The 117,095-nt window shown below is 51.5% G+C and overlaps 8 protein-coding genes across 9 annotated transcripts; 4 read left to right on the top strand and 4 right to left on the bottom strand.

The window, feature by feature from the left end:
* Positions 1–404: 404 nt before the first annotated feature.
* On the bottom strand, positions 405–29,054 carry SSH1 (slingshot protein phosphatase 1). Its single transcript, XM_088525137.1, has 15 exons — positions 29,017–29,054; positions 28,157–28,270; positions 13,927–14,030; positions 12,374–12,438; positions 11,608–11,729; positions 10,136–10,204; positions 9,645–9,710; positions 8,190–8,384; positions 7,862–7,955; positions 6,670–6,798; positions 5,694–5,740; positions 4,392–4,538; positions 3,559–3,759; positions 2,117–2,744; positions 405–1,670 (listed from the first exon to the last, which is right to left on the bottom strand). The coding sequence occupies exons 1-15, from the start codon at positions 29,052–29,054 to the stop codon at positions 405–407; spliced, it is 3,285 nt and encodes a 1,094-aa protein (XP_088381263.1).
* Positions 29,053–31,969, top strand: DAO (D-amino acid oxidase). Its single transcript, XM_088525070.1, has 10 exons — positions 29,053–29,246; positions 29,384–29,498; positions 29,914–29,990; positions 30,105–30,170; positions 30,415–30,469; positions 30,544–30,648; positions 30,942–31,024; positions 31,312–31,433; positions 31,605–31,699; positions 31,831–31,969. The coding sequence occupies exons 1-10, from the start codon at positions 29,053–29,055 to the stop codon at positions 31,960–31,962; spliced, it is 1,044 nt and encodes a 347-aa protein (XP_088381196.1). The 3' UTR covers positions 31,963–31,969.
* A 4,742-nt stretch (positions 31,970–36,711) lies between these two features.
* Positions 36,712–53,733, bottom strand: SVOP (SV2 related protein). Of its 2 annotated transcripts, XM_088525068.1 has the most exons (16): positions 53,599–53,733; positions 47,891–48,051; positions 46,975–47,060; positions 46,298–46,396; positions 44,147–44,218; positions 43,487–43,611; positions 41,850–41,913; positions 41,182–41,307; positions 40,542–40,670; positions 40,176–40,249; positions 39,770–39,846; positions 38,912–39,019; positions 38,414–38,525; positions 37,881–37,962; positions 37,556–37,645; positions 36,712–36,943 (listed from the first exon to the last, which is right to left on the bottom strand). In XM_088525068.1, exons 1-16 carry the CDS (start codon positions 53,631–53,633, stop codon positions 36,737–36,739), a joined length of 1,647 nt encoding a protein of 548 aa, XP_088381194.1. In that variant the 5' UTR covers positions 53,634–53,733; the 3' UTR covers positions 36,712–36,736. The 2 variants fall into 2 exon arrangements, with proteins under 2 accessions (XP_088381194.1, XP_088381195.1); XM_088525069.1 differs by lacking the exon at positions 37,881–37,962 and having other exon boundaries at positions 36,826–36,943.
* A 2,014-nt stretch (positions 53,734–55,747) lies between these two features.
* On the top strand, positions 55,748–65,330 carry USP30 (ubiquitin specific peptidase 30). Its single transcript, XM_088525067.1, has 13 exons — positions 55,748–55,847; positions 56,065–56,174; positions 57,056–57,238; positions 58,286–58,389; positions 59,258–59,356; positions 59,715–59,757; positions 60,035–60,129; positions 60,875–60,934; positions 62,024–62,110; positions 62,688–62,768; positions 63,475–63,694; positions 64,367–64,475; positions 65,047–65,330. Exons 1-13 carry the CDS (start codon positions 55,777–55,779, stop codon positions 65,309–65,311), a joined length of 1,527 nt encoding a protein of 508 aa, XP_088381193.1. The 5' UTR covers positions 55,748–55,776; the 3' UTR covers positions 65,312–65,330.
* Positions 65,331–67,930: 2,600 nt separating this feature from the next.
* Positions 67,931–69,618, bottom strand: ALKBH2 (alkB homolog 2, alpha-ketoglutarate dependent dioxygenase). Its single transcript, XM_088525160.1, has 3 exons — positions 69,365–69,618; positions 68,795–68,993; positions 67,931–68,654 (listed from the first exon to the last, which is right to left on the bottom strand). Exons 1-3 carry the CDS (start codon positions 69,582–69,584, stop codon positions 68,345–68,347), a joined length of 729 nt encoding a protein of 242 aa, XP_088381286.1. The 5' UTR covers positions 69,585–69,618; the 3' UTR covers positions 67,931–68,344.
* A 734-nt stretch (positions 69,619–70,352) lies between these two features.
* UNG (uracil DNA glycosylase) lies at positions 70,353–73,350 on the top strand. The gene is made up of 6 exons (XM_010220655.2): positions 70,353–70,671; positions 70,770–70,865; positions 71,417–71,514; positions 72,073–72,161; positions 72,395–72,573; positions 73,096–73,350. Exons 1-6 carry the CDS (start codon positions 70,357–70,359, stop codon positions 73,234–73,236), a joined length of 918 nt encoding a protein of 305 aa, XP_010218957.2. The 5' UTR covers positions 70,353–70,356; the 3' UTR covers positions 73,237–73,350.
* A 6,456-nt stretch (positions 73,351–79,806) lies between these two features.
* Positions 79,807–99,196, top strand: ACACB (acetyl-CoA carboxylase beta). The gene is made up of 51 exons (XM_088525066.1): positions 79,807–79,932; positions 80,666–80,804; positions 80,979–81,088; positions 81,238–81,319; positions 81,541–81,639; positions 81,933–82,042; positions 82,308–82,418; positions 82,508–82,717; positions 83,187–83,357; positions 83,597–83,758; positions 83,996–84,159; positions 84,948–85,098; positions 85,202–85,305; positions 86,073–86,154; positions 86,505–86,650; positions 86,754–86,904; positions 87,077–87,211; positions 87,634–87,780; positions 87,944–88,132; positions 88,304–88,404; positions 88,542–88,630; positions 88,705–88,829; positions 89,565–89,678; positions 89,771–89,884; positions 90,290–90,379; positions 90,503–90,621; positions 91,133–91,270; positions 91,429–91,528; positions 91,629–91,736; positions 91,822–91,878; positions 92,287–92,328; positions 92,429–92,644; positions 92,798–92,953; positions 93,124–93,327; positions 93,894–94,049; positions 94,502–94,624; positions 94,822–95,091; positions 95,309–95,406; positions 95,525–95,645; positions 95,809–95,919; positions 96,132–96,275; positions 96,363–96,483; positions 96,625–96,721; positions 96,926–97,022; positions 97,179–97,314; positions 97,386–97,563; positions 97,645–97,757; positions 98,083–98,237; positions 98,312–98,482; positions 98,799–98,935; positions 99,061–99,196. The coding sequence occupies exons 1-51, from the start codon at positions 79,807–79,809 to the stop codon at positions 99,185–99,187; spliced, it is 6,717 nt and encodes a 2,238-aa protein (XP_088381192.1). The 3' UTR covers positions 99,188–99,196.
* A 2,421-nt stretch (positions 99,197–101,617) lies between these two features.
* FOXN4 (forkhead box N4) lies at positions 101,618–114,930 on the bottom strand. The gene is made up of 9 exons (XM_088525159.1): positions 114,845–114,930; positions 105,351–105,514; positions 104,386–104,501; positions 104,175–104,288; positions 103,905–104,032; positions 103,590–103,686; positions 103,287–103,494; positions 102,364–102,747; positions 101,618–101,850 (listed from the first exon to the last, which is right to left on the bottom strand). The coding sequence occupies exons 1-9, from the start codon at positions 114,928–114,930 to the stop codon at positions 101,618–101,620; spliced, it is 1,530 nt and encodes a 509-aa protein (XP_088381285.1).
* Between the last annotated feature and the right edge of the window lie 2,165 nt (positions 114,931–117,095).

Here is a 117,095-nt window from a genome sequence, read left to right as displayed (position 1 = left end):
AAAAAAAAGTATCAAAAAAAGGTCATGACTAATTATTTTGCGGAGAGTTTCAGAGTATTTCAGCATTTCTATAGATAGATAAACAGATATCCATCTATATATGCACACGCACAAAACCACATTATTACGCTTGGCAAACAGTACTAGGAGTAGCATCCTGCGGGACAACACGCAGCTCACACACAGTCCTCTTCTAAGCCATGCAACACACTTTATTTTCCCTTGTGCCCTCCGTTACGATCCATCACGTTTCTTTTCCTCCCTTCTCAGGATACAAAGAGGGGAGGAAGAGGTGGCATCAGATGAACCACTGCCAGTCAGACCACAAAACTGCACCGGTGCAATGAAGAAATGCCGTAAAAAAAAAGAAAAACGCCCGAGCCACCCTCCCCCCGAGGGCAGCATCAACTCTTGCCCATCCAGAGCACGTTCTCCAGGTTCCCCACGGCCGCCTTGGCCAGCAGCGCGCAGCTGAGGTCAGCGCTGCGCGGAGCGCCCGGCGGCTCGCACAGCACGGACGACCCGCTGGCCGCGGCCTCCTTGGAGTCCGTGATGGTCGACACGTCCACGTCGCTCGACAAGTCCTCGGAGGACAGGTTGAGGCAGCCCAGCTTGGCCAGGGAGTTGGACCTCTTGAGGGGCGAGGAGACGGTGAGGCCGGCGAGGCGCAGGCGCGTCTCGATCTCCTGCGTGCGCTGCTTCACCAGGCCGGGCTTGCCCCGCACGCTGTGGATGCTGTCGCTGCTGGAGCTGCGCGTCAGGTTGGAGCTGCGCGACGACGACGGCGTGTAGCAGATGGTCTTCAGGAAGTCCTTCGTGAAGCTGCTCAGGTGCTCCGGCCTGCACGCGGCCGGCGTGGAGGTCCTCAGCGCCGCGGCCTCCCCGGCGCGCCTGCCCTCCGCCTTCTCCTCCTCGCTCTCCACGTCCTCGGGGATGAGCGGCACCGGCCCCAGCAGCGGCACCAGGGCGGGATGCGAGCCCAGCTCCGGGCTCTCCCCCGCGATGCCGGAGCCGGCCCGGCTCGCGGCGCTGTCCCGGAGCAGCGCCGAGGCGGCCGGCGCGATGCGCTTGAGGCGCTCCAGCTCTTTGGTGTGCTTCCGAACCAAGCCTGCCTTCTGCAGCTGGATAAGGGACTCCTGGTGCTGCATCAAGTAGCTGCTTGCGCTCGGCTTTTCCAACTCCTTGCTGAACAGCAAATACTTGGGATCCTTGGCGGCTTTGCTGTCCTTCCTGCCTAGAGCCTCGTCCTTTCCCACCTCTGCAGCGAGGGGGCTCTTGTCACAGTGCGAGTTGCTCTTGGCCAGCAGAGTTTTGACAGGGCTTTTTGGCGCGTCTTTCCCTTTCTCCAGCACCCCGCAGTGGGGATCAAGCACCGACCTGCAAGCGGCAGCCTCCAAAGCGCCCGCTCCCGCTGCCGGAGGAAGCGGCGTCTCGTGGTTCCTGGTCCTGCCGCCCTCGTCCGCGGGCGCCGGGCCGGGCAGGGGCTGCGCCAGGGCGCACGGCGGCGGCGGCGCGGGCAGCGGCGGCTGCGTGCAGACGGCAGCGCCGCGTCGCACCGGGCCCGGCTCCCCGAAGGCCTCCGGGGACAGCCCGGCCGACGAGTACATGCAGTCGGCGCAGGAGCCGTAGGAGGGCTTCACCTTACTGAGGATCCCAAACACGGCGTCGTGCTGCAAAAAGAGAAAACGGGGACAAATGAACGTGCACGGAACAACACCCCAGCAACAGGCAGAGCGGAAGGCCCCGGGGAGACATTCAGAGCCAAGCAGACCTTTCCGCTCCTGTCAATGCCCTGCAGAGGGAACAAACAATCACACATTTCCCAGCAGACAGTAACCTCACCAGAAGAACACCTACCATTTCATGTGATGGTCATGCAAGCAAGCTGCCCGCGCGCTCTACAGCGCACTCACGTGCGTGCGCGCTTTCTCTGGCATCTAAATCCACAGCCTGGGCAAGCAAAGCCCCGTTCAGAAGCACTTCAAAAAGGAAGCAGCTCCTCATGGAATGAAAGGGTTTATCCAAGTCAAATGAAATGGGGCTATGAAGATGAGAAGAGCCGTCTCACTTGCAGCAGTCAGCCATGCTAGTCACCCGAATTCAATTCCATACGCACCTCAAAATCCTCCGGGCAACTCCTTTTGCTGTTGTTGTTATTCAAGTTCTCCCTATTAAGCCTGCTCTCCTCCTTGTGCATGGACAAGCGACGCTTCCACCTCTCCATAGGATTTTCCTCCCTGACACCATCCTCGCCCGGGTCCCTGGGGCCGGGCACTCTCCTTCCCTTCCGGGGGCTGAATTCCAGTTTCTTCCTCACTTCCTTCTCGCAGAAGCTGCTCAGCTCCGTCGCGGGCTCCGCCGGCTCCAGCGCTTTGGCCGTTTCCACCCTCCCATCGGAAGACGCAGGGAGAGGCTGTCCCGCCGGCAGGCCAGTTCGCTCCGCAACCGCATCCCGCTCCAGCTCCTCCACCTGGAAAAAGCCCTCCCTGTCTCCCGGTATCTTGTTCTCTAGGAGGGTATCCGAGAGGCGCCGGAAGCAGTAAGCGAAGCCCACGGGCACCTCGGTGCTGCCCCGGTTGTCCAGGAACGCCGGCTGCGCGGGGGTGTCCAGGTCGGCCAGGCGGTTCTCCAGGTCGATGTCCAGGCTCTCCAGGAGGATGTCTCCCGTGCCGGCGCTGCCGTCCGTGCTCGCCGGCAGGTTGCTCTCCGCCTGCTGCTTCCACAGCTTGTTGTGCCGCTGCTTGCTGGGGACAAGGAGGAGACACGTGTGACCGCAGGCACCAAGGGCTGCGCTCTCCCCTCCCGAAAATCACAACCCCGAGCCCAGCCCCGCAGCCCTGCGTGGGCAAAAGTCTCTGGAGCAGCAGGATTTTGTCCATCGCGCCCCTTTGCTCCAGTCTTTTTGGCCCTGCAGCCCCCCACAGGGAACACCCGCTGCAAAGAGCCCTCGGGGCAGAGGGCACGGAGCTCCCGGCCACGCTGGGCTGAACCCACCGCTCGGCACGTCTGAAGCAGAGTGCCCAATGGTTGTGTTCTCCTTCCACTCCAGCAAAGGCCAAGCCGAGCATGCAGAAACCCTTATTAGCTGCTGCAGCGCTGGCAGTGACAAAGGAGTGTGACTGGCACGGTCACCCGGCGCCGCGAGCGAGCGGCCCCAGCGCCGTTCTGCCTCAGGAAACAAGAACAACGTTCTGCCGAGCGGTGCTGCCCGCCGAGGAACGCCAACCGCTTCCCAAAGCGGAGAAACCCTCGTGGAATTCATCCCGAGCAGCTCTCCTTAGAACACGGCTAATTTCCACGCGGGGAGCCTGGCACGGGCAGGGTTTAGAGGGGCACCGCGAGCCCCGGCCTCCGGCTGTGCCCTTGGGAGAGGGTCTGTCCCCCAGCCGCGGGACCAGGTGTCCCTCCTGCAGGCACACGCAGTGGCACGAGATGCTCTGGCCTCACCAGAAACCCACAGACCTTGACCATCATCCTGCGATTCACCAGAGCGCTGGAGTCGCTCATTAGCTCCTTGTCTTTCCCACAAGTCGCCTTGCCGTTCGCCTTAGCACTCACCTTGCATCCAAAATGCCTTCATATTCCAAGAGCTGTCTCATGAAGCCTGCGTTTGGCCTCGCAATGCTGCGCTTCTGCTTCACATAATTATAGGCTTTTTCCAGGGACCAGCCAAATTCCTTCATGGCATAAGCTATAACAGTGGATGCTGAGCGGCTGACTCCCATTTTGCAGTGCACCAGGCACTTGGAGTGATTCTTCCTGCAGGAGAGAAGAGGAAACTCCCTGACATCTTTCTGGTTATTATAGTTGTCCTTATGGTTTTAAAGGACAGGTGGGGAGTCCTTTGGTCCTCCTGAGTGTTCCCACATCACAGGTCAAGAGCTGGCAAATACTCTGGACGCAGGAAGCCCTGGAAAACCTCTCTGCAGAGGGCTCTGAGGGTGCAGAAGGGCCACGCTGCCATTTCAGAGGCCAGCACGGAGCCTCCAGCTCGTGTTTTTGGCTGCAGGGACAAGCAGGGACGGCAGCGCAGCGGCCGGCTGGGCTCTGTCACCGCCGCTTGCCTGCGCTGGCCTAATACGGACACGAGCTGGAGCAGTGACAAAGCTCCTCGAGAGGAGGAAGCGTTCTCGCTTCCGCTGGAGAGCCAAATGACACAACTAAGAAAATAAAACCACCGCCAGGAATGGGTTAAACCCCGACCAGTGCAGGAACAGACCAGGAATATGGAACTTCCAGGGACAGCGAAAGCTCCTGGGAAAAGCAGGATGCAACGCGCAGGTTGTCACCTCCAGCTGTGGTGCTGGGGTGACACACGCAGGGCCCGGAGCCCGAGCGGTTCCCAACGCGAGAGCAAATCCAAGCCCTGTCCTCTCTCCCTGCCCGCGTACTTGGCCTTGTTAATGAAGTGATAGGCCTCGTTCCAGTGCGCCAGGAGGTCGGTGGTCTCCTCGTCATACACTCGGATGTTGTGATACGCAAACAGCCCAGGGAAGAAGTTGTCGATCTCCCTGGTCACGTTTAAGATGTAGTCGATGCTGCAGAGGACGAGAAGAGAAGCAGAGCTGAGCTGTCGTGGCCACCAAAGGGGAGGTGACGCACGCTGCGGATCACAGGAGCTCTGACACAGGAGGTGCAACAGCCCCAATCCTGACCCCCCTGGTGACAAGTCACCCAGCGACCTGTGGGGCCGGTCCATTCACCCAGCGCTCGGCACCGCCACGCCAGTTCTGGAGAAAACTGCAAAGACTGCAAGGAATTCATCCGGGCAAAACCTGGGAACAGAAGCCAGGAAGTCCCAGTTTTCAAACACAGGCGTTTGCCACAAAACCATCCTTCTCTTCCCAACAAAAAATAGGAAGCAAGAGTCGCATGATCTCTCTCAACTCCTGCCAAATATTGCAGCAGGGTTTACTACGTACCGGGGAGGATGAATGCCCATATTGATTTATTCTTATCATTCAGACAAATCAAGGGCACAGGATATTTATTTCAGAAATTGTCCAGCTTTGACTTTTAGAAACTGAATTTCAACTTGCTTCCACTGTAGGATCAAAGTATTAACGTGCTGCCTGATTCACTTGTTCAAAGGTGTTCAGACAGCTGCTCCCAAGGACTCCAAATTAAACATTTTTGGTCATGCTGTTAAGCAGTATTTTTCAGTGTCTCACATGGAAGTCCGTGGACGCCTTAGCTAATATTTATATGCAAAATTCTCACTCGTCTAAAATGTGTGAAAGAAAATGAAGCCAAGAAGGGGTGCAGTGATGAGCGGGTGGTGAGAGATGCCCTGCAGCTGCCTGCCTGGGCAGGCGAGGTGCAGGCTGCTCATCCCCACAGAGCTCTGCTCAGTTCAGAGCTTGGCACTCCATACATGCTGCAGGAATTCCCACCTGGCACAGCCACACGTACGTCCGTTCACGCTGCTCCAAAAGGGGGTATTTTTTGGAGACTTTGAGGTACATAACAAAGCTTCTCATTTGTCACCTCCACTCTACTCATGGTAGAAATGAGGTAGAAAACATTTCTTGACGCAGGCCCTGGTGGCAAGTTACCCACCTTGGTGGCAAGCGGACCCAGACTTGGCCCTGCAGCCTACGAATGTCCTAGGTCACCTCTAGAGACCTGGATGCAAGTTAAAGGCAGTGATCCAAGGTGTACAAGAGTCTAAGGACAGCGTTAGGAAGACTCACCCGGAGCCCTGCAGCTCCTCGAGGTTGGAGGCGTTCCACTCGGAGCCCTGCAACGGCAGCAGAGACACAAGAAACATTTCAGAAGAGCCCAGATGCTGCTGCCCCTGCCAGCAGGGCTGAACCCACCCGGACACACTGCCCTGGAACAGCAGGATTTTTAACCATGGATTAAATAGAGAAGGGGAGTGAAATACTGAGCATGGTTGAGATCACAGGTGCATGGGAAGCAAGGCAAACCCTGAAAGTCATGGGGTAATTACACTTTGGATCCCGTCTGTCCCTGCAAAACAGGGCAAAAAGGGTATATAAACCAAGCTTTGCCCCCACATATCAGTGTTTCCTATCAAGCTCTCAAGGCACAAAATACAACATAAAGGCATAAAGGGCACAAATATGTTCATCTCAAGTAAGTCTTTGTTCCAGATGTCAGTGCCTGGTTTTGCTTGGAGTACCATCTAGTGGCAAAGCACTACAGGAAACACAGGTTGGCTTCTGCAAAAGCTTGAAGAGCTCCAGCCTTCCTCTTCATAGAGCCTTGACCACGACTAAGGAATTGATAGGCACAACCAAGAAAAAGACTGGAGTGATGCTGGTCAGGAGAAGGGCACAGAGCTGTCACACCAGAGCATGTCCAGAGCTAGACCCTCTCTCCATCTTAAAACAAAATCTCCATTACCAGAAATGCAAAATGAGTGTACAGAGCACTTGAGCTATGGTATCTCCTGAAACAGGGTGAATCTGTCAGAGAAGAACCCCAAAAGTGTCACAAACAAGAGCTTTTTAGGAAAAAAATGGACTTCTGCACTGTGGGCTTTCACAAGCAGCAGGGGCCCGGGGCAGAGGCTGCAGGAAGGGTGAGAACAGCCTTGCTCGTGCTGCAGAACTCAGCCCTGACACCAAGCCCAGCTTCTCCTCGGCCCAGGGACCTGCCAGGTCACTCCCACCAAGTCTCCAGGCTCCCGACACTGCAACTTACCAGATACAAATGATCGAAGATCAGAGACGGTTTGTCCATCTGACCCAGGATAAGCAGCATCTCATTGTCTATGAATTCCTTGAATTCTTTCAAGTTGCAGTTCATGTGTTTCTCCAGCTCATTTCGGATCTGCAGAGCACAAAAGAAAGGATGCCACCTGGAATCCTGTCTGTTCACTAGGAATATTTGCTGGCAACTCCTCTGCCCAGCGAGGCTCCCGCAGGCATTGTGCACTTCATTAGGAGAGCAAGAAGGATCTGCCCTTTGGGCAACCTCACTACCTGGCTTCCCTCCAGTATCTTAGGCCCTCAGTTTTAACAACTCTAAATAAAGCTTCAGGCAATGCCTCAGTAAAAACTTCCCCATTTTGGGGTACCTGCTTCTTAAAAATAATTTAAGAGACAATAAGTCAGCCCTTGGAGAGCAGCTAACATACAAATGTGAAACCCATTAGCAGCAAGAAGTGAATAATGGTGGTGAGCGAAAGGAGAATCCGGAGATTTCCAGTATTTCCCCTTTCTAAAATGTCAGGGCACAGATATCCATCTCTCTTGCTGCAGTGAAGATGTTCTCAGCTCACGCCTCGAACCTGTAAAGCTGCTCTACACAAACATGTACCTGAATCTTTCAGTTTTAGGCAATTTAACAGCCTCCCTTGAAAAACAAGCAGAAAACACAACCCAAAAAGCACCATTACCATTTACCCTGCAAACGTTTGCACTGTGGCCAGATGTATTTGCATCACCCTTGGGAACAGATCCAATCTATTTCCTTGACCTGTGATTCTCCATCCATAGAGTCACTAGCAAGACTTTGCCTGCAAGCCACTGACAAGAGAACCTGAATATTGAAGCCGACAGCGAGAAAGGAAGATACTGTTTGCCCACATGTGCTACAAGCAGCTGTAATGCAGGTATCATCTCTAATGCCACTCTCCTGGCAAAGAAACGGGTATTTGGCACTGCAGAGTCAAATGCTTGTTACTAAGGACTTGAAATATTTACTCTGATGTTGCTATTACCCTCATTTTCCTGGTGGAGACACAGATGTGAAGCAAAGCCTCTAAGGAACAGCTGGGAATGTATATCAAAAGCCAGAGACACCTAGTTAGATGTGCTCCTTCATTAATGCAACACGCTACAGAAAAGAAGGATAGCGGGAATAAGATGACAGCAACAGATTTTCTACTTGCCTCCTTGGAAGTCACGTTTTCCAGGTCTTTGCTCATCATGATGCTCCGGAGTTTGGCTTTAATGAGCCTCTCTGTTCGCTCCCTTTCAGTTGGCCTAGCAGGGAAAAGGAAGGGATGTTCCCACCAGGCAGCAAACGCTCTCCCAGGATGTGCTGGGAAAGACTCACATCCAGCAAAGTGACCAGAACGACAGGAAAAAACAATCAACCAAAACCAAACAGCAGGACGCTTATGAGGTGAAAGGAAATGAGCCCCTAGAGGAACAAAAGGGAGAAGGGGAGATTCTTCTCGTGAACCAAGCTAGGGTTTAATAAAACTCAGAACTTACTTGTCAACAAAAAGGGCCGGAGAGTCCGGGCGCGTGGACTCCAGGTCCTGCATCGCGTTCCACTCGTTGATGCAGCTCTGGTCGGAGCTGATGCAGCTTTCGTAGTACGTGGCCCAGACCAGGGCCATTCCCCCAGGGAAGTAGTTGTACCTCCTCGCCACCTCACAGGCTTTGTGGAGGATCTGTAAGGCAGACCTGCAGATGGGGAGCACAAAGTTGTACAGGTGTGAGCAGCAGAAATGCACAGAGCAGCATCTCAGAGGCTTGCACAGAGGAAAATGGTTTTCAGCTTTGTTTGCTACAGGTTTGGGGCACAGATTTTTTTTTCTATTTTTTTTTCTTCTTTTTTTTGTGGGATGGGCTGCAGGTTTATTGCATCTGAGTTCAGAGAGGGCACAAGCTGCATCTTGGAGTTGGTCAAGAGCTGGTCCAAAGCAGAGGTTAGCATTTTATTCCAATCAACAGGCAAAATGAGGCACAAATCACTCTGGGATCTAATCATTAGCTAACTTGTAAAGCCAGACTAAAGAAAAATAAAGCACATGGACAATTTTCAAACCACCTTCAGCAAGGATTCAAACGCGTATTTACCAGCATTCTTGATCCCTGACATGCTCCAGGGACAGAGCCCAGATTGGGTCATTTGTTTTTGTAAATTCTAGCATTAATTTTTCCTCCCCCTCTTTCCCCCCCCCCACCTCCTCCTTTTTTTAAGGCTCCACTTTGAAGTTATTAAACTGACTACACAACCACATCCAAAACTACCAACAGGACCTCGAGCTCAAAAATGACAGGGACACACGTTTCATTTGTTTCTGTTCCAAATCATCCCTAGCGCGACGTCCTCCTCTGCAGCTGCATCTTTGCCCTGTCAGATGCTCCACGAACAGGGATCTCATTAAGCTCCAAGAGAAGCCCCGGCCGGGCCAAGACCCGTGGGGAGCGGTGCCTTCAAGGAGGAATTTCCTGGAGCGGCCGCTGCTGATTCAGCCTCTCTGCTCCAGGGTTTGGGAATCGCTGCAGGCAGAGCCGAAAGGTGAACGTGAGCCCGGGCTGAGCGCCCACGCAGCAGGACCTCGCCAATGACACGGGGCTGGCACGGGCTCGCGAGGCTCCGTTTTCAACCATCAGAAAAACATGCACAGGGAGGAACAGCAGAGTCTGCAGCCTGAGGATTTCGGGTTGGTCTTTTGTGTTTATTCACCTCGTTAGTGCCACTTCCCGTTGTCTTTATAGCCAGGAGCACAGAGCTGCTCTGCAGAGATGCAGAGGAAGCTGCTTTGGGATCGTCTCCCAGCGCCTTTTCAGAGCTGCTACCTGCTGACACAGGAAAGCAGCATCTCCACTGCAGCTCGCTAAGTACTAGTCGCACAGAAAGCTCAAATGAAGTTTGCTGTTTTAATTTACTGCAGAAATGCCAGCCCCTTCCTCGGCTCAGCTCGTTAAAGTACCTACCACATGGCTTGCACTGACACCGGCTTGAAGATGTGCATCCTGCCTGCGGTGCTCACGCTGAAGCCACTAAGAGAGAGGAAGAAATCGGTGACAAACTGCTCCTGGGCATGAGGAGCTGCTCCGTGAGCAGCCACGGCAACGGCAGCTCTGGGAATGCGGACACGGCACCCGCAGGTGGGACAGGGAGGAGAATTTGCAGCACCTGATTATCCAAATCCTCCCAAATGAGGATGCCAAGTGACCAGCTTTCCCTGACGAGTTATAATTCCACCTCTTGGGTGGCATTTAAGGAAGCTCTTACTGGTGTTATAGGTCTCACTAACAGTATGAGGGCAGCAAGAGGAAAAAAAAATCCCTCAGTGACGGTGTAAAAAGACTGCGGTGATGAGTTCAAAATTGGAACTTCATTTGCAAGGTGAAAGAGAATCTCCCCTAGAGCAGCCCTCAGCAAAAAAGGACATTCACATTTATCTTTTAATGCAGTTTCTTACCCATCGCCATCGAGGTGGATTTTAGTATCACTCCACAAGCGAAGGACCATTCCTATAGTGCAGCTTTTACTGGAAGGGAAATGCAGAACGTTAAATACAGGCCACAGCACGGTCACACCATGTTAAATTATGAATATCCTTTCATTTTGAAAAACTTAAGCCTTGCTCTAGGAACTGCTAGTAACACCTTGGGCCATTTAATACATTCGCACACAAGGGAATCAGCAAACTGAAGCTTAAGGGTTAATATTCCCATTCCCAATGGCTCCGCGGGGCTGGAGCAACGGGAGGCTGGAAGCAGCAGGCACCAAACGCCTCTTCTGCCCCCTCCACGCCAGCAAGAACGGAGGCATCTGCCCCAGCAGCTCCATCATCCTCACGGGCTCCAGGCAGGAATCCCAGGACCCTCGGCACACGGCAGCGACCGGCGGCGGATCCAGCTCCCAAAAGCCAGGAGCAAGGAAAACCTTGGTGGGTGGCAGAGCAGCCACCTGCCCGTCCCAAAGGGGACCCAAGGGGCCCTTCAAAGGGCCCTGTTCAGTTTTCACTTCGTCACTTTGGCTGGTAGAAAAAAGACTAAAAGGACTTTACGAGTTTACCTAGTCCAAAAGAACACTTGAGTTTCAGAGAAGCAATCTGGCAAGGAAAGTATACTCTAATGGTACCAGTAACTTTCAGCTAGTAAATAATTAAGCTGCCAAGACATTAAACTTTTAAAGGAAATCAGTATGCATACGACAGCAGCAAGTTAGCACAGAACTTTATTTATTTATTTTTAAAAGCCTTCAGCCTCTTCCTACATCAGATCAAAGGAGCTGATGGGCTGGTTTGAACACACATGTGGGCAATGTGCACTCTGGAGCTTTGAAGGGAAAAATGTTTTTTATTAAACACATATAAAGGGAATAAAACCCACAAAGGTGCCCAGCTGGTCAAACTGTCAGCAGCCAGGACCCTTGGAGCCCTGCAGTGACACTTCAGCCACAGGGTCCCTCAATAAAGCCACTAATGCCAATGAGCTTCATTCTGCACGAAGCTTTTCCTTAATTAACAAAAACTTCAGCATTCAGGGGAAATAGGAATCGAAACAGCAGCCAACCTTAAAGATAGAATGGATTTGTCATTTGGTAAGGAGCCAGCTCCTTAGGGAAAGCTACTGTTATCTGGGGGGAGAGAGGACAGAGGAAAGAGGGGCTGGGCTTGTTTTCTTATTTTAGGAATCCGCATCTACTTTGTTATTTCCAAAACAAAACAGTGCTGCGTTTTGGATCTGCAAAGAAATCTAGGGTTTTTGCTTTTATTCCACACTTTGAATGGGGAACGTTTCAAAATGCACATGAATTTATGGAGCCGAAACTTGTTATTTTGGCTTGTTCTACCTTACCCGTTCCAGGAACCACAAAGTTATAGAGGAAACGAGGGGGTCTCTCGTTAAAAAGCAACACTTGAGCGTGCGGGAAGGCCACCCTTACCTCTCCTTGCTGGAGAAATCCACTCCCAGCAGGATGTTCTCCTCCGTGTCCTGCCGCCCGCTGCTGTACACGACCACCATGTACCGCACTCTGTCCGTCCACACGCTTTCCAAACGCACGGCCTGGAACAGGGGAACCAAGCTCTGCCACCAGCTTCTGCACGAACCTTACTGCCACTATCAACGAGTATTTTTTGAGGTACCGACTACTACTTCTTAATTATTACAAAATTCAACCCAAAGTTCTTTTCCGAAGAAGTTTAACTAGAAGATTTGCAGACACATTGGGGAAACAAGGGGAAAGAGGAGCCAGCTCAGAGGTTTCTCGCACTCCTACATGTGTGCGCTGCAACACGGCAGCAATGCTGCTGGGTAGTTAGCAAGGGCTTTTCCGCAGTGACTTTGTACCCTCTGCAGATTTCTTTAAAAAAAGGAAGCCTGGCCCCATTTGGATGCAATTTCAGGACTGATTTAAAACAAATCAAGCCCAAAGTATCCACTACCAGCTGCTCTTCTGCATTACTGCTTGGGAGCTGACTGGAAAATTAAACTTATCAAAGAGTTTCAGCCACATCAGCTTCCTGACTTGCTCACCCAGCCCCTAGGTGTGAGGAGCAACCCAAAAAGTGGGGCAGGACCATGCAGTGGGGCTGGCCACCAGCACAGACTCCCTTTGGCTTAAGCTATCTGTGAACCCTGCATTTATGGGCTGTTTATTTCAAACAGGTCCAAGAGAAAGAAGGGCAGCACAACACATCGCTCCTCACCAGCTTGATTCTGTCCTCACAGCGAAGGAGGTTGATCATCACCTGGAGGTGCTGGGGCAAATCACCTGCAGGGAAAGAAAAATAATCACAGAGAGTCCCACTGGCCACCCTAAGAACAGGCATAGCCTTGAGTTTCAGTGGAATTGGACATTTCCCTTAGTTAGAAAATGCCATTCAAGGGAGGCCAATGGAGCTCTAGTGTTCCAGAGTATCCTAACAGGAGGAAGCTTCTTGGATGAGTGAAACGTGGCTGAGAAAGAACAAGGCCCTGCAGGTACCATCTATATTGTGACCACCTGTGACTGGCACGAACCACGATGCTCTTCCAGCTAGAGCATCTTGTGGAAGGCAGAAAATTACGTGCATTGAAGACAGGGGAGAAAAAGGCAGGAGGGACATCCTGCTTAAAAAACAAATTGTCAAAGAATAAAGGAGAGGTTTTGACTTATGGAACAAAGGCAGCATCGCGGGATAAGCCCCACTGGGCTGAACATGAGAAACTTCTGAGCAAGGAGGGCTGCAGGAGCGGCCCCATTTAGGTGAGGGATCCTCCATCTGCAGCAAGGGCCCTTCACACAGCAGGTCCCATAGGACCCACAGGGGTGGCTGCATTCCTGGCCAGTGAAAGCAAGCTGAGGAACAAAGCATCTCGAAGAAAACAAAACAAGCTCACATCCAATGACTTAGTAATGCACTCAGAACTTTCCATACGAGATAAAATTCCTTCCGTAGGATGTTTTCGGGGTATATGAAATTGCTGACAATCAAAGAAGCCCGAAGCCAGGCTTGGCACTCAAACAGGCTCTTTGTGCTCGGAGTGTTTACCGAGCAGCACACACACAGTACCACACTGTGCCTTTCCCACATGCTCCTTCGCCCTAAACGCCCCGACCATCTTAGTTCTTTTTTACCCCAGTAGTCACTTATTCCAAAATTGTCAATGACAGAAGGCATAAAAATACAGCACAAGTAAAATCCACTTCCTTTAAGCACGTATTTGCTCATCAGTCCTAATGTGCTTTCACTGTGCAAGTCTCTACTATTTCTTCCCACTAGCTTGGGTCAGTGAGAATTAAAAAACAACAAAGGTGAGTTCTGAACACATGATGCATTCCTACAGGCCAGATTTTGATGAGTTCACTGAGAAGGGGACCTCCCAAAACCAGGGCAGGGAATATCAGGAGAAACAGGGAATATCAGCAGCTAAGAAGCATGGGATGTCCGAGTACCCAAGTCCTGCTGAAATGTTCTTCATCTTAGTGGCAGCACAAAAGGAGAAACCCAGCAAGGCTGGGGCTCTCGAATGCTCTGCTGAATGCCAGCAACGCTGCAGAGAACAAATTCCTGCTGCAGCCACAGGCCAAGACGGTGGCAAACACTTAAACAACGATGCAATGACCACACGCTGCCGTTGGAATCAACGGGCTGACATCCCGGTTCTCCTCAGCAGGTTGTACAAGGCCCACGGAGCCAAGGAGCGGAGTGGTCCTCCCTCCCGCCCGCGGGAGCCGAGCGGAGCCGGGAGCAGCTCGGGATGTGGTTGAGGGCATTACCTGCATGCTTGTGAGGGTGCTGGAGGCTTCGCTGGCCCTGGGAGCTGTTTCCTTGCTGCAGGAAGAGCGCCGCTCCTTTCACCATGAAAAAGCTCTCGCTCAGGCTGGAAAACAAACGGCACGGGAAGTGAAACGAGAGGAAACCGCAACAAAACGCGGTTTAAAAACGCATGGAAAAGCAGGATTTGCCACAGGAAGCTCTTCCCAAGAGCCTGGCACCTTTCCGGGCAGGTTTCCAGCGCTCTTCGCGCAGCTCGTGCCGTTCGGCCGCGACGTTGCGGCCCGGCCGTCGCAGGAGGCGTTTGCCCGAGTTGCCACGTGCTGGAATCGACTTTATCGTCCAATTATCAAATTCTGCAACTCGAAACCAGTGGAGAGCAAGACATTCTACAGGCTGAGAGCTGTAAAATGACTTGAGACCGAGTCCCGAGTCAATCCCTTCCTACGGATTGCAGCTCCGGATTGCTCCGGAATGCAGGAACAGGAACGCGCGGCTGCGACTCCCTGGAGGTTTAAGGGCGACGGGAGGGGAAGATGAAACCTGCACATCATAAGGAAAGAAAACTGCTCCCAAAGTGGAAAAGCCACCAGCGCCACAGCAAGGACCTGGCTTTGCCCTGCTAGGTACGACGGTCCCGGGAACTTCTGCTGCTAACAAGGCAGGTCCCAGTATGTGCAAACACAAAACTGTATTTCCACAAAATCAAATAAAATAGGCCGAGAACATAAGTAAAGAGAGGACTGCGCTAAATCAGTAGCTGCAGCAAGAGGCAGGACAAATCTAATTACACAGGACCGTAACGTGCCCGGGAGCAGTTCAGAAATAGGCTTGGGCCAGAGTGGTGAAGTGACGTTTCCCACAAGGCCCAAAATCAGCATTTTCGGAGCCCCCTTTTAGCTGCCGCTGCCCTTGTGCCACCTCCCGAGGCGGCGGGCAGGGACGCGGCCACCCCGCGCTCCCAAACACAGCTCACCATTAACTACTGCCTGCAATTTACTATATATAAACGCGAGACGGGGCCGCACAGGGTTACCCAGGCTGCACAGAGGGATCCCACAGGAGCTGCTGCTCCCGGCGTTTTCCCTGTTTTCTCCGGAGACTTTGTCCCTGCGGAGCGGGGGCACTAGGGCCCCGTCTCGTTACAGCATCCAGCTTTTGGTCAGCGCAGCCAAGGTCCTCCAAGCTACGAAGGCTTCAGGACAAACTGCCCTAATTTCTCAACTAAATCCTTGAGGTGCAAAATTCCCAAGCTTAAATTTGAGGGGAAAAAAAAAAAAAAACTGAACCAAAATTTCGCCATAGACTCCAGGTTTTCCACGTCCTGTCTCGGATCAACAGGCGCCTCCAGGACAGCCCCTCTCCGGGCTGGCTGGAAGGAGCTTTCCCGCGGAGCCGCCTCCCGCGCTCCGGGACGGGAATCGCGCTCATCCCGCCCGTCCCACGGGAGGAACCTCGTCTTCCTCCCCCGGCAGATCTTTCGTGCTAACAGGAAAGCGTTTTAAAAGGCCAGAAGTTACATAAAAACAGTGAGATCAGCACGATGGAAGGAGACATCCACTCAGACCCCAGCCTCAAACACTCTTCTGAGTCCTTTTTCCAACAAGAGAGAAAGAATGGTGAGATAACACACTAGCAAATAACCCACGGGATCCCTATCTCAGGAATTCGGGGAAAGCGATAAGGATGTCCCAGAAGATATTCTTTTATCTCTGCTCAAATCCTGACGGAGATTTCTACCAAAGCAACAAACATGGAAGAGAGACGAGTCCCTCCCCGAGGCGGCAGGGATTGATGCCCTGGGGGCTCTCCGGGGCTTGGGAAGCTCCGTGGAAGCATCGTTGGCCATAGGAGACTGTTCCCCACGGAGGAGAGGGAGCAAGCGGCACCGAGGAGGAAGGGACAAGCCCACAATGGAACTGTTGTCACCACGAGTTCAGCGGCGCGGAGACGAACCCGAAAGCCAAGCCCATGGGCACAGCAAGAGGCTTTTCCTTCTCGCTCCCGACCCTGAACCGCAGAACGCTTCCCAGGTGCCGTCCCCGCTGCGGAACGAGCCCCGGCGCGCGCTTCCCGGTCCCTTATCCCAGCGTTCCTGCGTCCCGGCCACCCGCAAAACGCAGCGGGAACAGGGCAAACCGGAGCGCAGCCGCCTCCCCAAACCCGTGCCAGCACCAGCCCAGCTCCCTTTGCTTCTTAAACCTTAAAACAGCAGAAAATAAGGCAATTGCTAAAGGACATGCCCAAGCTCCAAGCCTCCGAAGCAGCGATAAATATCGTAGCAAGCAGCATTCGTTAGCAGCATAAAAACGAGTGGCTTATACATACTAATTTGGTCTGGTTTTCTTTGCACAGCAGAAGCATTGTGCCGGCCCCAGAGTCAGACAGAAGTCAGTAAATTTGAGAAGATTCATAACGAGCTGTAAAACTCACATCCTTGTGCTTCTAGGCCCATTAAAAATAAAAAAGAAGAGGAGGGAAAGAAAGGGTTGACCGTATATTCCACAAGGAGCAGAGAAATCGCGGCTGCTGCTGCTGCTCCCCGGGAGCTGGATGAGTCTGCAGAACACTGTCTGCCCCCGATATCCTGGCTTGAAAAAGCACTTGTCCTAACACATCCTGATGAAAGAGGGCCAAGAGGGGAAAAACCAGCTGAGGCTCCGCTAATCGCTGCCCTCCTCCGGCCGCTGCGGAGGCGACGCGGCGGCGGCAGCGGGCACTAAAGCACCGTGTTGACCAGGGCCCGCTGGGGTTGGTTTTACCCTTGCGACGCCGCCGCTCTCACGTATCCGTATCCGTGGAATTGCAGCCCTCCTCCGCCTGCGGTCGGGTCCCCGGGTTTGAGCCGGGCTTTTCTCCAGGGACCCCCATTTTAACGGGAGATCTCGCGGCAGTGACAACGGTCGTGCATGGCAGCCTGGAAGGAAACGCTGCCCTAATGCCCCTCCAGCTTGGGGGGACTCTCACTAGTCTCCTACAAGTCTAGGGATTCAAAAATCTTATTAACTAAAACAGGAAGGGGGCAGAACGGAGATTCGTAGGATCCCCAGGCCGGGGATCCAGCCCTGCTCCCCCCAGGCTGCCGCTCAGTTAATACAGGCAAGGCCCAACCAGCCGGTTTTTGCACCCAAAATCCTGCAAAGGGCAGCGTCTCCAGAGCCGTAATGAACTTGCTATTTTTCCAGCTGTTGTTGAGCACGGAGGGAAGTCCATTTAATGCAGCCAGATCTACGTGCTTACAGCTCTGCTCTTAAAAACGATGCGAGTTGCTGCTGAGCTCTTCTGTTTCCGAGTTCATCTCGAGCCTTCCCTGCTTGGCTGGCCCGTTGGGTGCTGGCACCGCTCGGAGCTGCCATCCAGGCCTGCCTCGCTCTTCGGCCACTCAATCTTTGCCAAATTAAGTTTCTTAATTTCCCACCCATCAACGGAACAAAATGTACAGAGGGGGGACAGAGGGACACAGAGGGGACAGAAGGGACAGAGAAGGTCACCCATCCATTGGATCCATGCTGGAGTCACCAACAGCAGCTCCCCAAAAGGTGACATTACACAAGGGTCGACTCCGACTCGCGCGTGACCCATTCCTTGTGCCCCACGAAGCTGCACGGCTACAGCCAGCTCTGTCATTTAGGGAAAAGAGAGAAAAAAGGGGGAAAATAAAGCAAACCCCCAAACCGTATTCGCACTTCTCTCGAATTTGGTCCCACGATTACAACAGCGCAAATGTCCCGCTTCCTATCATTTCCTTCGCATGGCATCTTCTGCTCAAAGCCTTCCCAAACTGATAAGGTCAGGAAAAAACACGTCTTCCAAGCTCCACAACATTAAAATAACACTTCCTTTTCCACAGGCCCTTTGATAAGGGGGATGAGAACTGGGGGATGATTTTTTTCTTCCCTCGGCCTGGAACTGGTGATGCTCCCACAGCCAGGCCAGGCCGTGCGGGGCCCAAAAAGTGACTTTATGGAGCAGGCTCCGATGCCAGGACGGGCCCCATGCTCAACACATGCAAGGAATTAAATTAAAATGTGATTAGAGCCACACAGAGGTGTTGGGACACGTCCACCCACCGTGGACACAGGAATGGGAGGCAGGAAGGCTCTTTCCGTACCCGTGGCCACATTCGGGTGCAGCCGTGAACAGTCATCGCGCTCAGGCTCCCCGAAATGGAGAAAATTCACCCCAAGAAGAACCCAAAACGCAAACGCAGGGAGGCAAACCTGATCCAAACCCTCGGCGGGCAAAAAGAGGGAAGAGAAAATATGAAATCAATGGAGAAGCCCGGGAAGCTGATGTCCTCCGTTAACAGACTGCTAATGATGTGGATCTGCCTGTCCCGTGTGTCCCGGCCCCATGGGAGAGCAACCGGCCTGCAGTGGCACCGGAGGCAGGAGGTTTGGGGAGAAAAAGAGGAAAAAAAGAGAAAAAGCTACTGATATTGCAGCCACCACAGCTCCGGGCTCTGCCCCTCATCCCTGCGGAGGAGCGAGGGGCTGGGAAGGAGGTGCTGGAGCTGGAAAAGGGCAGAAAGAGGGAAGCAGAGGAATCAGCAGGACTGCTCCCCGTTCCAGCAGAGACTTGTGCAAAATAAGTCAGAACAACTCCCAGATGGCCAGGAAAGGGAAAATTCTAGGAATCCCTAGTACTTTGGTGGTGCAAAGCCAAATAAAATATGAGATTGTTTCATCAGGAAGAAAAAAAAAAAGAAAAAAAAGCCGCATTTGCTCATCCCATTAATCAGAGAGTTCACAAAGGCACGAGGCCGATGGGGGCAGCAGCAGCTTTGCAGCGCGCTGGGACGCAGCGCGTGCGATCGCAGGGAGCGCTCCCAGATTCCCCCGAAAATGATGTCAGCCCACGAGAGCGCACGAGGCCGGGGCACATCCCTAACGGTGACATCAGAGCCCATTAAACCGCTGTCACCAAACCCGGTCCAAAGGGGATTCCCGCATCCGTGCCCGTATCCGCGTGGCTGGGGCCCGTGGCGCTGCCCACGCAGTCCCAGCGCCCCCGGGCTTCCTTCTCACTAACACTGCAACGTGAAGAACCAGAACCGCAGGCTGCGCCTCTCCATAAATCCCTTTTTTCCAGTTATTGCCGTGCAAACAACTGCTGCGGCTGCCAAAGAGGTGTTTGGTGACCACAGGTAGGGAGGGAGGACGGAGCTCAACACCGGGAATGCAGGGAGGCGTCTCCGAGCTGCGGTCCGTGCTGTGCCGGGGCTGGAATGTTGCTCCCACTCGAGCCCAGGCTCCTCAGCAAGGAGCCTTCATCCCCAGGCGCGCCGGCACATCCTCCTGCCCCTGCATCGCTCCCATCCACGCTCTGCTTTAACCTTGTCGAGGCGGGAGAATCATATGGGAAGCTCCGTGATGGAGAGGGAGGCAGCACCGCCGGGAATGCAAGAGAAGGTGACAGGAGCTTTGAGGACCGGGAACGCCGGGAGCGCCGCCGAGGCCCGCGCGCGCCGGCCTGCAGAACGGCTCCAAAAAAGGCAGCAGAGACCAGGGCGCACTTGACACATGGGCAACGTGCAAAAATAAAATGAAATAAACCTCGACAGATCCCGGCGGGGAAAAGCAGGGCAGGAAAAGCTCCAGCTCGAGCCAGCGCCCCCTCTAGCGTTAAGAGCCTGCCCGGCTCCCTGCAGGGATGAGCGGATCCCCGAAAAACACCGCGTTCGGCAGCCAGGGCTGAGCTTGCTCTGCACGGAGTGGGCTGGTAAAACCCTCGGACATAGAATCATGGAATGCTCAAGGTTGGAAGGGACCTCTAGAGGTCACCTAGTCCAACCCCTGCACATGGAGGGTCACCTAGAGCACGTGGCACAGGGCTGCGTCCAAGGGGGATTGAAGATCTCCAGAGAAGGAGACTCCACAACCTCTCTGGGCAGCCTGTTCCAGTGCTCTGGCACCCTCACTGTTAGGAAATTCTTCCTTAAGTTCCTGTGGAACTTTTGGTGCTTCAGTTTGGGGCCATTTCCTCTAGTTCTGTCAGTGGCCACCACCGAGAAGAGGCCGCCCCATCCTCCTCGCTGCCTCCCTTGAGGTACCTACAGACACTGCTCAGGTCCCCTCTCAGCCTTCTCTTCTCCAGGCTGAACAGGCCCAGCTCCCTCAGCCTCTCCTCATAGGGCAGATGTTCCAGGCCCCTGATCATCCTTGTGGCCCTGCGCTGGACTCTCTCCAGCAGCTCCACATCCCTCTTGTCCTGTGGAGCCCAGAACTGGACACAATACTCCAGATGTGGCCTCAGCAGGGCTGAGCAGAGGGGCAGGATCCCCTCCCTGGACCTGCTGCAGACGCTCTTCTTAACGCACCCCAGGATCCCAGACGATCCCTCCTTTCCACCTTCCCTCCATGAATCCACTCTCTTTTAAAGGAGGCTGAGCCTTGCATGGAGAATAGACCCCTCGGAGCGAAAAGCAACCGAGGGCTCAAGGGGAAGGGTGGCAGGGAGGCCCCATGGGAGCGTCTCGGACCTGCCAGGTGCTCTCCTGGGAGCAGATCTGGATCCATTTGGGAGCACCAGCTCAACGGCGTTGGCTTCTGCTCGGACCGCATCGCTTAGAGCACCAGAGAGGGCCGAGCAAGCTCTGCGGAGAAAAACCCTCTCTTCCTATTTAAGCCTAAGTAAATAATGGATGCAGTCGGCATCCTAATCCCTCAGAGGCCGAGATAATTTCTGGCCTCTTTTGCGTTCTGATCTTGTGTGCAGAGTGCTTTGCCATCGGGGTTTCACACGCTGCAGGTGGACGCTTAAAACTGAGAAAGAAAAAAACCTCAGTGCTCATTAAAACTCACCAAAAAAAGGAAAACCTCATTAAAAGTAAGGGCATGCCTACAAAACTGTCCTCCATTTCCCATTTCCCCAAAACATCCGAAAGACACTTGTCAGGCTCAGATTTGTATGAGAAATCCCTGACTCACAGATCTTGGCAACCGATTATCAAAGATTAAGGTATTTAAAATCATGAGGTATTTGAAACCAAAATATTTTTCTGACCCTGCTCTTTAATGCCTAAATAAACAGCAAATGCACTGCCTTTTACAGAAAAAAAAAAGCGTCAGCACAAAGGCAGTACCTTTGATAACAGGGCCAGGGGGTACTTTTGCGAAACTGCTGAGGTTTAGGGAAAAAAAATAAAAAAGGATATTTTTAAGGATTTATTTACAATTCCTAGGGGTCTGATCACATCTTCAGCCTGGCAGGTCTCCTGCTCTCACTCTACATCCAAGTGAGCCCATCCCATTGCTCAGCTCCGAGCCGGCTCCGGTTTCCCGGGAAGGCCGAGGCCCAACGGAGCGAGCGGGTGTCCCCAGCCCCTCGTTCCTCGAACGCCCCTGCACAACCCACGCAGAACGGAGGGGCCTCATCGTGTCCCCGGGTGCTGCACCTGGAGCGCGGCCGCGCGGGCCGCGGCGCACGGAGCGCGCGAGGGCAGGATGCGGCGGCCGCGCCGGGATGTGATTCAGCGTCCTGTTTGGAACGGGCGATAGAGCCAGCGAGTTCTGCCCCGGGAGCTCCCACCAAGCAGCCGCGAGGCCACAAATCCCGGGCTCGGCGGGACCTGTCCAGCCGCGAGGACCCGTCCCCACTGATCCGTCCCCACGGATCAGTCCCCACGCGCCATGGAGCTTCCCGCGCGATTCCCGCACACGGATCTCCCCCTGGAGCTTAAGGGCATCAATAAATAATTTAAGGAGCTAAAATAAAGCACAAGCTCCCCCAGGTGTGTCATCAGCCCAGCAGATGAATGGAGTCTTTCCTCATAAACCTGAAGGCTCCACCTAATTCCTGCAGCCAAGGCAAGAACAAGTCAAAGCAATGACCCCTCAAAGGTGAAAATTACCTTATTTTGGCCAAACTACAACGAAAAGAGCAATGGAACTGGAGAACCGGTGAGCAAGTCGTGCTGGTGGAGCATGTTCCTTCCTGAGCTGGTCATCGTGCAGGGCACCCCATGAGGGATGTGGAAAGAAAGTGGGATGTGGTACCTTCTCCTTGCCCCATTTTTAAAACAAGAGCAGGTCAAAACTCCCACAACAGAAAGGTTTTTTTTAAAAAAAACAGGACGGGATTAGCACACAGGAGCTCCCGTTCCCATCGAGATCCTCAGGATGGAGCAGAGGTTGGAGTCCCTCCTGCAGCAGGTGAAGCCCCACGTCCCTGCAGAAGGAACCGAGTCCCCAGCGCCGCCGCCGACCGCGACCAGGTTGCCACCGAGAAGCCAATATCAGCAAAGATCACGGAAAGAGCGGGCAAACAAACCCACTTGTGTTGGTAATTCAATGCAGTGATTATCTGACTGCATTTGTCACCTGCATCTGAGAAACAGCCACTGATGACAGGAGCAGCTGTTGGTGAAATCTTTCTTCTGACCTAGTGCTGGGGCCCTAGCAGCAGGAAATGATAAAACCAAACAAGCACAAGGTAATTACATAATTATCTATTTTACCAAGTTCATTTTATGACTTTCCAAGTGATGAGCTTTCTCGGTCTCTGCATTACCATGCAGTATATTGCTGGAAAACCTGTCCCAGCTTTAAAGTCACAAGCTAACACACACTCCTCCGAGCTTCACCTTGGAAGTGCTTTTGTTAATACGCGGATAGGATTTTTCAGGATACGATGGGCACGCAGCTTCTTTGGAGAAAAAGAAAGGAATTGTGCCACAACAGCCAGGCTGATGCATTTGGGAAGGAAGGCGAAGTCGGGAATTCCTGAGTCTGCCGGGAACCTCCTCACACCCAGGAACAAAACAGACTCCTGGTTATCCACCAGGAGCAGCTACAACATCGGGGCTCCCAGAAGACTTGGGAGCAGTGAGGGAAAAGGGGAAGACTTTAAAGCACATCAATGCCTAAGAAAATGCAGAAAGTGACAGGATTTTTTGAGAGAAGAGCTGAAGTTAGAGCATTCCCGCTTGGTCTATTTTAGGGTAGGAGCTTAACTAAACTAAGGAGCTTGTAACTTAAAAAGGGAAGAAAATAATTTTGGCATGACAGAAACCGTAAGAAAGCTAAGACCAAGGAGAAGCAAGAGGAACAGCTGGTTCTGAGATGACAACACAGGCCACACTTCCTCCAAGCACTGCAGGAAGGGGAATGTGCAGCCGATAAAAAACACCCCACACCAAATCGTTCCTACAAGCAGAGCCAACCACCCGGCCTCGAACGGAAATCCTCGGAGTGAATGAAAATAACCTGCTCGGGGGCGACAGGACTGGGCCATAAACACGTCCCAGCACATTCCCACCACGCCAGGGATGCGCAGCAGCAGGACGGGCTCTTGTTGCCGGCAGCCCTTCCCTTTCGGAGCGTCGGGACCGTCGCGGATCCAGCGACGCCGCAGGCGGCTCCCGCGAGCTCCACGCTCCGCTGCTGCGAGCGCAGGACAACGTGGAACAATTCTGCCACCCCATGGGCGCCAGGCACAGCAGGAAGGAGGTTAAAACCAACCAACCAACCACAAGACAAAAATCCCCCAAACGGTCCCCTTCCCTGGGCAGAACTTTATTTATTATCTACGCTCGGCCCACGTTAGTGCCACAAAGTTCTTGGTGGTGTCCCCCTGAGTCCAGGAACGGCTCTGCACAAGAGCCATCCTATTCAACGCCAGGTCTATCCAGCAATTTAACCACCAGATTCCTATCCTGAAAATCACACAGGCCAGTGTAGCCCCAGGAGGCTGCAGGAAAAAGGCTAATGGGGTGCCAGGGTATAAAGTTAGTGTTGCAGAGTGCTTTGCTGGCCAGTAAAAGAAATCTCACCTTTTAAGTGCCATCTCACTATGTACACCCGCCCACAATGGATGCAAATATTTGCAGTGCAAAACTGCTCCAGAGAGCACTGGGTTTGGGGGCTCCCATCACGGTCCCAGTGATTAACCTTTACACGGAATTCATTTGTAACGAAGAGGAACGAAGCCGCAATTCCTCTTTCAGAAGAGCCAGCAAGAGATTCTCACATAGACATTGGTAGGTTAAATATTGCTGGTTGAAACCTCAGCAGAAAGGGCACAAAAGTTAAGGACGTGTCGCGGGTGCCACCCTGAGCCCTGAACTGCACAGTGAGCTCACGGCCACGCTGGAAACAGAACCAAGAACCCCCAATTTTGCTTTAACTGGTACAAAATGCGTTCTCCAGAAAATAACGAAGCCGCAGGGTGTTAGCAGAACATCTGTGCACAGGGGACATGCAGCACTGCATGCACACAGGGAAGCAGGAGGAGGCTCCAGCACCTCCGCGGCACACGGGAAAGCGGGAACGGACAGACCCAGCCAACGGGCTCCTCATTCTGCTGTTCTCTGCCTCCCCTCGCAGGACGAGGGCAGCATCCAACCTGCCTTCTCCTAGTCCCAGCCAACTCATCCATGAGGCTGGGACACAAAGCTGACTGCCAACAGTGTCTCTGTTTTACGCTTCTGAAACAGTATGTCTCAAGAACATAAATAACTGCATAAAAACAACAACAGCTCCAAGCAGCAACATTCGTGGCTTTGCTTTCGTCTTAAGTCAGGACAACCAAAGTAGGAAGCAGTAGCAGGGAGAAGAGCAGAAGCCTGTGGAGCCCTGTGGCATTTTTACACCTCACCTCTTGGAGCAGGGTTTGCAGGTTGGGGGCTGCCAGTGCTGATGGTTTGGGGAGAACAACCCACAGAACCGCCCGGAGCCCCTCCGGGCCAGCATCCCCCCACGCTTGTACCAGCACTGACGCCATCCGCTCATTCTTTGTCCCTTTTTTCATCCTTTTGTGCTGAAGAAAGCAGGACACATTCCCATTCCCAACAGCCCAGTCAAATTCCCGTTTCTTCAATATCCAGGAAAGAACAGAGCTTTCTTCCCATCCCTTCCCTAGGCCCTCCAAATATCCAACCTCAGAGCAGACAGGCATTGAGAAAACAGCTTTGTGGCCACATTGCATGAGCAATTCCCCAGTTTCTACCCAAGAGGAATAAACGAGCCCTCTTGCAGACTTTCAGTTCATTAAATGCTCACCCCAAAACCAAATGGATAAGGGAAAGACCATTCCCAGGGTGTGGAGCTCTGGTGGCCGCAGGCCTGACCGTGCAGCCACCGCGGGCAGCCGCTCCTGCAGCTCCTGTCCGAAGATCCAGAGCCAGAAGGGACACAGCAGCCCGTTACCGGGAGGGGAAGCAGCGTGCAGGGCGGCGTGGTGCTCTTACCTCGCGGTGAATTTACGTTCTTCATCGCTGCCGACCTCCAGCTGAGGGGGAAAAGAAGGAGACAAGGAGTTAGACACGGCTTGGTGCCACGGGGCGACTGGGGAAGATCCCCATGCACCATCGCTGGTGCAAGGGCTGCAATGAAAGGGGTTCGGTGGCTACTTGGGGTGGGGAGGAGGCGTTGATGTTTCCCCCCAAATTCCAGGGATAAATGAGACTCCATAACCATATAATCATCCAGCACCCAGTGCTGGTGATAAAGGGGCTCACAGGGATGCTGAAGGAATTCCCAGCCCTGCAGGCTGGTCCTAGCTCAGTTTGAAGCTCGCAAGCCGAGATGTCACCAAGAGGGTCCACGGCAGCGCGCGCCAAAGGCTCTGCTAAGCCAAAGACTGGTTGGATGGAGCATCGGGCTCTTGGGAACCCCGAGGATTTATAAAAACGATGACTTTTTCCCCAGACACTTGCAGAAACTTTGCACCTGGAAGCAAGCGAGGCTTTTCAGGTAGCAGCACTAACCCTGAAGTGTTATTTCCCTTAAAACAGAAGCCGACTCGCCAACCTGAGCCTGGAAAAGCGCTTTCACACAGCTCTGCTTCCCAACCACATCCTTCAGCTTCTCCAGTAACTTCTGGACAAGAAACTTTTGAAGCGAATAAACAAAAACATCGTATTGTGGCTAGTTTCTTCTAGAGAGCCATGGACAGTGCAGGAGTGTCCACTCAAAGCAGAAGGCTCCCCGGGGAGGCTGCTCTGCTGGATCTGGGAGCCCTGCAAGGCAGAGACCTCAGAGATGGTCCTGAAATAAGGAAAAACCTTCACTGAGGCTTGCACCATACAGGACACCAGAGCCTGCTTAACGTGGAGAGACACAAACCCATCAGAAAGCGGTTCCTCCCGTCTGGGGCTCAGGACACATTTTGTCATTCACAGAACAGCCTAAAACCTGCATCGAAGGGGCTACAATGGGGGTTGTTTCCAGGTGGTTTTGTGAAATTCAGAGAGAAGTGAATATTTCCATGCAAAACACTGAAGATTCGAGGTTCGGGTGTGCACACGCGTGCAGGGCCGCGGATGTCCCACGTCCCCGTCGTGCCGAGGCCGGAGCTCCCGAGAGCAGGAGCGCGGAACCGAAGCAAGCGGAGGAAAACCAAGAGGAACGGGAACGGCGCCGGGACGGACACACGGCCCCCTCGGAGGCCAAGAGGTGCCGCCGGCCCCGTGCAGGACTGCGGCGCGCGGAGGAACGGAGCTGCAGGGCCTCTATTTTTGGTTTGTTTACAGCGCCCCGGGCAGACCCGCGGCCTCCTCCGAGGGCCGATCGCGGCCCCGCGAAGGGCTCGGGCCTCCCTCGAGCGGCCCCGGTGTTTGTTTGGGTCTGTCACGTAGCAACAGGGCAGAGAAAAAACTTTTTTTTTAAACAAATGTGACCGTGAATCACGGCGATGGCCGGGCCAGGCGGCGCAGCGGAGACGGGCGCCGAGGCCGCTCCGGCTCAGCCCGTGCACGGGGTGACCTGGTTTCAACTCGCCTGTCCCTTTGTTGCCATCTAAAAGGATGCAGTGAAACCCAAAGGCCACAGAAGGGCCAGGGCTGCCGGGGCGGCTCTCGGGCAGGACGTCCCCACGAGGGCTTGGCCACCAACCGGCTCCCCGGTGGCCACGGTGGCTGCGCCAAGCCGGCACGGAGACATCGGGACGCACGAGCGGGATGGCAGCCGAACGCACGCGAGCCTGCAAACGCACATTAACTATTTCTCTCCTTGGATAAAACACTCCTAAGAATTTTTGGCATGCTACGCTGGCGCGGCTGCTCGTCTCTTGAAGGCTGCTGCATCCATTTTATAAAGTCCTTCAGGTTCAGGAAGGCAGGCTGCAAAAACTTACGATTAGCAAGGATATTTGATCACCACCCTCTGCTTTAAAAATCTTCTAATAGCTTTTCACAGAGGCTCAGGCCCTGAAGGGCCTGTAAATCCATTCCTGCAATAAACATCAGAGAAGATGAGGGAAAACACTGGCACTTCTGGATGGGATTTTTTCTTTTAAATGAGTTGCACAAAAACAGCTCCTTTCGTTTTCCAAAGGACTGTTCATAACTTTATGGAGTTTTATGGCAGAAAGGACCATCCAAATTGATGTCTTCCTCCAGCTGCCACCGAGCGCCGGCAAGAGGGAAGCGCTCGGCCTTGGAGGACACTGGATGCGACGCCTGGGGCAACATTTTCCAAGGGGAAAGGGAAATCTCTACAGGCACCCAATAAAATAAATAAGGAAGACAGAGGTCCCGTGCAATGCAGCACCCGGCGCAGGTGGATACGGGAAGGTGGGGACGTACGACTGATTCCTCTTCCACCTGCAGCAGTCTAAATCCAGCCTAATTCCCCGACTACAATAGGGTTACGGCTCATTTACATCCGTGCGGGTCAGATGACCCGCAGATCTTGTCCCCTTCATCAGTTTAAGCTACAGGATCCGACTAACACAAAACCCAACGGAATTCCTTAGAGCGAAGCCCAAGCACCCCTGGAAAAGCACAAACACCTCCGTGATTTCTCCGAGCTTCCCATGGACACAACACATCCCTAACGCTCGCTTCCCAAGGACGGAGCCGGGCTCCGGAGCAGGGAAGGAGCAGTGCCCGGGGAGCAGCGCTCGCCTCCCCGTCCTCGCTAACCGGGGGGTCACCGGGACGTGGCGGGTGACAAACGGGAGCGTTAATGCGGCGGGGAAGGGACGGGCGCCACGGGGGGAAGAGGGACGCGGAGCACTGCGGCCGTCCTCGGGGTGACCGAAGGGCCACAGCGACGCGCGGGGGACAGCAAGGCCGCCCCGGAGCGCTGCGAAGGGGCAGCGCGGAGGGAGCCGCGGGGGAAGAGGGCAGGGGACAGGCGTGAAGGGGGGACACGCGTGGGGGGCTGTGGGGCCCGTGGGGCCGGGAGGTTGGGCCGGGAGCCGGGGGGGGCTCCGGCGGGGCCCGGGGGTCGCGGGCGGGCGGGCCGGGCCTGCTCGGCCGCGCGGGGCCTGCGGCGGCGCCGGGCTCACCTCGCTCGTGCTGGCCGAGGAGGCGGCGCTGGGGGTCGGCGAGCGCTGCAGCGTGACCAGCGCCATGGCGGCAACGGCGGCTCCTCCGCCGCGGCGAGCGCCGCTCCGCGCAGCCTCCGCGCCCGGCCCGGCCCGGCACGGCACGGCACGGCCCGGGGAGGAGCCGGGGGCGGCCCGGGGGCGGCGACGCTCCCGCCCCCGCCGGAGGCCGCGGGGAGGCCCCGCCGCGGGGAAGGAGCCGCCCGGGGCCGGCCGCGCTCGGCCCTGTCCCGCGCCTGGCCCTGTCCCGGCCTCTCGCCCCCCTCTTTGCCCAGGAGTTTCAGGCTCTTCCTCGCGGCCCCGGCAAAGCCCTGGGGGTGCGAGCGGGTCCCGCGCTGCCCGGAGCCGCCTCCGCGCGGAGGGGAAGAGCGGCCGGGCGAAACGCGGCCCTTCGGGGCGGAGAGGCGGCCTCAGCGCCAGAAACGGAGCCCTGAAACCCTCCGGGGTGGCCGCGCGGCGCCAAAAACGAGCCCCAAGCACCGTGACTGCCCCTGGGTGCAGCGAGCGGGAAGCCACGGCCCCCTGCCCGGTCCCGGCCGCTCTGTCCCCGTGGGGAGCAGCCACCCCATTTCCCGTGGGGATCGGCGGCTCCGGGCGGCCTCCTTGGCCCAGACTTTGACCCCATCCCGGGCGCTGGCTGCGATCCCTGTGCCCGGGGCACTTAGACTTTGGACCGCGGTGCATCTGGGGCAGTAAACAGGCTGCATCGAGAGCCGTCCCCGCAAGCTGCCGGGGACTGCGCGGCTCCCACGGGGGCATTTTTATTTATTGCCCCACCGGAGACCCGCAGCAACAGGCAGCCCCTCGGCTGCTGGCGTCACCCGCGGGGCAGAGCTCCGTGCGCGCGCAGCCGCGCCATGCGCGTCGCCGTCGTGGGCGCCGGCGTGGCGGGGCTCTCCACGGCGCTGTGCATCCACGAGCAGTACAGCGCGCTGCTGCCCGCGCTCCAGCTCGCCGTCTACGCCGACCGCTTCACGCCGCGCACCACCAGCGACGGCGCCGCGGGGCTCTGGCAGCCCTACGTGCACCGCGGCGGCGGCCCGCAGGAGACGTGAGTGCGGCCGGGGCGTGCGGAGGAACCCCCGGATCGCCGGGTTCGCGACGAGCCCCCGCGCGCGCCGGGCTGCTCCGTGGGGCCGGTGGGACGCGGGCGGGCGGCCCCGCAGTGCAGCCCTCGTTGTCTTGTAGGCTATGGAACAAGGAGACCTTCGACTACCTGCTGGGCCGCGTGGGCTCGCCGGAGGCCGAGGAAATGGGGCTGTTCCTGGTTTCTGGCTACAACCTGTTCAAAGAGCCCGTCCCGGTAAGGAGCGGACCGGCGACGGGGATGAGCAGGGCTCCAGCTCGTATCGCGTGCGAAACCTCCGGCTAATCCCAATGGCTTGTCTGGAGAACAAATCACCTGGAGCTCCGTGTTTCCCGGTTTTCTCAATGAAATGTGTGTGAAAAGGGAGGGCTGAGCCCTCCGCGGGCTGCTGCTGGCTGCAGAAGGCCTGTGGCTTGGTGCAGTGGGAGCTCTGGCCCTCGTCTGCTTGGATGAGGCAGCAAAGACACCCATGCAGCAGACGCCCATGCAGCAAAGACACCCATGCAGCAAAGACACCCATGCAGCAAAGACGCCTGTGTGTCGCTCTCCCATCGCTCCTTTCTCGTGTTCCTGTGTCTTCACTGCAGTGGTTAAATTGTTAATGAGATCCAAACTTCTTGCCCTTTTGCAGGACCCCTCTTGGAAGGACATAGTCCTGGGCTTCAGGAAGCTGACCCCGCAAGAGCTGGAGCTCTTCCCTGGCTACAGGTACTTGCAGCGCCGTTCCCGGGCGGCGCAGGAGGGAGCGGGCGCTGCCGGCCGCGCCGCGGGGCCGCGGGGGCTCCCGGAGCCGCTCGCAGCTCTCCGGGTGCTCTCCTGCAGCTACGGCTGGTTCCACACGGCGCTGATGCTGGAGGGCCGGCGCTACCTGCCATGGCTCACCAAGAGGTGAGGAAGAACCACCGCCTCCTCCTACCCGATTTTTCTGCCCCAGAAATATGGGGGACAGGCATGAGTTTTCATCCTCCCCATCAGGCTCCCTCCAGGTGAAGCTGGTGGGTGACAGGGGGTTGTGTTGAGCATGGAAGGAGGGGAACTGGGAGCAGAGCTCGGGTAGCGACACCAGGGGTTAATTTGGGCGATGCGGTGGCTTTTACCTGCTTTCCTTTTACCAGTGACCTTGTCCCTCCAGGTTAATGCAGAGAGGAGTGCAGTTCTTCCATAAGAAGATCGACTCTTTCCAGGAGGTGAGCGGGTTTCCGCAGCGTCCCGGGGAGGCGCCGCGGCCGCCGGCGCTCGCTCCGTGTCCGTCTCTCCGCAGGTGTTTGCCCAGGGCGCCGACGTGGTGATCAACTGCAGCGGGGTGCGCGCGGGGGCCCTGCAGCCCGACCCGGCGCTGCAGCCCGGCCGCGGGCAGGTCATCAAGGTGAGGCGGGATGAGGCCGGAGCCGCCGGGAGCTCCGAACGGCGCCCGCGGCCGGGACCGCCTCGTGTTTCGGGCCCGATCCCCAGCAAAAAGCAGTCGTGTAAAATCCACTGCCCGCCGGCCTCGGGGCGGCAAACCGGCCTCGCGCCCCGGCTCCGCTCAGGAGCCGCCGTGATCCCCAGACTTCGGCTGTTTTCCCTCTTGGAAGGGAGGCCAGAGACTTAACAATATTGATAACAACATGTAGAAAACCTCGCCTGGTGCTTTGTGACTCTGCCTCCCCCGTCCCCCAGGTCCGGGCTCCGTGGGTGAAGCATTTCATCATAACTCACCATCCCGAGACGGGAATCTACAACTCACCGTACATCATTCCGGGGTAAGATCTGCTCCGCTTTGGCAACCAGGAGGGGTTTTAAGTGCTGCATTTCTGGCACTTCCTATGGCACCAACATTTCAGGATGAGGCAATCGGCCATTATGCAATTAGCAAGTTGGGATCCCCCCAGCTCCGGAGGGGAGTATCCCAAGGGACTTGGGCTCCCAGCCGCAGGGAAATCTGCCCTGTGGCTTTAGCCAACCCAGGGGCTCCCGGGGTTGTCACGTTCCCCGGGGCCGAGCAGCAACGCGAAGCCGCGTCGCGAGGGTCCCCGTGTCCCCGCTGCAGGAGCGAGGTGACCGTGCTGGGAGGCGTGAACCAGCTGGGGAACTGGAGCGAGGAGAACAGCGCCCAGGACCACAGAGCCATCTGGGAGAGCTGCTGCCGGCTGCTGCCTGCCCTCCAGGTGGGTCCTGCCGCCGCGGGCACCGCCGGCCACGGCGCAGGCTCCCGCAAAGCGCCCTGGCTCGTGCTCAGGAACGCGCTAGCGCCGGTGCACGCGCGGCGAGAAGGGGGTTTGCAGCGCGGAGCGGCTTCGGGGCGCTGCCGCGCGGCGCTGACGGGCTCCGCGTTGCAGAAAGCGCCGATCGTGCAGGAGTGGAGCGGCCTGAGACCGCTGCGGCCCAGCGTGCGCCTGGAGAGGGAGGCCGTCGAGCAGGGGCCCGCGCGCGCCGAGGTACCGGCTCTGGAGCCAAAGCTGGTTCTTCCCAGCCTCCCGGAGCTCCGTGCTGGGAAAGGCAGCTGGAAAACGGGGAGTTTGGGGTGACTGGGGCTCTCCCGGTGCCGATCCCCTCTCCGCTCCCGCAGGTGATCCACAACTACGGGCACGGCGGCTTCGGCATCACCATCCACTGGGGCTGCGCCATGGCCGCGGCCCGGCTCTTCGGGAGCATCCTGCGGGAGAGGCGGCTGCTGGACCCGCCGCGCTCCCGTCTCTGAGCCGCCCGCGCCCCTTCGGTAGCCACAGCCTAGAAATCGTAGGAGAAAAGCACAAAGGAATCACACGCGGCTGCCGGGCCCTGCCGGCAGCGCCGGTGCCGGTCGGTGCCGTTTCGCTCCCAGGGCAGCTCTTGCTGGTAGTCAGCGACGTTCCCTCCACCCCGGCCTCACACGGCTCGTGCAGAGGAGGAGTTTCAAACACGGACTAACGCTCTCATGGCCAGGGATCCGGCTGCGGTTCCTGGGGAGGGAGCTGGAAGCCGCCTGCGTCCCCCCGGCTGCCCAGGCTCCCGGCACCTAATGGGATTTGCCAGCTCCCCCCAGGAGCTGGAAGCTCCTTAGCAGGACAGAGCCCTGGGGAAGGCAGCACAGGCCCCAAAGCAGCTGCTTGGGCTGCGGCGGCTCCTCCGCGGTTGACGCCGGGGCCGCAGCGCCTGCCTGGTGTATCCGTCTGGCGGAGGCGGCCGCGCGGCTCCCTACAACGGGCTTCCGAGCGGTGCCTTTAGCAACACGAGGAGGACGCTCGGGCCCCTGCGTTTGCCAAGTTCTAAATATAGCGGAGGACACGTGCGGAATAGCTGTCGTCGCCTCCGAAACTCCCACCCGCACGTCGGCTTCCCAGCCGTGCGGCCCGGAGCGGCGCCGGAGCCGGGCTGTGCTGCTCGCGGCGTCGCTGCGGCTCCAGCGCCTGCTCCCGATCCCAAAAGGAAGAGGTGGTGCCCGGTTGGGAAGCCCGAGTCTGCGGCCGCCTGCCCAAGGTGGGAGTTGGGAAACGGGGCTGCCTGGCCCCGCGGCTCCCCTGACCCTGCAGCCACCTCCCAAGCCCCAGAGGATGGGGAAAAACAGGACAACGGCTGGAAAGAGCTCAGTAGTGATTAACATTGAACCCAACGGTCCGTGATAGCACCGCAGCAGAAGCCGCTCAGTGAAACGGCCCCCGCTCGACTCCCCTCGTTCTGCGTCGAGGTGCCCAGGCCGGCGCTGTCCGTCCGCCCCGAGCCGAGGCCGCTTCCCCCACAGGCTCATGGAGCAGCCCAGGGAGCAACACGGAGCATGGCCGCAGATCCCGTCCTGGAAAACAGACCTAGAAAAGATTGGGGGGGAATTTTACTTGCATTCCGATTTTGCTTATTTTGTTAAACACAGTTTAATAGAGGCGCACAATAAAAGCTGCATTCTAATACCTTGGCACGGTGCTTTCTTTTCCTAAGCATTGTGCATTGCAGGAAGAGGGCGGTTGATGTCCTGAGTGCACCAGTGAAGCTGGAACGCTGCAGCGTGAGGCCGGGCACCCGCGAGCAGCGGGTTGGGACCTTGACCCTGCGTCCAGTCGGGCGCTGAGGTCGGAGCCCGGCCTTGGAGGAGAGTTATTTTATACCCTTGGCAGCAGGGGACACAGGAGTCCCAGGGACCCAAGAGGGTGGTGAACGCTAAATGATGCACCATGATCCAAGGCCTTCCGCAGCGCCCGTTCCCGGGAATAGGGAGCTCCGGATCCGCTGTGCAAGGGCCAGCCGAGGCCTCGGAGCAGGAGCCAGGGGGCCCTCGGGCCAGCAGGGCAAAACCTGGGCCCTCAGTGCCCCTCTGCAGCAGCCTCCAGGACAAGGGCACTTTTACTGTAAAAACTATTCATTTATTCAACATAAAATATCTAGTGCGGAATTAAACTATCCAATGTTGCGTCAGGAACATAAGAACAAAAGGAGTATTTTACAACAAGCTTCATATACACAAAGTCTTTAAACATTAAAATGTACCCAGCTTAGAAACTGTACATTCAAACACGAGGAAACATTCAGCGTTCTTCCAGCAAGCAGGTAGGAATACGGAATCATCCCGTCAAAGCGCACGTGGAGAATTACTGTTCCCACAACAGCTTGGCACATTAATGTATTGGACAGTTAACAAGTCTCTGAATCACACAGTTCTGTTGGCTCTCAATTTTAATTCAAAATTACCTCTCTTTAGTGTTTTAAGTGAAGCTACTGTAGTAATTCCTTCATCAGTGAAAAATACTCAGTGTAAAACAATCTTTGGAAGCTGATGATATACACAACGGTGTTGCCATATTAATAAAATAGGACTTGGGAGTATTTCTAGGCTCTTGCCATCAGGCAAGTGTTCTTCAGCTTTTCAGTGAACGCTCCAAAACCTCCTTCCATTCCTGATCATTTCCAGGACTTGCCAAACCCGACCGTGGGCTCTGCCTCTCAAGCAGCCCCGGGGGCTCCTAGGGATTTTGGGAATGCGGAATCAGCTGCCGAGGGCTCCTTGCCGCCCTCCTCAACTCGGCAGATCCAAAGCCCATGGATGTCATTGGAAAACTCGGACTCCAGGGAGCTTTGGATCATCCTTTAGGCATCGCTGTCTTTACATCAAAAGCCCAGAATATGAAGCTGTCTCAGCAGGACCGAGCTTGGCATTCATAGCGTTATATATATATTTAAATGCAGAATTCATATAAAGTGAAAGGCAAAAATGCCTTCCATTTTCTCTTTTAATACTGTAAATGTCACAGGTTAAAACCAAATTACTCAACAGGATGAAAAGATTTTGCATTACATAAAATATTTCCCAGGTAGATATCTATTTGAAGTATACATACGTGCTAATTTATTAGATATATCTACCTCAGCTGAAACTCTGAATGCAGACTTTGAAGGCCATTGCAATGCAGTCCTTTAAAACTGTTGAATAAAAATGAAAAATAAATTTAAAAGGGAGCAATATGAGCTGGACACTGGAAAAGCAGAATTTGGATGGCAGGTGCTTGGTAACAGACACACGCAGCAGCGGGGCTGTGAAGTGCAGGGGGTTCCTGCACTCGATTTTCCCCCTCTCCCGGCCTTCCTGGAGCTTCCGCACACGGGGCAGAGCCCAGAGGCAACAAAACCAGCCCAGGGCTGCAGCGTCACCAGCCACCCGGAGCTGGGATCCCCTGTGGAGCCCTGTTACACTTCCATATTCCGTGAAAACGAAATATTTGCCCATTTCAGCTGCTTCTGCAGTCACCAGCATAAGGCAGCAGACACACAAACAATTCCAGTGCCTTGTCAAAACATAATTTTCCCTCAGAAGGTACCCATGTGCACAACATTAACAATCTCTTTGGCCTTTTTTGTTAGTCTGAGGTTCCTCGGGCTCTTTAAGGAACCATCCACTTGTCCCTTTCCTTCCCAACACCTTGGATAACACATTCCATACTGCACTACAGTGTCACAAATCCCGAGTGAAAGTTGAACCCTGACTGTGCTCATTAGTTGTGCACAAACATGGACTATGGACTCAGTGACCTACTCCAGCCCCAGAGAAAGGGACCTGCTTCCCAGCATACCTTAAATATTTTACAGTGCAAAGTTTGTTGCACTCTTCCCTATGTTTAGGTGAGACAACTGACCACACGTATTACTGAAAGTGTATTGCTTCCCTCAGCTTGGTGATTAGCATTTAGTCCATCTCACTTGCATTTGGTTGTGTTCCATAGTTCGGATTCCTGAAAATAAACCGAGACACATGGTTGAGGAACGTCTCCGTTTCCTCCCCGCGTGTCCACAGACTCTGCAACCCGACAGCTCCCTGCCAAGCAAGAAGTCCACACACACACACGGAGCGTTATCCTCACCTGAACTCCGCTACCTCTGCCAGCAAGAGCAGAGGTACCAAAGCTCCTCCAGGTGTGGAGGAGCAACGATGCTCATTGAGGGTGATCGTGGTGCGGCTCTTCCCGGGATTCCTGTTTGTTTATGGCGCGATCCCAGGCACATTCCCATGTTGCCAGCTTGGCCTCGCAGTCACTATGATCTGCAGCTACTGGAGAGTCCTCCCCGCTGCCGGTCGGAGAGACGCGAAGGCGGCTCCATCCGAACGCCACGAGCAGCCGCTCAGATGGAGCCCGGTTTGTGCCAGGAGTCGTGGCTGCACCACTGCAGAACACACGTAGGGGACAGAGCAGACACATCTGGACCCACGCGGAGAACCACGGCGTGCATCTCCACGCACAGAGCGCGGGGCGGCCCAAGCGATCCTCACCAAGCGACACGGGAGCGCTCCGTGTTTCTGGCAACGTTAGAGAAGTCAAACTCTGCTCCAAACCACTAGCATTTACACTTCTTACACAGCATTCCATCCTTGCAGCAAATACCACTCTTCTGATGCAAACTACCTGCCTTGGATGGGAGAAACATTCAGAAAACAGGCTCCAAGCAATCTCTTTTACAGTGCCTTAGTTCCCAAGGAACAGAGCTCGTAAGCAAGGGAACTATAAAGCGGTGGTTGTTGCTGTTATCACATTTCCTTGTGGTGCTAAAAAGTGCAAGGCAGGTATCTAATTCATAAAATCTATCCTGTAGTGTATGGAATCCACCATGTTCAATGCCAGGTACACAATGATATTAATCTTTTGCTTTTAGGCATCAAGAGTGCATTATTTTAATTACAGCTTATACTGAGTTGCATTCAGTTAGCTATTTGCTTGACACGGGACATTTTAAGCCGAATAGCTGACCATGCAAGCACAACAGACTTAAAAACCCTTCCTGCTAAACTTGAAATGATATCTGGATCAAACGCCTCAATACAGAAATATATTTTTTTTTTATGAGCGTGAGCAAAGAGCAGTCGAAACACAACTTGCTTCGGTTCGACCCCAAGTTCCTGCAGTTTGGGACATGGCAGTGACAGTGACGGTGTGATCCGCTTCCCATGGCCCAGGGCTTGGTGTTCTGGGAAACATCCTGCTGCATCGGCCGTTCTTCCCGCAGGGCTTCACGTCCCGTCATTCCTGCGAGCCGGAGTCCGACCTGGTGACCCCGGGGGAATGAGATCCTCTCCCGACCATCTCCTGGCCCCATTCCCTGTGGCTGGACTCCTGCAGGCCCCGGCCTTTGGTTTCGATGGGCAGGAAGCAGGAGGCCACGGCTGCCAGCAGGCAGCACCCGCTGTAAACCGCCAGCGTCAGGTACACAGAAGATTCCAGCATCACCTGCGGAAGGAGAACGGCAGGGAATGCCAAAGAGGGCCCTTGAGTCCGTCACAGGGAAAAGAACAAAAATACCCCCACAAATACTAACGTACTGGCAGAAATTTGAGCTACCCTATTGGAAAAAAATGGCTAACATCCATTGCTGTGTACTTTTTTCCTCCTCAAAGATTACACATAGCTTTAAACACTAATAAAATATCCTAGACAACAGGTGCCATTGATGCTGTTGCCCTTATGTGTTAGACAAGGCTTAAGGAAGCAGTTCAGGAGTCCTGGAAGGAGCCCGTGTCTGGATTAGGCATTTCTGGATCCTTCTCCATGAGTCTCTTCCTAAAGAGTTAGGCAAGAGCAATTTTCTGTCAATGCAGCAAGACCTTCCTTAACCTGAATTGTGCTCTCTCCTCTGCCTAAGGTCTTTCTTCCTAAATTCAATTTTCCTTTGCATTGTTTTTCACAATATCCTTTCCTACCACCCACATTTTTGACTGATTTATAAGATGTAAGCCTTCTATCTGGCTCTTCCTGCCCACCCTTAAGGTTTTTAGCCCCCAGGATCTGTTACCTTCCATCACCTTCCTGCACCAACAGTCTCCAGAGGAGAGGAATTTTTACCTGTGCAATGAACGGGGTTATGAGGGCTCCCACTCTGGCCATGCCACTGCAAGACCCCAGGCCCAAAGCACGAGTGGCTGTTGGATAAACCTGCAAACAAAACATCAGCCCATTAATCCTAAGGAAAAACCTTCTCCTCTGCCCTCCAACCTCCTAAATGAACGGATATCACTGAGTGGTACTACCAAAAGCTCTACTAGACAATTACAATGAGGCCAGAGCTTACATCCAGGGTTAGGTCCATTGTGAAGACACCATAAAAATGACTTTCCAACCATGTTCTCACACCCCTTAAATATTCTCATTACAAGAACAACCTCCTTACCTCTGGAGTGTAAACATAAGCAGCCTGGAATCCTCCTGAAATAAAAGCTCTCGCAATGAAGAGCAGCACAGTAAGAACATTTCTGTGAGAATAAAAAGGAGAGCAGTGTTTGGTATTTTTTTCTGGACCTTTAATATGGCAACGATGCCAAACAACCTGTATTCCCACAAACACATCAGTTTTCCAGGTATACTCACCCTAACTGACAGTAGCCCACTGAAATAAACAGCATATACCTAAGATAAGAGTGGTGCTAGTAGAAAACAGCTTTACATTAGAAAGCCTCTCTTATTTCCCCCCCCCCCCCAAGTTGTTCTTTATTCAAAATTATAGAATAGAGAAGATTTCTGCTCCCCTGTTTCTTTAGTTTCCTTACAGCTCTGGTGACAGAACCTAACAGCATCCTCTATTCTTTGTTTCCAGTAGAACATGACCAGCTGCTGGTTTTTCAAATCACCACTTTCAGTCTTCCTGCCACAAGCAAGGGGGAAGATGGATCAATCAACAGCAGTTGTTAATTGTCTTTGACTTACCTTCCAACACAGAGGAACAGCAGAAGGCTGCAAAATGAGAAGACCAGAAAGGACAGGGCCATGGTTTTCTTGCGGCCTATCCGATCGATAATCCACAGCGTTACTAACACACCTATGGAAGGAGACAAATTAATTTCTGGGAATCAAGCCATCCATGGATTAAAACTTCAATTGCTACCCTTCCTCTGAAGGCCTGACATGTTGCTTGGATAGAAGCTGTAGGCAGATGGGCTGCTATAGCTCCACAAGACAACTACCCGTGGTTTTATCTGTAAGGATCACATGGGCAGTGAAAAGAGCTACAGCTGCTGCTTGTTGGGGCTCAACAAATGTATTGGGATCCACCTACCAGGCAGCCCAAGCAAGAAGCCCTAAAGCTGCAGGAAAAACACTGGCATTAGGAGAGAAGAGAGCACATTTTATTGCCTGTACTGGTGTCCACTGCGATCATCCTGAGCTGCTGGCAATGAAGCACAGGTGCCTCTTATTGCCACTTACCTGGGAACTCTGACAGGGTTGTCCAGAGCAGATCAGTGTAATCCTCCTCTGTCAGATACTCACAGGTCAGGCTGCACTTTGCTTTAACTGCTTTCCTTTTACTGGAAACTGTAAGAGAGAAAAAAAAATAAATAAACATATTTTGAATAATGTCTGCTCTGCTTACCTTCCTCTGCTCCTGCTGTGCTTTTGTTAGTTTGCTGCTGCAACTGACAGAACAGATGTACTGAAAAGACACTGCTGCACAGCAGGTATGTTCCACCTCAGTGACAGGGCTGCAGCTGAACACTTTAAAAAGGGTCTTATTTGTGGCAGGACCAGCAAAACCATCCTTATCAGAATGAAAACTTTAATTTTCTTGTCATCTGTATAAGTTTAGCTGTTTTTCAGTCCAGGTCTATAAAGACAGTGAGCGGAATTACCATTTATAAATCAGTTTCCCAGCCTTATCTCTTTTCTCAGCAGGGATTCACATCTTGGGAAGCTAGTAGCTCGACAGCAGCAGCAGTTATCTCTATTTCAGAACTGATTAGGCCTGTTGAATTTGGAAACTTACATTTATTCAATTACCCTTTCCTCAAGAAAGAACAATACACTTTCTAGGAGATTTCCTTTGAAGGTTGCCTTGCTGTTTCACAATTTGGATTCAGAGACACTGCAGGACCTTTCTGCATTGGGCAGGAAACAAGGAACAATGAATGAATAATGTTTATAATAAGCAACCTTTTAAATGGATGTCTTCAGATTTGCCCTGGCAGTCACAGTCTTTTCCAAACTATCAGCAGAGAGTGATCCAATAAAAGACATCCCATCACTTAAGAGGGCATATTTAGAAAGAAGAGATGGATTAGTACTCACTGCTGCAGACATCCCCAGCTTGGAAGAACTCTGTAGTTAATAGCACTAACCCATAATATGAAAAAGCATTGGAAAACCTGCAAGGAAGAAAATGAGAGAGGAAATTCTCAGCTGATCAAACCTATCATAAATAACATGGATTAAAACTGAACCCACTGTCTTAGGAAATGCTACCTCAAAGCTATTTCCTATCAGCATTTAGAAAATGAAAAGGCAATTGGACTTAAAACATTAGTGATTAGGTGGTTTAATAAATTACAAATCAATACTTTTTTCTTTTTTCTTTTTTTTTTTTTTTTGAAGAGAAGGAGGAGGAAGTTACTGTATTAGAGTGATACTGTAAAGCAGCTCCATTAAAAGCCATTTAGAACTGTGCTGGCAATGAGCCATTTATATCTTTTCTTACCATATAAACCAGAGTAACAATGTGGTCCATCTAAAATGGGGTGTAAAAAGGTCCCTCATTTTCCCTCGGTCCTCCTGTTGGAAAAAAAGTGAAATCAGATCAGGGCATGGACTTGTCCTCATCAGGCTTGCATGGGATAAAACAAAATACAGGGCAACCTACTCCTTCACAAGGAGGGTGAGAATGTGTCAAAATGGGGTTTTGACGAACTAGATGGTTTAAGTACATATGATAATCTATCCATTTTATTATTGGTTGAAACATTAAACTTGATGTTGATTTCTTTATAAATATGTACATATATATGAATGCAGAAACGTTTCCATTATATCCCACATTATTAATATGTCTGTTACCTGTACATACCTGTCTAGAAATAATTAATTTTCCCAAAGGCATTGGAGCTCCATTTTCTGTTGCTATCCGTTTTAAAGTGGCAATAGCTTTTTCTTGATTTCCAGATAACACGTCATACCTGGCGCTTTCCGGCAGCCACTACGAGTGGAAGCAGATGAGATGCAGAGCGATGTCAAAAGCACAGCAATAAACAAGCTGGGGCCTTTCCTTGTGGGCTTACAGAGGGTAATCTCATTGACTCCAGCAGACACTCGAGAAAGGATTGCACAACCAATCCTAATTGATTTACAGAACTGTCCTTCTGCCAACTGTCAAAATTATGTTTTAAGAAACTGCAACTTTCACCATAAAGGTGGAACTCCAGTTCAAAATCTTCCCCTTCTCTTTTCTCATTTTTATTCCTGAGGGGTTTGGCTAGCCTTTTTTTTTTTTCATATTCGTGAAATTATACCTTCTCAGGGGGAATGCAAAATATTTAGGGCAGATAAAATGTGCATTTTTAAACTCTTTTCAAAAGCAAGCAAGTTAACATGTGTATAACTGTTTGGAGGTATTCCTGAAAAACAATGACAGTGGCTAGGGAACAGTAAGAACAGCTGAACACCTCGGTAGAGAAATGGTTGTACATTCATCTCCAAAGAATACCTACAAAACATAGGACAGCAAAGAGCAAAAGTGGGAGGGCAGAGAGAATGAGAAGCCATCGCCAGCCAAGAGTGGGCATCACCAACACTGCTAGGAGGACTTCAAACACAGTCCCAAGGGCCCAGAACACCTGCCAAAGAGAAAAGAAACAGTCACAAATGGGAGTAAGACTGCAGGGCTGCATGAGTCACTGCAGCACGGAGCTGGAAGGAGAAAAGGCAAAGCTATAAATGACTCCTTCTTTGTGGCATTTCAAAACGTGTTCTCCAGGGACAGACAGAGAGAGGAACACCAGAGATATTTCAAATATATCTCTGGCATATGTGTTAAAGGCACCACTGTGTGCAAACAGAAAGCCAGACACTTTAGAAAGGTTTGTTCTCACGCGGCAGGAGCTCCGTTTTGAAAACCTAGTGTCGACTGTCTCTAAACACTCATGTTTAACTGTAAGGAGCTTCTCATAAGGAATAGACCCATCACAGGGTTTTCTTAAGCAAAATGACCATTAAAATCTGTCTATGGCTGCAATTCCCAGGTATTGTGGCAAGATTTGGATAAGCAAGATCTGCTTGTAGTTGGGTGTGAGATTTCTACAGCCAGTGGGATTGAATGGATGTAACCAAAGCAGATTTTGGCCCTCTAGGGACCAGTACACACAACTACAATGCTCACCTCTATTAATAAAATGCATTTTGCTCTGGCTTTCATTGGAAGGAATTCAGCATATAAGGTTACCCTATAAAGAGTAAAGATTGAGAAAAATGTCATGTTAGTACACTGAAAGATGTTCAGACATTTGTTCTGCTTTTTACTAAAATTGCCAAACCCAGAGTAGCAACACAAAACCCTTCCTAGTCCTCCCAGCCAGCACGACTGGATGCAGGTTCAGACTCCCCTTTCTACATCAGAACATCCCCTTTAGTTCTTCATTGCAATGGAGGAGAGAATTTGCTCCCTCCTTGTGACTTCATCACCTCACACAACATTATATTAAATCAGTGATTAAGAGGAGAATGAAGTAGAATCACATGCCATGAATTCCTTATACACTGCAGCAGAAAAAAGCACAGGGCAATGAATGCTGCATAGAACTGGGTTTTGTTTGTTTTTAAGAGAATGCTCCTATCTTTGCAAGTATGGATGTTCGTACTGTAAATATTCCTATTCAGTGTTACATAAGATCTCACAGAAGATTCCCACTGGAGGCAAACAAGCAGCTTCCCAGGTGCAGCTCCTACGTGGGCAAATAAAGGGATATCTGCTGTAGTTAGTTAATCTGTTATTGTTAGGTACATCTTTTTTAACAGCATCTTTCATAATATCACTGGGGCTCTGTGCAACAGCACTGCAATGTGCTTGCAGCACGAGGCTTTACCAGCTTTGACACCTTGTTGTTCTGCTTCACTCCAGTCGTGCTCACTTGGAATTGCATGCCAGAAACTGCCTCATCACCAGTCAGTGTAAAACAGACTGAGGACTCCCCTATTTTACATATGCTTTGTTCTTTCATGCAGCTCCTAAAGCGGGGCAGGAAAGCAATAAGAGAAAATTAATAATTTTGTGATGCTCCATCTGAGCTCTGGATCTTTTATCTGGATTACTGGGAATGGCAACAGAAAAGACAGGATATTGCTTTGATTTGTGAAGAAGTCTAGAAGTCATCAATCAAAGTCAGGCTCTGATTACTCTGAAATAGCACCTCCATGGGGCAAAATGTCAAATATTAATAAGAATAAAAGACTACATGGAGAGACAAAAATCTCCTTTTCCATTTATAATTAAAGGCTTGGGGTAGAGCTATTTATTGCAACTGGAAAATTTATAGATCCTCCTCTTCAGCAAATGCAATAATGCAGTGATAGAAGAATAACCTGATGCTCCATTTGCGTTAGGGATGTGTCTGAGCCACCAAGATAGTCTCAAGAGTTCCAGGCTTGAGCTCTTTGGTTTTGGAATTCCAGTTCATAAGTGAACACTCAAGCTCTGATTTAACAATAATGCAAAGTTTTACAAAGTGCCAGGAGTCCTGGCTCTGCTGTACCTCTGACAGCTGGTATTCAGGTCATCATCTACCCTGCAGCAAGTCCATAGCATCCCTTGCTAACTCTCCTGATCAACAGAGATTTGAATTCTCTCACTGGTTCAAAGTCTTCTCAGAGTTTAATAAACTAGTTCCAAAATATTTAGTGAAAAATAGGTACAGGGGCATCTCTAAGTAGAGGGACATCTTCCATTTGACACAAGGATTTATTGAAAATGAGACAAAAAGGTGAAAAAGAGAAAGTTTGGACTTGTGAATATTTACTTACGACTGAGGCACTCCTCCAATGCCAAAGCCCACCAGGCCCCTCAGCACCAAGATCCAGCTGTACACGGGGGCAAAGCCACTGAGGATCCCATAGTAGAGCGTCCATAACACACTGATCTTCAGCCCCTGTGTTTGACAAACAAGCAGAGGGAAAGGAAAGTCTCTACGGTATGGCAAATTCACCACACACAAACTAGAGTTTCAAACCAGAAAGTACAGAAAATCCTCTAGGATGCTATTTCTGTGAGCCCAACAGTTTCCCAAGGAATGTTGGAAGTGGCAGTGGAGGTCCCAGAACAACTATGTGACGTAGCAGTGGGTGATGCACGTGGGTGCCCCTGCACACAGTGTATCCGCGTGGGGACACAGCCCACGCAAGGGACTGGCTGCATCGCACCCAGACTCTCAGAGACTTTTACAACAAAACCGCTTCACTTCGTAATACAACCAAGCCATTGCTTATTTTAGCCTTGATTTTTCTCACTTTTGATTTTCTGCTACTTCTCCCAAACTTCTGTCTTTTTGTTTCACAAAGCATCAATTCTGGGTCTGCTCAACTCTACTTTGTGCATGTGGACTGTGGCATTTGCGAATATCATGCACTGAAACATGCACAGTGCAGTAATCCTGGAATCTACTTCAGTAAGACTCGGAGACTTACTGTTTTTCTCCCATATTGATCTGAAATGTTTCCCCAGAGAGTAGAACTGGACATCATTCCCACAAACACCACCTATGAAACACCAGAAAAAACCTTCCCCTTAACAAGACGACAAGATAAATTTTCTACAGGACAGCAAAGAGACACAACTTCACAATGAAAATAGGAAATTTAAGCATTAGCAATACAACAAAATGTTCAGATGTTTTATGTCCATTCCTTTGCAGTAGAGACTAGCAAAGATAATAATTCATATAATGGGATTTTCCCAAAGTCACTCAGCCTATCTTCACTTCTATTAACTTGCAAGGGAGTTTGCTATTGCTCAGGCAGGAGAATGAGTTTTAGTGGAGCTTTCAAACAAACATCCCTCAACATTTTCCAGTGATGGCCCCATTTTCAATTGTTGCTTTGCTTCAGCTGAGTCAGGAACCCAAACACAACATAAATATACTGAATGCCTGCTGGGCTACTTGTCATCATGTCACCCTTACCTAAGTTCTCAGTTGTTAACGTGGGAGCTGTTGAATTAGACCAGGGCTGAATATTTTCAGACTTTTGACAAATGGAAAGAAAATTAATTACTAAAATGACTGAATGACTTGCGAGAAGAATTTGCTGCTAAATGGAAATCTTGTCTTGTTTTCTTTCTTTCTTTCTTTCTTTTTCCTGAAGGGTTTTAATATCCCACAAAAAGTGTTTTCATCTGCTTCACAGCAAGGCCCCATGAAGAGTTTCATTAGCATTACTGAGGGGACAGACAATCGTGCTATGGAGACAGGAAAAAGTGCCAGGGCTGGAGATAGGAAGCAACGAGGCACCCCTCAAGTCGTCCTTGCAATTAAAAGACCCATTCAGTGAAAAGCCAGTTTGAATGTGCACTCTGGTGTTATGCACATTGTGAGGCTTATCCTGCAAGGTGCTAAGGCCCCCAGCTTCACTGAGCCTCCTCGTGATTAAATGCTGATCTGTGCTGCTTAAGGTTTTTGCAGGACAGGGCCATTCTAGTGCTGATGCAGCGTGTCTCAGCCAGCTCACCCCCAGGCTCCTATTGTCAGTCTCACCAGATGTTTGTCTGTGATCTGAATAGAGATAAAATTAGATCTTACAACCTTAGGAAAATATGAAAAAAAGACTGAGGTGTCAAAGACAACACATGTCCTCTACAGCAGTGACACCAAAAGGTCTGGTTTATTCTGCAGACGGATGGAGGAGAGAAATCCTGCCTAGTGAAATTAATGGCAAGAAGCCCCCATATGTTTCCCCTATCAGTGCATTAAAAGCATAGGAAATCAGTCTGAGAAAGAGCTGCAAATTCAAGCAGTAAGTGGGGTAGGAAACAGTGTCTGTTTGTCAAATTATTGTTTGAATGATCACCTTTCTCTTACATACTTCAACTCTTTCTTTCTGACTTTGGTCACAAAAAACAAGGTTGTGCTGAGCTGAAACAGCGAACAGGACTCACCTTCAAATGGGCTAGCTGCATTCAGGTATGGGGAAGGACATAATTTGTCAGTGATTCAAATCTACTGAGCATTTTGACCAATTAACATAATAATACAACTGGCATCACAAACTACAGGAAAAAGAAATGTTTTATGCGTTGAAGTACCTGCCACACAACAGCACCATATACTGAGGGAAGGTTCCCAAAACTCTTGTTCTTGTCTCTAAAGGCACAGCAGGCTCCAGCACCACAGCACTGTTCCTACCAGGAGTATTATAAGAGCTCTGCTTGCAAAGGTCATTGGACCATCTACCTCAAAAAGCAATTGCCTACTCTCTCTCATGGCTCCCAATCTGCCTACATGAGAGGGAGCTTAAATGCAGTGAAAGAGAAACATTTTCAAAACACATGGCCAAAATTTATCAATCATTTTTTTCACTGATCAAATGGATCGAATTTTGAGTCTGGGTCAATTTCCTGGAAATTACATGAAAGGTGGAGCCTGAAACTTGGAAAATCTCCTAAGTTCTCCCTTAGTTTCATTTCTTCAAGACTTTTAAAAAAGGCTCCTATATTATTTTGAGCCAAAGGCGATCTGCAAAGGCCGTGAAGAGATTTAACCTTGGAATATAAAGCATAATTTCTGAATAGCAATGAGTGGAAAAACCTTACAGAACACAGGAGCTGCCAGTTATTTTTCCTACCGATGTGAGCAATGCAACCTGCCAGCTTGGTAATCGCCACTCACAATGAAGCTGAGGAGCTAGGATACTTAGAATCATCATTTCCATAGCATCTGCCATCTAGAAGGGTAAAAAAGAAACAAAAATAAACAACTGCCTGAAAATTAGATTGACATAATTTTGAAATTACCCTTGTTACACGCCAGACACTCTTATCCCAAAATATACTTCAGCAGACACAGCATTTAATGCTTTAGAAATAATCCAAAAGAGAAAACAAAGTCCATTTTCTTTTCCTGATACCAAGGCTAAAACTAGAAGTAACAGGTATATTGCCTAACATAGAAAGCAGAGAACTTAACCAATGTGATCAATGTGGTAAAATGAGCTTATGAAAAACAAGATCTGCTCCTGTAGGAGTAGCCTAATACCCCTTCCATTTGAAACAGAAATCTCTATATAGAATTGAGAATCCCTTTTTTTTTTCAGAAAATTTACAAGAATTTCAGAGAAACCAGTTATTCATTACCCCCACAAAGCAACTTTGAGTCCAGCTGTCATTTTAGGATTTCAAGTAAAAATCCTGTAAATTGGTCTATTTGAGGACTTTTTATCTGCAGAGAATGGCTACATTATTTGAAATCATTGGGATTCCCTAACTGATGATCATGGAATTGAGTTTGACAACAATTACTTGCCCATGCTAATCCAGTAATAACAGAGAGTTTCCACTGGAACTTTCCAAATCCAATGGCTTCCACCGCATCTTCCACCATAAAAGTATCTAGAAAGAAAACAATTCTAGTGCAAAAGTGTATTCCTTTCCTAGTAAAAGACATACCTTGAGACACTATTTGCTATGAATGCATTTACTTATTAAGTGGGTAACCTACTTAGATGTAAAATAAATAACTGGCATATCTACTCAGCTTTTATATACTTCCTACTCAGGCAAATCTCCTTGTTTTTTAAAAATTGTGCTAAAGACAAAATAATTCTAAATATGGAAATCCAAATGCAAAATGAAAAATTCAACAAAAGGACATGTTTATTCATCTTACCAAATTTTATTATGGCTTGACTAAGACAAAAATATCTGATATCTTTTAAATTGGTGCTGTCTTCAGGGCAGCCAGCACTTCCCTCCTAATCAGAAGGCAAAGCCTGGATGCTCATTCCTTCTCTCCCTCCTGTCCTCTAGGCAAGTGGGAGACAGGAACACTGCAGAGGCTCCATGTGCTCAGCCTTGAAGGTGAATCACGTGTAACTGCTCCAGGAAACTTGGCAATGTTTTAGAAGCACTGATTGGATCTGAAGGAACCTAAACCTCCTATGTGAAAGAGGTGATGACAACTGGATACACAACTCCTTAAAAGTGTCTGGTCCTGATAACATCAGAACAAGCACAGAAAGCAACCCGCAGAGGACAATGCAGGTAAATCGTGCTTTTCCGGTATAACATAATATGCCTGTGTTAGAGATTCTTTCTTTGATCTTCCCAGATCTTTTACTTCTCCAAAGCCAATGTATTCCGCTTGGCTGATACATGACTGGGATGAAGAGACCACATGTTTTTCTTTAGGGCAAAACCAGAACCAGCAGAACCCTGCTCACCGTCAGTTGGGTTGGCAAACTCCTTCGGCACCGCAGCTCCATCCTCGAGCTCGACAGCCTCTAGTTCTGTGCGAACACCTTCAATCTGCACTTCGTGTTCTCCGGAAATCGCATCCTCGTCCGACCTTGAACTCTCCCCAGTGCGGCGAAACTTGACCACCCTACGAACACAGAAACAACGTTTAATACAGTGCTGTGTCCCTTCCAGGGACATATTTTCTTCTGAAACCAGATTGATGTCAAATAGTGAGGTTCCTCTCTGCAGCCCACTCTATTTCACATTCAGAAGAATGCTTCTGCAGGGACCTTTTGGTTGCTACTGGCTTTGGCCACACTGGCAGGTCCATTGCTACATGGTGTGTGCAAGCAGGATGTCATCCATACGTATTCCTCAAATAGTCTCTATGGAGCCATCGCTGTGGTAACCATACCCTTCTGCAGAGCTTAAAAACACACATGCAAACACAAAAACGAATTAAAACAAACAAATATTAATCAAGCTACAAGCAAAACAGATTTGTTTTCTGTCAGGTTCTGGTACATGAGCTCTTGGAAGCAAAAGTGCTGGACATGGGAAGTCTCTCTTTCAAATGCAGCACCTACTGGAAATCAAATGATTTCTTAAAATACTGGTATTTAATTAATTACATAATGTTAAAGACTCCAGTTCAGTTTAAAACATTCAGAGAGAAAAGCAATCATATTCATACTCGCAGAAGCATCAGCAACATCAAAGAAAAAACTTAGTCAATTTAGTGAATTATCTTATGAATCTTATTTCATTAAGTAATGTTTAACTACCTGCCAAATTTTAGGAGTTTTGCTTCTCCTAGGACACAAATCACTTATATGAAAAGAGTGTAAAAATTAAATTTGGGTTCTTCCGACAAGGACAAAGCATCTGGAATTCAGTGACACAGCTATGTCTAAATCACAGCAAATGGCTGGGCACACACAAAATGATTCACGTTGAAGACCACATCATTTCATCATATTTTTCTAACTTACATGTTCTTACAACTTTTTCTGTTAGCAGGAACACTTACCTGTAAAACAAAACACACATTCACACCTGCATATGCTCTTCCCTGGTCTTGTCCAGGTGCAAGAAGTGAACTACCTTGATACTTATGTGCTGCTTTAAAGACAAGCAATAGGTGATGGCTGAACGGGCTCCAGTGCTCCTCTCCCAGAGAGGATCCTGAACTTCCAAAGAAATGCTGAACTCCCAGCACCTTCCCAGCAGCAGGACATAGTTACACCAGCCATTATCTTAATTCTTGGTAACAATCTGGCAAGTTGGGGTGAATTACTACATTATGTTACCGCTTCTCGTTTTGGCTGGGTCTTTAGCCATTCCATACTGACGTACTTCCAGGAACGTGGAGCGAGGAGATGCCGGGTGCCAGGCTCTGAGCAGTAAAACCTGCTCTGTGCAGTGGAGGTGGCTCCTGCAAGGGACGTGCTCAGGAGCCCCCTCTGCTTCGGGGGCAGCAGGGCAAGATCACCCCTGCTCCTGAGCTCAGGAGGGAACAGGATCATTTTAGCACAGGTGATTATCCCAGCGCCATAAAGGCTGCCTGGGAATTCCCACATTCACAGAAGGAAAACCACCCGGGACAGGTGGGTTTTCAGCAGGAAAGCGGGTGACAACATTTCTTCACACTGGCCCAAAAGAAAAGGCTGCTCCGCTCCCCTGCTCTCCCCCTCTACAATTAATTGATAGAGGGAGCAGGTAGAGGCAGATGAAAACAGCAGAGCAATGCGGTGGATGAAGGGGAAAATATTCCAAGCACATCTGCAATAAATACTGCCAGCATGCTGAGGAAAACCACATGCTCCTTTTTTTTTTTTTTTTTTACACAGAAGTATGTATTTTTTTAATTTCCAGAGAGTTCACAATTGCAAGGAACTATAACTAGTGTGTTTAGATAAAAAGAAAAGAATTTGACACTTATTTTAGGATTTTTTTTTTTGGATAAACTGTTCTTCAGCTAGTGAATGCAAAACTAAAAACTATGGCTGGGAGAAACATTGTAATTACCTGCCATCTTGATGTTTAGCTTTTCTGTATTGTTTCTAGGGGAAACCAGTTAAGGTTGGACATTTTATTTATGTAAGATTATTTGATAAACAGATCCCATTGGGTTAAAATTGCTTTTGGAAATAATTGTTCCATGCAGGCCTATAAATATTAACACCACCCAACAGAATGCAGATACATATAAGAGAAGTAAAATAAACACGGAATAACTGTGCTAGCTCAGGATTTATCGTTTATGATGTATCTTTTGATGTATATTTTTGACTGGTTGTGCAGCACGGGCTCCGAGACCTCCATCCAGAGGGATGCCTACCACTACCATTACTCGCATCATTACTTATCCTTCACTTTTCTTTTGCAATGTAGTCAAAAAAAATTACATTCCCTGCTTTGCACTGCACAAGGAATTGCACAATGAAGGTTCAAAAACTTGTAGATCAAATAACGAATACCAGATCGAAATTATGATTTTTCTTATTTTTGCAGTAGAGATTAAATGTGCCTCCATACCTTCACATAACAAATAGAAGGCATTATCTGCTCTACCATTCATATGGTGACAAGCACACATTACGCCAAAAGGCAATTGCAAATGTAGAGCTAACCCCGGGGTATCTCTGTGCAGGAAGCTTGGGCACCGAAGTCCACCACAGAGCAATATCCTACACATGCCTGAATGCAGTTATAAATACCTGAATGCAGTTATACATACCTGAATGCAGTTGTATATACCTCAGTGCAGTTATATATGACTGCACGTAGCTCTCAGTGATCTCCACACATTTTCACAGTGCTTTCCTAACCTAGCTCTGCTGATGTCTTCTTGGCTTGGCCAGGGCTTGGAGAGAAGATCAACATTCATCCTTCAACATTTAATTTATGGGTGGCCAAACAAAGATTTTGACACAGAACAACAACATTTAACGTAACAGATTCCTCAAGCTTCCATCACTTCATCTGCAGGCTCTGTAATAACAGTGCAACTTTTTCACCTTGGCAACCGATAATTTCTTGGACTTCAGTGAGGCAGTTTTTACAGAAATAGATTCAATTAGTCTTGCTCCTGCCTCTTCTGAAGCTAAATATTTTCCTTTCAGCACAAAGGCTAGCAGAGGGCATTTGGACCTGCAGTTTAATCCTTTGGTGTAAGGGTCAGCACCGCAATGTCCATTTGGCAATGTCCAAAGCTCCTATAAATGGGTTTTGGCCCAATGAGAAATTAGAGGTGGAAGGAATATCTTGGTCATCCCTGAGTTGTCCACAAACAGGGCAGCCCTGGCCCGGCCAGGCCTTGCCTTCAGCTCAGGCTTTGCCTGTGGCAGAACCACATCCGTGACGTCCCTGAGCACGTCCCACCAAGGGAATTGCACACACTAATGATATCTTGGCAGCATCCCGGAGAAGTAAAGAAATGAAAGAGCGGGCAGCTTGTGAGGATGTCAGTTATCCTTAGGATAACTGCTGTGCAGCCTTTTGAGATGTTCCTGGATGGTTTTTCACTTTTCAGGTACGCAGAGCTCCTCAAGATCTGTATGGCCTTGCGCTGCATCACTAACATCCCGACCCGCAGCAGGACATGGAAGGCCTTTCCCCGGCCTTTACGTCTTGGCAGACAGAGCCCCACGTTTTCGTTTCCAAAGACAACGTCTGGATGTCCTAAACCCCAGCACACACAACAAAATCCCAGGCCTTGGAGAGCAACACGAAGCCACTCTGACTGCAGCGGATCTGGGATTTATCCCACATGCTGGTTTGGGATATGTGGGGGTTCCTTCATTCAGTACAAGAAAAGACAAAACAAAGAAAGTCCTCGAAGAAAGAAATTCCTAATTAGCTCCATTCAGAAACTCATTTTTAAACTCTTTTTTTTTTCTGATTTTTTTTTAACCTCAGCACAACTACCTTGCTTGCAATTTTGTTTTGCTGACCCTGCAGGACAAACTCAAGCAATTATTATTTTTTTTATTATTGCTTTAGAATTGTGAATGAAGATGTAATCTTATACAACCTACAAAATACATGCTCTCAGCAAGCAAACACTGAAATTCATATGCCCATGGGATGCTACTTTATTACAAAGGCAATTAATACGAAAGTACCACTCATATATTATTTACAAAAGATTTACAAGCACCTGGTTTATCTATATGTGAAGCAAACTTTTGCATTTGTATATTTTCTTAAGAAGGAAGTATAGACACCTTCTCCCCAGATGTCAGGGAGTCTAAAGTAGCAGATACTCCCTGGGATTATGACTGAGAATCATTCATACAATCTATGCTGCTAACTACTCAGTGTCCTTTTAAACCACAAGCAAAATAAACACAAAATAATAAGAATTTTTCTGTCCGCAAAGAACCTCATCATGAAACCCCTGTATTATTGTTTCACATTTGCGAATAAATGTTTAAATAGACTTTTAAGAACTGACCGTTTGGGAGGAAATGACTCTGGATGCTGTACAAAGCACACTGAAGGTCTAAAAAGGTCTAAAAATTGCAAACACTCCAATGGCAATCTGAGCAGGGAGCTACCTGTCCCCACTACTCCTCATGGGGAATTCAAAAAAAAAAAAAAAAGTTTTTCACTTAAGGATCTATGAAACAAATTAATGCAAATGCAGAAATGACAAGATGGTCTGTACTATTCCATATCTGCAAAAAGCTTCACAGATGAGATATTTCAAACCTGCATTTGTTTTCAAGATCTCACACTAGTGAGTAAGTCAAATGACACCTACATTGAAAGGTACTTTAGAGTATTTTTTGTGTGCTTTATTTAAAAAGAAATGAAAAAATGACTGGGGGAAAATGGTCTAATGAAAATATGCATCCTTCCTTTTACTGCCATCAGGACTAATTATTTAAAATGTCTGGAGTTCATGTCCATTTTCCCAACTTATTAGAAGCATTATGGAATTGTTTGCTCTGTCATTGGCATGAGCTTATTAATATTTAAAATCAACTTTAAGTATTTATTCCTTGCCTTGCAGAGGCAATAGCTTGAAAATATGAACGTATTTTAAACCACACGATAAGGGAGGGCTAGGAGAAACGCACTTATTTTTAAAGGAAACCTTTTGCATTCATGAATGTCGGTGCTAAGGGCAGCAATGCTTTTTCACGTTTTTGTAAGCTCTAGGAATCCCATCCCACCAGCGAGGAGTTTCTCATACATAACAGCATCTTCCCTGTGCAGCAATGTCTGCTTCTTCAAAACATACAGCTAGCAAACACTAACGCGTGCGCTGCAAAGACCCCTCTGCAATAAAGGCTGCGAGGTGCCATCCGTGCCCGGCATGAAGCAGACGGCCAAGGAAGATGCCTCCCTGGCACCGCGTTATTTACAGATGCAATCCACCTTGCAAACGCAATAGTAGTGTTTCCTCTCACAAAACATTTTGCCCCTTCCAGGGTTTTATTCTGCCCCTTCTTATTTCTCCCCGCGGTTGAGTTCATGCAAAAAGAAGCAGCAAGTGAATTTACATAGTAAATAAATCCCTCGATGCCCCTAGGATGCTTGGGCATCTGCACAAGGAAAATGGCCTGCTTCCTGGGGCCTAGAACGCTTCCCATAAATAATTCCTTAAGAATCACCGGGATTCCAAGCATCCCCGCAGCCCGTTCAGAAGCAGCCCTGCGCATCCCCTCCCGGCGCTACTTACGGCAGCTGTCTGAGCTGGAATAAATCATCCTCCATTGCCGGGCTGTGCCTGGGGGAGCTGCGCTCATCGCTCTCGCATGGCGGGGTCGGCTGGACAGCTCCGGCGGCCGCCCCGGCGCTCCCGATCCGCACGGCTCCGCACGGCTCGCCCGGCAGCTCCCTCCCCTTCCTGTCCCTGCTCCGGGGATGCTCGGCGGGGCAGGGATGCAGCCCCTCGGATCCGGCGGGGAGCCGCTAAGGAAGGAGCGCCGGCCCTTCGGGAGGCTGCGGCCACGGGAACGGGGATCACCGTACGGATGCACCCATGGAGCGAGCGGCGCGGAGGAATCGGAGAGGCATCCGCTCCCCGGAAAGCAGCAAGGGCTCCTTGGGAGACATAAACACCAGCCAAAGGAGCTGCAGAGCCCCTTATTTTGGCAGAAGATTACACGGGATTACAGAGGATGCTTTAGGATCGCGGGGCAAGTTCCTCTCTTGGAGCAATGTCTCCAAGTCTGCACGCCCCAGACTACAACGAAATTATTTGGTAAAACATCTTCATTTTATTACCCAAGAAAATACACTGTCACTCAGGCACCCTGTCAGCCTTCTCCCTCAGTTGCACAGAATAACCCATTTCAGTGTATGCCTGCATTTCCAGAAGAATCCTTTGCAGAGAAAGGCCCAACGGGGGAAATTAATTGGGAAAATAAGCCAGCTAGATGACCAGGTAACTTTTGCCAAGATAGATTTGACAAAGAAATGGCCTGAAAACAACAAGATGAAGTGAAATGAAGACAGGCGAAAAGTGCTGCAGTGGAGAAGGAGGAATGTCGTACACAGCTGGGTCAAGGAACAACAGAAGATGCAGGAAGCTTGGGCCAAGCTGTGAGGAATCAGGTGCAATTCGGTGAATATCACTCTGGAAGTGTGAGAAGAACAAACTTTAATTGCATAAAATTGATACGGTTGCTCTGTAAGATATTCTCAAAAGCATAAGGGAAAAAAAAATCTCAGTTACTGCTCTTTGGTGGTGATGGATTTGGGGTGAAGAATGACATTGTCCTCTGCCTCACCATAAAAGGCCTCAGCAGATAGAACTGTTCAACCACAATATCCCTGAGGTGTTGATTTGTTTGCTGTTCAGAAAACACAGGCAAAAGCAAGCAAGGTCGATGATAATTTAATCTCTCCAACCAAGAAGCCTGTTTTGTTCCATTGGGTAAAATACTGCCAATAACATTGGTCTGTGAGAGGAGTTATGACCTGAAATATCTAGGGAAAAGCAGTCACTGAGGCCATTGATGGCCCTCAGCAAAGATGAATCCTGCTGAATCCAGCCTGAGATTTACCCCCAAAATCGTCTGTGTGGACCATTTCACGGCAGCTCCCCGCTGCTCTCCCAAAACCTTATTAGAAAATGGCATTTCTCAGATAGTGATCTAGTTTAAACAGTCACTACACAGAAGTGCTAACTTGCTTTTGGAATACAGCGGCTATGTTACTTTTTTCACTAGACAAACTCCAACCGTCCTGTAAGTTAAGAACATGAGATCCGGTCCTCTGGGCACGTCAGGAGGCTCAGGGGACCTTATCGCTCTCTGCAGATACTTGAAGAGAGATTGTAGTGAGGCAGTGTCGGTTTCTTCTCCAAAATAACTACTGATAAGACACAGGGAAATGGCCTCCAGTTGTGCCAGGGGAGGTCCAGGTTGGATATGAGGAAAAAAAATCTACATGGAAAGAGTGGTGAAGCCATGGAACAGGCTGCCCAGGGCAGTGGTGGAGTCACCGTCCCTGGCAGTGTGTAGATGAGGCACTTAGGGACATGGGTTGGCAGGCAGGGTGCTGATGGGTTCACGGTTGGACTCGATCTTGAAGGTGTTCTCCAACAGTAACGATTCTGTTCAGGGCCTGCAGGCTCGCGGTGGCTCTGGGGCTCCCTCCTCCCCGCCCCACACAGCTCCCTTGCTCCCCTCGGCTCCCCGTGTCCTTCCCCTCCGCCTCGAACCCGCCCAGGCCCCGGCCTAGGCCCCGGCCTCCCCCGCCGCCCATAGCAACCCGCCGCTCCCAGGGGCCTGTTGCTAGGGGCGGTCCGCCCGCTAACGCGGCCCCGCGGCGCCACTTCCGGTGCGGTGCCCGCGCCGCGGCGCGTCCCCCCGCGCCGCCCGGCTGCCGGGTTCCGCGGCGGCGGCGGGGCATGGTGGCGGGCGGCGCGGCCCAGGCGGACGGGGCGCTGCGGCGGCTGCTGCGGGCCGGCGAGGCCGCCAGGTCAGCCCGCAGCGCGGGGCCCCGCCGCCGCACCGGGACCGGCCACGGGCACGGGGGAGGCGCGGAGCGGCCCGCGGCGCCCCCGGCCCTTTCCCCTCACAGACATCTGCGCGCTCACATATCTCTCTATATATCTATACGCCCTTATATACGTGCTCGGCGCCGTCACGCGCGGCCCAGGCCTCTCACCCGTTCTTTCTCCCCTCTTCCCTTGCAGGTATAAAGTGATGAAGAACTGGGGCGTCATAGGGGGCCTCGCCGCGGCCGCCGCCGCGGGGATTTACGTGCTCTGGGGGCCCATGACGGAGCGGAGGCGGCGCAGGAGAGGTAGGGAGAGCCCTGCGCGCCCCAGGGGCCTTTCCAGCAGCCCTCTGCCTTAGAAACCCCCGTGTTTCTGCCTTTAAAATCATTATTAGCTTCAGGAAAAGCTTTCCTCTTACTAAAGGTAAAGCTTTCCTTGCTATGTCCTCACTTGGCATAAAACATTAAGAAATCTGTATCAAATAAAGACCTTGCTCTGCTTTTGTGGTTTATTAACTGCCTTGGCTGGAATTGAGGTAAAATCAGGTGCATCAGCCACATTTTGTGTGTCTGCTTTGTGTTAAGTTCCTTAGCAAACTACTGCAAATGATTCTCTTAAAAAATAAGTGTAAAACGAGTGTTTCCTTATTTGATATTTGCACAAGGCAAGTGGAAGGCTCTTGCTAAGCCAAGTTGTGTGGAGCTGCCTTTTATTAACCCTTGATAGTCATCTCAGCAAAGGAAAACCCTGAGGGCTGAGCTGCAGTGTGTGATAGAGCAGCAGCGGCCTGTGGCTCCCTTTAAATGTGTGCAATAAGTGGCTTCCACCTTAAGATCTGGAAATAAGCACATTACAGTTTTAAATTCCTTTTTATACGGTAATTTTCAGATAGTCTTGAACGTTGGTGTTGGCCATGAAAATATGCTACTATCTAAAAAGGAACATTTTTCAGGGAAAATTCAAAAAAAAAATTGAATGATGTATTTCTCAGAAAGTGTCGCATATATAAATACTTCATGTTGTGATATGCTAAATATGGGAGTCTTAATGTGTACAAGTCCAAAATAAACTGAAATAACTTCATCTTAATGATGTTTTAGAATATAGCATAGCACTTTCTACTGAAAATAGTAATGTTTTCCTAGACTTGGTGTTGCGTACGTAGTTCTTACCTATATTTTGGCAGGGCTTGTACCTGGCCTCCTTAACTTAGGAAACACGTGTTTCATGAACTCCCTGCTGCAAGGTTTGTCTGCGTGTCCGTCCTTCATCAAGTGGCTGGAGGAATTTACAGCACAGTACAAGACAGACCAGAGCCAGTCCCCCGAGCATCAATATTTGTCCCTTACTTTGCTGCATCTTCTAAGAGGTAAGATACTTTAAGCTTTTCATGTTAGGAAAACTACAAATGTATTTACTTTAAAAGTTATTGTTTCCAGGCTTGTTTCCTAAAGAAAAGAAGATGATGTGGTTTTGCTGCCTCCTTTTTGTTGTTGGCCTCTATTAACTTGGAATTCATTGGCCAGGTTCAAATGAATTTCACAGAATCAGAGATCAAAAAGGTGTTAGGTGCCTGTATCAAACCTGGCTAACGCACGGTCGTGTTTGTCCCCAGAGCAGTTTGTTTCACTGGCAGCAGCTGAAAGGTCTCAGGTTTTCTTTGACCTGCAGCCAACCAAGGATCACACACGTTGGCCAGCAGGTCAAACAAATCTGGCCAGAGGACAGCAGGGGCACTGAAAATGTGTATGGTGTGTGCTGCCACAAGATGTCTGGCTTTACTGAGGCTGCTCTTCACCAAATATTGTTAGAACATGAATTTGGATGTACATTTGAAGAAATATGGACTACTGTTGTCACAATTAAAGGGGCAATCAGATGCTTGTTATGAAAGAAAATTAATGCAAGGCTGTTTTTTAAAGGAAATGCATTGGAAGTTTGGGTGTCTTAGGAAATGCATTGGAAGTTTGGGTGTCTTAGATATTGTTCATCCCCAGAATTGTGCCAGTTAAGCGTGTATTTTTTAAATGAGGAAGGGCTGATGCTATTTTAATACCAGTGTTTCTGTGACATGTAAAGTACCTATTTTTTTATCTAATCCACAAGTAATTTTTTTCAGACAGTGTTTGTGTCCTTTATTCTTCCTGTATCACTTAGCTGAGACACCTTTCACTCTCTGGTATATCAGAAGAATGTATAGTCAGGTATTCTGTGCCAGATGAGAATGGTAATTTCCTAAGACATACTAGTTTGATAATGATTGTCTAAGTGTACCTGTAGACCTGTCTTAATCAAGAATAACTCTGCTGTAATCAATTGTATTATGCTTAAGTAATCTAAACACTCAGATACACAGATTTGCCTTCTATCTGTTCCTGCTGGCTCCATCTAACAGTTTAAAATGCACTGTCTCTAGCTTTATCTTGCCAAGAGGTAACAGAAGATGATGTCCTGGACGCAAGCTGCCTCCTAGAAGTGCTAAGAGTGTACAGGTGGCAGATCTCCTCATTTGAAGAGCAGGTGATTACAGAATCTGAGTTAGACTGCCTGGTATAGCCCTCCTTGCTTAGATACAGGATAACAGATAACTTATGTAAGTTATGGTACTAACAGCTCCGAATGACAAATCTGAGTCTTCACTGGAGTGAAAAGTTTGCTTTAAACAGTGCAGGAAGGCAGCTGTGTGCTTGATGAATTGTGTTTTCTGTTTGCTTAGATATTTGACATGGAATCAGTGGCATCCTCAAAAACTCTTTAATTACCATTAGATTTGGTACAATGTAAACAGTAATACCAAGGTATAAGGAATACAGCCCTAACCTTATTGTGGATTGTGGGTCTGTGCTGAAGTACCTGTCTGATTCCAGGGATGTGCTCTATTCCATTAAGGTTTCCAAATTTCGTTCCATATGGCATACTCTCTTTTGTTATTAATATTTTCAACTCTTATGTAAGTGCAACTGGCCAATGAACATGATAAATTGTCTTATTCATAAAACGTGGTTCTCTCTCTCCTTTATGTTTCAGAGGCAAAGAAAATAGCATAATTTCGATTATACTGTCATTAAAATCAAGGAAAACAGGCATTTGTGAATTCATTTTTCTTTTTTTCTGCAGGTATTTTAGTATCCTTTGAGTTTATATGACCCAGAATATTTTTAACAGTGTATGCTATTACAGTGCTTAGCTTTACAGAAAATCTTTAGGGCAAAACTGCAGCACATGCTCAAATCATTATTACAACATGAGCTGGGGTCTAAACAATACTTTTTTTTTTTCTTTAACTTACTGCTGCAGTGATAGATTCCTATATGCACACATACTCTTGAGATATGTTTTGATGTCTTTCGTTCTGGCTTCCTCTAAAGCTTATGCCTCTGTTTACTAGGATGCTCATGAACTATTTCATGTCCTTACCTCTTCACTAGAAGACGAGCGGGAGCGTCAGCCACGCGTCACACACTTGTTTGATGTGCATTCGCTGGAGGTGACCAACGCTGTTTCCTTAAGTACTTCATAGTCTGCCCACATTCCTTAGTGTGCAAAGCATAAAGTGTCTAGTTAGGACCCGAAGATGCTTTTGTTATATTTTCCATGCTATTCTTCAGGATTCTCACAGAAATTAATCAATAGTTCTGGCAAAGGATAAGCAATTGTATTCACTATATCTTTTTTTTTGTCTTCCTAAATACAAAGAAATAAAGAGCCAGCCCCCCCCACCCCAAACACACATGCAATTGTTCAAATGTCAGGAAAGCATATCAGGGATGAAACTGGAGAAATAATATTTAATACTAAAAGCTTTCTAAGGTGGGATTACTGAAATCTTTTATTTCCCTTTGTAGCAGCCAGAAATAACCCAAAAGCAAATAAGCTGCAGGACAAGAGGTAAGGGTTTTTTTTTTTCCTCTCCCCATCTTGAAATTATGAGTATTTAATTGTAGTGTAGTCATTTATTAATAGGATGGTATGAATTGGTTTGGGGGCTTTTTGTTTGTTTGTTTTGAACTCAAATACATCTGCAGTGAAATACCACTGAGTGTTAGTAGAACAGAATATGTTTTAGAGGTAGTTCCTTTTGCTATTATTGGCCCAAAATTTGAAAGTATAGTGAAGAACACAGGTGTGTTAAAAATGAAAGAACAACTGAAACTTTGTATTTCAGGTTCTCTTCCCCCTATGTCAAATCACTGGAAGTCTCAGCATCCTTTTCATGGAAGGCTGACTAGCAACATGGTTTGCAAACACTGTGAACACCAGGTATAAGATTGTGTGTCATCAGGTGTAAGAATGTGTGCCTGGTAATACTTACGCACAAAAACAAAGGGAACATTCCCAAATGAGAACATTCTGAGGTGAAACTATCTCATATAGTTGATTTAAGCTCCAAATGTTTGCAGGAATGAGACCTCAGACTGTTAACTTATGTACGTAGCATTAATGAGAAACAAATAAGTATCACAAAACATACTGAAGAAAATTAATTGTAATCCACTTGGTGAGGATAGTAACTATCCTATTGGATAAAATAATAATGGTCTTACTACATTTGCTATTCAGGATCACTGAAAACTCACTCACCTGGGGAGCATTGTAGGTCACCCAGCTGTTCCTTCAGCACTTGGGATTGAGATGCAAATGCAAAACCTAATTAAGTTGCAGTCCAGTTATCCAGAGTAAGGAGATGAAGATGATCTGGGTAAAGCAAAAGTACAGAAAATAAATTTTATCTGTAGATCAAGTTGTAAGAGTATGTTTAGTACTTCTACTTTTAAAAACTTGCAAACGAATTAACAGCCAGGGCAGCTTCAGCAGAAGCAGGCCGAATAGCAGCTTCTGCTCAACACCAAGTGTCCCCAGCACGGCGCTGAGGACGGGTGGGATTTGCTGAGCCTCCTTCCCCAGATAATACCAGCAGGGAGCATATATTCCTCTCAGGGGATGCTAGTTTTTGTGGACTGTCATACACTGTGGCTCAGTGCATGTGTGAAATACTTTCTTGCAGAGTCCTGTGCGGTATGACACGTTTGACAGCCTCTCACTGAGCATCCCAGCAGCCATGTGGGTATGTGTCTCTCGCTGACGCATGATCCAGTGACTCTGTCCTTGTAGTCACAGCTTTCTCTTGGTGCCTTTTCAAGATGCTAAGGCCTAAGTGTTAATGAGTAGTTACAGTTTAATTTTTTACCTTTACGAATGGTCTTGTGCTGATATACTACCTTACTATTAACAGGTTGGGGCAAGTTGGTATGACAAGCGTGACTGTTGGCATCAACAGAGCTTTCTGTTTCTCATGGTGGGGGATTTGGTCCTTCCTGTGTAAACAGCCCCAATCAGGTCCTGAATGTTGTGCATTTCCATCAGCCTTGGGAAGTGGCCCACAGGTCTGTCTTTGAGGTGATCATGTGAAAGATGGACAGCATTTTGGGTCAAGTGGTTTCAACATGGAATTGCTTGTTTCCGTCTGGACTTGCAAAAAAATGCAAATGATTATTTCAACTGTTTTGACAAAATTCATGGGGTCCCTTGTTACTGCAACATTTAGGTACCTAACATCTGCTAGAGATTTGTCTTCTCAGACAAGCAACAGCTAACTGAATTCACAGAAAGTCTGGGACTCCCCTCTGTAGGCTCACATCTATGGGCTGTTCTCCTAGGCTGCTGGGATTAGGATTTTGACAAACCTGCTATTTGTGTTTTTTTTTTTTTTAATTTTTTTTTTATGCCATCATTAAAGATTATTCCATTCATGCCTGCAGCATGTAGTATAATATACAAGGGAAGACAGGAAGAACTGACTAAAACGTAACCAAAATGTAAATTTCTGCTATGCAGAGGGTTAGAGTGCATGCCGTGACCCCTGAAGCACTGAAACTTTGGAGGAAAATTATAATAAGGCCAGAAATCTGTTCTTCAAAACCCCACTAAAGGAGTCATACAGGCAGTCATAGCTATTATCTTTGTCTACAGTGTTTTCCACATTTATCCCAGGCCAAGAAAAAAGAATCCCTATAGTTAGTTGCATGATATTTGATTGATACTTGAAGTCACTTAGTTTTGTTAAGAAGTCTGGATTTTTTTAGTTCCTGTGAAAGAGATTTTTTTTGTTTATTTGACAAAATTAAATAATAACTTTTTTTTTTCTCATACTAAGGGTCGTCCTATGACACTGGATCACTGTCTCCATCATTTCATCTCCTCTGAATCTGTAAAGGATGTTGTATGTGACAATTGCACTAAAGTATGTCATTTTAATTTCGGTAACCTAGCTCTATTTAAATCCCCCTGATGGAGAATCGGGGCCTCAGTGCTCTCCCTCCTCTTCTCCTCTGCTTGTGACTTAAGGAAGCCTCTAGGCTGCCTGTGATTTCCTACGTTTCAAATGGGTCATTACCTCGCAGAGTATTTTGAAGCTTTATTTATTATTAATATTACAAAATCGATAAATATTTTATTCTGTACTTGACAGGGTTTTTTTTTAGATAATATTTGTGAGTTTCTTGTTCTGACATTTTAAACAATATTTTACAGTTGTCTTTAATTATAGCCTAAGTATTTGTTTCAAAAGCAACAGAAATGCCTTGAGGCTAAACTTAAGTCTGGAATCTATTTGTTCTGTAAATGTTCATTTCTACTTGATTTACTTTTTAGTTCAGATTCTGAAAAAAAGTTTTTGGAAAACTGTAAATGTAATTAATGAACTGAGCATAGTTCTAGATAAGAAATCGTTGTTTGCATTGTGCAAACCTGCAGTATGATTCTGTGCAAGCTGATAAATAATTTAATTAAATGACTCTTATTTTTCTCTATGATTTCAGATTCAGGCAGAAGGCAGTCTGCATGGACAGAGCATAGAAAACCAGAGAACAACATTTGTTAAACAATTAAAGCTAGGAAAGGTGAGGCAAGTTAAACTTCAAAATCAATTTTTAAATCCTATTAAACAGTAATTTCTTTCTTCAATCTGTTTGCTTGATACTCACTTTTTGGTATTAAATTTCTTTAATGTTTTACTTGAGAGTATTTTACTGTCATTCAGCAAAGCACTCGAGCACGAGCTTGTTTCAGTTGCAATTCATGTGTTTTGCAGCAATTTTTTTTTCCGTGGTAAGTGATCCATATACACATCTGTTTGTACATTGTTTAGCAATTGCACATTTCAAAGAAACTAAAATAATCTGAATACAGAAGGTTTAAACAAGTGAATACGTTGTTAAACAGCAGGTGCAAGGTAGATGAGAAGCCCTTATATGAGTCTCTCTTTATTCTGTGATCATATAATGTGGTGGACAACAGGGCACTGGTAATTAAGAGCCTCAGGTTAACCCTGACTGACAGAGGTTAACCATGGGATTACTTTTGAGTATTCAGATATTTATTAACTATTATTAACTATTTGCCCTTTTTTTTCTCCCATGCACTTTTACTGTGCCAAACCATTGTTTATTAGGTATTAGCAAATGTCTGTCAACAATTCACTGCAACTCATTCCAATCCTCATCCACTAGGCTTTCCCGTTCCATCACTATGTTTTTAACTGTTGTAGCTGCTGCTTTTCATTTAAAATGTATTTTGGCTTTCCTTTTCTATGGAAACGTGCTGAAGCTCCCTCAGTGCTTGTGTATCCACCTGCAAAGACTGAGCTGGTCAAACCAAGGCACTCCCCTCAAACGCCACGAGCACGTTCAGTTCAATGAGTTCCTGATCATGGACATCTACAAATACCACATTCCTGTTCATAAATCAAGCCAGAATGATCGGAATCAGAAAAACCCTGAAGAGACAACCTCTGAAACAAAGGATGGGACAGCAGTAAAACCTTCAGGTATTTAATTTGAAAATAATATGTATTTCTATAATTTGGTGATGAAAAAAGCATTCTAATCTGCAGAGTGAATTTAAGAGCAGTGTCTTTCTTTGGATGTGTGATAAGAGGACAGGTAGAGCCCTTTTTTCTGGCAAGTAACTAACCACTTTTGGAACAGGGTATATTCCAGGTATACAGCTCAGTTTTTTTAATTATTCAATTATTTAATTTGGTGCTGCTCAATATAAATCAAAACCAAATAAAACAACAAAATAACAGCGTGAAGCTGGCATATTTTAGGTCCAAAAGATGAGTGCACATTGTAATCAGGACACCCTCCTAAAAATTATCTAATTGTCTCTTCTAAGGTTTCGGCACAAGCACAGAAAGGACAGTGGGAATGGTAGCTTTGTACAGGTAGAAAATGTATCTGTAATAATTTATGTCTGTCGTTTAGGCAATGCAAAAATCCACATAGTAAGGATTCTGTCTTTCATGTTTCTATCACGTAAAAATGATTACCACTGTCTTTGGATATTTTATTTTTATACATCTTTGCAGCATTGTGATATGTAATTAATTAAAACAAGTAAAATACTCTTATTCTCTGATGAAAGGTCCTGTGGGAACAGCAAAACTGGTATTTGTAACTCAACACTAAGCTAAATCACTGTGTACTCTCTTTGGCAGATGCAGAGCAGCCGTGTAGCACTAAGTCACTCTTTATGAACGGTGCCTGCTCCCCTTCATTTTTAATGTCCCCGGGAACTTTTCCACTTACTGCATTTCCTGAGTACAGGTAAGTTAGAGATTTGTACCTTTCTATAGGCTCTATCTCTGCCCATTTTGTGTTCCGTTACTCTGTTTTTATCCTGAAGGAGTGTAATCATTGAATTTACCTTCTGTCCTGGGTCCTGTACAGAAATCATTTGCTCGTCTCTTTGGCTCATTTTTAGTGGTTGTCTTTGGCTCTGTCCCTCTCCTGCTAGAAAAGGGCGTAGAACATGTTACAAGCAAAATTCAGAGTCTCCTGGTTCATGTTGCAGCAGTCATCCGGATTAGCCAAGCCCTTATTCTTGCTGTTCTTCCCTACCCCTCTTTTTCATTTTATTTTTGGAATTTTAAAAAATAATACATGAATTCAGACAGATCTTGTAAGACAACGCCTTGATGCTTCTCCATTTGGGAACATTCACGCATTTTCAAGCCTGTGACCAGTGGATGGTTAAGTTCTCTCAGAACTCTGTGACGGCGCCATCCCTTTGCTCCGAGCTCTGCCCTGCAGCCCAGCTACCCGCAGAGCAGCCGGGGCTCCACGCGTGTGCCTGGCGAGGTTGCTGACCCCTTCCTTTTTCTTGTTTGCCCTCCAGTTCCCCCGTTTACCGTTACCGTCTGATGGCAGTCGTAGTGCATCACGGGGACATGCATTCGGGACACTTTGTGACTTACCGCCGCTCTCCGCCTTCTCCTAAGAACCCGCTGTCTATCAGCAACCAGTGGCTGTGGATTTCGGACGACACCGTGCGCAAGGCTAGTTTGCAGGAAGTCCTTTCTTCCAGCGCCTACCTGCTTTTCTACGAGCGCGTGCACTCGAGGGTGCAGCACCAGAGCTTGGAGCTGAGAGCCGAGGAGTGACCGAGAGAGCTGAAGGACAAAACCCCTCTGAGACCCACGTTGCACCTCGTGTCCGTCATGCAGTGACCCACAGCAGGCCCTTTACCTTCCCCCTGCCCTGTGGCAACGCCGGCCTCTTGCTGGGAGCTGTGGTTGGTACCAAAATGAAGCTACCCAAAGGCGGGCTGCTGATGTTGTGCAGCCCGAAGTGACCCTGCATTAGAGAAGCATTTATTCTGTTTCAGCAGTATTTTGTGTGCATCACAGCTGTGAAACAGACACTTCCAACAGAGACTTCCCAAGGCCATGTTCTTTATCCCGAGGCCTGTGTAAGTTTTCAGATGGAGATGCTTAATCCTATACCTTTCGCTGCAGACATTTCTAACAGGTGAGCCCCAGAAGTGGCTGGCAGGAAGCTGCTGTTATCAAAGGCAATGATTTTAAAAACAATAAAGTGCCTTGAGCTTATTTGAATGGTTACGTTACCATTGTCCGAGTCTGCTGCACGTCAGCTGTGCTCTGATAAACGTCTCTCAAGATGATGGGAAGAACTACTAACTGAATCAGATTTAATATCCCGGCTAATCAGTAAAGCAAGGCATCTCTATGTAGCATGCATGATCAAAAAAAAATCTTCCCTACTTAGGTTGCTTTCCAAACATTTCAGTTCTTTATACATCATAGAAATACCTCTACTGATTCAAACTGCAGTTTTCTTTTTACAAGAAAAAAAAATAACAAATTTTTAATCAAAACCTGAGACACTGATTTGTTGCTCTGTATCTTTGGAATTTAGGTGAAATTGAGAGAAGCTTTTGCTAATGATCAGTATTGTAATTTCCTTTGTCACTATGAAACTGTTGAGTAATATTGCTTGTAGTATTGACTACACCTTTTAATGCTATTATTTCAAGGCTACTGTAATCGGTGTTCTAGACTTACCCTTCCTGTTTCAATGCTGAGCACTGCCATCTTTCATCACATATACGCTGTCCAGCTTGCAGTGTAGCTTGTACAGGTTGTAAGTGTGAGCTGAGACATGTAGCAACCCAGGCATCACCGTCAGCTGGAGTTGGCACGGCTGAATCCGCGCTGGTAGGCACGGGTCCGGTGAGGTCGTACGGGAGTCTGGAAAGACTCGTGTCACTATATAAAATACTTCCATCCAATGGAGGTCTGAGTACGTTGCACTTTGCTGCTCTAGACTGAGTAAAAAATAACAGGCAAATCGCAGAGGGAGCAGAAGCAAAAATCTGAATGCCTCTGAGTTATCAGGAATAGGGAATGTAGGCTATTTTTAGCTCTTTTCTATCCTTGTACCTTGAAGGCAAAAAAAGACTTATTCTCAGACTAGCTTTTTTGGTGTAAAACAGCAGCTAAGTTTTCAAATGCTAACAACTGTCTTAATAGTTTTATAGAGCAACTTTGTACCTAATGTATTCATATCACTGCCTGAAGCTCATAGGCATTCGGAGCCCTTTCAAGGGAGGCTTGAAACCCGCCAAAATAGGAATATTCATATCTCTGTTGTATAGTATATCCTATACTTCACTCTCATCATTCCAGAGCACAGATCCCAATGCCTGCTCCGAGTAGTGCTCACAATATACAGAGCAGTCTAGATAGATCAACTGACACACTAGGTCCTGAGAAACCTGTTCCTCTGTACTAGGGTAGCAGCAGCGCGTTTTTAACCTTCTTATTTTAACTTGGGAGAAAAATAACAGAAAAATAATTATGCAAAATGCCAAAAACATTCTGGCCATTGAACTGGCACCTAACAGACTTGTGGAAGGGAAGGGAAACTCCTCCCCTCTGGACAGCAGGAGTTTGCAGTAGGAGCTGTGTAAAGCACGGGTGGGCATCACCTAAGGAAAAGTATCATGCAAAGCATCTAGCTCCAGCCATTCTACCATTTGTACCTCAGAACTTCAGAACATTTCCAGTAGTAAATATTCTGGAATACCTTGCTCTCAGCATGGTCTCTTTAGAGGTTTTCGACTCCGTGAATCTTTGTGAAGTTCGCCTGAACAGGACGGTGTTTGGGAAGCTGTAATGCTGGGTCAGGGTATACACGCACCATAGACTAACAGTCTTGTAGGCTGATGAGTTTAGGAGTGACATGAAGCCCCCTATTACTGCAAGTTTGGACGTTTAATATTTTTCTTTTCCTTTTGCACAAAACTGCTTTCCAGCAGGGGCCGGTTGGATGCATATAAAAGCACAGTCACTGTAAGGCATTGATAAACTGCTCTTTGCTCAGCTGCAAATTTACTCTCGAAGTTTCCTCAAGGGCTATAGAGATGAGGATGAGGACACTGCACTTGTTCTTGCCTTGGCTGAAAGGAAGGAAGAGGTGGGCTTGGCTTAGCCCTCCTGAGGAGGGAGGAAGCACCTTGGTCTTGGGCCTGAGGCCTGCTAGATACCCTCAGCCTAACCTGAGCATCAAAGACTTCTGCAGATATTTGCCACCAGAGCTGCACTTCTGAATTCAGGGGGCTCTGTGCAAACACATGCGGCTCCTCCAGTGCTCTGTTTGTTATCCGCAAGCTTCCATGGTGGGAAAGCTGTTAATAAAATGTAAAAGGTTGTAAAACATCAGATAGATGGGAAACAGACCTCCAAGATGACATCTCTGTATTTGGATTATTCTTGTTTTATTGTGTATATTATTTTAAAGTGTATATTAGAGTCAAACCACTGCACTGCTGTTTGAAGTTGTGTTTTCACTTCAGGGTATTTTTGTAACTGTACAGTAGCAATAAAAGAACAAACTTACTACTAAAAGTAACTGTTCTTGTGTGGTAATATCTTGAAACAAGCATTTTAAGTTATAAGCCAACCTTACTGAGAGAACAACAGTCTTGTCATTTAAGATGAGCAATTTATTTATTAGCAAGTTTCTAAGGACACTATGCCCTCTTCTAGTTTAACTCCCTCGTCCAATACCTTGGATCATCAAAGACAGCGTTTGAAAGAGAAACTGACAGTTATGCCAGAAACAAGGCTCCCATTTTAAAAGCCAAAATAGCAGGTGCTCGACTGCAAAACGTTTCATTTGCTGGTTAGAGTCATCACTTTCCGAAAGGTCAGGTTGATTCTTGGGGCAAGTACTTTCTTGCGGACGGGCACGCTGTGGTACCAGTACACGTTGGTGGGATACTTCATCATGAGCAGGCTCCCGTGCGCCAGCTGCAGCTTCATGGGCTTGATGTGGCGCGTTGCTTTCTTCCCTCTGGCCTCACAGTGCCTGAAAACAAAGTCCCTGCAGGCTCCAAATGATACGGATGCGATAGGACTGCGGGGAACCAGTTCTCTCTCGTCATCTCGATGTTCACTTATGTGGTCACAACCATCTTTATACCTATGAACAGAACAGATTGGTTAGTTCTGTCAGTACAGTGAAAAGAGGAGATCGCTCCTTGGTGATCTCTTGGTGGTGCTGCACATGTGATATTTCATTTTAGCAAGAAGTTGCTCGATGTGATAAGGAACCAGACGTACCGGTTAATAAGGACAAAATTAAAGGTATGTCCGGTGTGCAGAGCGATGCGGTCTCGGATGCGGTCGAGGACGGGGATCCATGGCTTCGGAGAAAAGGTAACGCCCGAGTATGTGTACGTTAACTCTGGGTCTCCGTAGGTCACCTGCTGCCTGGGAATGCTGTGCCACTTGCCGAAAACGTGCAGCTTGGTCCGCTCGCCTGCTCCAAGGAGAGAAACCCAGACTGACCCCACGCAATCCAGTGGGCGCCAGGTTTTACCTCCAATACCAGAGCACCATGACAGCAATTAACAACGAGGCACTTGCTATTGCTCGCCATTGCGACCTCCCCCGTGATGAGAGGCTACTCGCAATTAAAACAGCGGTGTGATAATGAGTGGCGCCTCGCAGATTATGTCCCAAAGCTGTCACCTGCATTCAAGGGTTTCTGTCCCACCCAGCCACCTAACCGGGCCTTTGGCTCCTCCTCACGGTGGCCTGTTGAACGAGCGTGATGGGGAATGGTAAAATACCACTCCACTTTTTTAAGGATACTAAAACGAAGGGAACGGCGGCCGCCCGCCGCGCTACCTTGGTCGTACTCCACGTCCCGCTCCAGCTCCCGCAGGAGCCCGTCCGCCTCGGCGGCGCCGAACAGCAGCCCGTACTCGCACCTCAGCCCCTCGGCGCGGATCTCCCGCAAGGGCGGCGGCGGCGGCGGCAGCTCCGCGCCCGCCGCCTCGCGCCTCGGCCGCTTCCCGCCGCGGCCGGGCCCGGCTCCCGCCGCCCGCCTCAGCACGAACCGCTCCATGGCGCCGCCCCGGCCACGCCCTCGCCTCAGCGCGGCGGCGACCGCGCATGCGCGGCGGCTCCGCGGCGGCGGCACTGCGCATGCGCGGCGGCGGGCCGTTCCCTCCGCTCCGCCCGCCGCCCCCCGCGCGCTCTTGGCGCCGGAGCTCGGTGCTGCCGCCGGTCGCGCTGCCCCGCGCTCCCCGCCGCCATGATCGGGCAGAAGACGCTGCACTCCTTCTTCAGCGCCGCGCCGCCCAGGAAGCGCAGCCGCTCCCCGGAGCCGGGCGGCGACGCGGAGGTACCCGCGGCCGCTGGGGGGAATGGGAATACGCGGCGCTGGAGGCGGCTGGAGGAGGAGGAGGAGGATGAGGAAGGGGGGTGGGGGCGCACGCGGTGCCGGTTGGAGGTCGCGTGGCGCCGGCGACCGTTTTGGGGGGGGGGTGGTGGGTAACACTGGCCTTGCGGCTGCTGCGAAAAAGCGCGCGCTTCTGTCACGCGGGAATGAGTTGAATGAGCCCGTGCTCCCCAATGGGCGCTTCGAGAGGCTGTGTCGTCATGGTTGCTAGGCAGACCCGCTCTCTCCTATCTGCGCCGAACCAATCGGATGGAGCGAGGTACTTTTTTTTTTGACCAATAGGAAGAGGGAGTTTGAGAACAAAGGCTGTGGGCGTGGCTTTAGAGGCCGAGCGGCCAATGAGGTTAGAGCTCGGCGCTGTTTTGCCGCGAAAAGGCCACGTGTGCGCGCGGCCGCGGCAAGAGCCGCCCTCTGGGGCGCGCGCGGCCCGGCCGCGATGGCGGCGGTGGCGACCGCCCGGCTCCTGCCGCTCGCCCGGCTCCTGCCGCTCTGCCGGGGCCTGGGCGCCTGGCGTCCGCTCTGCAGCCGCCTCTCCTCCCGCACTCCCCAGGGCCATGACTCCAAGAAGCTGAAGGCGGCGGAAGGCGAGGCGGGCCCGGCCTCGCCGCTGAGCGCGCAGCAGCTGGAGCGGATCCGCAGGAACAAGGAGGCGGCTCTGCAGCGCCTGGCCGAGCGCAACGTGCCCCCGGGCTTCGGCGAGAGCTGGAGGCGGCAGCTGGGCGGCGAGTTCTCCAAGCCCTATTTTATGGAGGTGAGCGGGGTCCACAGGCCCCGTGATGGGACCGAACCGCCCCCCAGCGCCCTTGATACCCCCCTTTGCTGACGTTCCCTCCGGTGTCCCCTCTGCAGCTGATGGCGTTTGTAGCCCAGGAGAGGAAGCGCTACACGGTCTACCCGCCCCCGGAGCAGGTCTTCACCTGGACGCAGATGTGCGACATCCAAGATGTGAGTAGAGCTGTGTGGTGATGAGAGGGGTGCTCCTGCTCCCCTAAAAAACAAACCTCCAGCACCAGGGTTAGGTGCAGTCCCACTAACGCAGTCTGCTCACCATCCGCAGTCTCCTGTGATGTTGACTGTTGTTTCTCTCACACAATCTGTAAATCCTGGCTCCTCTTTCCCTTACTGAAATGGCTTTATTGCTTTATTACGCTCATCAGCAATGGTGCTTTAAACCTGTAGTTAAACTCCTGACCTTATTCCATTTCTGCAGTGCTTGGCTCAGGACCAGCTGTTTTTGAGTTTCTCTTGTCTTTTTCTCTAGCAGACTAATTATAACAAGTGTGTACCACTGTGCTTAATTAGCACTCTTTCTATTTCACTGTCTGTAGTGAAAATTAACATGAAAATAGATGTGTGATGGTATGGATTTTAGTTTCAGGGAGAAGGGTTCTTAAAAGACTTCACTTGTGGGCCGTCTTTTTGTTACACTTTCAAGAATAATTCTGATTACAGTTGGGTGGTTGGCAGTACTAACGAGGTTCTGGGTCTGCTTTCAGGTAAAGGTTGTCATTTTGGGGCAAGATCCATATCATGGACCTAATCAAGCTCATGGGCTCTGTTTCAGTGTCCAGAAACCTGTTCCACCACCCCCCAGGTATGGCAGCATCCAGCTTGCAGAATTAATCTATTTACTATTATTTTTATGAGTTAATTTACTTGTGCTCTTACGTTATTTGTGATTATGTGTCTCATAAATGATAGGAAATGTATTGAAACTATTGAACCTTAAGTTGTGCATTCCCCCGAAGAACAGCACTACAGAAACACCGATAATTTTGTGTAGTTCTTCTGACAAACTTCCTGGACTCTTTTTCAGTCATGGCAGTGAGTCCTTTGATAATGTTTCCAGCCAGGCACACAAAGAGGCCTTGTTTTTTGTTTCCGCAAATGGTTTTATTATCTTTAAGGGTTTTGATTGAAGCTTGTTTATTTTTTGTCCAGTGCAGGTGGCTGTTTTTGCTTTATCTTTAAGCACTTTAAAGAGCAAACTTTTAAGAGCATAATTGTGTCTTTAATTGTCTGTAGTGAGTTTGTCATCTGAGTGCTACTAGACAGGATTTCAGGATTCAATCTTGCTAATTAACTGCCTGATTACATGGGCTTTGACTGTTCCAAAAACTTGATTTAAATCTTCGATTGTTTTTGTTTGCAGCTTAGAAAATATTTACAAGGAACTGTCCACTGATATTGAAGACTTCACTCATCCTGGTCATGGAGATCTCACTGGCTGGGCCAAGCAAGGTGAGTTTAGAGATCCTGGAATCATTTCCATTATTGGTCATGAAAAAGCCTATCTATAAAATAGATCTGTGGTTTGAAACGGCCTCTCTATATAAATATTTATGCTCGGTGAGTATCACTTAGCAGTTACATTGGGCAGGGAGGACTCCAACTTGGTCGTTTGTGGGGTGGCAGGGAGGGAAAGCAGGAGGGAGCTGCTCATGCTGGGTTTGGTTTCCTCTCCGCTTTGCTAGGAGTGCTGCTCCTCAACGCGGTGCTGACGGTGCGGGCCCACCAAGCCACTTCCCACAAGGAGAAAGGCTGGGAACAGTTCACGGATGTGGTGGTGTCTTGGCTGAACAAGAACTTGCACGGTGTCGTCTTCATGTTGTGGGGAGCCTATGCACAGAAGAAAGGCAGTTCTATTGACAGGGTACAGCTTATTTTTCCATCTGTCTTTTTTCTTTATTTTAAACTTAAAGCATGGACACTAGAGGGCACTTTCCTTACGGAGCTGGGCTTTTCCTCCTTAGCAGATCATCAGGTTCCACTACCCTTTGGTTTCAAGTTAATCCTTGCCAGAATTAAGCAACAAAAATGGGAGAAGTGTAGCCTTTAGTTGCGAGAAGAGGCTCGGGTTCATGGCAGAACTGATATTTCTAGGAAATTTCCCATGAGTAGGTGGAAAGTTGCTGTTACACCATTTCTAAATCACTGTAATCCTAAGTATTGCTGCAGCTTTAGTATAGTCTGTCCTTCTGCTGCGTTCAGCAGGACTAAAAATCTCATTGTGAGATTTTGGTTAAGTTCTTCAGGCTGCTCTTTCTCTGTTTGACTACTGAGGAAATATAGAGGAAAAAAACCCTGCATCTGCTTAGTCTCAGAAGCAACCAACCTTGTCCAAAGAGCTGCAAACATGCAAATCTAACGAGCTGTTTCCTTCAACGTTTTACAGAAACGCCACCACGTCCTGCAGACTGCTCACCCTTCACCTTTCTCTGTGCAAAGAGGCTTTTTTGGCTGCCGGCATTTCTCTAAAACAAACGAATTGCTGAAGAAATCAGGCAAGAAGCCCATTGACTGGAGAGCACTCTAAGCTGCAAGCGTAAGCTTGAGGGTTTTATCAGAAATAGCCCCCTGTTTCAAGGGTTGCCTTATTTCTGAAACACGCTTGCTGACCTGAGAATAATTCTTGGGATGTTGGTCGAGACAATGAACAGAAGACTTAATTTCAGATATTTTTTTTTTTCTTTTTACTGTTTATGTATACAAATGTACCAGATGTTTTAAGAGCAAGTTAGAACGTTACATGAACTACTTTGCTACTCCTTCTTGAACAGATCTCAGCTTAGCGTGAAGCCAAGAAAGGAAAACACAACTCCACATTAATTTGCACTCGCTGTTGCAATGGGAATATCCGTGAGTGCTCTTGGGGCTGTTTGTGACTTCCTATAGTTAAGCTATATGATTTCTGTAAATACCCTAATTTGCCTCCCACTCTTTCGCTTCAGAATGTGCAAAGCTGGATTTTGTATTTGGTAGTGGGGAACTGGAGGCCCTATGACTTGTACAGGAGGGAAAGCTGACTTTTGTATTTGTTTTAGTCCTTTTTGTTTACTACAGATACAGATTTGATTAGCAATATACTGCCCTTCTGTGCCTTTAGAGACTATACAGTGACGAAGCTTCACTGAGTGCACCTCTGCACTCTCTAAAGGTCAGGATTGATCCTGCAGTAGCTGGGGGGGAAATAGTGACCAGCACTTTGGTCCTGTTCGGAGCTTTTTGTTCCCAAAGGAAACCCCAGAAGATAAACTGCCTTGGGGTAGATGTTAATCACCTGGCTGACAATAATCGGTAGCTCCGAGGTGATCCTGTCCACAGTGTGAGTCTGGATCACTGCGTGTTCCACGGAACCAGAACACGCAGGACAGGGGAACTGGTTTCACACAGCTGAACTCTTGGTGCTGCAGGTGGGTTTTCCTGCAGCTTTGCTCTCTTTGATACCTGCTGATTTTGAGGGAGAGGTTTTGTTGAAGATCTCGTGGATGGGTGGAATATTTCATTTCGTTTTATGACCTTGTGGATAGTGAAGATGCAGAATGGCAGCTAAGAAAAGCCTCTGCGTAAATACAGAGGCGCTTTTGGGCTTTGCCCATGTGAGCAAAATGAGGCTTTTAGCCTCATTTGTTGAAAATAAGTTGCGCTTCTAGAATGAAAATGAGATCTGCCTTCTAATGTTGCATTTCCGGCCCATCTTTGATATGATGCTTTCTTTCAGTGAAAGTGAAATGGTTTGTTTTTTGAAGTTACCTAAGTTTTTAGGGTAGATCGATACATCCCAACACCCGCGAAGGCCGTGTTTTGTATTTGTTCCACTAGGTAACACTAGTACAAGTGAAGCTGTACACTTTCTTTGGACGTGTTGGAGGTTATTTTTCCCAAACGGATTGTTTTTAAATAAAACTTACTTTGTTTATGTTGTGCTGTGATCTGACTTGACTTGTGGAAGGGCAGAGGCTGGCGGGGAGGTTGGATCACTGCCCTCGTGTGGGTCTGGCCCCCTGCGTGGGGCTGCAGGGCCCTGGGGAGGTGCAAATTGCTGCTCCTTGCTGTCCCCATCGTTACTGGTAATTGCAAGCACCTTCCTCTGGGATAGCAGCTTCTGGGATAAGTCTTGAGTGCAGCAGGGAGCCTCTTTGCATAGTCCAAACTGGACATTTCTCGAAGCGATGCACAGAAAGCAACAGGTAGGAAAATAACGGATAAAGAATTATTTTTGATAGAAAACTTACTGATCCCTGCTCTGAGTATCTGCAGTGCGAGCTGACGGGCGCACGGTGCCCTGGGCACTTGCAGGACGTGGCCCAGGCTGGTGCCAGCGGCTGGTGCTGTGCTGGCCTGACCCTGTCCCTTGTCCCACATGGGCCGGGTGCTCCCGTGGTGCCGTTACCCCTTGCTCTGCTTGGGCCCTTGCCCTCTGCCCGGATGTTTTTCAACCTTGTCTCTGACAAATGTTTTTTTTTTCTCCTCTGAGCAAACAAACGCAGAGCTATTTTTTCCTTAGACGCTAATGTTACATGCAAGAAAGCAAACGTAACGCCACGAAACCGTCCGAAACGTGACACCCTGCAGTGCCAACGGGTGTCACTGACTGTCACCCACCCCGCGGGCCCCGGCAGGGCTGGGACCTCCGCGCGGGGCCACTGCGGGTGGCAGGGCAGGAGCCGCCTCCGTGCCCGGGTTTTCTTGGAGCGCTGCAGGGCTGGATGCCCGGCCGCGTTTTGGGCGCCTCGAAGCTGGTACCTGGCTGCATCCCCCTCCTTCCAGAACTCGTTTGCTCCCCTTGGTTGTGCAACAGTTAAGTGCAAACGCGAAGTTCTCCTGCAGCAGAGCTGAGTTAATCTGAAGTTTGCGTTTGCCCTGGGAGCCGCTGCCAAATCCTGCCCCTCGGCAGAGCAGGACGGGAGCCGCGCGCGGCGGGATGGTAAGTGGTGCCGGAGCGCGGGGAGAGCCGCTGCCCACGAGGAACTCGGAGCGTGGGATGTAATACAGGAATAGCCAGAAAGTGGGGCCAGCTGAGGGGCCAGAGAGCTGCAAGGAGCAAGCGAGTGGGGCAGAATGTGCCTGCCTTTAAGCAGGTAACGTGAAGGTTTTTTGTTAATGTCTTGTTACTGTCCTTGTGCAAGTGCTGAATGATTCCAGTGCTCCTCGGGCTTCCTTAAAACCTAGCTCTTGAGTACAGAGACTGCCTGCAAATTAATAAGTTGATGTTCCAAATTCATACCCTATACGTTGTGTTATTTCAATGCTCTTTGGCTGCTGTACTTAATGCTGCTTTGGCTTCACAGTGGGATTTCATTTCTGTCTCTTAATCTTCAGGGCCTGCAAATGCTTCTATGTGCAGTTAGGTTTAAAGTGGGAGAATTCCTCCTAATTTCATGCTTAGGCAACACACTGCACTTCCAAGAAGAAGCCGGGGTAGCAGCCTCCAAGGCAGGAGGGTTTTTAGATGTTTGCAGACATGGCAAATAAGCCAAAAAAAGGCTCTCCTGTGGAAACATTTATTCCAGAAATGCTGCTTCTAGAGAGGTTTTGCCTCTCCAGAGAAGCTGCCTCCGAGCAGCCTCTTGCTGCCACCGTTGTGGGATATTCCTTTATGAGCTCCCGGGATGAGGACAGGAAGGTGGAGGCTGCGTCGCTCCTCTCTGCCGACCTCCAGGAGCTGCAAGGTTGACTCCTCCACACACAGAGTGTTATTTTCCCTGCTCTGTGCCCCTGTGATAGGGGATGTCTCGTGGCGGAGGGAGGTTCTGGCTCTGCGGTGGCTCCGGATAGAAAGGGTCGCAGGTGCTGGGAAATCCCAGCTGTGGTGCAGTGGCCTCACTGGGACCACAGAGATGCCACCAGAGTGGCGAAATTGGCCGGAAAAATCTTTCAGCAGCCCCAAAATGCAGGGTAGAAAAGCACCCTGCGACAAGCAGATGGGGCAGAGGAAGCGAGAAGGGGACAGGAGGGTGGCAGGGATGGGGCCGGTTTCCTTCCCCTTCTGCAGTCGCTCGAGTTAATTCTATGTGGAGCCGAGTGCCCCTTTTCTGCCTCTCTCCGGGGATGGAGCCGGGTTATCCGAGCATCCCCCGGAGCCGCCTCCGGATGGGAGCCGCGGCGGAGCGGCGCTGGCAGGGACGCCCGGCCCCGCGGCTCGCGACTGCCAAACTTCTGTTTTTGGAAGTAAAAATAGCCCCAGCGGAGCGTGTTGTTCAGCTTAACTGCAACTGGCCGAGCGGCGGACGGAGACGAGAGGGTTTTTGTGGGATTTTATGGGGCCACGTAGGTCACCGTCCTCTCACGGGTGTCCAGGAACTCGAGGGGGGATCCCACTATGGCCCTGCCATGGCGGCAGGGGCAATCCGTGGTGATCCCTGTGGGATCCGAGCAGGAAGGAGCCACCGCTACGAAGCAGAGCGTGGAGTAAAGCAATAAATCGACCTTGCTAAGTATGGATGTGTCCCTCACAGGCTGCCTGAATGCTGCCGGTCACCCTGCTCCTCCTGAAGCCCATCCGCTCCCTCTGGACCAGGATGGCCAGCGAGGAGAAGGCCGAGGCGGCGCGTGAGGAGAAGCCCGACCAGCCGGGCCCGGTGCCGCCCGCCGAGAGCCGGGAGCAGCCGGCGGGCGCGGAGGCACCCACGCCATCCCCGGAGACACCCCAATCCGCTGACGGAGCCTCCACGCCGGGCTCGGAGGGAGCAGGAGCCGATGGCGAGCAGCGGCCGCCCGCGGAGGGGCCGAGCCGGGCGCGGGCGCCGCGCCGCGAGCAGGAGCAGCTGGCCGTGTACAGCCCCGCGGCGCTGCGGCGCCCGGCCCTCGCCAAGTTCGTGCTGGGCTCCTTCGAGGAGAACTCCTCGGACGACGAGGTGCTGGCCGGCGCCGTCCGGGTGGGCAGGCGGCGCAGCAGCCTGGCGCTGGCGGGCGCCGACGCGGCCGCCGACGCCGGCATGAGGTAACGGCCGCGCCGCGGGACACGCTCTGCGCGCGGCGGGTTTTGCGGGGGGCTGCTCGGGCCCAGAAGGGGCTTTGGGGCCGGTGGCTGAGGCTGCCGGCGACGCTGAGCGCCCTCGGAATTGCAGGGGCCTGAGCTGGGAACTCAGGGAAATCCCATGGAAATCCTAGTGCTGACGTTGTACATTGTCAGACATGTTGCTGTGGGCTGCCCCTTGCCCGTGTGGACTCGAGGTGATTAACAGCAAGGTGATTAATAGCAGTAACTCTTGATTCTTGCGCAATTGGGCATCTGCGTGGCAGGACCCACAGCAACAGGACCGTAGCCACATTTGGACCCAGTTTTGTGGTTTGGCAAACCCTTAAACCGATCCATTCCTGCAAGTTAAACTATTTTTTCACGGGACTCGCGTGCCTGGCTGGTCGGGGTGGCTCCGCATCCGTCGGGAAGCGCGTGGGGCAGTGGTCGGGTTCCTGCAAGGTGCCGCATGGGGATGCTCGTGCGTTGGCCGCGATCCCTGGACCCGTGGGGAGGAAGGGAGCAGAGCCGAGGATGAGGATGCAGTGTGGGAGGCTCCAGGCTCATGCAGGAGCGGAGGGAGGCAGAGCAGCCCGTCATGCTCGGCCGCAGCGGCTCCTTCCTGCCCGGGCACTTTGGCACATGGAGATGCGGGTGTGTTGCTGCATCATGATTTTCTCCTCTCTGGTCATCCTGCTGCCATAGACCTCAGGCACTTGCTGGTGTTGTCCCTGCTGCATTTGCAGAAGCAAAGTGGAGCTGCCACCCTGTCCCTCCTCTGCCCTTGAAGCTGGGAGGGAGAAAATATTACAGGAGGGGAAGAAAAGTAGGAATTTTTCCCATTGGCAATGTCTAGTTTTCCACAGCCGCTCTTGACTTTTGTTGTTTCACCCTCCGGTGAAAAGCTGCAGCTCCTGTGTCCTGCACCGTCTCCGTGCAGGGTCACGGCACGCACGGGGCTTGGGATCCTCCTGCACCGCTCCAGCCTCCTCAATGGCACCACGAGCCCTTTCACGGGAGCGGAGCAGCGATTGCACCTGCGGACATGGCCCCTTGTCACCCTGGCGTTAGGAAACCCCAGGATCTTCCCGTCCCCAGCGCTCCTTGCTCCGCTCCCGCAGGCGCACGAGCCTTTAGGCGCTCTTGGCACCGGTTATAAATAATTGCAAGCGCAGCACTGCTGCCCAGCTCCTCTTGGCCGCTCTCCTTCCGCTGCGGTTATAAATAAAAGCCCTTTGGCCGCAGGGACACGATACGAAGCCGAAGAGCCTGGTCAGCACTGCTGAAGTGCAGCCTCCTGGTTTAGCCGAAAGCTGGGATGTTCTAATGCACAGCATCGCTGGCAGCGTTTCGGACAGGTTTGCTTTAGTGTTTTAATGCAGGAGGGGTTTGTTTTCTACCAGCACCCAAGCAGGTTGCTGCTGTGTGCAATACTGTGGGTCTATCACAAAAAGCAGAAAAATGAGCTCCATTCTGTGCCGCAGCTGCCTGCAGGGTACGGGTGCATTTAACTGTTCCCGGCCGTTTTGCGGGAGCGTCCGTGGTCAGTGCCCTGTTCGGCTGTCCTGCCCCATCCTGGCCGTCTCCCGCTCTCACCGAGCCATGGATCATTACGGGGACGGAAGCGGCTGAACACACGTGCGCTTGTGAGCATGGGTCAAAAATCCTCAGCAGGCTCCGTCCCTGGAATGCAAACTGCAGCGCTCCCGGCCGGCATGCCGGGATTCCCGGCCGGCCTCGCGGCTGCAGAGCCACCATTCAGCCCCACTTCGGACCCGCAGCTGCTCCACGTAACCCAGGTGCAAGTAGTTTCCTCCGTGCTCTCCCTAGCGTGGTCGTAGCAAGGTGTTAAGTGTCCCCGGAGAGATACCGGGCTGCGACAGGGAGTCGGTGACAAGGGAAGCGATCCCGGGAATCCAGCGGAGCCGGGAGCTGCGGCGGTTCTGCGGCTTGCGTGGGAAGAGCCCGCAGGAGGGGCAAAGTCTTATCGGGGCTGTTGTGTCGCGCCGAGTTCAGGGCTGTCCGGCTGCAGATCCGATTCCTCCCGGGAAGCCTGCGGAAGCGAGCGCGGCGCTCCTGACGGGCGCTCTGCTTGTGCAGCTCCTGTTTGCTTGACGCTGTTTCCGTCCCCGCCGCAGGCCCAGCATGTCGGGGCTGCACCTGGTGAAGAAAGGCCGCGAGCACAGGAAGCTGGACCTGCAGAGGGACTTCACCGTCGCCTCGCCGGCCGAGTTTGTCACCCGCTTCGGGGGGAACCACGTTTTTGAGAAGGTACCTTCCCTGCACGCCCGCTGGAGCTGGTGCTGGTTTGCACATTGCAGGGCATTGCAGGGGCCTTGGACAAACCCAAGGCCTGGGAGCACCTTGCTGGTGTCTCCTCTGGGGCTGCTGTTTGCCCTTTTCCGAAGTCTCTTGCCTCCCTTTCTGGCTCCTGCTGCTCCATCTCTGCCCCATTCAGTCCATGGGCTCCTTGCTGCCTCGAAGCAGTGCAGAGCTCCTGGCAAAGCTGCCTGGGTCAGGGGCTGGCACAGATGGGCAGATGTTTTTCTCTCTCTTTCACTAATTTAAGAGAAGTTTAGAGAGGGGAAACTGTCCTAACGCAGTGTTTGCACAGAGGCTTCTTGCAGCAGTTTTGCATATCTGACACAAATGAAGGCCAAGTCTAGTTCTCGGTGAGTGCCGGTGCCAGGTATAAAAGTTTTTGCTAATGAGGCTCCTTCTGCTTTGCTGGCAAAGAAAACGGGCAGTTATGAAGCTCCCGTAATGATAACTCTTCTCCGCTTGTTTTAACTTTGTTTCCCACTGTAGCTGGTGATTTTGTTATATTTGCCAGGGCTGCTCAGCACCTTGCCCCAAATCCTGTCTTTCTACCACCCGCTTCCAAGAGGGCTGCATCCCATAAGATGCCCTGTTCCCATCTCACCCTTCAGCAGCAGTGGGAGGTTTCGGCTCTCCGCGTTTGCAGGCCTGACCCGCTGCGTTTCCGTCCCGGCCGTGTTCCCAGGTCCTGATCGCCAACAACGGCATCGCCGCCGTGAAGTGCATGCGCTCCATCCGCCGCTGGGCCTACGAGATGTTCCGAAACGAGCGCGCCATTCGCTTCGTCGTCATGGTCACCCCCGAAGACCTGAAGGCTAATGCAGGTAACTGCGAATTCCCAAACCCTGCTCAAAACCTTTGCTGCTCTTTGGGCTATTCCTGGGATGCGCTGTCCTCTGCGTGCTAGTGCTTGGACACTGCTGGTGTCCCTGTGATTTGCTGTGCCCACCATGCAGCCGGATTCAGCAGTAAGTAGATTTTTTTTGCATGTCCTTCAGAGTACATCAAAATGGCTGATCACTACGTGCCCGTCCCCGGAGGAGCCAACAACAACAACTATGCCAACGTAGAGCTCATTGTGGACATCTCCAAAAGAATCCCAGTCCAGGTAGGACCTGTCCATGGGGGTATATAGACTTTGCAAGCTGGATGTGCTGTCCCAAGCCTTTGCTCAGGCTGCCTCCTGATTTGGGGAGTGACTAATCCCTCTGCTCCGAGAAACCATGCATGATGCTGCGGCTCCCTCTCTCCTGGCAGGCGGTGTGGGCTGGATGGGGACATGCCTCGGAAAACCCCAAGCTGCCAGAGCTTCTGCAGAAGAACGGGATCGCATTCCTGGGTAAGGTCCCTCCTTCTCCCGGTTGTGGAAGGGAAGCATGTCCAGGGGGCTGCTGCGGGTTGGTGCGTGCTGGGTCTCCCCAAAAGCAGACAGTGGCTGCTGGTGGCATCGCCCTGCTCCTGCTCTTGGCAGGACTGTCCTGTCTGCCCGCTCAGGGCATCAACCCCCATCTGTGGGTTTGGGCTGGTTCCTTTCTAAGCCTCTTCCCTCCTCGCTCTTAGGGCCTCCCAGTGATGCCATGTGGGCGCTGGGGGACAAAGTGGCCTCCACCATCGTGGCCCAGACGGTCCAGATCCCCACGCTGCCGTGGAGCGGGAGCGGTGAGTGCCCCCTCGTGCCTCCTCAGCCTCTGGCCTGGCCCAGGGTCCTGCTGCTCCTTTTTCTCCCCTAAAACAAAGGCTGGAGCCGGGTCCTGCCAGCAGAGCAGGGGTATTGCTGGCAGGTGGTGGGTTGGGCTGCAAATCTGGGGCACTCTGCTACAGCTGAGCCGATGCTGGCCCAGGCAGTGGCTGCTTTTATAGCCCCAGCCATGGGGGAGGCTGTGTGTGCCCCCAGGGTGCCGTCCCAGCAGTGCCACCCCTGCAGTGACCGCAGCCCTTGGCCCTGTCCGCAGGTCTGGTGGCCACGTGGTCGGAGGAGGAGCCGCAGGAGCAGCGGTCCATCAGCATCCCGCTGGAGACGTACGCACGGGCCTGCGTGAAGGACGTGGAGGAAGGGCTGGAGGTGAGGCCGAGCCAGCACGCAGCCGCTGCTCTTGCACCTCTCTTTGGAGGCCGCCCGGGATGGGGCTGGCTCGGGTGCTTGAGGGACCCCAGCACCCTGGACTGTGGAGCAGCTGGTTGTCCCTGTGGTCCCATCTCTTCTTGCTGACTGAGATCCTGCTCAGAGCCATGCTGAGCTGGGCAAGGGTGGCCTGAGCTGCTGTTAGGGCAGTAGTTTGGTCGGGAGCTCCTTGCCCACCCCAGAACCGGCCCCTTGTCCCTCCCAGGTTGCCAAGAGGATCGGCTACCCGGTGATGATCAAGGCGTCCGAAGGCGGCGGGGGCAAAGGCATCCGGAAAGTGGAGACCGCGGAGGAGTTTGGGGGCTGCTTCAGGCAGGTGAGCGGGGCTGCGTCTCCCCGTCCCGCAGCCGGAGCGGGAGCAGCCGCCGGGGGTGATGCCGGAGCGCGGCCTCGTCCCACGCGCAGGTGCAGGCGGAGGCACCCGGCTCGCCCGTCTTCCTGATGAAGCTGGCGCAGCACGCGCGGCACCTGGAGGTGCAGGTCCTGGCCGACGAGTACGGCAACGCCATCTCCCTCTTCGGCCGCGACTGCTCCATCCAGCGCCGGCACCAGAAGATCATCGAGGAGGCGCCCACCACCATCGCCGCCCCCTCCGTCATCGAGGTCATGGAGCAGGTGGGTGGCCTGGGCCTCCTGGAGGGGACTTGGGGGAAAGACACTGGGTTTTAGTGGAAAACTGCTCTGTTCCTTGCTGTGTTGACGGTGGGTTTTAACACCGAGACCCCTAAGGAAGGGAAATAGAGACTCTGCTCTGGACAGCAGGATAGGAAAACCACTAGGACAGGATGCTGTGTACGTGCATCCCTTATGTTTCTGTGTAAGCCCCTGGCATAGGAGACAGTCCATCCCTCCTTGTGCAGCATTCCCATCATGTGAGTTGGCTGCTGGGATGGGAAGGAGGCTGAGCAGAGCAGGGGTCCCCCCACCCGCTTGGCCACACGAGCACACGCTGCGGTGGTCCCCTCCCCTGCTCCCGAAGTGCCCGCTCGCCCTGTCCTGGGACAGCACTGCTGTCCGCCCGGGAAGGCCCCGGCTCCGCGGCGGCGGGTCGGGGCTGCAGCGCGGTGCCGTGTCCCGCTCGCAGTGCGCCGTCCGCCTGGCCCAGACCGTGGGCTACGTGAGCGCCGGCACCGTCGAGTACCTCTACAGCGAAGACGGCAGCTTCCATTTCCTGGAGCTGAACCCCCGCTTGCAAGTGGAACACCCCTGCACGGAGATGATCGCCGACGTGAACCTCCCAGCGGCCCAGCTGCAGGTACCACCGCGCTGCCGCGGCGCTTGGGTGACTGCGGCAGCGAGAGGCCGAGTTTGCCTCCTGGGAAAAAAGGCTTTTCCAGTTTTCTCATATGCAACGTGATGCAAAAGCAGCGCAGCATCCCTGCTTCACCTGCAGGAGCTGTCACACTGCTGCTTCTGCTCCTGTTGTTCTTCACTCTAGCTGTTGTTGTGGCCTGGCGTGGTTTTGGTGCCAAGTTCTGCTTGTTGCTTGTGCAGATTGCGATGGGCATCCCCTTGCACAGGATAAAGGACATCCGAGTGCTGTACGGCGAGAGTCCATGGGGCGATACGGGCATCTTCTTCAACAGCCCCACCAACGCGCCCGTGCCCAGAGGCCACGTCATCGCCACGCGGATCACCAGCGAGAACCCCGAGGAGGTGAGACGGGCAGGGCTTTGCCAAGCACCCTGTGGTCATCCGCAGGGTCGAGCTGCACAGTCCTCCACATGGAGACAATATTCCCAACACTGTCATTCCCAGGCAAAACCCATGGGATTAGTGGAATTCGCATGCGGGCTGCTAAGAAACACAGGGTTCCCTTTTCCCTATTTCAGTCTCAAAAATCTCCAGCCTGTTTTCTCAATTTCTTCTGCTCTGTCCTGTGTGCTTGTTTAGGGTTTTAAGCCAAGCTCTGGGACTGTGCAGGAGCTGAACTTCCGCAGCAGCAAGAACGTCTGGGGCTATTTCAGCGTAGCCGCTGCCGGAGGTCTGCACGAGTTTGCTGACTCCCAGTTTGGACATTGCTTCTCATGGGGAGAGAATCGGGAAGAGGCCATATCGTGAGTGTTGCAGTATGGGCTTGAAAGCAACTGTCTGTGGAAAGATCCAGATTTTCCCATTTTAGTAGGTGTATGAGCCAAAAAAACCCTGCCCTTTTATCTCTAAGGACCATGACTGCCTTTGCACTGTACTCGGCTTGTTTGTGTTGCAGAGTCTGTCTAGCTGAAGGCAAAGTGTTCACCACACACTAAGAGGGTGATGTCCCAGTTAATAAACACTGCCCTTAAAGATAGTCATATGTTTAGTACCATTGAGACGTGATATCCGTTTAGGAATTAACTCAAGTAACACACAATCTGTTCTCCTAGGTGTTTGTGTTTTATTAAGTCAAGGCTTTACAGTACGTTGAAGAACATTTTTTTCTGGGTAAACCAGAAATTCCTGCAAACCAAACAGTTGGAGAATCTTGCTCAACCTGCAAGCAGTCTTTTCCCTCTTTCCCCTTCCCAATTTGTAGGGGTTCTATCCAGGTATCAGGACATCCAAGGCTGCTATGATCATCACCCAACTGAGTGTGACTTCTTACCGTAGCCTTTGACTGCTGCGTAACAACCTATTGCTGCATCAGTGCTAAATTGAGAATGAAATGCTCAGTAAGGCACGTGAGGAGCTGAGTAGCACCTGCAGTGCATAGAGAGTAGAAATCAGGAGGTCTTATTAATATCTGAAGTGTCTGAAGACAGTGTTAGAGGCCAGAGTGTGTTGGGTACAGGAAAGCCCTTGGCCACCGTGGTAGAAACTAGATGCTACCTGCTCTGTGATCAACGGAGTTTCTTTCCTTTAAAAGGAACATGGTGGTAGCTCTGAAAGAGCTGTCTATCCGCGGGGATTTCAGGACCACAGTTGAGTATCTCATTAAGGTGTTGGAGACGGAGAGCTTCCAGAACAACGAGATAGATACCGGCTGGCTGGACCATCTGATTGCAGAGAAAGTGCAGGTGGGAGAAACTGGCCTCTCGACTTCTCCCTCTGCCCATGCCATGGATTGCCTCACTGTCTGTGTGAGGGAACCTCCTTACTCCTGATTCTCCCCTTCCCTAGGCTGAGAAGCCAGACACGATGTTGGGGGTTGTCTGCGGCGCCCTGAACGTTGCTGATGCTGCTTTTAGGACGTGCATGACCGATTTCCTGCACTCGCTGGAGAGGTACAGGCGCTTGCAGGGTGCAGGAAGGTGCCTGCACGGCGGGTTATTAACCCAAGGCAGGTCTTGCTTTTGCCCCCTGTGCAAGGGGATGCCCTAAAGGGTTGCTCCCAGCCACTGGTGTCTTGCAGACTTAACTCTTGTTCTTAAAACCTTGCTCGCTCTGGGTCACCTTGCTTCCCTCCTCCTTCTTGTCTGGCCAGGCTGAAAACACTTCACAGTTTAAGAGGCAGTGCCCATATGCCAGGTTCAGAGCCAGGCTGCACCTCTAGGCAATTTAATAGAAAGAGAAGTAAAGTTATTTGCTGTAAATAGCAAGATTTTGATGTCTCAGATATCACTTTATCTAATAGAGGGGAAAAACAATTTTGTGCAGCTAGGAAAATAGAGCTTTCCAAGGGAAGCAGCTTGCCCGACTGCAGCCTGCGTTTGTTTTTGTGCTCAAGAACGTCAAGGTTATTCCTCTGGCCTTGGAGGCCGCTGGGGGCTCTCCTACGGTTCACTGCTGTTTTCTCAGTGTCTGGACTGGCTCGGGGTGCCTTTTCCAGAAGCAGATGTGTGGGTCCTTTAGAGAGGAAACCTGCTCCCCTCTGTGGTCACGGCCGCATCGTCCCCGCACGGCCCCAGGCGGATCCAAAGGGCTCCTGGCTCTGAGTGCCACGAGCACATTCGAGCCGCGCTGTGACATCTGACACACTTGGCTCCCTGCGCTGGCAAACAAAAAATGCTTCCAAGTTCTTGTGGTGCCTGACCTTCCCCTTGCGTTTCAGAGGGCAGGTGCTGCCCGCAGCTTCCCTGCTCAACATTGTCGACGTGGAGCTCGTCTACGAGGGCGTGAAGTATGTTCTGCAGGTAAAGGCTGCCTTGTGCTCTCTCCAAGCTTGCTGCAGTGCTGGCCCAGGCAGCGCATGCTTTGCACAAGGAAAAATGCCACAGGCTGGGAAAATGCAGTGAGCAAGAAGTTGCCCTCTAGAAATACATAATGTAAAAATTGGCTTGATTATCCTTTTGCACCAGACAGGCATTTTCATGTATCCTGTTGCCTTTGTTCTCATGTTTGATAAGATCCCCTTTTCTCCCTTTTAAACCCAGTTAGCTGAGCTTTAAATAGCGTCCTCCTCACCACGAAGGCAGCTGTTAAGTAAAGAGCTCAGCAGATGCAGCCCAAGGCCGCTCTCTGCAGCCCTCGGTGTTGCTCGCAGGTCGCCCGCCAGTCGCTCACGACGTACGTCGTTATAATGAACAGCACCCACATCGAGATAGACGTGCACCGCCTCAACGACGGCGGCCTGCTGCTCTCCTACAACGGCAGCAGCTACACCACCTACATGAAGGAGGAGATCGACAGGTAGGTCGCCCTCGCTGAGCTTGCCAGACAGGGTGCCCTTGCAAGCTCCTTTGCAAGCTGTTGGCCAGTTGCTCCAGCAGGCAGAAATTTCCCTCTCCTTAAGGTACCGAATCACCGTGGGGAACAAAACATGTGACTTCGAGAAAGAGAAAGACCCGACTGTGCTGCGATCGCCCTCGGCAGGGAAGCTGCTGCAGTACACAGTGGAAGATGGGGGCCACGTTGTGGAAGGGGATGTTTTTGCAGAGATAGAGGTAGCTGCAGAGGAACCCACAAAGCCCTAGAACCAGAGTCTCCTCATTCACCTGGACCTTAATCTGGCGACTGCATGATTAAAAATGAAACCTGCCAATATTTAACTTCTGCAATGAAGCAGCGGTGTCCAGGGCGCTCTGTGGTGTTCACTTGTGTTCCGCCCTCGTGCAGGTGATGAAAATAGTGATGACCCTGTCAGTAGAGGAGTCTGGCCACCTCCACTACGTGAAGCGGCCAGGAGCGCTGCTGGAGGCAGGCTGCGTCATAGCCCGGCTCCAGCTGGACGATCCCACCAAAGTGAAGCCCGTGAGTATTTCCGCAGGGAATGAACCATGTTGCCGTGTTGCTTTCTCCTCTCTGCTCCTCAGGGCCCTTGCCTGCCTCTACTCCCAAGGCATTTTGCTCCTTTGGCATCTCAAGGCGTGCAAGGAACTGGCAGGGCTCTGGAGAAGCTTGCTCAACAGCAGGAGGAGCCACTTCAGGGCTCCTTTTAGTTCTCTTCACATCTGTAGCTCTTGTATCTTTTTCGTGTTGGGCAGAAATGTGAATGCTGACCCTCAGGAGCTTCCTCTGCAGTTCATCAAAAGCAGAAGCCAGGCAGGCTGTTTTCTCCATGGCCACTAGACAGCTGCAGCTTTCTTGACACTTGTTTGGCTTTGGTGAAGCTCAGGGTCAGCTTGTTTCAGTGACGTTCACGAGTGCCTCTTCTCTCCCTGCATCTCGGGCAGGCCCAGCCGTTCACGGGAGGCCTCCCGCCGCAGCAGACCCTGCCCATCATGGGGGAGAAGCTGCACCAGGTGCTGCGCAACGTGCTGGACAACCTCAACAATGTCATGAACGGCTACTGCCTGCCGGAGCCCTACTTCAGTGCCAAGGTAGGCACCTTGGGGTGCTTCTCCCCTGTGTCCCAAGGCGCTTTTTAGTGGCGTGTTGGTGCGGTTAGTGGTCTCGTCTTCCTGGCTTCTTGGCTGGCACAGCGAGACCTGCTGCTCTGCTTCCTGGGGAGCGTTGGTGGGTGCAGCCTTTTGTGTCCTGCAGGTAAAGGAGTGGGTGCTCAAGCTGATGAATACCCTGCGGGATCCCTCCCTGCCTCTCCTGGAGCTTCAGGAAATCATGACGAGCATTTCGGGAAGGATCCCGCCTTCTGTGGAGAAGTCGATCAAGAAGGTGATGGCGCAGTACGCCAGTAACATCACGTCCGTGCTCTGCCGCTTCCCCAGCCAGCAGGTGAGGGCTCCAAAGAGGACCCTCGGGTCCTTGCCAACGTAAACGCAGCTTCCCCTAAATATTGGTCTGGCCAGAGCTTCTCTTTGAACTCTGCCCACTGCCCAAGGCTGCTGCATTCCTGCACACTGACCTTTCCTGAACATGTGTCCATTTTCACCCTGGATCTGGCAGATTGCAAACGTGCTGGACAGCCACGCGGCCACGCTCCAGAGGAAGGCGGAGCGGGAGGTCTTCTTCATGAACACGCAGAGCATCGTGCAGCTGGTGCAGAGGTACGAGCAGGGCCAGGGCTGTGTCTCACTTGGCACAGTCTGTGAAACCAGCATTAATTGTGGCCTCTCTGCTGCTGTCGAGCCGCCTGCGCCGCGCAGGGAGCCCCGGCACGGTCAGACGCTCCCGCTTCCCGCAGGTACCGCAGCGGCATCCGCGGCTACATGAAGTCGGTTGTGCTGGACCTGCTGCGGCGGTACCTGCAAGTGGAGATGCAGTTCCAGCAAGGTGCGGGGCGCCGGGGCCGCGGCTCCGCTCCGCGGGGGAGCGGGTCCGGACGCGGCGCCTGCTCTGTGCCGCAGCTCACTACGACAAGTGCGTCATCAGCCTGCGGGAGCAGTGCAAGCCCGACATGACCCCCGTGCTGGAGTGCATCTTCTCGCACGCCCAAGTGGCCAAGAAGAACCTGCTGGTCACTATGTTAATTGTGAGTGGATGGTGCAGGAGAGCCCCGTGCCCAGAGCTGCCAAGAAATAAGGGCTTGCAGAAAGTGTCCCTGCAGGCAGTGTCCTCAAAGGCTCCTGTTTTGCCCAGGCTCCTGCTTTTTAGTAGCAGAGGCCCCTTGGGGTGTCGCAGAAGCAAAAGGTGTGTGAGTGGCCTCCTGGGTGAGGAGGGTGGATGGGATGTTGCACCCTTGCTTGAGGGACTGCGAGGCATGGTGCAGCAGGCTTGCTCTAGGGTCCTTGCTGCACCGTAGGCTTTCAGAAGCCATGACTGCCTGTCCTTATTCCTTCACAGGCAAGTAAGCCAAGGCACACTTTAATCCTTGCTTGCTGCTGCACTGGGTTTGGGATAGAATCATAGAATGCTTAAGGTTGGAAGGGACCATCTAGTCCAAACCCCCTAGGAGATGGTTTCAGGCCTGCCTCCCTTTGCATCCGTGCTAGCACTAGCAGGTGCTTGATAAACTGTTTTGCTTCCTTGTTTAATACATTCCCAGGGCTTGTGTTTTGTTTCCAAGCTCCTACTCTCAATGCGTTTGGCTGCTTCCGTAGCAGAGCGTTATTTTGCCTCTTCTGCACTGCACTTCTGTGCTCAGTTTTCAGAACAGCACATTTTCTGTGGGTTTCTTCCCCATTCCGTGCCCCAGTGCAGCGCTGGGCACATCGGGCAGGTTTTGTTCTATGAGAAGGGCAAAGATCAGGTGGCTCTGCCCTCTCAGGACAAGCTGTGTGGCCGGGACCCCACGCTGACCGACGAGCTGACCGCCATCCTCAACGAGCTGACGCAGCTCAGCAAGACGGAGCACGCCAAGGTGGCCCTGCGAGCCCGGCAGGTGAGCGAGCGCCGCGCTCGGCCCCGGCCCCGCGGCTCCCCGCGCGTCCCCGCGGCTCCCCGCGCGTCCCAGCTGCCCTCTGCCCCTCGCAGGTGCTCATCGCCTCCCACCTGCCCTCCTACGAGCTCAGGCACAACCAGGTGGAGTCCATATTCCTGTCTGCCATCGACATGTACGGACACGAGTACTGCCCGGAAAACCTCAAGGTTGGAAACTTTGCATTTTCAACGGAGGGCGCTTTGCTTTCCAGGAGGGCATTTGGGTTACCTGTCTGCAAGGCACTCTAGTTAAGCTTGAAAAGCATTTAAGTTTTGCAGCATTAGCTGGCTAGTGTGGATGCAGACCAGAGGAGATGGTGCACCACCCTACTGCTGATGAGGATATTGATGCTTGTTGTTGATGTCCCCCAACTTGTGTAGAATCTTATAAGGTTTCCTCGCAGCAAACTGGGTCTGAGCTCTTAGAAGTATCTCAAAGGGCTGGTCACTTACCAGCCCCGGTGTGTGGACCAGAGTAACCCAAGCGGGACAGTATTTCACCACGGATGTGATGGGGTGTGGGTGGGGAGCTCCCACTTCAGACTGTCCCTAAGTTTCATTTTCTCCCCTTAGAAACTGATCCTCTCGGAAACCACCATCTTCGACGTGCTTCCTGTTTTCTTCTACCACGCCAACCAGGTGGTGCGCATGGCCGCGCTGGAGGTGAGGCTTGAGGAGCCAGGTGGGACGCGGCAGGGACACGGTGGCCACGGCCACTGTGCCACAGCAGGGCTAACGGCTGAATCGCAGGAGAGGGCTGTGCTTTCCACCCCATCTCTTCTCCAGGTGTACGTGAGACGGGGCTATATCGCCTACGAGCTGAACAGCCTGCAGCACCGCCAGCTCTCGGACGGCACCTGCGTGGTGGAGTTCCAGTTCATGCTGCCCTCGTCCCACCCAAATAGGTAGGAGAGGCCAACACACGTCTTGAACCTCCTTCTGCCAGTTCTTTAGCTTTGCCGATGGCCCTGGTCCTTCTTGAAAAGCTGTTAATTTATTTTTCCACTGCATGGGAGCACTTTCAGAGGAAACAAATAAACCTTCCTCAGGCTGAGCACAAACTCCCCTGGACTGGCTTTAATTAAAGCCTCTCTCAGCTGGCCTGTCCCATGCTATCAGTCTGGCTGTTGTCCGTGTAAATGCCAGTGTTCAATTCTGAGTTTTAGAAGCTCTCACCGCCTGCCCCGTTGGCCTAAGCTGTCACATTTAGAGCTCTGTCGATGCAGACAAATGGTTGGTGTTTAGTAACCACAGTAAGGAGTGAATCTGCACAGGGTGCTGGCAGAGCAGAGACCTTCCAGCCCAGCAGAGGGATTTCCTGCAGCTAATCCCATCTTTTTGCTCTGTAAAACGAGTGGTGTCGCCTGGCTGCCCAGCTCCCTCCGTGTCTGATGGCTGCCTTGCTCCCTCGTGCAGGATGTCCGTCCCCGTCAGCATCTCCAACCCAGACCTGGCCCGGCACAGCACCGAGCTGTTTATGGACAGCGGCTTTGCTCCTCCGAGCCAGAGGATGGGGGCTATCGTCGCCTTCGACCGATTTGAGGATTTCACCAGGTAGGGAGGCGGGGGAGCTGAGGGAATCCAGCTGAGCCAGCACACGACCCTGAATGGTTTCTTAGTGCGGGTCCTTGGAGCCGTTGCCTTTGGGATGACATGGATAGGGATGTGCTGACTTGTCAGCACCCTCATCCCCTTGATTTGGATCCTGGCAGGAACTTCGACGAAGTGATTTCCTGCTTCGCAGACCCCCCTCTAGAGAGCTCCCTGTTCAGCGAGGCGCGAGCCACCGTCTACGAGGAAGAGGATGCCAAGGTGGGTGAGCTGCTCTTGCCACCTTCCCCGGGCCGGTGCGGGAGAGCACTAGTGCTGCTGAGCCAAAACATGAGGATTTACTGTGGGGTTTCACTGCTAGAACGTGCGAGAGGAGCCGATCCACATCCTCAACATCGTGCTCAGATGGGCCGACCACCTGGAGGACGACAAGCTCGTGCCCATCTTCAGAGCCTTCGCCCAGTCCAAGGTCTGTTGTGCACCTTCGACCCCTTTCCCTTGAGGCCGGTGGGGGTTTTTCCTATGCCATGACACTGTCTTCTGTTTCCTTGTAGAAAAACATCCTTGTTGACTACGGTTTGCGGAGAATCACATTCTTAATTGCCCAGCAGGTCAGTAGGTGCAGAGTTACTTTACGCTTGCTGTGCTTCAGTGTCCCTAAAAGTCGGCCAGTATTTATGTCTTTAAGTACCTTAGACATGGACCTGAGGGACAGCTGCAGCCAAACATCAGGAGGAAAAGAGAGGGACTAATTAACAGGGAGCCAGTGATTGCTTGGCTCCTGCATTAGGATTTTTGCTGCTGGCATCCTTAGCAATGTGCAATTCCTGCTTTGACGCTTCGTAACTTCCAGATGCCTTTAAAAGGCATGTGTTATTTCCAGTTTCCTCCTGTTTTGGGGAAGGAGGGAACCTGTAGGGTTTCCCTTCTTGTGAATTTACTGAAGATCAGAAAGAGGCCCTGTGTGTCCAATGCCAAGGTTCACAAAAGGCTCTCTTGTCTTTCCCTTTTTGTTCTAGAGAGAATTCCCAAAGTTTTTTACCTTCAGAGCAAGAGATGAGGTAAGAGCTGCTGACCAGAGACATAATCAGCTCCAAAACCATTCTGGAAGTGGAGTCTGTCCCTGTGTCACCTTGCTCACCCCTCCCCACTGGGGGACAGTTTGCCGAGGACCGGATTTATCGGCACCTGGAGCCGGCCCTGGCCTTCCAGCTGGAGCTGAGCCGCATGCGGAACTTCGACCTGACGGCAATTCCCTGCGCCAACCACAAGATGCACCTCTACCTGGGCGCTGCCAAGGTGCAGGCGGGCACCGAGGCCACCGACTACCGGTTTTTCATCCGAGCCATCGTGCGACACTCGGATCTCATCACCAAGGCAAGGGGGCACGGGGTCCCGGTGGAAACATGGGTGCCACTGCTCTGCTGGGCAGCTCCTGGGGGACTTTGCTCGCTCTGATGCTTTGATGGATGGGTTTGCACCTTGGGCATGGGAGTTTTTCTGAGCTCCCTCATGCTCCATGCGCTGCAGGAGGCCTCCTTTGAGTATCTGCAGAACGAGGGCGAGCGGCTGCTGCTGGAAGCCATGGACGAGCTGGAGGTGGCCTTCAGCAACACGACGGTCCGCACCGACTGTAACCACATCTTCCTCAACTTCGTGCCGACGGTCGTCATGGACCCCACCAAGGTGAGGATCGCGGTGGTGCCGCTTCCCTGCGCGGTGCGGGGCTCACCTGCCCCTCGGCGATGCCTCTGTGCCCAGGGCAGCCCCTGTTGATGGATTGAGCTCTGGGTGAGAGCACCGTGCCCTGAGCCTGCTGGTACAGGGCTCACTGCCACCGTCCTTCCCGCGAGCAGATCGAGGAGTCGGTGCGCTCCATGGTCATGCGCTACGGCAGCCGCCTCTGGAAGCTCCGCGTCCTGCAGGCCGAGGTGAAGATCAACATCCGGCTGACGCCGACCGCGACGGCCATCCCCATCCGCCTCTTCATCACCAACGAGTCCGGATACTACCTGGACATCAGCCTCTACAAGGAAGTGAGGGACCTCGGCACGGGGAGCGTGAGTGCTGCATGGACGCCGGTAGCCAGAGACCCAGCAGCAAGGGCCCGGCCCCCGAAACGCTCCCGCTTTAGCTGCTGGTGACCCTCTATTCGAGCACAAGCTCCAGCAAAGTGTTTGGGGAGCTCTGCAGAACCCCCCAGGCCTGCTGTCCTGATCCACCCCAGAGCTTGGAGAGGGCAGCTCGGGCCCCATGCAGCGGCATTTCCAGGGCTTGCTCGAATTCACCTCCTTGCGTGCAGTAACCACTTGGGCACCTCGGAGCGATGCTCTGCTCCCGCAGCGGGGCCGAGCCCCAGCACTGCTGCTGTCACCAGGCTCCTTTTGGTCCTGGGGACAGCGGGGCAGCCTCAGGGTGTCCTAGCCCAGCACAGTGATTGTTTGCACGCTGTCTGGGATGCGGGATGGAAAACCATGTTGGGTTGGGTAAAGCCATGGACGTGAGCATCTTGGCTGTGCAGATCTACCCAGCGCTCTGGGCCACACAAGGCTCTTGCACCTTGACCTTGCAGAGATCTTTGCCCACATCCTGCAGAAGGGACCCAACGCTCTGCCTCTCTTTGCAGATCATGTTCCAGTCGTACGGGGACAAGCAAGGGCCGCAGCACGGGATGCTCATCAACACGCCGTACGTCACCAAGGACCTGCTCCAGGCCAAGCGCTTCCAGGCCCAGTCCTTGGGCACCACCTACGTGTACGACTTCCCAGAAATGATCCGGCAGGTGAGTCCAGGCTCTGAGCACAAGGAGGTCCCGAGTTGTTGAATTTCCTTTTCCACCCATCCAGCCCCAGATTTGACAACTGGGGCTGAAAAGCCCCTCCCTTCTGAGCTGCTAAAGAGAAAAGAAAAGGGAGAAAAAAGGAAAAAAAAAAAAAAAGGGAGGGGAGAGAGAAAAAAAAAAAAAAAGGAAAGGAACGCAGTGAGACTGAAGCACCATGTTTTGGTTGCATGAAGGACTTCTAAACTGGTTCCCAGGTCTTGCAATCTGACATAGTTGTGCTAAAGGATGATGTGAGCCAGAGTGCAGGTGCGGGAGTGTGGCAGGGTGAGGGCTCCTGGTGCCTCCAGCCCCTCTTGTCCACATGGGGTCCCACATTGCTGTGGGAATCTGGGTGTTGGGAGCTGCTGCAAGCCGTGTGTTTGGAGCTTGTCCCCTGGGCGCTGTCTCTGCAGGCTCTCTTCAAGCTGTGGGGCTCCACAGAGGTGTACCCCAAGGATATCCTGACCTACACCGAGCTGGTGCTGGACTCCCAGGGGCAGCTGGTGCAGATGAACAGGCTCCCTGGAGGCAACGAGGTAGTGGGAAATGAGCTGGGAATGGAGGCAGAGGGCGGGTGGGGGGAGCTGAGCTGGGCAGGGGGTGATGTGCTCGATGCCTTCCCCCTGCAGCTGTGTTTGGCTCTCAGGGGATGCCCTTCAAGTAGAAATCGGGTGCTGGTTCAGCTCCGATCCCATTTCCCTGGAGCAACCCGCCCTCGTGCTGTTTGGGCCAGGTGGGGATGGTTGCTTTCAAGATGAAGCTGAAGACCCCCGAGTACCCGGCCGGCCGGGACGTGGTGCTCATCTGCAACGACATCACGCACAAGATCGGCTCCTTCGGGCCCGAGGAGGACCTGCTCTTCCTCCGCGCCTCGCAGCTGGCCCGCGCCGAGGGCGTCCCCCGCGTCTACATCGCCGCCAACAGCGGCGCCCGCATCGGCTTCGCCGACGAGATCAAGCACATGTTCCACGTGGCCTGGGTGGACCCTGCAGACCCCTACAAGGTGCGTGAGCACCCTCTCCCCGCAGCAGGTAACGAAGGACTTAACGTGGGGAAAGCCCAGAGCTGAACTGGGAGCAGCTGAGGGCAGGCAGCGCTGGGGGTGAACACACATGCGTAGCCAGTGCCGCAGGGAGCGTTTGCTCCATGGCGGTGCAAATCAAGGAGTCTTTCCTGGCATGGCTCATCCTGCAGCTTATCCTCCTCATGTTCGTTTCCAGGGCTTCAGGTACCTGTACCTGACTCCGCAGGATTACACGAGGATCAGCTCCCTGAACTCGGTGCACTGTGAGCACGTTGAGGAAGGGGGAGAGTCCAGGTGAGCGGGCGCTGTCTCTCCTGGTTCGCGCCCAGGATGCTCCTGCATTTTGCCTTGTGCCTCCCACGTCCTCCATCAGCCTCATGCTGACTTGTCCACACCTCTGCCTTCCTTGCAGGTACGTCCTCATGGACATCATCGGGAAAGAGAACGGATTTGGGGTGGAAAACCTGCGAGCTGCTGGTACCATCGCTGGGGAGTCCTCTCGAGCTTACGAAGAAATAGTGACCATCAGCATGGTATGGCCTCCAGACCCCTTCCCTGCTCCAGCCTCCCTGGAAAAGGGCGCTGCTCCTGGGCTTGCTTGGAGGCTCCCCTTGGAGGAGCAATGGGAAGCACGGTCGTTCTTCTGGTGCCTGCCATTATTCCCGGTAATCCTGCGCATCCCTGTGTTTGTGCCAGGTGACGTGTCGCGCCATCGGCATCGGGGCTTACCTGGTGAGACTGGGCCAGCGCGTCATCCAGGTGGAGAATTCCCACATCATCCTCACCGGAGTCACAGCTCTCAATAAGGTAATGCGTGCTCCAGCCATGGGATCTTCCCCAAGTCTATCCCTTCTCCCAGTCCCATGGGAGAAGGTGGTGGTTACTCTGCATGGCTTCCTGGGCTGGGGGGCCTGCAGGAGAAGCTCAACTGGCCTCATTTTGGTGATGAGGGAACTGTAAAATGGTAAAATGCTGCTGCTTTAGTAGAGTGACGTATTTCTATTAATAATTTCAACTAGGTTTTGGGGCGTGAAGTTTACACATCCAACAACCAGCTGGGAGGCGTGCAGATCATGCACAACAACGGCGTTTCCCACGTCACCGTCCCGGATGACTTTGAGGGGGTCTACACCATCCTGCAGTGGCTTTCCTACATGCCAAAGGTGGGAGGGTGGAAGGTGGGCTGTAAACCCTGGCTGGCCCCGGGATACCTGGCTCATGAGCTGCGCTTCGGAACCGTCTCCTTGCAGGATAACCGTAGCCCGGTGCCCATCACTGCCATAAGTGACCCCATCGAAAGAGAAATAGATTTTGTCCCTTCCAAAGTCCCCTACGACCCCAGATGGATGCTGGCAGGGCGACCACATCCGAGTAAGTGAGGGCAGCGTGAGACCTCGGCAGCAGCTCTGCCCTGGGCCTGTGAAATCCTCCCGGCCCTCCGCGGACGGTGGCGACGGCCGGGCACGGCGCCGTCCCACGCTCCCCGCTCCGGCCCTTCTCCGCACTCCGCAGCTCTCAAGGGCACCTGGCAGAGCGGCTTCTTCGACCAAGGCAGTTTCCTGGAGATCATGCGGCCCTGGGCGCAGACGGTCGTGGTCGGCAGAGCGAGGTACCGGGGCGAACGCCCCAAGCTCCGCGGCCCGGAGATGCTCCGTGCGCAGCAGCCGGTGCTCGCCCGGCCGCCTCTCCTGGGATACGGGCACCACCGAGACCCTCCTGGGAGCGCGGCCGGGCCCTAGTGCTGCTCTCGGGGTGAGGAGGAAGGGGGAGGACCGGCCTCCACGGCGGCTGCTGAGTCCCTGCCTCGCCGCAGGCTCGGTGGCCTCCCCGTGGGCGTCATCGCCGTCGAGACCCGCACTGTGGAGGTGACGATTCCCGCTGACCCCGCCAACCCCGACTCGGAGGCCAAGGTGCGTTGGGATGAGCAGGCTCCAGAGCACCCAGGAGGAAGGAAGGAGAAACGGCTGCTTGCCATAATCCTTCTGCAGTTCCTGAGCCTTTTCGAGGATCGGAGTTTGGTCAACTTTTCTTCCAGTTTTTGAGTGCTCCCGCTCGCCTCTTTTCAGATAATCCAGCAGGCCGGGCAGGTGTGGTTTCCAGACTCGGCTTTTAAAACTGCCCAAGCTATTCGGGACTTCAACCGGGAGCATCTCCCTCTGATGATCTTTGCCAACTGGCGAGGCTTCTCCGGCGGCATGAAAGGTACCGCGCGCGGCCCGGCCCGCGCCGGTCCCGGTGGGAGCGCCGGGCGCTCAGTCCTCCCTGCCCTGCAGACATGTACGACCAGGTGCTGAAGTTCGGCGCCTCCATAGTCGACAGCCTCAGGGATTTTAAGCAGCCCGTCCTCGTGTACATCCCGCCGCACGCGGAGCTGCGCGGGGGCTCCTGGGTGGTCATCGACCCCACTATCAACCCTCTCTACGTGGAGCTCTACGCGGACAAGGAGAGCAGGTCACTCTCCCGCGCGGAGCTCCCAGGATTTATTTGCCTTCTGCAGGCCGGTCCCTGCTTTAACACGCTCTGCTTTTCCAGGGGTGGCATTCTGGAGCCTGGAGGAACAGTAGAGATCAAGTTCAGGAAGAAAGATTTGGTGAAGACCATGAGAAGGATCGATGCAGTTTATGCCCGTCTTGTTGAGCAGCTGGGTAAGGGAAGAGCTTTTCACCCATGTTGTGAGTGGTACATCCAACATGAGGCTCAAACTCTGTGACATTACAGACCCTTAGGAAGCCCTTTTTCAGTGTCCAAGCAGGACATAGTGGTACTTGTGTAGCTCTGCACGTGCCCTGGAGCACCCTGGCTCTGCAGAGGGTGCTGGGCTCCATGCTGGACCCGCAGCAGCTGCTCCTGTGCTTGGAGATAACAAACATCTGGCAGCCCAGCTGCCCCGGTGCTAAATGGGGTGCAAACGATGCCGGGGAGCACTCAGCGAGCGAGGGGGCACCTGGCTCAGCGCCGCCTTCCCCGCAGGGAGGCCGGAGCTGCCGGCCGCCGAGCGCCAGGAGCTGGAGCGGCAGCTCAAGGCCCGCGAGGAGCTGCTGCTGCCCATGTACTACCAGGTGGCCGTGCACTTCGCCGACCTGCACGACACGCCGGGCCGCATGCAGGAGAAGGGCGTCATCACGGTGAGCCGCGGCGCGGGGCCGCTGCGCGGGCGCCGCGGGGCTGGCGGCGGCTCCACGCACCCTCCTTCCCGCAGGACGTCCTGGAGTGGAAGAGCGCCCGCTCCTTCCTCTACTGGCGCCTGCGCCGGCTGCTCCTGGCCGAGACGGTGAAGGCCGAGATCCTGAAGGCCAACAGGGAGCTGAGCCACATCCACATCCAGTCCATGCTGCGGCGCTGGTTCATGGAGACGGAGGGAGCCGCAAAGGTAGCGAGATGTCCCTGCTGCCGCGCGCCTGCCGCCCCCGTCCCGGTGCCACCTCGCTCCGTGATCACCCCGTGCTTCCCTTGGGGTATAAGTGGTGGCAGGGGCAGCTGCTGTTCTCCCGCCTGTGTTAGGGGCAGTATGGCCATGAGAGAGGGCCTTAAGGGAAGGGTTTAAGGAACTGCGACACAAATGGCTTGAAAACCTGTAAAGCCATGTGCAAGATGGGGCCAAGTAGCCCAAATGTCCTGGGACACAGTGACGGGGAGGAGGCAGGCTGGGTGCTGGAGCTGCCTCCCCACGGTGCTGCCATCCCCAGGGCTACCTCTGGGACAACAACCGGGTGGTGGTGGAGTGGCTGGAGAAGCACCTGCGGGAGGAGGACGGCGCCCAGTCGGCCATTCGGGAGAACATCAAGTACCTGAAGCGGGACTACGCGCTCAAGCAGATCCGCAGGTGGGTCCGTGCGCCGGGAGCTGCCGCCAGGGCCCTGGGAACGGCGCGCGGCCGCGGGCCGCTCCGTGCGGAGCGTGTCGTCCCCCGCTCCGGTGCCAGCTGCCCGCCGCTCCCCTGCCCCGCAGCTTGCTCCAGGCCAACCCCGAGCTCGCCGGCGACTGCATCGTGCACATGGCCCAGCACATCAGCCGCGCGCAGCGGGCGCAGGTCACGCGGCTCCTGTCCGCGGTGGAGAACTCCAGCCCAGCCTGAGCCGCGTCCACGTCAGCGGCGCCGGTGTCTGCTTCTCAGCCGCGGCCACGGCGGCTCCGTCCCGGGGGAGCCGGGACAGCTTCGTTGCACGGGCAGTTTTGCAGAGATCAGGTCAGCTCGAGCCGGTCCCTGGAGCCTCGTGCCTGGTGCCAGAAGCTGCTTTGGGAAAGAAGGTAAAGCTTTTTCTCTGGGTTCGAGCTGCCAGCGCTGGCGTTGATCTGTAACGCGGACGTCGGGGTCGGACGCGTTTCCGAGCGGACGGGGCGGCCCGGGGCGTCGCGGTGGGGAGACCTCGTCCTGCCGCGAGTGGTGGCTACCGGGCGCCACCCCGGGGAGCCCTTGTTTAAGAAACAGCCTCGAGCCGGTGTTTTAACAATAAACTAAGTAAGGGCAGGGAGCGGTTGGTCTCGTTCTTCCCCTGGCTGGGAGCGATCCGGAGATGTCCCTGGGATCCAGGGCCTCAGTGCCGCGGCTGTAGCCGCCGCAGTGGGAACATCCGCTTCCCACCCCGGATTTGGGTGCAGGGGGGTTTTTGTTTATTCGTCGGTTTTTCAGCAGTGTGTTGGTCAGTGGGAAAGGCCGTGTGTGTTAAACCTGTGAAATGTTGTTCTGCTGGGAGACTTGAGCCAGGGCCCAAGGCAGCGGCTCAGCAGCGCTGCCCGGCCCTGCCTTCCCCGAGATCCCCATGGCTCCGTTTCGGGCTTCTGGGGGAAGGGAATGAGCAGCTCCGCTCTTTATGATGGATTTCAAATTACCTTCCTGCTCGGGTGGCTTTGGGGTAGCCTGGGAATTCCTGGTTAATGCTGGGCCTCAGCGGGGCTTGCTCGACACCAGAGGGATCACAACACAGGACATCCCGAGTGACCCAGGTTTGGTGCTAAGAAATATCATTTATTTAACAAAATGAAGACATTGTAGATGACGCCAGCAAATGACCGTTAACCACGTTTGTTCTGGAACAATAAATTATGACTTGGAGCATCCTCGGGGCAGAACTTCCCGTGTTCGTGTGCACCCGGGACACCGCAGGCAGGTTCACAGTCCAACCCCCATCTTCCCAAGGGGGATTTTCATCCCCCCAGAGCGGCTCCAGAATCCGGCGCCTTCCTGCCTCGCAGCGGAGGGCTGGGAATGCAGCTGCAGTTGGGATTTGTTGTGGGTTTTAGCAGCTTCACGGAACCCAGGGCCGGTTCTGCCTCAGCCCAGGTACAGGGAATAGGAGAGAGGAATTCCCGGGCACCGAGGATGCTCCTTTGGGAAATGACAGACTAAGAAATGCTGTTAACGCACAGGAACAGACAAAACACAAAATATAAATATTACTCCATGGCCAGAGAGGTATGAGTAGACTAAATGCTAAATTTCAAAGTACTCTTACAGTTTGCTCTTCAGAGCTTCGAATATTTCCTCACTTTTTTCTTTTTTTCCAATTTATATTACTAAATATAAAGCAGGTTTTGCAAATTTTAGAAGTCTACAGTAGAATTAATTTTACTTGGAATAACTAGGAAAGAAAGGCTACTATGAATCCGTATGGTACAGTTACAGTATTTGGTCTCTGAATGTTTTTTTTAAAAGCATGAGTGTCACAGTATCAAAAGTGCTCATTTAAAAGAAAAGTAGTGTAACAAAAGTGATCAAAATCATTGCATTTTTTGATTATGAATAATTTAGTTGATGTAAACCAGGTTACTGCAGCATTAAAAAAAATTGAACAGTGCTCAGTTTACATAATTCTCTTCATAACAATAAATATAAATAAATTTACAAATAGTAATACTGCCTAGAACAAGAATAGACAGAAGCACAATCCACAATACTATAAACGAATCTATTTCTTTAATCCTAAAAAGACACAACTCCTACAGCATCTAGCCAGTGATCAGTTTACTAATTCAGTGGTACCACTTCCCTCGTGGGGCAAAGACTCTCCTCTTAAACCCCGCTCTGACAGCTCCCTGCTGGAGATTTGAGTTTCCATTTTATCTTTTTCCCCTCCTTTTTCCTACCTCATGACAATAAATTACAAGGCAGCTGTGGCAGGAAAGCCTGAGTGTTGCAGGCAGCTGCCTGGGATGCTGGTTCCATGGCAGGAGTTACTTGGTGATTTAGGGAGACGTTTGCAGGAGGTGACAGCGGCGATGGCTCCGGAGCGGTGTCATTTAACGTGCTCACCTTAACCGGGCTAGTTACCTTCTAGAACGGGCTCCTACTGCCGCCTTCCACGTCCTCCTTACGAGCTCATCAGTCCTGTGTGACAAGTGTCCACGTCCCTTCCTCGGTGGTGCCGTGGGTGAAAGGGGTTCTACTCGCTCGGTTTCACGTGCAGTGTCCCAGTAAATAGCCAACACTCTGCAAGTGTCTGCAGGAGGAGCTGTTTTATTGCTTTCGCGGTCGGGTTTGACGGGTCGGCGGCAGGCGGAGCGGCGCTCAGAGCAGCGCGATGGGCTTGGTGCCGGGCGCGCTCAGGTACTGCGCGGCCGCCGCGCTGTCCAGCGCCGCGTACGTGCTGTAGAGCCCCGTGACCTGCAGGTCGGCGCCGGGGCCGGGCGCGAGGCCGCCGGGGCCCAGCTCGCAGTCTGAGAAGTGGAGCGGGGAGTTGCTGAAGGCGCCCAGGGCGTCGAGGCTGAAGCTGTCGTCTTTCATCTCCTCCCAGATGTTACCTGGGAAAGATGAGGTTCCGGTCAGGCCGGCGCGCCCGGCCGCGCTCAGGGCCCGCTCCACTGCAGAAGGGCTTGACCTGCTCTTGGAAACGATGCTGCCCTTTCGTAGGGCAAAAGCGCACGAGGCTCCGTCCCCCCGGCGCTTCCAGCAGGAGTCAGGAGCTTTTTGGCAGCCTTCCCCTACCCCAGCCCCTCTAGGCAGGCCCCAGCTCGGCAAGACCCAAGTTCTGCTTTTACGAATGGGGAGAACTAAGGCACAAGTGGAGCTTGGTGCCCAGGGACAGTGAGGGACGCGGGGTCCCCAGTGCAGCCACCTACCCCAGGGCCTGCCCCTGAACCCCGAGGGCTTTCCCTGCTCCCGTGGATGTGCGTGGAGGAGGCCAGAGCAGCCCTGCTGCAAGAGCAGCCCCAGCCTTTAGCTCGGCCCCAGCACGCCGCGCTCGAGTCCCTGGTTGCCCGTCGGCGTGCAGGTGGCGCAGGCCGCGTTTCTGGCCCAGCTTCCTCCTCGCTTACCTTGCAAAGCAAAGTCCACGATGCTGGGGTCGAGCGCGTCCACCTCGGTGCTCATGTCCGCCGCCACGCTGAGGAAGGCCGGGGGCGCGCGGCCCGCGCCGTGCGGCGGGAGAGGGCTGTGCCGCGCGTCGGGCAGCGCGTGGAGCGGCGGCGTCTGCGCCGGCGCCGGCGACTCCGGGGCCATGCGGGCCTGGGGCTGCAGCGCGTGGTGCAGGGGCAGCGACTGCAGCGAGAGCGTCGCCACGGGCTGCGGCTGCAGCTGGGCGACGGCCACGCGGCCCTGCGCGGCGGCCACGCGCCGCAGCGGAGACGCCTCCGGCTCCGGCAGCTTCTCGGCCCTGCGGCAGCTCTGCGGCCTGTCGGTGATCAGCTTGTCCAGCTCCTCTGCGCCAGCAGCGCCCGTTCCCGAGGGAGAAAAGAGAGAGTTTAACCCGTTTGTTCGAGTGTTTCACCCGTGAGCACCGCCACCTGCAACACTCTAGGAAAGCGTCTTTGGCTGCCTGGGCAGCTGCGTGGAAGACGGTCTGGGGATGTTCAGAGAGCAAAGAAACGCCACCTATTTCCTTGCCCTAGTGCTGAGCAACTCTGGTGGTTATCCCTGGTGAAAGGAACGGCCGCAGGAGCCACCAAGGTGCTACCATGGACAGCTGCTCTGCAACTGCTGAACCAACGCAGCCTGACAGGTAACCTGCAGGGCAGGAAACTCCGAACTCAGCTCGATCTTAAGTAACATTGAACGAGAGCTTTCTGACAGTTTCCATGAGGATGGTCTCAAAGTAAAGGAGAACATTTAGTTTTGACTGTGTTGCAGATTTTGCAGCAAAAATTCTCATTGATTTTTGTCAATGTTGAGCTCCTGAAAGGGTTTTCTTTTCTCCTTACCTCTCGTGCAACAAGAAGCTAGAGCACACGCCGAGCCCTACCTGGGTTGGCCATGCTCCTGTGAATAGCAGCGATGTCCTTTCGCTTCCACTTCTGCATCTCCTCTTCCATCTTGTCGATCTTGGCGGGGTTGAGGGCCCACAGGCACCCCTTGCGGGAGGTGCCGCTCATCTTGTTCTCCACCTTCTCAAAACACTTGTTCAGGGACAGGTTGTGGCGCACCGAGTTCTTCCAGCCGTCGGGTGCTGTCTAAAGGGCACAGGAGGGAGTTAGTGGAATAGGCACCAAGTGTGAACACAGAGGGTTTGTGCTGTTCTGCTTCTGCAGTTGAGGCACACGCATACCTTGAAGTAGGGAAAGTGTTCCTTCATGAAGCTGTAGATCTCACTCACTGGCAGGCTGCCTGTTTTGCTGTTCTTCAAGGCCATTGCAATCAGGCAACTGCAAGAGAGAAGCCCAGGATATAACAAAAGCTTGTGTGTGCTCAGCCAGCGGGCCTTTTGCTGGCCCAGCAACCTTGTGCCCATCTCTGTTAGGACATGAACTTCTGATTGGAGATGGGCTTTCATTCCCCTCCAAAGGCACTGAATGTTCACACCTGCAGCCCTTGAAATCACCCCAGCTCAGGCTGGGCAACACGCTCGCTGTTCCCCACTCACCTGTAGGAGTAGATGGGCTTGGGGTAGTGCTTGGGATGCAGCTCCTGGGCAGCGTGAGGAGCCAGGCGGGGCTGCGCGTAGTGGGGCTGGGCGCCGTAGGGCGCGTTGTAGATCGCTGCGGCGCTGCACTGCGCGCGGAGGAGAGAAGGGGACAACGTCAGGCACGGGAGGGCCCCGGGTATGCAGAGTTAGGGGGGTTCTTCTTTTATTAGAGTTCTAGATGTGGTTTTTGCAAGTGTGTTAAGGCAGACCCCAGGCAAGTAACAGTACCTGTTGTGTGCTCTGTGCTACGGCGAACACTTGCTGTGAGTGAGGAGGAGGGAAGAGCTGTTGCTGCGTTTGTAGACTAGGAGAGGGCTGCCCTCCTACTGCATACGGGCTCATCTGCAGGGATAAAGGCAAGAGACGTGGCAGGCCTAACATTAGCAGCATATTTTCCCAAGAAGCGTTGCAATAAGAAGCCATGAGGGCCTGCTCTTACATTTGCTCCATGTGTGGAAATGGAATTCAGGCCCAGCATTCCCTGTGGCAGGCTGGCCTGGCCGTGGATCATCGCTCCAGGTGCTGCTGTCGAGTGCATGTTGCTCACCACAGGACCTGTTTTGGAAAAAGCAAACTCAATAAATGCTTGTATGAAAAGGCACTTCAGAAAAGTAGGATGATATCCTTTTTTCATGGATGCAGCTGAACAGAGCTAAGCTCTGGAGTGGATAATCACACCTCTGTAGAGCTTTCCATCCTGAAAGAACCCTGAGTATTTCACAGATTGCAAAGATGACATCAGCTGCTTCTAAAACTTCTTAGGCAGGGAGAGAAAGATGACAGCTGCTTAACAGTCTGCAGCGGTGTCACAGCCACAGTGTCTTACAAAAGAAAAATGCTCTGTATTCAACATGTGCTGTACTCGAGAGGGATTTCTGCAGTAAAGCAAGCAGGGGGATACACTGAGCTCTCACCAAATGCTGTAGGGAACTAGGGTGTTTACCTAAAGGATGTTGGCAAACCACAGAAAGGCTTTCAATGAACATACACTGTAAGCCTCTATGAAGCAAACAGGTATGGGGTAAATGAGATACTCTTAACTTGATCAATGTTGAAACAAACAAGAAAGATTAATTACCTAATCCTAAAGCTGTTCAAAACCTCTGAAACACAAATTTTAAATATCTTGGCCAAAGCTCATACAAGACAACAGCAACCAAGCTGAGAAAAAAGTCACTCAGAACCTAGGATCTCTGTAGTGACTGCTAGGACTCATTGCCTCTTAAGGAAAAGGATGCTAATGGTGTCCGTATGCAAAGGCAACAAGCTCTGGGTCTTCTGGCAAGAAATGAAATATGATGTACTTAAAATGAATCTGCAAGTAGGGAAGCTAATGCGTGTGGAGGGAAGGAAGGGGCAGCAGGTTGTGTCATTCAGTGCAGCCCCCTGGCTCCTCCAGGTCACCTGTGTGCTGCAGCATCGCGTTCGGGGCGCCGAGGCCGAAATCCATCCTGGCGGCGGCCACGGGCGGCAGCCGGGGAACGTCCACGGACGTGAGCCACGACAGGGACTGCAGGTCGCTGGGGAGCTCGTCCTCGCTCAGCTGGGACGGGCCGGACGCCACGAGCCTGGAACAGAGCGCGGAAGGTTAGTGAAGGGCAGGGATTCCGCTCCCGCGGGAAGCGGGATGACCGGGATGCCAACGCTCCCGCAGGTCAACAGGAAAACAGCATGAGCCTTGGAATCCCCAGGGTGCCTTGTGTTCACACCTAGCTGGGAGGCATTTACGTTTTGATCCTGAATTCCTCTGTTTCCTTGATCCTGAATTCATGTTTCCTTCGCCATGTGAAACATTTTACTTAGGACGTGTTGAAGTGCTTCTGCTTTGAACCAGGACCAGTTTAGGAGTCTGTTCTGCACAGGTCTGTCCTAAGACAGTTGTGCGCTGAACGGTGTGCGATGCGCGTGATTCCTCAGGAGGGACCTATGTCAGCTCAGGGCAGAGCTGCAGAGACTGAATCTCAGTGTTTTGTATGCACCTTTTTCACTGTTTAACACAGGGAGGAGGAGAATTAAGGCAGTAGTTCCACTTAAGCCGAATTCATCGAGGAAATTTAAAACTGAATGGAAAAAAAACTAGAAGAATCTAAAAGGGTCTTTGTTAGCAAGTGGATAGCACAGGCCAGGTTTGAGGGAGTTGTTAAGATGACATAGAAACACGCTGCATGTGAAACTTTAGACTAAAATAACCACAAGCTTAAAAAATATCCAAAGAAAACTTCTCGTGCCACATTGTAGGGGAGGAAGGATGAAAACCTGGAAGAGAAACTGCGTAGAAATAAATCCAGCCGAGTCATTATTTTCACATTTGTCACAAATTTCCACTTGTTTCGTCCACTCTCCGGATTTTTACCAGTGCTGTTTTGCATTAACCTTGCAGTCAACCCGGGGAGCCGTTTCCGTGCCTGGATCCTCGCGAGCCGGTAGGAACCCGCAGAGGAGCCTTCCCAGCCTCTCATCCCACCACGGGAGAGACAAGCAGAGCTTTGCTGCAGAATCCAAACTTCGCAGAAGGAACCGTCGGTCCCTCCCATTCAAATATATGAAATTATTGATAAATAACTAGGATTTGTGAAGCACGTGAAACTCTGTGTTTCCATGAGTGTTTGACCTAGTAAATAATTAGACCGAAGCGCTAGTGAATACCCACAACACCCAGCCTGGCTCTAGCTGTCAGAGCCAAGGCCGTGGTTTGGGTTCCCGTCCTGTCTGCTCCATCCATCTGCCTTTGTTTTCCTTTGGAGAGAGTGTGTGACACGAAATGGAAACACCGAAGTGTATTTGCATCACTCACACGGTCCTGTGTTTCCAAAACTCCAATTAAAGTGGAAGAAAGATTTATCACAAATGAAGGTCTGAACTATTTTCATGTTAAACAGTTCCCATGAAACTGTTAGAAAGTCGTGGCTGTCTTGTGGAGTTAAAACACTAATTGGAAGTTGTCACTGGATAACCAGGGTAAACCCAAAGGGATTCAGATCCAGAAAGATGTCTTTTTCTCTCGGTTCAGTTGGAAGTTGTTGATTCTGCTTGTAAAACAAAGACTTAAAGAGCTCTCAGGGCTGCGTTAAGGGCAGCTGTGTGGTGCTCATACGCTCATTGCCAAATGATGGTGTAGAAGCATTAAACAAATCTGGTCTCTTGCTGAAGCATCGTTTATGCCTTGCACGAGTCCACAACAGCTCCAAAGAGCAAGCCAAAGCGCTAGCCTGGCCCAGCAGGAGCTTTCAGCTCCTGTTCATGACTTCCAGAAGCACCTACCAACGTTCCTGACACTACTATCTGGGCGCTCTTTAAAGCAGAATGCAGCTGACTTGTTCGTAAGAAGATTTTTAAAAGGAAAAAAAAAAAGAGATCAGGAGCCAGAAACTCAAATCCTGGCCAAAAACATCTTACTACTACGGTAGTTATAGCGCAATAATTAGCATTGCCATGGTTACCGGTGCTCAGTTATTTGGTGATGCCGGGGACTTAAATACATAAAAAGAGCATCAGGTGACCGCGGCGGCGGCCCGCAGATTGGCTGGGTTGGAAGTAAACAGGGACACGACGTGGTTTGAAAACGGGGCAGGCTCATGTCGCTTGCAACAGTTGGCCCCATTCATTGTAAGCCGATAACCCTTTGTGGCGCCAGCGACTGTTGCCCGGCGGCACGTGGCCCCCTTTGTTTTGGGGATTCTTGCTTAATTGTTTCCCCCCTCCTCCTTTTTTTTTTTTTTTCTTTTTTTTTCCACAAACTTCCCATTAATCTGGCTGCTGACAGGCGCCGCACAACAGGCCGCCCCGGCCATCTGGCACCCCGGGCGCTCGCGCACAGGCGGCCGCGGTGACAACGGCGGGGTCAGGGGGCGCGCGGGTCGGGGTGTTCCCGGGAATGCCCGGGACGCGGAGGTGCCGGCGGGATCTCCCTGCCCTCCCGCTCCCTCCTTGTGGCAGGGGACCGCGAGGAGGTGGCTGTGGCCTTGCGTTGGGGCGGTCGTCATTAGGTGCCGTGGTGAACAGGTATGAAGGTGCAGCAGCAGAGCACAACAACTAGGGAGGGGTGTGAGCCAGCTCCTTCCTAAGGCAGCGGCGTTTCCTTCCCTTCTCCGTCCCGGCACGGCTAGGTTGGATCTGAGCTCGCGGTGCTTTTGATGTCACCTCTCTCCATTTAGACTTTTGTTCTTCCCCTTAATAATGGGGGGGGGAAAATGCTTAATAATCGGATAAAATGAATATTTCACGTTACAGGATTATTCTTCAGGCTGTCTCCCAAGCAATGCTTTAATTTCATTAGGCTTAAAGAATGAGACATTGCTTAGAGTATGTCCATAGCTGCCTGGCTGCGGTGTTTTAAATGCCCAGGTGCATTAGGGAGCCTGAAAGCAGCTTCTCTTGCAGCCCCAGGCTCAGTGTGTGTCCTGCTTTTGCCGGAAAATGCCGATGTGCCCTGCAGGGAGCTGCACAGCAGCACCTGGAGTTTCAGTCTCACAGGTTTGATCTTTCTGACCTGAAAAGCTGCCTGTGCCAAGGCAAGTGCAAACGTATAGACACGTACTGCAGCACTGCACGCCGGGATTCTGCTCCCTGCTCCATCCTGTATTATAGCACTGTGAACCGGGATTCTGCTCCCTGCTCCATCCTGTACTCGAGCACTGTGCAATGGGATTCTGCTCCCTGCTCCATCCTGTATTATAGCACTGTGCACCGGGATTCCGCTCCCTGCTCCATCCCGTATTATAGCCCTGCGTGCCAGGATTCTGCTCCCTGCTCCATCCCGTCCCATCCGAGGGTAAACACCGGGAGTCAGAGCCCCTGTGTCCTCAGGGCTGTGCACTGCCCGGGCACAATGGGGCACTGTGGTAAAAGCAGCATTTCCTTTCACTGCATGTAAATGAGATAAATGGTGATACGCTGTAATTAATGCACACTACTGCAAACGTCCCCAGCTGCACATTCCCCAGGGCTGCCTGGCTGTGCGCTGAGCTGCTATGCAGAAAGGGGTCCCAAATGTGGAGGAAATACTCACGGTATACCACAACCTTGTTTTAACCCCTCTCCTTTCAAGTCTCTACGGAAAACAGTACCTGTTTCTGTGCTAGGAAGGGAAATGCACTAGTAAGAATCCAAATGCCACTGAGGTCTCATCCACATGTCACAGGGTGGCTCCTCCGAGAAGCACTTGGAGATCTAATACAAGCAGTACAGAAACGCTCAGTGATAGCACTAGTCATTGCCATCTGCCCTATCCTGCACTGCCCCAAATGTTTATCTTATTAGGGACACAGCTCCTGGCCATCAACTAGCCCACACGGTCACAGCTTACACTCCCAGAACCAGCAGCAACGCCAAGACGTCCCCTTTCCAGAGCTCCTCATGCTGCAGCCACGCAGAGGTTGGACTCCTGCACTAGCTGCTCTTATAACCAAGCTCACTGGGCCCTCTCGAGAGACAGCTTGGCCAGTAACTGGGGTTTCCACTTTGGAACACAGTGTCTGGAATTGCCTGTTCGTGCGCATGAGGCACAATTCCCACTTCAAAGGAGCCCGTGTGTCCATGCTGGAGCTGTCTCCAGAAGATGGGAAGTGTCTGAGCTGGTTGCAGGGCGCCCTCCTGCACACTGGCACCTTGTGCTCAGCAAAGTCTTGGCTTGTGCCAAACCAAGGCAGGCTGAACCATGCTGGTTGCATTGGCACAGCCAACACTGAGTGTGGAGTCATCCTTGCTTAGTGGGCAGCTTTTATGGCGATTGCCAGCACTGACCCGAGCCCACGAGCCAGCAATGCAAGTGTTCCCTAGGGAGGGCAGGCAGGGACGTGCGTTTCTCATTAGCTGTTTGCAGGGCCTTACCCAGTGCGAGTGACAAAGAGGAGGAGCCCTGTGACGGCTTCATCTCGAGGCTACGAGGAACCCTTCCCTTCAGCTTGTGATTGCACAACATCCTTAGGACAAGCACAAGTGATTTCTTACACACAAAACAACAAACACACGGCAAATATTTGTTTTGCCTTTTTTTGCAGCTGTCTCCATGGTGAGAAGTGCTCTCTGACTGCAGGAGCTAACTTTGCTGCCTCCTTTTCTCCTCCTTCCATCTGTTCTGCTCTTTCCCTGTTCCCGTTCCCCCTCTCCTCCTCTGCAGGTGCTGCCCTGCCCTACATTCTGTTTTCCACCCCTACGTTCTGTTTTCCACCCCTACGTTCTGTTTTCCACCCCGTGCCACCCTCTGCCTCTCCCCATGCGGGTTCCTCTCCCTCAGACTGTTCTGCTTGTTTCAACCCCTGTCTCCAGCTTGAATGTTTTCTGTAAAAGACATGAAATTTGTCTACCTCCTTTCCTTTAATATAGTCTCAATTGCTACTTATTAGTATGAGGATCATATGCTTAGGCTCTTATGTGATTGCTTACACCAGCATTAAAGCTATATAAAACATATTGTCCCATTTGGCACTATGATGAGCACTTGTCTCCCTTGCATTAGCTGCTGCTAAAGTCATGCAACACTTTCACATGTGTTTGAACATGAGACTTTTTCCATGGTAAACCAAGAATGTTATGCTATGAACATCTCAGTTTTCTCAAAGGAATGCTGAAAAAAAATCCAAATTCCTTTCCTGCTTTCTTGTTTTGAACCGGAGGTCAGCCTCCTTTTAGGAGGTAATCTACAAAGGTGGATTTCCCTGGAAACAAAATCACCTCGGAAGCTCACAAGATAGCATCTGATAAAAGGACTCATCTGTGGTGCTGTCACTAACTGCAAGACAATTTGAGGAGCAAGGGCCACAATATTTTATTAATACTGATTAGCACATTTCAGGAGCCGCATAGGAAGCAGTTGAGCTAATCCACTTAAATCAATCCATAGTGGCCTGAGTTTGACTGATTCCTAGGAGGTTTCTCACATTTTTTTGAAAGAATGAAGCAACTACTGCGATGAAATTCCTCCGACACATCGGGTCATTATCTCACTCCCTGTCAGACACACATGGTGTCAAGGGAATGGACACTGACATTTTCTTCAGGAACAATTACCGTTTTGTTAGTTCTGCATTTGTACCCTTTTGTCTGCACGAGTTTGCTTCGTGCAAGCTCCCAGGCTCCGCGTATCCCCAGCGCTGCCGGCCCAAGGTATTTGGCTGGAGCTTGTTCTTCAGCAGCCCAAGTTCAAAACCAGACACAGGGGAGCTAAAACCTGCTCTATGTTGTAAAGGGCAAAAACTTTCCACCTTTTTTCATCACTATAATGCAGTCATGTCTAGAATGTATGGAATACAGTGGCTGTGTGTTTGAAGGGAGTTCTATACATGGCTAAATTATACACAGGATTAAGCGTTGACACATTTACTGCCAGACTTGGGTTGCTGCTGAATCGGTGCTTAAAGAAAGCAGAATCCTAACTGCATAGGACAGGAACTGAAGAATATCTCACAAAAAGTAGTTATCTCAGCAGAAATTTAATCAGAATATCTAACGAGCTAATAAAGAGCTACTTAAGAACTGTAGGGAAACTTGAGATGAAAGACAGAAAATCTACTAATGTGCTGAATGATTTATGGCTCTATTTAACACCTATTTTAGTTTAACATGACTATGACTAAAAATGCATGATATGACTAGAAAATGCACTGCAAGGCCTTCCAAATACTACATAAAGCTCCTAACAACTGTAAATATAGTAGTAGAAAGTTACAACACAGTAAAGAAGCAAAAAGTCTTTGTACAAAATGCTGATCTATGCCTTAATTCTGCATCGCAATAAAAAGTAATGTTATTTCTTCAGATAGAATTATTCATTTTAGTCAGTTACTTCTTTTAAAGTAGTACTTCTTTTTAAAGTAGATAGATACCATATTGATAGGTAGGGTTTTATATCGATTCTTTAAATCTGGATTTCCATGCATGACAGGTATCCCTTAGCAAATTATTTTGTTCCCTCTCTAAAGGCCTGTTTTCCATGTCATGATTTATAATACATAGTAAATCACACGTGATTGTTTATAGTTGGAAATGGGACAGTGACTGAGAAAAATACATAATGCTGTATTTTAAAGCCAAGAATTTTTGAGACAGTTTTAGAGACAACAATATTAAAACTTCTTTGGGGAAGAATTTATAGGTATGTCCCAAATTTCTTTCAATTTTATTAAAACCAAGTCCAGGCCCAACTTTTCCAGGGCAAAGGTAAGGTAATATCTCTTATTTACTTCTCATCTATAAGAGAGGAAGTCTTACTAAAGACTTGCACATTAGATCTGACTCAGTACCTGTGGACATCACAGCAGATCTTTTACTTCTCTGGCATCAGTAACGAATGTTGAATCAAACTGCACTGCCAAGTGATCTATTGCAGTGTTCAGCATAAAACACTGCTTGAAGAGCACTGCTCATAAGCTGAAAAACTTTGTTTCTCAAAGGAGCCCCAAAACTATGGAAGACTGTGGGAGCTCGCAGCTGATTTTGTGATCTTTGAGTTGGCTCCTGTAACTTTAGTTTGGTTGTTTCTGCTGAAATAACTGCAAATGTATCAACTCATAGTAAATGTACTTTGCCTATTGTTTGATTTTAGTATCAAAATATGTGTACTAAAATGTTATATTGCTATCATTTATAATTAACAAGAGTAAAGTGTTAAGAGTTTGTAAGTAACAGACTGTTAAGGCTCTTTGCCTTTATTCCCTGAAACATGAAAGCTTTAGAAATATTTGTCACTACTGCAGCTATGAAAATGTAAAAGGCAGCAAAATTTTCTTTGGAAGAGTGAGAAAAGCATCTGCTAATATGAAATACTGCTTTGTATTGATAGCTAAATGGTGACAGCTCCATAGAATGTAGGTGCTGGGGAAAATTTAATGGCCCTTAATCATTCCTAGATAGTATATTTTATATCCCATAGCTGAATCCATGGAAAAGATACTTGTCTCGAAGCATTATTCTGTCCTACCCTGGACTTCAGAGTAGTGATAAGAATTGGAGTGCTATTCGCTATGTCAAATTTACTATAAATACTTTAGAACAAAAGCGCTTAAATATCTGCTTAAAAAAAAAAAGGAACTCTTTCTTCCCTCATCTATTTTTATCCCTTTCTTTTTACAAGAAAAAGAGAATATGCCGTAAAGCTTTAAACGTTATGCTTAAACTTCATGACAAATGGGAGGTATTGATCGATTTTGTCCTCTGCTTACATGCCCACACGCTGTCTCTTTTGAATGTTTCTTCCTGCACGCTCCCCGGAAAGTCTGGTCTCCTCTAAGTGCAAGTACCCAATTGAAAGCCTCCGAGTGAGACAGAGGAGTATTCTGAGCACAGCCCCGGCTCCCGCTCACTAATTGGAGGCCATTCCCCATTTTGTGGAGCCTTGATGCTCCCCCATGGAGAACTCAGGACTGTGGGTTCCAGTCTTGGACTGTGGTGACAGCAGGAGAGTAAACAGAGCTGATAGAATTTGACAGGTCTATTCTTTTCTTAAAATCATTCAGTCTAAAAGATTTTCTTTTACATAATCCAAAGTGTTTTCTCATGAAGTAGGACAAATACAGCTCTGCATTTATGGTGCAATGCAGATTTTATGCATTTTTTTCAGAATTTGCCACTATTAAAGGAGGTCAAATAATTAACTTTAAAGCTACATAAAAAAAAATCACAAATGGGATAAAACTTTTGAGAACTGGGATCTCAAAGTTAAAAATGTTTAAGGGAGAATTAAAGGAAGTTTTAAAAAAGCAATTGACCTCAAAATAAAAGAAGAAACTCTTGCTCATGGTAAGATAAATCCTATTTTTCTCAAAAAGAGTGTTTTATTTTCTGCAGCTATCAGTTAAAAAGAGTTCTCTCCATAACAAGGGTCTTTGTTAAGGCTGTATGTTCTTCAGGGCACTAATACTGACTTAAATATAAGTATCCAGAAGTCTCTCTCATACAAACCCTTTATTAAATACTGAATCATTTCTTTACAAATATTTACACAGCCAACAAAATGCCTAGAGCAAACAGTGCTTCAGTAAACAGCTAAACAGAGTCCCACAAACCTTTCTCCATAGAGGCTCCGGAGAGTATAACAAATCACTTGTTGAGCTGTAAGGGGCTGCAGGGCAGCGCCTGCATTTTGAACAGAGAGGCTGACAGAAGAATACCTGCAGCCAACCACTTTTGCCCACAGAAATACAGGAAAACGCCCTCAGAATGGGACAGAGGTGATAGTCTCACGTCCTCGTTTTAAAATAAACGCAAATCCCTCCTGCTGTCGCGGGGGAGCTGGCTCGTGTTCTGCTCTTATGTATTTCATGGAAGTTTGCATCATGTGACGAGATGTAACGTAACTTACCCAGCGCGCCGTACCCGCGCGTACCCATCTCGTCACTTCCAGCAATACTTTTAGATGCTAAATTGCTACAGGAATATGTTTTGCTATAGGAAAATTATCAGCGGCTGTTGACAAATCTAGATTTGTCCCCCTTTATATCTGAATTTTTACACATGCCAGTGCTTTGGAGTGCTAAGTAATTACTTGCTTTAATGAGAGCCTCCTTTGCTACCCCCGAGCATGATTTAGATGTTCCTGCCTGTTTCCTAAAAATGCAAAACATCATCTGAAAGTGAATGTGGAGTAATTGTTATTTAATGAGTTTAGCCTTCTCTGTCATTGCTCGCAAAGCAGAGGGGGAGCACTAGGTCCACCTGAGGCTTGCAGGGAATATTTACCAAACACAATTTCGTATCAAAGCACTTCAGAGAAGGGTATTTGCAAACAAGCAATTCATTGCAACCAATCACCAGCTCAGACACCTCAACTACAGTAGGGGGAAAAAAATGTAGTTAGCTTTCTCTGAGGAAAAAAAACATAAAATAAAGGGGGTTTTCTACATGCTTGAGTTCACAAGGAAGCGGCAAGAGCCGTTATTTGCAAAAACAGAGCATGGCCTCACCTGTACTCCTGCAGTGGAGGGTGGTGGGTTTGCCCTGCGCTCCTAAGGATTCCTGACATCATGGATGGGATATTGCTTTCTATCATCTCCTTTTGCAAAAGATAGGGGGAAAATTGGGGAGGAAAAAAAAAGAAGAGACAGAGAGAGAAACATTGATATGAAGTAGCTATCCAGCATTTCAGCAGTAGGAAGGGAACAAAATTCTAAATGTGAGAGGGAAAAAAAAAATCGCGGGCTAGGGGAAGGTGTAACCGAATGCAGAGGTGCGGGTTTTCCCCCCTTATCCCGTCAGGGATTAACAGTTTTCCCCGTTCCTGCCGGGGCCGCGCAGGTGTCACCCGCGGGCGGCGGCGGCTCCCTCAGCGTGCGGGAAGGAAGGAGGGAAGGAAGAAGGGATGGAAGGAAGGGAGGGAGGGAACCCCCGGGGCGCCGCCACCTTCCCGCCCGCTCCCGCCGCTTCACAAACCTGGCGGGCGGGCGGCAGCTCCCTGAGGGGAGCGGGGGGGCAGCGCGGCGGCTCCGTGAGGCGGCTCCGTGAGGCGGCAGCGGCGGCTCCGTGAGGCGGCGGCGGCGGCGGCGGCGGCGGCGGCGGCGGCGGCGGCGGCGGGGCTCGGCGGGGCCTGTCCCGTCCCACCGTGACTCGGCTGCGCGCCGCCGCTCCGGCCCGTTTTTAAATTTCCCTCGCAGGAGCTGTCCAGCCCCGAGCATGCGCGCGGCGCCGCCCGCAGGGTCAGGCCCGGGGCAGGGCGAGGGGAGCGCGGCCGTTCCCGGCGCCGCCGCCCGTTCCCCCTCCCCTCACACACCAACCACCCCCCCTGCCCGCCCCCCGGGCCCGGGGGGGATTCGGGAATGATTAAAGAGGGAAAAAAAAAAAAAAAACGCACTTCGTGCAACTTCGGAGAGTCGTTGGCAGCGGGGGAGGGCGGGGAGCGCAAACCGCTCCCGCTTTCAAACGCGCAGCGGCGGTTTGAGCGAGGCGGGAGCCCCGGCGGGAAGGAGGCCGGGAGCGACGGGACGGAGGTGGCCCCCGCGGGGACGAGGGGGCTCCCCTGGGCCCGCGTGTCCTCGGTCCCGGTCTGGGAGACGCCGGTCTCCACAGGGCTCCCCAAAATGGGGTGAGGGGAGCGGGGCTGTGTCGTGCTGCCATGCGCCTTCCTGCTTCAGTTCGCATGGAACCGCTCTGGAGGGAGCGGAGGAGACACGCAGGGAAGCCCGGAGCGAAGGGGGAGGCCGTGGGTGAGGTGGGCAGCGTGGACAACATGGGGACCCTGCGGGAGATGGGGATTGTGGGGATCCGCAGGAGGTGGGGACCATGGGTGAAATGGGGACCATGGGCAAGGTAGAGACCATGGGCAAGATGGAGACCACAGGGGAGCCGTCGGCCATGGGCAAGGTGGGGACCGTGGGAGAAGTGGAGACCACGGTCATTACGGAACCATGGGCAAGGTGGAGACCATGATAATTACGGAACCATGGGCAAGGTGGGGACCATGGGTGAGGTGGAGACCATGGTCATTATGGAACCATGGGCAAGATGGAGACCATGATCATTACAGAACCATGGGCAAGGTGGGGACCATGAGAGATGTGGAGACCACGGTCATTATGGAACCGTGGGCAAGGTGGGGACCATTGGCAAGGTGGGGACCATGGGTGAGGTGGAGACTGTGGTCATTACGGAACCATGGGCAAGGTGGGGACCATAGGAGAGGTGGAGACCACGGTCATTACGGAACCATGGGCAAGGTGGAGACCATGGGTGAGGTGGGACCATGACGAGGAGACAATGCGTGACATGGAGATCATGGATGATGGGGCGACCATGAGTGAGCTGGAGACCATGGGAAAGATGGAGGCTGTGACAAGCTGTGGGACTGTGTGAGATGGTACATGAGGTGGAGACAATGGATGAGCTGGAAATCATGGACGAGGTGGAGACCGTGGGCAAGCTGGAGACCATGGCTTCCATGGAGACCAGGGTGTCCATGGCGGGGACCAGGCTGCAGGGTGGAGAGTGTGTGTTATGACATTTATTTAAATCTATTAATCCATAAAGATAAGTAGGAAATGCAAGGAAGGCAGTTCAGACTGACGGCCGCCCCTTTGCTTCCTTTTCATCAGAGGCACGTGGTTTGGAGTTTGCAAGTGACATAAATGTGGACACGCTCACATGTATGAAATGAAAATTCCCTTGAGCTTATTAGTTCATTACATGGGGTAAGGGGGATGGGACTTGAAGACACGGGAGATC

This window comes from Tinamus guttatus, unplaced genomic scaffold, assembly GCF_059628265.1.
Source record: "Tinamus guttatus ecotype Peru unplaced genomic scaffold, ASM5962826v1 Tinamus_guttatus_pri_ptg000223l, whole genome shotgun sequence".
NCBI lineage: Eukaryota > Metazoa > Chordata > Aves > Tinamiformes > Tinamidae > Tinamus > Tinamus guttatus.
Note: the sequence above shows the minus strand (reverse complement) of the source record. Positions and strands in the feature narration are given on the sequence as shown.

What these genes read in the sequence shown, in the direction of transcription:
- FOXN4 (XM_088525159.1), bottom strand. Translation starts at nt 114,930, where the DNA reads ATGATAGAAAGCAATATCCCATCCATGATGTCAGGAATCCTTAGGAGC. An exon ending in TAGCACAGAGCACACAACAG is followed by an intron (nt 104,033 to 104,174) that starts GTACTGTTACTT and finishes CTCCGCGCGCAG; the next exon opens with TGCAGCGCCGCAGCGATCTA. An exon ending in CGTGGACTTTGCTTTGCAAG is followed by an intron (nt 101,851 to 102,363) that starts GTAAGCGAGGAG and finishes CATCTTTCCCAG; the next exon opens with GTAACATCTGGGAGGAGATG.
- SSH1 (XM_088525137.1), bottom strand. Translation starts at nt 29,054, where the DNA reads ATGGCGCGGCTGCGCGCGCACGGAGCTCTGCCCCGCGG. An exon ending in GCACCCTCACAAGCATGCAG is followed by an intron (nt 12,439 to 13,926) that starts GTAATGCCCTCA and finishes CTTTCCCTGCAG; the next exon opens with GTGATTTGCCCCAGCACCTC. An exon ending in GTGAGGACAGAATCAAGCTG is followed by an intron (nt 11,730 to 12,373) that starts GTGAGGAGCGAT and finishes CCCCTGTTCCAG; the next exon opens with GCCGTGCGTTTGGAAAGCGT.
- SVOP (XM_088525068.1), bottom strand. Translation starts at nt 53,633, where the DNA reads ATGGAGGATGATTTATTCCAGCTCAGACAGCTGCC. An exon ending in TTCCAGCTCAGACAGCTGCC is followed by an intron (nt 48,052 to 53,598) that starts GTAAGTAGCGCC and finishes CTGTGTTCGTAG; the next exon opens with GGTGGTCAAGTTTCGCCGCA. An exon ending in AGCTGGGGATGTCTGCAGCA is followed by an intron (nt 39,020 to 39,769) that starts GTGAGTACTAAT and finishes TCTCTCTTACAG; the next exon opens with TTTCCAGTAAAAGGAAAGCA.
- USP30 (XM_088525067.1), top strand. Translation starts at nt 55,777, where the DNA reads ATGGTGGCGGGCGGCGCGGCCCAGGCGGACGGGGCGCTGCGGCGGCTG. An exon ending in TTTGCTGCATCTTCTAAGAG is followed by an intron (nt 57,239 to 58,285) that starts GTAAGATACTTT and finishes CACTGTCTCTAG; the next exon opens with CTTTATCTTGCCAAGAGGTA. An exon ending in GCAAACACTGTGAACACCAG is followed by an intron (nt 60,130 to 60,874) that starts GTATAAGATTGT and finishes ACTTTCTTGCAG; the next exon opens with AGTCCTGTGCGGTATGACAC.
- ACACB (XM_088525066.1), top strand. Translation starts at nt 79,807, where the DNA reads ATGTCGGGGCTGCACCTGGTGAAGAAAGGCCGCGAGCACAGGAAGCTG. An exon ending in GGAACCACGTTTTTGAGAAG is followed by an intron (nt 79,933 to 80,665) that starts GTACCTTCCCTG and finishes CCGTGTTCCCAG; the next exon opens with GTCCTGATCGCCAACAACGG. An exon ending in GCTGCCGTGGAGCGGGAGCG is followed by an intron (nt 81,640 to 81,932) that starts GTGAGTGCCCCC and finishes CCCTGTCCGCAG; the next exon opens with GTCTGGTGGCCACGTGGTCG.
- ALKBH2 (XM_088525160.1), bottom strand. Translation starts at nt 69,584, where the DNA reads ATGGAGCGGTTCGTGCTGAGGCGGGCGGCGGGAGCCGGGCCCGGCCGC. An exon ending in GGACGTGGAGTACGACCAAG is followed by an intron (nt 68,994 to 69,364) that starts GTAGCGCGGCGG and finishes TCCTTGGAGCAG; the next exon opens with GCGAGCGGACCAAGCTGCAC. An exon ending in AATTTTGTCCTTATTAACCG is followed by an intron (nt 68,655 to 68,794) that starts GTACGTCTGGTT and finishes TTCTGTTCATAG; the next exon opens with GTATAAAGATGGTTGTGACC.
- DAO (XM_088525070.1), top strand. Translation starts at nt 29,053, where the DNA reads ATGCGCGTCGCCGTCGTGGGCGCCGGCGTGGCGGGGCTCTCCACGGCG. An exon ending in GAGCTCTTCCCTGGCTACAG is followed by an intron (nt 29,991 to 30,104) that starts GTACTTGCAGCG and finishes GCTCTCCTGCAG; the next exon opens with CTACGGCTGGTTCCACACGG. An exon ending in CTGCCATGGCTCACCAAGAG is followed by an intron (nt 30,171 to 30,414) that starts GTGAGGAAGAAC and finishes TTGTCCCTCCAG; the next exon opens with GTTAATGCAGAGAGGAGTGC.
- UNG (XM_010220655.2), top strand. Translation starts at nt 70,357, where the DNA reads ATGGCGGCGGTGGCGACCGCCCGGCTCCTGCCGCTCGCCCGGCTCCTG. An exon ending in CCAAGCCCTATTTTATGGAG is followed by an intron (nt 70,672 to 70,769) that starts GTGAGCGGGGTC and finishes TCCCCTCTGCAG; the next exon opens with CTGATGGCGTTTGTAGCCCA. An exon ending in CCTGTTCCACCACCCCCCAG is followed by an intron (nt 71,515 to 72,072) that starts GTATGGCAGCAT and finishes TTTTGTTTGCAG; the next exon opens with CTTAGAAAATATTTACAAGG.